Source organism: Puntigrus tetrazona, chromosome 9 (genome assembly GCF_018831695.1).
Source record: "Puntigrus tetrazona isolate hp1 chromosome 9, ASM1883169v1, whole genome shotgun sequence".
Lineage (NCBI taxonomy): Eukaryota > Metazoa > Chordata > Actinopteri > Cypriniformes > Cyprinidae > Puntigrus > Puntigrus tetrazona.
Window position 1 is genome coordinate 9,108,031 of NC_056707.1, and position 144,179 is coordinate 9,252,209.

The 144,179-nt window shown below is 37.9% G+C and overlaps 5 protein-coding genes across 12 annotated transcripts; 2 read left to right on the top strand and 3 right to left on the bottom strand.

Annotated features, from left to right (window-relative positions):
* Positions 1 to 34,561: 34,561 nt before the first annotated feature.
* On the top strand, positions 34,562 to 42,063 carry si:ch1073-416j23.1 (rac GTPase-activating protein 1). 4 transcript variants are annotated; one of them, XM_043249573.1, is made up of 16 exons: positions 34,562 to 34,695; positions 35,320 to 35,522; positions 35,897 to 36,033; positions 36,136 to 36,208; positions 36,349 to 36,405; positions 36,989 to 37,087; positions 37,684 to 37,825; positions 37,901 to 38,046; positions 38,533 to 38,694; positions 38,787 to 38,882; positions 39,089 to 39,287; positions 40,731 to 40,836; positions 40,918 to 41,050; positions 41,151 to 41,277; positions 41,519 to 41,636; positions 41,714 to 42,063. In XM_043249573.1, the coding sequence occupies exons 1-16, from the start codon at positions 34,614 to 34,616 to the stop codon at positions 41,766 to 41,768; spliced, it is 1,935 nt and encodes a 644-aa protein (XP_043105508.1). In that variant the 5' UTR covers positions 34,562 to 34,613; the 3' UTR covers positions 41,769 to 42,063. The 4 variants fall into 4 exon arrangements, 2 of the variants coding, with proteins under 2 accessions (XP_043105508.1, XP_043105509.1); XM_043249574.1 differs by having other exon boundaries at positions 41,525 to 41,636; XR_006251841.1 differs by lacking the exon at positions 41,714 to 42,063 and having other exon boundaries at positions 41,182 to 41,277.
* A 98-nt stretch (positions 42,064 to 42,161) lies between these two features.
* On the bottom strand, positions 42,162 to 47,250 carry gmppaa (GDP-mannose pyrophosphorylase Aa). Of its 2 annotated transcripts, XM_043249576.1 has the most exons (13): positions 46,943 to 47,250; positions 46,481 to 46,578; positions 46,282 to 46,385; positions 45,987 to 46,179; positions 45,784 to 45,843; positions 45,583 to 45,713; positions 45,424 to 45,437; positions 44,734 to 44,869; positions 44,504 to 44,601; positions 44,375 to 44,421; positions 43,147 to 43,239; positions 42,857 to 43,025; positions 42,162 to 42,770 (listed from the first exon to the last, which is right to left on the bottom strand). In XM_043249576.1, the coding sequence occupies exons 1-13, from the start codon at positions 46,980 to 46,982 to the stop codon at positions 42,670 to 42,672; spliced, it is 1,284 nt and encodes a 427-aa protein (XP_043105511.1). In that variant the 5' UTR covers positions 46,983 to 47,250; the 3' UTR covers positions 42,162 to 42,669. The 2 variants fall into 2 exon arrangements, with proteins under 2 accessions (XP_043105511.1, XP_043105512.1); XM_043249577.1 differs by lacking the exon at positions 45,424 to 45,437 and having other exon boundaries at positions 44,734 to 44,868.
* A 764-nt stretch (positions 47,251 to 48,014) lies between these two features.
* Positions 48,015 to 51,955, top strand: LOC122351827 (protein lifeguard 3). 2 transcript variants are annotated; one of them, XM_043249171.1, is made up of 12 exons: positions 48,015 to 48,219; positions 48,513 to 48,763; positions 49,046 to 49,122; positions 49,229 to 49,293; positions 49,391 to 49,444; positions 49,635 to 49,685; positions 49,771 to 49,810; positions 49,889 to 49,926; positions 50,020 to 50,107; positions 50,395 to 50,486; positions 51,136 to 51,189; positions 51,602 to 51,729. In XM_043249171.1, the coding sequence occupies exons 2-11, from the start codon at positions 48,523 to 48,525 to the stop codon at positions 51,176 to 51,178; spliced, it is 789 nt and encodes a 262-aa protein (XP_043105106.1). In that variant the 5' UTR covers positions 48,015 to 48,219; positions 48,513 to 48,522; the 3' UTR covers positions 51,179 to 51,189; positions 51,602 to 51,729. The 2 variants fall into 2 exon arrangements, with proteins under 2 accessions (XP_043105106.1, XP_043105105.1); XM_043249170.1 differs by having other exon boundaries at positions 48,021 to 48,219; positions 50,395 to 50,490; positions 51,602 to 51,955.
* A 323-nt stretch (positions 51,956 to 52,278) lies between these two features.
* On the bottom strand, positions 52,279 to 76,523 carry dars1 (aspartyl-tRNA synthetase 1). 3 transcript variants are annotated; one of them, XM_043249165.1, is made up of 18 exons: positions 76,359 to 76,522; positions 72,717 to 72,819; positions 71,938 to 71,967; positions 71,248 to 71,305; positions 70,463 to 70,555; positions 68,414 to 68,516; positions 65,302 to 65,404; positions 64,745 to 64,840; positions 63,503 to 63,562; positions 58,366 to 58,477; positions 56,063 to 56,197; positions 54,891 to 55,038; positions 54,249 to 54,395; positions 54,129 to 54,171; positions 53,477 to 53,557; positions 53,289 to 53,400; positions 53,066 to 53,137; positions 52,279 to 52,732 (listed from the first exon to the last, which is right to left on the bottom strand). In XM_043249165.1, the coding sequence occupies exons 1-18, from the start codon at positions 76,379 to 76,381 to the stop codon at positions 52,641 to 52,643; spliced, it is 1,611 nt and encodes a 536-aa protein (XP_043105100.1). In that variant the 5' UTR covers positions 76,382 to 76,522; the 3' UTR covers positions 52,279 to 52,640. The 3 variants fall into 3 exon arrangements, with proteins under 3 accessions (XP_043105100.1, XP_043105101.1, XP_043105102.1); XM_043249166.1 differs by having other exon boundaries at positions 64,760 to 64,840; positions 76,359 to 76,521; XM_043249167.1 differs by lacking the exon at positions 56,063 to 56,197 and having other exon boundaries at positions 76,359 to 76,523.
* Positions 76,524 to 78,546: 2,023 nt separating this feature from the next.
* cxcr4b (chemokine (C-X-C motif), receptor 4b) lies at positions 78,547 to 80,444 on the bottom strand. Its single transcript, XM_043249599.1, has 2 exons — positions 80,361 to 80,444; positions 78,547 to 80,131 (listed from the first exon to the last, which is right to left on the bottom strand). Exons 1-2 carry the CDS (start codon positions 80,373 to 80,375, stop codon positions 79,085 to 79,087), a joined length of 1,062 nt encoding a protein of 353 aa, XP_043105534.1. The 5' UTR covers positions 80,376 to 80,444; the 3' UTR covers positions 78,547 to 79,084.
* Positions 80,445 to 144,179: the final 63,735 nt, after the last annotated feature.

A 144,179-nucleotide genomic window follows, 5' to 3' on the forward strand; every position in this document is an offset into this window, starting at 1 on the left:
AAAATCTGATGCTTTTGTATGTTTATATGTAATAAAATGTACCAGTGTTCACATATTGAACCCACGTACACGCCAACGCAGGAGATGCATTCGAGCCACATGTAAAAGCAGGTATAAACAGCCGTGCATCTCGTGTGATCAGATCACCCACAACAGACACTAATGCTAGTAAACAGGGCCTAAGAGTTTGTATCAGAAAACACTCTCTAAAAAAAGAAAAATCAATACGTACTGAATATCAAGCCAAAATTGCAGAACACAAACAAAGAAAAAATGCTGAGTCCTAATGGAACGCAAATAGTTTCCCCAAAAGCCCTAGGGACAGTGAAAAATACAGAAAGACTAGTCTAGCCCAGCCGTTTCTAATGCAAATTACTGCTTTCATGTTATGCATTAGCATGATTGCAAAATAATGCCAATATAATTGTGTATTTAACCGCATTTAAGATAAGGTATGTTGTCTGTCAGTGTCTACAGCAATACAGCAATCATTTAGTCGTCAGCATTGGCTCGTCGTCTGCAAATTATAATAAAAGAAATAATGTCAAACACGGCTTCAGAGAGGGGTAATAAAACGAGGAGAATGCCATGTATTTAACCAGAAATTGTGCTGGCACGCATGGGAGCGAGGAAAGGTATCTGTATGGACAAAAAATTAAATAAATAAAAAACTCCACACATCTGCAAGATCCCGAACACATGCACACAATAAATGGACACAAGTAAATAGCTTGGACCTCTGAGCATTCTGACCATGACCTGCACATTCAATTATCTGTTCTGCTGTGAAGGAGATACGAGAGGAAGTCATGTTTTTCAATGGAAGTTCAATTTAATTCCACCTAATGTATCCTACAACCACACAGCGAAGCACAAACAAACTGCATTCCCCTGAACATCAAATCAAGAAATAAAAGCCAAACGAAAAATGGTAAGATAAAATAAGCAACCATTTCATACAGCCTCAGCAATAACAAACAGCAAACAAGCATAATGAAGTTTCATACTCAGTTTGAAGAGCTCTGGCTATTCGAAACAAGGCAGGAAAATTTGCCAGTCCATCTGTTTGGCCGAGAGGGCTGAGGGGAGTCTGAGCCCCTGCGGTTTCCGTGGGAGTCTGAAACAACCTCCGACTACAGAAAGCTCGCGCGGACCCGCATTCACACCAAATAAGAGTCGGAGTCTCTCAGGGCCAGATGATGCTTCAGACCGGTTTGAGATCCATATCTCCCACATCTAGCATCTAAGCCATGAAGATCAGCGGCCTGGATCAGTGCCTGGAACAACTCTGGCACATACCAGGAAAACAAATTTGTTGTGGTGGAGATGAGATTAGATGTGGCAAGACAGAGCAAAGAGTGAATACGGATGAGCAGGAGGTGTGATATTTTTAGTTGTACGCTTGTAAGATTCAATCGTAGAAATTCGCATGCTTAAGTGACACTGTATGTCCGAGTTACGCTTCCCAGAGAATCAATAACAGATGAGGACACGCAGTCATGGGCATGCTGGGCATGAAGAATAATTGAATAAAATAAGTAATTATCCTAATTCAGCGTTTCACCACAATGCTGCGTTCAATTTGCTCTTTTTAGAGAAGAGAGACTATATTATGTGGGAAAGTTTGGTAACAATTTATTTAAGGTTACACTTATAAGTTGCTTATTAGCATGCATTACTAGAATCTTAGCCATTTATTAGTGCTAATTAAGCACATATTAATGCCTTATTCTACATTCCTAGTAACAAGTACAAGTACAAGTACTTTTTGTCAACATTCTCCCAAAAAACGAAACATCGTCTTCTGTGAAAATCGTACAGGTTTGGCATGACACAAGGATGAGTAAATGATGACAAATTTTTCATTTTCGCTGAATTATCCCTTTAAGAACACTCACAGCACTCAAAACCCAGGAGAAAGCCATGAGAATCTTTCAGAACAGAGGCTTTAAGCAGTGCTTCAGCTGTGGAAAAGTCAGGGAGATTAGTTTGGAAGTTCTGCATTGATGTGACAGAGAAGAAAAGCAGAAATAGGTGTGCACTGTCTATCAAAGAGGAATAAGTAAGTTGCAAACAATCACTTTGTACTGTTATGTGTGACGCAGTCACTTTAAACCAGTTCCAAAGGAGCAAAAATGGAAAATGGTCAGCTTGACATTTAAAATCTCTTATCTGGTCTGTTAAAAAGTGTTTTTTTTTAATTAACAATTAAGTATTGTATTTATTCAAACTGCTTAGTCAGAATTTTTTTATTTTTTTGGCTACCACACAGAGTTTCTGGCAAATTACAATTATTAGTGCATATATTGTTATTAATTAACAGGGTATCATCTTCAAACTGAGTATTTTCTGATAAAAGATAAAAGTTTTGTTGTAGTAACTACTGTATTTTATAACAGAAATCATGGTTATTATGGTACATTTGTGCAATGGTTACAGGAAACAGTGTTTAAGTGATTACATTTAGTTTAAAATGCCTGTTATAGAATAATTAATATTGTCACACTGTGTGTGACCTGACATGTTGCAGTGTTTTATAGTAAAAAAAAAACAAAACAAAACAAAACAAACTAAAACTATTTCATGAAAGTATTGAACTCAAAAGTAAAAAGTTAGAGAAAAATGTTGCCTTGGCCACTAGCTAACAAAATTCAGTTGTTTATATTTGAACTACAAAACCAAAACTGAAATGCAAAAAAAAAAAACAAATCTAAATATAAAAAAACTGTAATAGATAGTCACAAACATAGCAAAAATAAACTTAAAACCACTAAAATTTAAATAAATATTATGTATTGTTGGTCAATGTGAACATAAGTGAACATAAAACTAGCCACAGTCTCTGTCTTCACTGTCAATTATTAAACTGTAAAAATTGTGTAGTGCCATTTACTTTACACATATCCTGAATACTTTATTAAGATAAGGGTTATCTACTGTAATTTGACCACCTGCGTTTATATTTTGTAGGGTGGTCCATTGATGGCCTAAATTCATAGGACATGACAGTTCCCTGCCCTCTTCCTCCCTCCTCTTTGACCTCTCTGATGGGCCTCTTGTCCACGAGTCACTGATTGCTCCACTGTTTAGCAGTCAGTATTGCTGTATAGTGACAATCTTAAGTAAATTTGCCCATACGCACACAAACACACACACACAACCAATAGGGGTTACTTGAGCTCTGTTCAGTATATCAACACAACTGTGTACGCCGCTTAATTTTTTTTTCATTTACAATACAGAGCAGCACTCATGAGATGATTTAATCCTCCAGTATGACGCCACACCTCAGCGTCTACCACATAACAAACCGATGACAGCAGCTCACGGGCATACACCACCGCAACAGCGCTGTGACCTGACAAGGGAAGAGCAGGTGTTATTCAGCAGAGACTACAGGCCTCTTTGTGTCTTTAAGGGTCATGGTTCAGGTGCGCTGGCACAGGTCACGTGCACGCCTGGTCTGTTGCTCTGGGGATAACAACTCAAGCGTGAAGCCCGATGTGGCAGACACCCTTAGCAAAACTGATCTCTAAACAGCACAACCCCAAATAGTCCATACACCCACTGACTCACCTCAAACATACATAATACAAGATACAGACAAGAGCTTTCTCAAAATCACAAGCTGCATTCTGATTGGCTGCCTTCAAGGGTCAGAAGTTTTTTTATTATTATAAATAGTTTATATATTTTTTAACAATAATATGATCGTTTTTAATTTACTAACCTTCAGGCAATTTAAGATGTAAGAGAACTTTCCCTGCTACTAAATGGCACTTAGTATATAACCCTGAATATCCCAGCTTTCTATTGGGATTTTGTCCAAATACAGATTTACTTGCCATTAAGCATCACCTAATAACGACCTGGTCTCGTGGCATGAACCTACATTAGTGCACTTTTTTTTAGCAAGACAAGAAATGCTTACCAACAAGTACATATCACTGCAGTTTCCAAAAGAACATTCTGACACCTTTTATTCCTTTTCACACAAATTTAAAGAGTTTTGATTAATAAAGCATCATTTTCACACAATTGCTTGAAGAATATCACGTTATGACTTCAAAACAATATTAATATGCTGGGATATTTGAAAACTAATGTTTTTCACACATATCCAGCCGGGTTTTCATAGCCGGTAGGATTTTTCGTAAGCTCACGGAGTACAGCGATGTACTTGAGAGGTGAATTGCTCTGGTTCGAATCCTGTGCAACTACTGTTCGACAAATCTGTCAAGAAATGTGTTTTTATATGAGTTTTGCATTTGTTAACACTGTTGGGTGGGTTTAGGATTGTATTTGGTGTAGAGCATATTTCCAGCATGATAGATCATTAACTTTTAGCGACGTAATAAAATGTGCCAGGGTTCGCCAAAACAGACCACACTTTATGCCGAAAGTCAAATGTCTGGCTATGCAAGACCAAGCTGTACCAAACGAACTACCGCTTATCCATAAACATAAGTCCTCCCTGTGTCCTCATTTCCACTCTCACCCTGACCCTTTCACCCCCTCTCCCTACGGCGCTGCTCTGAACGCACTGATATTTTGCTTGCATGCAGAGAAGGCAGAATCCCCCGCACCCTGTTTGCATGTTACGAGCTCAGCGACGGGAGCGTTGCAGGTTGTAGTGTAGCCAGCATAGGCTGCATAATTCAGTCTAGCTGTTGAGTCTGGGAGGGAGCTGGTCCGCAGTGCATCTCCGTAGCGGCGTTAATGATGACAGCCAGGCCGATAATGGTGCGGGCTGCCAGACAGGATCCATACAGATAACCCAGGCACGACACTGATGGAGTCTCTCAGCGTCATTACCGTCCATCAGGTGGAATTACAGGGCAAAAACCAGCAGCAATATATGTCATTAGCAGAGTCACGGTTCAACACACAGCCCTGCTAAAACAAGGGTTGAGGCTAAAGCCATCAAACACAGCCTCAGCATCCGCCCCACGCACACACATAAGCTTTTATGATACGCTTGATTCATCTACAGAATGTGGTTACACTCTCTTTATGTTGATGACAGCCCTGATAGCATCTTACCCAGGACTCTGTACATTTCATGCATGCGCTTGGTTTTTTTATGTTCAAACTATTCATTAATATGCAAACGTCTGAATTTTTCATGACTTTAAATTCTTTTAAAGGAACGAAAGAACCATTCGCAAGCAGATTGTAGACAATTAAGATAATTGCGAAAGCATGAAATATTAATTTCTTAAGTGGACCTGGAGGAAAAGCACACACACTTAGAAACTATATTACTCAGGTTTCTCGTACACCCATTAGTTTTAATACAAAGAAAATTATATTTTACACCTTAGCCCTAAAAATTTACAGGCATTGTGGACCATATCAATAGGCAGATTCTAACAAGCTGGTTTCATACAGCTTGCCTAATGACAAATTCACAGTCTTACAATTACAACCACATAAAATAAATATAAATACTTCTGCTCTATCATGCTTGAATTTACTCTTGAAATTCTGCACTGGAGTACTGTAACTATACTCTTGGCTGTTATTTGATGAACTGCTTGAGCAACATCCCAAGTTGCTATGGATAAAAGCATCTGCTAAATGACTAAATGTAAATGTCATCAGACAAATAATTTAAGAAAAATGGGTTTAAAACTCAAACAGTGTTTACACAGCACTTTTCTAGCACAATGTGTCTACAAATGGGTGCTCTTTCCAAACAAGAACTACTTCTGTCATTCTTGTTTGGAAAGAGCACTTACATACAAACAGATAGCGATTTGTTCGCTACCTTACACATTTTAATTTCTTCATTTGCTTATTTTTTTAATAACATATTGAACTATGTTGAATGTAATTATATTGGTCTCCTTCCAATGACTGACTACCGGTGAATGATTTTTGAATTTTATGAATTTTGTCATATACAGGTGTTGGACAATAAAATTGAAACGCTAGTCAATTTAGTATTGGAGGTTTCATGGCTAAATTTGACCTGGTGGCCAATCTTCATTGACTGCACATTGCAATATCATGGCATTCCCTAGGCCCGATCCTTGTGCTAGATGGGTGCGTCACTGCCAAGGACCATGTGCACCCAATGGATCAAACATTGTATCCCTGAGGCGGTGCTGTTTATCAGGACGATACACCAATACACACAGCAAGACTGGTGACAGAGTGGTTTGACGAACATGAAAGTGAAGTTGAACACATCCCATGGCCTGCACAGTCACCAGATCTAAATATTATTGAGTCACTTTGGGATTTTTTGAAGGAGGGAGTCAGGAAATGTTTTCCTCCACCAGCATCACGTAGTGACCTGGCAACTATTCTGCAAGAAGAATGGCTCAGAATCCCTCTGGCCACTGTGCAGGACTCGTATCTGTCATTCCCGAGACGAATTGATGCTGTATTGGCCGCAAAAGGAGGCCCTACACCATACTAATGAATTATTGTGGTCTAAAACCAGGCGTTTCAGTTTCATTGTCCAACCCTTGTATACGGTTCCATGAAAAACCTTTAACATCCATGGAGCAAATTTCTGAAGTCAGATTAGTGCCTTCTGTTCAAAGTAAAAAATAGAAACATCTGCAATTCCAAGGTTTAGCCATACGTAAAATGTAATGAATGATAAATTCTCTAGTTTTTAGGCATATGTTTTGTTTGAAATGCTAGTTTTTGCATTAATTTTACTACAAACAAACCTGAACACAGAGAAAGGTATTCTTTTACACATAACATCAGAATTCAACAAAATTGAACAGGAATGTTTTATTTGAGTCTTGTGGCTCAATTTTGCAATATTGCAACAGCCACAGCAGTTCATTTGTGTGTGTGTCTGTTTTGTAATTGTTTACTGTGCAACCCCTTCCTTGGTGTCTGTTTTTCCTGCATTTTCAAACAACAAACAACACAAGTGTAACCATTTATATATACTGTATATATATATATATATATATATATATATATATATATATATATATATATATATATATATATATATATATATATTTTTTTTTTTTTTTTTTTCTTTCTTTCGGTCTAAAATGGCCGTGGTTTGTGTAAGCATGTGATAGCCCTCTTGTATAATTTCATTTATAAAGTGAAAGTACATACTTTAATTTTTACAACTGAAAATTTGACACAGTGCCTACATTTGCACTACAAATATTCAGAAGTCCCTACTACCAACCATAACAAAATCCATTCAGTAGTATTGGAATGAAGCATTTGATTTTTTTCGTTTTCCATTATACTTCTTTAAAAGCAAGACAGAATGATTTGAGAGCAGGTTCTAGATAATTATTTGGAATTATTGTGAAAAAAAACATAAAATATTCATTTCTTAAGTGGTTCTGGTGCAAAAGAAATTGCTATAATTTTCCTTTTTTGCTGAAATATGTATCCCAGAAATTAATACTGCATGACTTACATTATTTATTTCTATAAGACATTTTTCGACTTGCCACTTATAAAGGTATACAGGGAGAGGTCAAGGAAATGAAAACGATGCTTTGGGAGATCACACAGGCCTTGCAGATATCGTTCCTCAGATTTACACTACAGTTCTGAAGCAGCCTATATGTACATTATCTGCTTCACAACAGGGTCATAAATCCAGGGAGAAAGAGAGACAGGGAGAGGAAGAGCAAGAGAAACGGCCCCACTTCCTCAGGGTTTATCATTATGAGCATAACGGTGGGATGAAAAGCTTTTCAAAGGTTTGTTTAAGGTCCTGTGGTGGACAGGTGATGACAGGCTTTGAGGCAAAAAGACCAGGTACCTATTAATAGAAGCATGTGCGCGTTATCTTCAGGAGCGAAAAGATGCTTCAGCAAACTTAATAAATGTCTTCCAAATCAATTTTGTTCAGATGTAAATGAAACAGACTGCGAGACAGATGATAAGTCTGCCATTACAGAGGAGGCTTTCTAGTGTGTTTACTCTTGTGTGCCAGACTCAGTGTATTTAAACCACACTGATGATAACGTGATATCAATTTATTAAATGGACGGCGAATCACGGTCCAGCTAATTAATTTCTATGCATACTGCGCTGATAATTTTTATCCATAATTATTTAATATGCTATGAAGGCTAGTTGGCACACAGGGCAGTATCTTAGTAACCATAAGGTCCAGATGGTTTTTCTTCCAGTTTCAGATGCTAGTTTTAACCAGCTAATTTAGAGCCATCTTAAATTATTTCAATTTAAATGAAAATAGTCTATGTTTATTCGGTCCTACTAAACTAAAATGGTCATATTTTGTAACCGTCCTCCATAATGGAAAGGGCAGCTATGTAATGAAGGGAGATTTCAATAGAAAGATTAAAGTTTAATCTAAGAACAAGCTGTTTTTTCCCAATATATGCATTCAATTATTTTATGGACAAAACAACGGTTCGAGTCGGAGCGACAGCCTTGTACTGCGGTTGTCCTGAATTTTGGTTAATTTAGATGATTTTAAAATTTATACTTACATTAATTTTTCTTTCGATCTGCTTTAAATCATTTTTGTACTTAATAGTCCCAATATTTATATTTTATTTCAGCTTCATTTCAATTAACAATTTTTTTTTTTACACTTTTAGTTTGAACAAGAACAGCACTGGTTGTTGAGGACAATCAGTTGGATCACACACAGTTCAACTCACTTAGAAATGATGAGAGCTAAACTCATAAACCTGAAGTTCATAAACCTGTCTATACCAGCACCGCTTGGTTTATGACTAATCCAGAAAAATGAGAAAATGTAATCTATAACGCCATCCATCTGGCCTATTAATCAAATGACAAAAATCTAAAACTTGTATTTCCAAACTAGAATCATAACCACTCCACAAAAGAAAAAAACAAAAACAATGAAAGTCGCTCTGTCATATTTCAGGTTCATGTGAAAAACCTTAGGATTAATGCGACCCAACCTCTGTGAGTCCTTCAGAAGCTTGCAGAGCTCATTGTGCAGTGCCGAGATGTCATTTTCTGGTCCAATGACACCAAGTCGCTCTCATATTGAACATACCCAGTGGCTCGGGTTCATGACTGGCATCTCAGACACGCATTAAAAGCTTTCCCTTTAGTACTGAGATGTTAAGTTTGCGATGTGAGGCAAGTTCCACTTCTCCAGCAGCAACTGAGATGAGCTCCAAGAGTATTCTGGGAGCTCTGCGAGTCAGCCTCTATTAAAAATGACAAGATCAGACGTGCACTCACGCACGCAAACACACATGCACTCTCCGATTGTGGATGGGTGGTGTCACGTCACCTCTCTCCTCAGACAAGTTCCGGAATACATCATCATGCCAAAACACAGCTCATTAAACACTATTAGCCAGTCATTTCAGCAAATTAAATCCCCTCTCGACTCCTCTTGCTTAACAAACAGCTCTGGGGTCAAAACCAAAGAGGGGGAGACAGGCAAATGAAAGCAGGCCTCTCATAATAATAGCACATCTGGGACAAACAGACATAATGTGATGTTGTTGTTAATGATCAGAGGTCGAGATTTGATTGTAATTACTTAAAGAGGCTCCTAATAGTGATAAAGTGCCAGTAATCGGCTCAAGGCGCTTGTGAAAATGTGTTCTAAATGATGATCATCCCAGAGACATTACTGATGAAGAAAATCAGATCAACGCATTAATTAAGATCAAGCTGTAGACATTTCACACACGGGACGGAGAGGTGGGCATGAGGTAGAATGCTCGGTACAAATCTGATTGGTCAATCACGTAATCGAGCAGTAATGTTTTCTAATACCAGTCACTTTCCAGGGCAACGCCATATATGAGATCACTCATCCGGGTAAGTGAAACTGACACTACTTTCATGTCTCACATATCACCCTGTGTACTTGCTCTCTTGTTTCACACAAGCACAACTGCAGCCTATTTGCATACCAGTTATCTCTGTGTTAATATTACTGTAATATTGCTGCAGTTTTTGTAAAATACTGCAGCTAGGACAACTGTTTTGTACACTGTAATTAACTTATTAGGAGCTTTAGGACAAATCAAATACATAAAATTGTAGCATCAAAAGTTTGTATTCAAAAAAAAAAAAAATGTCTCTAATGCTAACTTGCTGCATTTAACTGATCAAAAATACAGTAAAATCAGCAATACTGTGAAATGTATGGAGTGCACTGAGGTTCTGTAAAGAGAACCGCAGTTCTAATTTAAAAAAAAATAATAAAATTAAAAGAAGATTGCATATAAACAAGCTTGTGTCATGTAAGCACCTCATGTAATAAGTCATTACACTGAAATAATCACATTATTTGTGCAGATGTGAACACATTGTCAAAATGATGGCATTAAAGGCTTAGTTCAACCAAAACAAAAACAAAAAAACCACATTCTGTCTTTAGTTATTCACATGTCCTTCCAAACAGTTTTGAAAGTAACACATTACAAAAAGTAACACAATTGCAGTAACATATTCCTTTTTTCTGTAACAGAGTAACGCATTACTAATACAAATTTGGTATTATACTCTTTATATATTCAGTAACAGGCTTTACAACAGCCCATTTTAACTAGATATAATGTGGTTCTCAATTCACTTGTAAATATTATGAGGCATTTCTAGTCCTAACTGGTTTTGAAATGTAATTTTAGCAGCCCCTGAACAGGGTCACGACATAGCTGATCGGCTGAAGAACACGCCGCAGCGCTCATTCAAAGGCGTGGACGGAGCATGAACACCTAAAATGCATGATAGATTTTAGACTACCCTATTCAAAGTAATGTTGTTGGAACATACTTTACATAGTAAACTTTTTGCTAAAATGACCTAACCTCATCAGCGACGCTGAAATACAGCCTATGCACGGTTCTGCGAGTGAGAGTTGCACGTGTTACTATAAACACCGCGTGTTTTCTTTCAGAATTATCACTGGCTGGTAAAAAAACAAATATTGACTGCATAAAAGTTGTAATATATAGGTGTGGTAAAGGTGTGAGTGCTTGCATTTTAGACACACTGTCAGTAGAAAGCGAAAATAAACCCCTAGGAGAACTGTGGTGCGTCTCAGATCAACACAAAGCGGCGTTTCATTAGAAATCTCTGTTTTCAAACGAACAGCGAATCAATGATTCAGTGGGCCATTCTGCTTCATTTCTGAAGGAATCAATCGAATCAATCTGAACGAATCGATTAATGACTGACCCTTATTAAGACAGGGATTTGCCACCACCTACTGGCGCTGTTAGTTTTTTATTTACACTATTGTTTCTTTTTATATATATCATTTCATATTTTACGATATATTTGTATTTTTGCATGTTGAATATTTCTTTATGAAGCTAACTTTTGGTAATGTCGATTCAGTGTTTTTTTCTTAAATCATACAATAGCTATTATCTTTAATAATAACTTGATCTTAAATTGATGTGTTAATTAATCTTGTTATTTTGAGATTCATTTTATTAATTAATCGGCACATCATCACTTAACAGGCCTATTTAAGTTGTGTTGCTTGCAGTCTACAGAGGATCAGAGAGCTGTTAGATTTCATCAAAAGTATCTTAACCCTTTTGTGTTTCAAAAATGAATGAGTTTGGAACGACATGAGGGTAAGTAATTAATGGCAGAATTCTCATTCTGTGGTGAACTATTCCTTTAATAAAATTAAAAAGCAGTAACAGTAGTGTACTGTTTTTACCAGTAGTGTAATTTCAACTTTGACCAGTATTCCATGCCATTGTATTCATTCATTCATTCATTCAGTGAGTGGTCATGCAATAAGCAGGATAAATGTACAGCCAGTCTGACATTATTGCAAAATAACCTTTCACCTTCACTCTATCGGGGGTTTATTTTGCTACAATGACCGACTGAGGGTAAATTATTTCTTCACATATCAAACACCTTAATGGCTTTTTCATTAACAAAGGTCTTGGGAATTAATATCAGTGTACAATTGTTCATTTTCAATTGCCTAATCAACCATAGAATATTGCAATTTACATAAAACAGCAGCTGCAGAGGGGATTTTTATTTATTTATTTATTTTATTTTTTATTTTTTGAGTGGCGTAAATGCCAGTGCATATCTGAGAGTATTAGGGATAAAATGAGAAGAGAGACAGAGAGAGACAAAGAGGGGGAGAAGGAGAGAACGTTATGTGCCCAGAAAGAAGTAATTGCACATCAGAAGCTGACAAAATGGTGTTTTGATACAGCAAAATTGGCAGCTGAAACTTTCTCTGCATACGGCTTGTACATACAGATAATCTGAGGATTCAGAGCCTCTGTGCCGCACACGCTTCCTGTGCTGGCGGTTAGAGGAAATGCTTTCTGGAATGATTGCCAATGTCATTGACATCTAATGTCAGGAAAGAAGGCTGACCCAGCTGTTCCACCAGGCAGCGAACAGACACTTTCCACAATTAATCCTCAGCACAAATATAATCTCATGTGCATTTGCAAAAGCTTTCCAAATTAGTCTGCAAAACAGAATGCGTATTTACATAAATGTATTACTAAATGATATTTTCAAAGACTACCGTTAGTCGGGAAAACACACGGGAGAAACCATCGACCGTGTGATCCAAATGAGTCCACGCTGAAAAACCACTAACTGAGAAACACTATGATGTTGAATGAGTGCCTTTAAAGAATCAGAAAGACTCTGCATTATTTACAGCTAATCATATGTGACATTAAGCATGTGAACTTTGCATAAAGGTCAGATTTTCCTGCTTTCATTCAAGCACAAGATGCTCCGTGGAACTGTCAGGACATAAAATGGAAATTCATTCATGCATGATTCATATTCAGACTAAGATATATGTATGAAAAAGGCCAATATATTCTAAGTGAATGCATGTATAGGGCAGGGCTCTTGCTTGTACTGCTGAGTTTAATTGAATCTAACTAAATAGACCTGAACAAGCTCATTAAGATATTCAGAATTACTTGCAAATTCCAGATGGGTGGGTTAAACCGGGATTGATGCTGAAGTCTGTTTATCTGGCCTTAACTGTGAATAGGGACATAATGAGATACAGTTATAGGAACAAAGGAGTGAACAGGAACAGGATGTAAATGTGTTTTAGAGAAAAAAAGTAGATCATGTTGTCAATTTATGTAAATTTTCCTATTAAATTTGTATGCTAATAATGTCATTCTTCTTCAAAAAGTTACAGAGTAAGAGTGTTTTAGCTAGTGATCTCGGGCTTTTGAATCCAGTCTATATTACAGGACTATTCACCATTTCTAATTCGACTACAATTATGAAGAACTAATTATTGATGAACATTTTAACATTCATATGCTGAAAAGCGTTCATTTCTTTTTCCGTTTTTAAATATGACTGTCAAACCTCAGTGACAATTTAATAGCGTGCCGTCAGCGGAGCCGCTCAGAAAGACAATATGAATGACGTTAAAAAAAACTAAATCGAAGAAAGAGACAGTTATATGTCATGAAGACTGCGTGGAAAACCCCACACTGAAAAAAAAAAAAAAAAAAAAAAACGACGTACGAAAGCATTTGGAAAACATGTCGTTAATTATTAACAAAGCTTAAAAGAAATTATACATCCCAGAATGAAAATCACTTACTCACCCAAATGTCCATTCAAACCCATTGGACTTTTTCATGAACCACAAGCAGTACATTTTGAAGATTATCCAAGCCACTCTTATCAATATAATGAAAGCGAATGAAGACTGGGGCTGTCAAGCAACAATGTGTCAGGAACAGAGTTGGGCAAGTTACTTCCGAATTGTAATACATGATATATTACTAGTTACTGTCTTTTAAAAGTGATTAGTTGCATTACAATGTTACCTTCTCTGAATTGTAATGCGTTACACTACTGTCGCATTCATTTTGAGTTACTTTCATTAAAATAACAACAGATGTATACCAACATTTTAACAGGTGACATGTTTATTGTATGGTTATTATAAATATCGTACAAGTCCATTATGGTATAGTATGACCGTGTAGGTCTCCAAATGTACATAATAATGTAATAGGCACAGTTAAGACTCTTGGCACAATACAAGATTAATTAACAGGCGCATCAATTTAAGATTTAAGTTATTATCAAAGATAATAGTTATTATTGTGTGAACTAAGAAAAAACACTGAACTGACATGACAAAAAAGTAGATTTAGCAAGTAGTTATAACAAACAGACCAACATTTAAGTCTTTATTCACTGACAAATGTATGATTGTTCATTTGATTTGGATCTTTTTAATAAATTGTTTAATCTTTTTGAAGTTTGAGAGCTCTGATTTTCATGTACTGAAACTGTATAAAAAAAAATCAGTTATTAAAATATCTTCTGTGTTTCAGCCTACTAAAGAATCAAAATTGGTTTTGATTTCCAGAATTGTAATTTTTCACTCTTAAAATGTTTTTCATAGCGATGTCATAGAAAAAAAAAAATTGTTTCCACAAAGAACCATTCAGTCAAAGGTTCTTTAAAGAAGCATCTCTAAACTCTGTTTTATAAGCTGAATAATCTTCTTTCAAGACCTTTCACGAAACGGATAGGTTTAGATAAAAAAAAAAGAAGAAGTTATTTTATGACATTGTGTTTATTTTGAAGAGTTAAAAAAAAAAATAATAATATTAATAATAACAATAATTCAAATCATCGCTCCTGGCTTTTCTATCTATAATGCTGCTGACTCCAATGAAGAAGTCAATCTTTTTCAGACTTTTTTTTAATGGTATGTACTTTTGCCAGACGTTTGAATTTAAAATGCCTTAATGATGGATCTGCTTCTCAGAAACACACAGACGTTCATTAATGGATTCAATTCCTTGATTATTGTGATGTCACCCATTCGCTGCAACGGATCCACTGCTGAGCAAATGATGCAATGCTACATTTTTTTTCAAATCCGATGAACAATCAAACTCATCTACATCCTGGATGCACCGAGGGCAAGTCGATTTTCAGGAACTGTCATTTTGCAACTATGCTTTAAATCCTGAACCGTGAGGCAGGTGAGAGGAGCACGGAACAACAGAACGTGAGTAACACAAACAAAACATGGGTCGCGGTAAGACAGATCACTCCAGCCCAACTCAATCTCTTTGATAAAGCGCATCTCAGCGGTTTAATTTCCAGTGACAGAGAAATATTTTTAGCTTGACACAAAGAGGAACAAATGCCCCAAAAATAAAACAAAACGGGCGCCACGTCAAGGGATTCTAAAGTGATCTCACATCAATAGCTCAGGAGCTGTCACAGAGGGGCATTTGTTCTGGAACTAGGAGGATGAAATGATGACATTCAGGGGCCCGTTTCGTGAGATGATGTCTGGAGCCACCCGCCTGACACCTCCATAAATCAGAATGACTTTGCAGAGTCACACTAATGGAGACAAAACAGAAGATTAATACGTCTCAAGGTTTTGATAAAGGTTAATTTGGTAAAAGTATGCATCCGTTTGAAGCAATTACCAGCTACGAATGGTCGGTACCTGCAGAATTAAGGTTGCCATGGATACCTGTAGAGCAAGTAATAGGAATGTTTCCCTGCATGACAACATCTCGAATTTATTCATCTTCCTTTTATTTACCAGTTTGAAATACACAAAAAAATAGAGGCTTTTAAAGCTAGACAGGAGACGCGGCCTGTGTGTTACGCTCATGAATACAGTATCAGTTATCTCCTCAACAATCTGAATTGCTGTGACCACATAACCTCTCTCTCTCTCTATATATATATATCTCCACTATACATCCATATGACACATATAGGCATAATGACAGGATGTTGCACTGGAACTGATATTGCAGCAGAGCAGCACGCTGATGAGAGGATCTGATTTCTGCATGAATGTGTTTGCAAACACAACAGGTCAGGTCACTGCAATTAACTGCGATCTTAAATCATTTTGAAGAATGTTTGCTCAAGGAAAATTTCATTTACTATGCTGGAAAGAAACAGGCTACTTTAAACCACCTTAAATCACCTCATTTTAGATGAGGAATAGTGGTCTGTTACCGGTTTGGTTATTGTTACAGACAGACAAGCACACAGACCACAACAAATTACTCTGCATTTATCATTTTGACCACATTAGCATTCTTTCATTAAAAATTTTTTCTTTTGAATTAGATGATTAGAAAGTTATGGAGGACGGAACCTGCAGAAATTGTTGGAACACTGAACCGATCTGGTTTTTATTGATTTGAGTCAGTCGCAGCAGTTAAAAGTTAGGTCACATTTACGATTTGCTGCACGATTTTGTGTCACATAAAGGAGAAAAACGATTCTGCTTGCATTCAAACTGGTCACAAAAAAGTAAATCGTGTACATTGTGGAAAAAAACTATGTGGTCACTTTAGAGAAATGTCACAGGAAAAAGGTCCATTGTCAAGTGAAGAAATAGTTTTACCAGAAAAATAAAGAACAATTCTCCATATTTTACTCATCCCCAAGCCATCTTAGGTGTATATGAATTTCATCTTTCTGACGAACACAGTCAGAGTTTTTTTAGACTTTAATTCTGGCTTTTTCAAGCTTGGTGATGCTGGTGGATGTGGCCGTTATTTTGAAGCTCCATAAACCATATATATCAGTCATAAAACAAACCTATAGGGGGTTAACACATCTTCTAAAGCATATTGATGGGTTTATGTAACAAAAATATATCTCTATTTTTAAAATTACAACTGTCTTCTGGAAACGGCTGTACGATTTTTCGCGAGAGAGTCAAGTTCGGGCTTCCTTTCATTTATTCCTTTAAGCACCTCTCACATGAAAGTCACTTCAAGTCGCAAACAAGTAATGTGACGAATCTGAATACGAGTAAGATATGCAGGATTATTCATTCTCACGTGAAAAACCCGAGCAAACAGATGAAACTACTGAAACTACCGGAAAAATTAGAGGAGATACTTTAGCTGACTGTATACACTTCTTTTTGATAAAGATAAATTAGTTACAAAGACAGAGAGATGACCTTTGTTCTGCAGTGCTCGAGTTTACAACCGCGTCCAGACAATAAAGTATAGATGAAAGTTATTTGAATATTGTTTAATATGCTACTTGAACATCTCTACAGACACAATAAAGCCTCGTGTGACAGACAGAATTGCCAGATGTACTGCAGCATGACAATAAATAATCTAGAGACCAATTACTTGTGTATGAGGGCACGGGTCAGACAAAACAAATGTATCCCCACAGGACAAAGAACATGAGACGTGTCCACATCAACACGTTTCGCCTCATCTGTTCCTCCTGGGCAAAACACAAAAAATTCCAAAGAGGATGCAAAATAAGCTGTTTCTTCACTAATATAGCAATGTAGGTACTGTATTTGTCTTTGGGAAGTTGCTATCAAATGCTACATTTTTCTCTGCGAGACATCTGGACAGTCAGCGTTCACTCAGTGGGAGTTCTTGAAACTAAGCAACAGAGAAACGACAAATTCACACACACAAACATTTACTACTACGTTTTCCAAATATTCACACTTTCGAAACATGCAGACTGATTCTTTTGAAGAAATTTGAACCTTGCAAACGAGAAATGAGAAATAGTTTTTAAAGGCTGATTTCATTTATTGCTTTCTACCAGTATATTATCGAGTCAACCTTAATTCCACAGAGCCGTGATGTTAAAGCTAGAAGAATTTGAATAAATGAATGCATTTTTTCGACCAAGTGGACGAAGTTGTTATATATTTTTGCCATCATTGCATTCAAGGAACATTCAAACATATACAGTGTGCAATGACTTATATGTCCTCATGCCAGCTATAAAATATGTCAACATGTCAACCAAAGCGTTTAGCATTATTGGCCACAACGGATTTCAGGGACATCATAAGAGGTTCGCACGCAAGATTATACAATCGACCGAGTTCTGAAGTCTTTCCTTCAGCTCACTGGATGTGCAGTACATTATATGTTACTTTACTTTATTTAACTGACACTTCAAAGCCACTTAAAGTACACACAGCGTGAAGACCCCAACAGCGCTCTGAGGTTAAGTGCCTTGTTCAAAAAATAAAGTCATCCTAGAAGATCTTGTAAACTTTCTGCTGACAGGTCACCACTAGCCAGGTTTGAAATGATGGGCTTTGACTCGCTAGCGCAGATCTTCGCCACCATGACGGATCTGATTTTAACCGTGCGATTCAATTCAGTGTTTTCAAACATATGCTCTATTCACTGACTAGCATTTCATCAGACTACTCTCGAAGCTTGTTTATTTCAAATTTTTGCCGTAAATGGATAAAAATAAATAAATCTCATGAAACACCAACACAGTTCTGAGAAACTTGTCAAGGTGATTTTTAATTTGCTTCATAGCCTTCACAAGAAAGTCTGTCCTCTAAAATGGAACGAAATGTTCCTGTATAATACTGTAAGGGTATGAGAGGTTGCTACAGGTCCTGACAAATGCTCATGTCACTTACTTTAACGGATTCGCTTTTTATGCACTTTATACAAAGAGAAAAATACCTTCGTAGGTAGTCTTAAGCACCGCGCACTTACATTTAAATGAATCATTTGATACAATGCACTAATTGTGTGCATATGTTTTTACTTATGTAATTTTTTTTCTGTAATTACATTTATGTACATTGTTGACCCAATCCTTAAAGCTTAACACACCCCTAAACCTACCCATACCACCAAACCTGCCCCTAACCTATCCACATATCCACCCTGAATAGCAGCAAAAGTGTTTTGCAATACAACATGACCAAAATAAGCACACCGTACTTACTTTGTTTTGACGCAAGTACATAGTAATTAAGGCCACCTAATATAAAGTGCCTTTTAGATGTTTTAAAGATTAGCATCTGCGGCGGTTCTAGACACGTGATCCAAACCTCAAATTCTACTGGCCTGGTTTCATCACCAAAAAAATACAAAATAAATAAATAACACAAGACATGTCTGTGTAGATTCTGTATTGATCAATGGCAGCAATTACTCTTAAAAGGATAATGAAATAATCAATCCAAATCATCCATACATCCAGACACAAGCATAATTTCTTCAGCGAATTAGGCCCTAAAACAACCCAGACAGCATCGCTTTTTCTTAGCGAGTTCCCCTAGTGTGTTTAACATGTGCAGCTGTCCTTGTCTTAACCTTCCTCATGGGAATGTCCTGATGTTTGTGACATTTTAATAACAAGGCTATTTTAAGACGTGTTTACATGGATTTCTACTAATCTGTTATACTTTGTTCTTCTGTTGGGTTTGATCCATTTTTGAACATCTTTATTTGCACAGCGGTGCAACACTCTGTCTATAATTACATACTGCCATATATTTTCTCCAGTAGATCATAGTACGCTGTCAATTAGATATCAGAGATCTCATTTTAATAAACTCATCACTCCCACAAATCCATTGCATGTGCAAAATTGATCTTCTTTCAGCTGAAATATTAATCACTGTACTTTGTAAAATACGCTGACCTTTATAGAAAACAACAGAACTTAATTAAGTTCACGAAACAGACCTCCAGAACTCAAATACACTTTATGAAGCGGTTGTGTCTCTCTGTATAGGCCACCAATTATTAAGTATTAACACATCTCAATGACATATACTATACTTTCTAGTGATTATTCATAACAAATCAAATTAAATAAATAAAGAAAAGTAATTGAAGTCTGTGAACAATGTCTAGTTTGAAGAGTGATGCATGCACATTTCTAACTTAAGCCAATAAAAAATGTGTGCTTTATTGTTATAGGTAAACCTATTACACATTCACATTAAGATATCATTCTGCTTTGAACGTAAAGCACACACACACACACACACACACACACACAAAATGCAGACCACTACTTTTTGCAGACTTTGAAAAAATAGAAATGTTGGCAAGATTGTTTAAATCGAGAAACAGCAATAGTAAGCATTTAGAATGTTATAAAAGATTTACATTTTCAGTAAAATCTTGACGGTAAACAAATACAATAATAATTATGAATTATTCCACCCATGTGTTAAAATTGAAGGTCTTCTGTGTAAAATGAAACCATTTCTAGCCATTTAGCACAAAGTATGATAAAATGAAAACAAATTTGAATTAGTGCATGCCTAAACTCTCAAAAGTTGAAAAAAAAAAAAAAAAAAAACGGAGATCCCTAGAGCACACTTTTCCTCCATCAAATTAAATATTTTTAATAACTTTTTTTCAGGAATGATATAAATATTTTTTTTCCTGTTTTCTGTCTTCTAGAGGAATTAAATGAAACCTCATGAAATGAGATGGACCAAATAGATCTCAAATAACATACTTTCAAAACAATTTTATAATTATTATTATATATATTTTTTTATTCTTTATTTAAAAATGATTCAAACAAAAAAGCTATATATTTCAATTATTCCACCCGTTTGTTAAATTTGGTCTGTTTTCTGAAAAATTAGACCACTTTTATCAATTTGCTCCAAAAAATGGAATTATGGCACCAGTTTAAATTAAGGTTTGAAAAAATCTGTAAAAAAAAAATCTCAAAAATGGTGCACAGCTCAAGAGGTTAAAACATCCGCGTCATCCACAGCTCTTGAACTTGGCGCGCGTCCAGAGACAGAGAGAAAGCCCACGAAGATGAAAGGGCTTGGATAAAGCGCGTTTGGCATTAGATAAAAATACTAGAAGATATAGCGCTGAAAGATATTTGACATAAAAGACCCTGAGCGCTTGTCACGTGATGCGCCCCTCTGTTTTGTCCGCCTTTAAATATCAGTTGGGCCAGAAGTATTTAACGTTAAAAGACTCGAGTTGCTTTTAAAATGTTCGCGAGTCATTTTCCTCGAGTCGAGTCAAGTCTGGAGCCTATAAACATGCGACTCAAGTCCGAGTCACTTACTCAAGTGACAATCTCTGGAAGATAGATGTTAACACAATGATGTTAATAACTCCCTTAATCATGTGTCTGGAATTGCTACGATAAAATAATAATAATAATAGCCTCATTTAAACCTATTTAAAAAAACAGGTAATACTAACTATATTAACTATTTCCCTCGATACATTCTTAACTAGTTTCTTATTAGTAGGTAGTACAGTAGTTGTCAAGTTTAGGTATTGGTATTATATTATATTAGGGATGTAGAATAAGATGATATATGCATGCTGCATTTCTATATTATAGAAATATGCATGCTAATAAGCAACTAATAGGTGTGACCATAAAATAAAGTGTTGCTGAAAAACAATTTAAGAATGAATTTTAAAAAACGGACACTTTATAATAGCAATTTTCAGCTCTTGTTCTCTGGCTTTTCAACTCCATGTTTTACTAGTCTACAAGACAGGTGGTCCAAAACCATTAGCGCACCTGAAAAAGAAAGCAACTTCAAACAGAATCTGTTTCGAGCTTTGAAGTCTAGTTACAGTTAAAAGAGAGACCAAAAAAGACAAGTGGTTATATTCTAATTTCACAGTACTTGTGCAGAGGCCTTAGAAGATGTCAGATGAACCACCTACAAAAAAAAAAAGAAAAGCCATCTTAATCTATTCTCGTCATAACCTATTTTACTAAGTTTGATTCTTCAGTAGAGAGAAGTTTATATGCATATGAGGAGGTTCCTAGACACCTCTCGCAGAGAACACCGGCCCGAGGCTACGGGGAGCTGAATGGATTAAAGTTCAAAGGCAAGAGCCAGGGATTACTCACAGATTCAAAGTCTTCAAGGGTGCAGTGCAGCCCCTGAAAACGACAAGATTTCACCATGTCCCAGAGGCGGTGAGCGGCTCGATCATACAAGTCCTGCCAGTCAAAGCTGCACAGGTTGCACTCGGTGATGTTGAGTCGCGGCACGTATAGGTCTGCAGGAAGACCCCAAATCCCTCCAACGTGCCGCACATCACAGGCCGTGAGAGCGGACAGCCGCACCGGGTTCATGTTGCACAGTGTAACAGCGGGAAAGCGGATCTCGCTTCTCTTCTCGTCTAGCTGGGTGACATGGTGGTACTGGAAATAAAAAGTAATAGAGCTGAAGGAATAGTGTAGGAGGAAGCCCAGTGATCCCAAGATGGCCAGCAGCCAGAGCGAGTATCTGATGCAGCCCGTGTTTGGCTGGAGGAGGTTTTGGATTCCATGAAGAGAGGTCTTTTCCGCTAATGCTCTCAGATAAGAAAGGCGAGTTCTGCCGGCTTCCGTGGAGTGTGATCGTTGGGGAGCTTCATCCCGCAACCTGTACCAAACGACTCCCATTTTAAAAACGTCTCCGTTCGAAGCCTTGCTAGAAAACTGAAAAAAAGCTATGGTCACGAGCCTTTTATAGATCTCGGAGGTGGACTTCGTAGTCCAATCTACAAATATAATCTAATTTGAAAACTTTTAAACGGCATCAGCTACGCTACATACATTTATCCCAACGAGATTTCATCTACAACTTCCTCGTTAAAACTTCTCGGAAGAAAGCAGAGAGGAACAATTAGCCCGAACTCTTCGCAGTGATTGTGATAAAACACAGTGGATGCAGTAAGATAATGATTTCCATTAAAGAAAAAAGATATGATGACTATTACTGCATATATGCATACAGACAGATTTGTATCTTATGCTAACTTCTTGGTTTGTTTTTTTTATATATACGACTGCTCATTACTATATTAATGACACAGCTATGCATAAATTAGTAAATAGCTTTGAGTTATATTATAGTATCTGTTATTTTGTCACTTAAAATGCCTGAAAAATACTAAAATAGTTACCACAAAAATGTTGTTTTATGGAAAGGCCACATGCAATAAGCTTTAATTCATCATGTGCCTTTCAATTTTAGCACCTGCATTATTTTGGTAAAATGCAACTTTTTATATATCCAGGTAGACTGGTATATTAACATTACATCACTGAAATATAGTTATTACATTTGTAAAATATAAAATGCACCAACATGCAACACCAAAATACACACACACACACACACACACACACACACACACACACACACACTTCAACATAGAAATCGTAGCATAGCTAACTTGCCTGTAGCTTAAATTAAAATTGCATGTAGCAAAGTAGCTTCTCCAAAACTGCAAAGTGCCTGGCCTAAGGCCTCTTTGTTTGCACAGATATAGATAACTAGAACAGAGGCTTAAGGATCGATAGTGTGATTGACAGGCTTCTTGGAAACACGCTGAGCTCATTTAATGAGAGAACCACACTGTTTGCATGCGGGATTTGTTGAACAGCGCTGTTGCCAAGATGTAAAACGCGTAGGCAAGATGATGAGCGCGGGCATTTAAATCAGTTTAAATTCATACTCGTATACATGCACCAATATACATCTTCTGAGCTTTCACCCTGTGGCACCATCATGCTCAGATGACAATGATTCTTCTTGAAGTCTGAAACTGGGTGCCCTCCGGCCACCTCCCACACAGGAAGACAGCGAGTATGATGTCACCCCCACTGGCACAGATTTAAGGACAGCCACAGTTCTCCAGGTCCCTCTACCTGACACTTCCACACACATACATCTGAGACCACTATATTAAAAAATAATGCAATGCATTTCAGTTTAATTGCTGCATTTCCAAATTTGAAAAGAAACAATACTTCTTGTTTATAGAACCGCTAAAGCTTAATGCAACTTAAAAAAAAAAATAATAATAATAATACTGTTTGTTAATTTGGTTTTATTCGTTATTAAAAGAACTTATCACTCAAAAATTAAAATTAGCTGAAACATATATTAAGCTTCTTTAGACCATTAGTGATAAAAACATCACAATAATCCAGAAGTAAACCACATGACTTCATAAGACATTAATTGAAAAGCAAATATATAATTAATTCTTATTTTTATTCATTTAGTCCATAATTTCAGTCAAAAGTCCAAACCCCAAACTATTCGTTTTTTGGGGCGCACTGTTCCTTTAATCACAAAAAAAAAATAAACAAATAAATAAAATATTTTTTATTTTAAATGAAAAAGCAAAGATGGTCTTAGGCTTTTGGTCCTCTCTGTGTAAATGCATTTTCTGAAGTCGCATGTGAATCTCTCCTCAGCAATTAAAACTGTGAGTCACAGACAGCCTTTTACTTTTCATCAGTCTAAGAGTGAGAAATGTTCCTTTCAAATGCAACTGTGGAGAGATTTACTCTTCAAAGACAAAAAGTGCATACAGCGTTTGTGTGCCAAATAGCAAATGCACACCTAAAGATAACATAAAATCCAAGGCCAGACAAGTGGCAACAAACTGCCACAACAACTTAGAGACAAGTGGTGTTAACAAGTCTAATATTCTTTCAAAACACACAGCACGGATGAAATAAATAAATAAAAGTGTTCTTTACCAACATGAAGTCAGACCTGGATGTAAATGAATGGAATGGTGAGGAAAGTCAGGATGGTGGTTTCTGTTTCTATTATATTGTCATATCTCTGGTTCGCATCATTAGAAAAATAAATGCCACTTCAGAGGTCGGGAAAAGGTATTGCATTTGAATGATTATTCATGCATATATGCAATAAACAAACATGCTAGAATAATGCCTACTGATTAATTGTGCGCAAGGCTAGATACATTACCTTCATAAAAAGGAAGTGCTCAGTTTACTTAAATAAATGCATATATATATATATATATATATATATAAACTGCACTTGCAGACAACGTAGTATTAATTAAATAAAAAGCCTCTTTTTAAGTAGTCGAAGTACTTACATTGTACTCAAAAAAGCATTATAAAAGCCGGCTAATTGGATTTTTTAAACTAGAATACATCTTATTAAAACATCCTACAAAGTTTGAAATCTGACAGTACACCATGCATAAAGTTATTGTCTCTCTCTCAAAAAAGACTCTGAATCATCAAAACGAGTCATTTTTAAAACGAATCCCAACACTATGAAACATTAGAATATTGCGCACCCACTTATTGCGCGAACATACCTGAGAAAACTTGATTTTTGCATTAGTCTGAATGAAAATGCAAATTCACTCTTTGCCACTTTCGGAGCGTTACAATCTCACAAACACCGTTTTAAAAGGAAATCGATTAATAGAATTGTTTGGAAGTCTTTGAACAAATAAGGTAAAAAAAAAATAAATAATAAATAAATAAATGCACATTATAAGAAAATGAAAGTGTTTGATCTAGCGTGCATGTCAATTGGTTGTTTGGGAACCCCCGAAACCAAAATGTGAATGTTTAATCTCTAACAGGGGCATTTTAAGTTTCCAAAAATATTCCATTCACTGCATAATTAAAAAGATTTTGTCAGTACTAATCTCCCCTTTTAAAAGCATGCTAAAAGCGTAGTTCTTTTTTTCCACAAGGGCTATTAGGAAAGCCAACAAGATTTATTTTAATTTCTTGTTAAATATGCCTGAATGCAATCTGTGAATTGACTGCTTGCAAGAGCATTTAGTAGAGAACTGTATACTCTGGATAGCACGGTATGCTAAACCAAAGTGTTATTTAAAAAGCACCCGTAACACATTGAGCATAAAGATCAAGCAGCGCTGAGTTGTCGAGTAAAGGTGTGTCCCCACAATGCGACCTGTGGAGGGTTCATCTTTTAAAATCTTTACAGAAGGAAGTTTTCTTTTACCCTCGTCCGAGGCAAATCAATCAGAGCACAGCAGGCACAATCTGCTTCCATTTTCACCACTGTGATTGTTTCAGAATGCTTCAGCTTTCTTACTTTCAGGTGCTAAATCCTTTGACGGTTGTGGGCGCACTTCTCTCCTCTATGATTTGAGGTGAAGTAAACATCTAATGGGAGCCGTGCTGAAGTCAGAATAGCACACATAGTGGAATTGATCCCAATCTTCTCTGGAAGATTGACAACACCGACTAGACCCGGTGGACAAGTCGAGGCAGCAATTTTTTCCTTGTCTGACTTTTTAAAATACTTAGGCACTGCCAAACATGGCAACTGTCGAGACAGATCAGAGGTCAGAAAGTTTACAGGCCAGTACTTGTCAGTAAAATACTATTTTTTAAAAAAACTGTAATTTATCAGTAAGCTATTTATACATTGCGCATGATAAAATAATAAATATTGGGATTTCTGTTTTGGAGAGAGTTTCTACATGGGGAGGTGTTAATGTTATAATGTATAATAATAAGAAGAATAATAATGATATTGAGAAATAATGCAATGCCACTTTTTTTAAAAGTACAAAACAGACCCGCAAATGAACTGCGGGCAAAACTACAGCAAAATGCCAGTAGAAGTAAGAAGAACGGAAAGATGATACGAAACATAAAAGCGTTTGTTTACTCTACAACGGCTTCACATTTGTTTGCATTACTGTAACTGCATCAGTGACATGAGTAGCAGGTCATGGACCTCAGAAATGGCTTTGAGATATGATTGTGTAAAAGTGCCAGCTTTCATCATGCAGCCTGAAAGAAAATCAAAGCTGATTCTAATTGCTGCTCCGCCAAACCACTTTCATTCTTAGACAAACTCCAGCTTCGTTGCAGTGGATTCTGCAGTGTGGCCAATCCATTGAGATGAATTTCCACTTTCTGCTTCGCGTACAATCAAATCAAATCCCAAAATATACATATAATGGAAAGAAAGGAATGAGGCCAGCATGGTACTAATGTTTGAAAGATCAGAGCAAGAGCCATGAATAACAGTCCACGGAAAGAGCAGAAAGAATGGTGTAACCCGTATGTTTGAATCGGTGCAAGAATTCAAGGACATTTAATTAGAGCTTTTACCCAGAGTGGTAAAGAGCCAGGATGCGGAGTCATTTATACCTGTGTCAGATTCATAAGAAGCCCTTGTCATGCTGTTGACAGCCCATGACATTATGCCAGTTACGAATAAAAGCTGTCGTGAAAGAATGAATCTTAATTGCTAGCTATAATCTGCTGTCTCGGTTTATGCCAAATTGCTACATTGTTTTCATAATAAACCAGGAGACCAGGCTGCATGTTCATTGGAGAACGATAATGATTTTTTAATCTGAGACAATTTGCCAATGTTCCCTTTACACTATACTGTAGTAATTACAATTACCCATAGCCGGGATAAGCAGAACTATCATCATATTTAACTCCTTATCTCTCCAGATAAGCTCACAAATCATGCTCCTGGGGTAATTAGCTGCCTGGATTAATGAAACCCCACTAATTAATAGGCCTTTGTCAGTCTTCAGTGACAAAATGATGTTTTACCTTTGACAGCACTACGCTGCTGCAGTCCCCAACGTGTGATAGGCCAGAACACAAAGGACGGAGGGAAATAACGCATTCAGTTAAGTACAGCACTGCGGCACTTTCAGACTAACAACCATAATGCGGGCAGAGCCAAACTACACTTTTTAGTGCATTCACACTAGAGCTGTACATCCAGATTAGAGTCTGTTTGACGTCAATTAGCGAGAAAGCAGCAGGAGCGGCTTTTGAATACCATTCATGTGATCTCCTGTTTGGTACAAAAGCAATCTGGCCTGATTTGTGGCAATAACTCGAATAACTCATTTTCGAAGACATGCATTTTACTTTATTACGCGGCTCTCTGAAATGGCATTCTGATCGGTCAGCCGTGCTTTTTCATGTCTCCCATACATTCTTGCCAAAGCACCGGTTTTCTCATTTTTTCATATTCACATAGTTCCATCCTCGGTTGTTGACTATAATTACTGTATTAATTTCACTTTACTTCAATTTAAAGACATCAACAAAACATTTTGCCGCTTTACACACCATTGCGATTTATTTTGTGGTAACCTTCTGCAAGCGCATTATCCCGTATATATATAATAAATATAACATATTCTGAAACATTGCCGATGATGTCTTGTACATGTGCAAGCTGAATTCTCCTTGTCACATGGCTTCAGCAGTAAACATCTGTCACTAGTACAGATGCACCGATGACGCAAATGTGCCGAAAAACAAATATTTAAAAAGAAACCTGCATGGCAGGGAGAGAGCGGCGGAATCAAAAAAAGGTTCAGACCCAACAATAAAACAACCTCACTCCTGCAAGCTGCGAAAGGTTTCTTTTATCATTACTAAAAAGGCAGCTCAAAGCCTGCGAAGCACTCTCCTCCACCATCTGGCTGCAAGTTACACATCTGATCTTTATTCCTGCCTGTGCGCTGTACATTCAGTTTATAAATACAGTAACCCACTGCGTTTACATTAATGACCCACCAAAACGCACCATGTGGTCGGTCAGCCCCACCGTAGTTAGCCTACGTGTTATTTTTAGCAGCCCTCAAGAATGTCACTGCATGTAGCATAGAGATACTTTTTCCTTGCAGTATCAGCTAAACACCCCAAGAACACGAATTCTACCAAGGAGACGGCGACAAAGTGATATATTTAAATAATGAATTCTCTCATTCTCTACACTTTGTTCAAATATGTGCGCACAAGACCAAACTGATTTATGTTAATATCTATTAATCTGTGAAAATGCGGTCTCCTTATTGCGTCCTTGCAGCAAAACAAGTGTTTGACGCCGTTTATTTACTTCACTTAGACATGCACACACACAGATAAAGGTCGATTTAAATGTGAAAAATTGCTGAGGAAAACAAACGTAACTGTTCGGTCTGTACCGGCTGGACTTGCAGATATGCAATATTTCAATTTAGAAGCACTTATGAATGAAACAAATTAACGATGAGCACAATTTATACGCCATTGTCCAAAAATGTTTTGGAAAATCTTGTTTATGTTTCTGCATTTCTTTGATTGAGAGAAATAATAACAGCAGTACTACTGAATGTTCAGCACTCATTTTAGTCTTCACTGTCGCATGACCCTTCAGAAATCAATGCTGGTTTGATATTGAAAACATGCTGCTTAAGATTCTTGTGGAAACCATTTCAGGTTTTTCGGGATGCTTTGATAAATAGAAAATGTACAGTTATTAATATATATTTTATGCAAATTACATATATTTCTACAAATATATTTATTTTAGATTTATTATATATTTAAATGTATTTATATTTGAATCAAAATAAATTTAAAAATTTAGATTTTACATTTAAATATAAATATAAAATAAATATATTATTTAAAATATTGTCATGTAAAATATCTATAACTGACTTTAAGTCTTCTGGATCAAATACCACTGTATATATAATGTCATTTATATTATACTCTATATTTATATTATGTCTTTGTTTGACACCTTTGCAGTCAGCGCTTGGCAGAATGATGAGTCAAAACTGCGGTGCAAAGGATTTTCAAAAGTTGTGGGAAATCTGTTATAACTCTAAAACAAAAACAGTATATGCCATATGGGAAGCTGACATCATCTTCAATCAAATAATGTGAGAGACCTGTCCTCCGTTCAGTCAAGATTTACATTAATCTGATACAGGAGTTCCTCTCCCTATTCACGCTGTAGTCTGACTTCATGACTTGTTTCAGGTTATCAAGACGGTTCCTCCCTGGAGAAGCATCTCAGAGGAACAACAGGACAACGTTGGCTGTATATATATATATAAAGTCTAATAAAATCTCCAGTGAGATGTACCCGATTCATTTCATGCTTGAAAGTCGTTTGTCAGTCTAAGTGAACAGTAGCAAAAGGGTGGCTGTTTTCAGGTGGCAAAACATCATTGTCAAATAACTCAAGACATACAGTGCTCTGCCAAGAACGCCATTACACAGCCTGAGAACAGATCCAGTATTAAAACTTTACCTTTAGGAAACATTAGAGTGATTGTTAGTGGAGCAGCTTTAAAATCATTCATATCTGTCTTGTCTCTTTTCATCTGCAGTAAAGCCCACAGCTGCATATACAATTAGATAAGCTAAACTTCAAATGCTGGTCTTTTCGTAATCCATCAGAAAGTAAGAACTGGCAAATAAAGTTGTTTTTTTTTATAATTAGTAAGACATCGGACAAAACATGACTGCAGCGGTACGTGATAGTTATTTTCAAAAGACCTATTATTTATTCAATAAAGGCACTAAGAAATGGTTTTACCTTTAAGAACAATTGTACTACAGCAAATTTTTAAGACATTGTCAGGCCCCAAAAAACAAGAATTTTCTCATTTCCAATTTGCTTTATCAAGCCAGTTCACCAGAAACCTGCTAACACCAACTGATAAGGAAACATGAGAATATTTCTTCACTTTTATAGTTCGTCTGGTCCAGTCTCACGTGTGTGCCAGTTTATTGAGACTTTACAGCGATCTGCCTCTTCAAAGTAAAGCTAGCAGCGTTTCCGCCTCATTGAATGCAGCTAGTTGCTTTGATATTATCTGAAACCGGAATGTCACTCGAAAGGTCATCCACTGACATTTGTAATTTCTTAAACAACTGACACAATAAAACGAATCTAAATGTGCAAGAAATGGAACGCGGTCTGAACCCAACTATACTGTTAAATGTTGACATTTCTCCTCCGTGCACTTTCAAAATGCACTGGTTTTATCCTCTCTAAGCCCTGCTAAGGCTAATGAGCCCGAGAGACATTAGTCATCTCATAAACTGATAAGTGATCACAAATGGTCAAGAGCACTTGGAAATCCAATATTTGCTCAGTTCAGCTTATGTGCATCAAACGACACCGAACTTGCCAATCGGAAGATATGGAGATATGGAGAGCATGATCGAATAAAGCACTTACCGAAACAAACCCAATCAAGGGAGACGGTTGACACTTTGACCTTTTCTACAGTGTGGGTTGGATTCCACAGCCTGTTCCTAGCTATATCGAAGCACAGAGCAAACATACATAGACGGTGAGGGCTTTCCACTGCAAACACGGGTTTAATCTAACTCCTCCGTCTAGTTATCGGCTTCTCCGCCGTTTCAGATGTAAACCCAGTTCGGCTTTTAAACCTGCACTTGTAAAATCACACATCCTGTTTCCCCTAGAGAGAAGCTAGTGTGTTTGCTGCACATTTAAAAGCCATCTGATTAATTATTCAAGGGTATTATTTTCAGCATTCAATCTATTTCCTGCATCAGCGGTGCTGATAATGGGTCCCGGTGGAGTTGGGGAAGTCATGCATGCATATTCCTTGTTTATTCCATGCTCACCTCATAAGAACTTCACAGATGTACTGTACCTGGCGCAGAAATCAATGCCCACATGGGTATTAGAATACATTCAGGGAACAATTTCACAAACAGATGATTATGAGAATTCAACTAGCGACTTCAGCTATGCATATTAGTTTGAGGCTTTTTTGTTTTGACAGTTTCAGTAACAGCTTTGGATGAGGCGCATTTACTTATTTATTTCTTTATTAATGTTTTTGTATCTGAGTCCCCGGAGGCTGTTATTTTTTTCTTTTCCTAGGAGCATAATTCCAGATTTTGTCAGCAGCTAAGTGAACACTGCTAATATGGAAGCAGGGCCTATATATGGTCTTTTAATTGCGTTTCCTACCCTAAAATAGGTGACCTTATTGATGTAGGCTAGTTTACAATTTCTCCATTTCAACACAACAGGTGTGAACTGTACCATAAAATAAATTGGTAACACTTTGGCGTCGTATGTTTACATTAATTAATGCATTAACCTGAACAAACAATCAACAATGCATGTATTATTTATACATCTTTGTCTACATTAGTTAATATACATAAAGTATATATAATTATTTATTCTGCAAACCATAAGAGGGTAGCTTTTTCAGTCCTGTTAAAGCTAGAAATGATTGATTGCTAATAATACAGTGATCGTCACTGTATTATTAGCAAAAACAAACAAACAAATAAATACGTATACACTTTTTCCAATTTATTAATCAAACCATAAAAAAACAGCATAATAATTTTATTCTTTTTCATTTTTATTTCATAATTGAATTCTGTTATGGTTCGCCATGACTGGTAGCAGTAACACAGAGCAGCTCTGCATTCATATTTATTTCTAGTATGCTTTTGACTTGAAGTCATACTTGTTTAAATGAATCATGAGTGCTGTGGTGAGAGAGACGAGATGGTCAAGGGTACCAGACTGAAATTTTGGATTGGCTCAACTGAAAAACACAGTCTACAGGCTCAAAGCTCGTTACCAAGATCACTTCCGAATATGTATCACACTGCATTCTGGCACAAAGAGGTCAAAGCTCAAGTCAGAATCTCAGTACATGCAGACCGTTTTCATTTGCTTTTGATTTCGGTTGTTTTTTTTCTTTAATACACAGGTCAGTTAGCAGGGAACCGCTGGGTTCGGGACATGAAGCTGAACAAAATTAACCCCGGAGGCTTAGGGGAAGACTACAATGTCTCAACAGGTTTTATGTGACAGTCTGTACTTATACAAGCATGAAGCACCACGCATCGTTCATCTTCACTTTTACATTCACAGACAGCAGAGCTCACATAAAAAGGATGAACAGATCGAGACTTGATCTCAGAATGAACGCTTCTATGGGTTTTGGGTAAATACTTAAAGAGACAAATGGCTCGTTCAGTAAAACCGTGTTGACTAAATAGGGACTAGTATCAAACACATTTATCTCTGGTCCTCAGATTAGCATCTCATCTGCTGAGCTGTGTACATACTCAGCCAAAGGCAATAAGTTTCCTAATGAGCCGATGCACTGTAAAGCAAACATTAATATTACGAAACAGACAATAAATTGCTTTTTTAATGTTTATGTACAGAGTTCCAGAAATCTATTTTTTTCTATGCTGTGTGGAGTCCCAGTCAAATTAACATAACTTAGCCTAACTTTCGGAAAAATAGAGGAGTACAAGGATTTAAAAGATGTTGGATTATAAATTAAACCCTCGGGTAATTAATTTATGACTAAACGTTAATTATGAACTGTTCACAAAATGTTCACAAAAAATAAGCAACGTTTTAAAACATTTCAGCGTACCTTATACTTTATATAACGACGTCAGATAAATATATTAATCAGAGAGGGACTGCATTCCATGTCTATTTATGAAACAAATTAGATTCTTTTATAAATGCACGTTTCCCTAAGATTAACGCGACACTCGCTTACTAAAGCGAATGTGCATTTGCCATCAGAAACTGATTGTTTCGTGGGTTCTAAACAATGCGAATATCCCAGAAGCCTTAGAAAAGAACAGATTTTGCATTCCACCCAGCGCATGCAATCACAATTACATTTTTATCAATGTCGCCGTAAAAAGGGCCTTTAATTTAGGGAAGAAAACTCCTTTGCTAAGCTCACTGCAAACAGTGGGTTACAATATAAAATAGAGCGAATATAGATCAATATGAGGTGCCTTTGCCCCTTTCAGCAGAAAATTGTAAAATATGGTGTTAAAATTTAAATATTACCTTTTATTTCATATAATCATTTAATATTAAAATTGGCACCGTTCATGCAAAATCAATAACCAAAATGACAACAATATCGGTTAAAGTGTGGTCACAGGTTTCTCATACATTATGTATATTTGCAGTCTTTCAATTTGAACTAATTAAATATTATATAAGATCAATCTAGTCCAATCAAACTGAAATGTTTACCATCCGTCCGAGCAGCGCCACTCCACTGCTATGCAGAAGACGACGTTCAAAACCCATGCCAGCACTAAAGATAGCACTAAAATTCAAATGCAATATTTCACATGCAATGACTCGCAAGCCAGTTAAACTTCCAACAATGAGAAAGACCTGGTGTTGCAAGTCTTTTATTTCCAACAAAATTGAATTCGGTCCCTCCAAACGCCGGCGCTCTTGATCTCCTATGCTCAAAGCAGCCATGTTAAAAATGACTCTAATAAGATTTTTGGGTGCTAAATTAAAGTGACTCCAGTAGCAGCAGAACCCATTATTTGTGTAATGGAGCATTTGCAGTGGAGACTCGGAGCATGATATCACAGAGAAGCTTATTTTCTTGTGAACAGCGTTGAGTCAAGCAAACACAACAAAGCTTTGCTCAAACACCACCCTAATCACTGGCAAACTCACACAGCCCCGTATGGTGGAGGTACAACAGTCCTGGATGCTCTACACAAAATGCCTCGACTGCCCTCTACTGGCTACAAGAGGGATCAGGGCCGAGAGAAGTCTTCAATGAATGCTGGAGACGGCTTTGGTTGAGGGTGTACTTTATTTTGAGAGCATTTTCTCTTAGTTCAAACACATTTTTCTAATTTATTTTAAATTAGTTATAAAAAAATTATATATATTTTATATAAAATTACTTTATCCTCATTATGAATTACGAACTGTATGCCAAATATGTTTATTACATTTGGTGTTGTTGTTGTAACGTTAGTTGTTTACTTTATATGAAGATCCCCGCTAAAAAAACAATAGAGGACCAATAGAAACCATGACTGAAATTCTAACGTTTTCTATTAAAATTAGGAACCATTAGCTTTTCCAGCAAAACCATTACAAAATTCCTTTTTGTAGTGTGTTATGGGCATTGTGACTAATGGGATTTACCGTTAGACATCGTTTTCCACAGTGTCGTTTACTCAAGTACGCTGGGTTAAAGATCACCAGGTAGTTCACGTTGGTCTGAACTGAGACTAGCCCTGGTATTAACTGCCGTTGAAAATAATAAAAACGAGTAATACATATAACAGCAAGTGCGACGCCAAATACGTATGGTAGTTTCAAAATACCTTCAGTGCATTAAAAGCTCTTACCTCTGAAAAAATAAAACCCTTCAGAGCAGCCAGAAATCCATGTGACCCGTCAGATTACGCTCACGTGACGCATTTAAAGCGGTTTGTTTGAGTTTGGATCACCTACTGAAGCGATCATGGGGGATCAGTTTATACGAGAAGTCCTCAGTCTGTGTTTGCAAAGGCTTGCTATTGAAGAAGCGTCCAACTCGGAGCTCGGTAAGATATTACGGGACCTGTTTCCTCTGACCTTGAGCTCCAAAAACACTTATTATTTGTTATTTTCTTCTTATTTTTTCTTTTTCTAAACATAATGGGTCCACCATGTTGTGTATTGTGTATATGGTTGTTTTGCAGTGTAGTATGTATAGTATGCTGAATTGTGGCATGCTGTTGTCTATTTGCTGTAACGCGCGCGCGCGTTCTCTAAAACCACCAAAACAAAATGTACTTCTGCTAAGTGGAAACAGGTCTCCATCTTTCTTGACCAAACCCAAAACAACGTTACTATTATGTATAGTAATCACCCACTGACAACTGTATGCCCTCTCCATGAAAAAACAGATGCTTTAGATAATATGTCTGGATGGGTGAATGTTCAATCTAATGCAGGACTATACTAAAATCGTTGAAGGTAAAATAAAAGTATTGAAAATACTGTTATTTTTAAATGGACATTCAAAAATGGGGAAGTCAAGTCAATTTCAGCGTAACATGAAGGATATAAAAAGCCTATTAAAAGCCACTGCTTTCAGAAAGCATGTTTTGTCTCGATAGTCGTTCTTTAATCTGCGTGTATATTTTGCCATATTGAAATCTCACCAGCTGTCATTTATCTACAAGAGCTCATTGAGGTGGTGAGGCATTTTGAAACTGCCCGGAAAAAATGGCTTCACGCAGAACTGGAGTTAAAAAAACAGAAAGAGCTCCTGGTAAAATCTGATGTGGCTCGAGCTGCTCTGGAGGTCAAGCTCAAACATGCACGGAACCAGTTGGACGTGGAGATCAAGAAGCGCTACAAAGCTGAAGCGGACTACCAGTGCCTGGTTAGTTAAGAATTTAAATAATCTCTCTTATCACTTGTGCGGTAACGTAAAGAAGCTGCATTTCTTTGTACCGCTCGCTACTATTAATTATTCATTTGTTGTCTGTTTACCTACTGCACCTTCAAACTTGCATGCAAATGTTCAAGTTGAAGCCAACAAGGAAAACTTTGTCACTGCTGCATAACATGACTAACAGGCATGGAGGAGGGCGTCATTGAGTACAGGGCCATGTGAACGTGGGCGGTCATGACTCATGTGCTAATGTGCATAGAGAGTTCATAAAACAGAAGTTCTCTGTGATTTATCGCCTATTGTTGTGAGAGTTTATTAAGGATATTCATTGTATCTTTTTCGTTTGTTAATTCATTTGACAGGAGCGGCAGATGCAGTTGATATGTGACGTACTGGTGCATGACAGCAAGTCAAGCGCTTGCCTCAACGATGAGCAGAGGTCAATGCTGACCAGCTTCAGTCACAAAGGAGCCAGTGTCCCACAACACAGAGGGAAACGGTACTTCAGTGAGCGGCACGGGCTTCAGTTTATGTAGTTCTCGGTTTGCTGGAGTTTTCCCGCTTTTCCAATGCTGTTTTCCATCTTGTGTCTTTATATCAGGTTATCGGTGATTGATGAGTCCTCCTTCCTGTCGCATTCAGACATTAGTTATGACAGAACGGATGATGATTTGGTGGAGTGTCATATTTAGTATCATTTTTATTCATGCTGTAGGATTATTATCAAACCCAAGCAATGTGCATGTGCATAAAAATCACTAAAAAAGATCAAAACAATTGCTTCTGAAGATGATTTCACTGGTATGATTTCTAGGACTTGGACAACACAGCGTTTGTTAAGCCTCTCAAGTCAAGAGCTCGCGAGAGAAGAGTAAGTGCTCTCAGTTTTCTAGATAATTGCAGGGGTTTTTGTTGTTGTTGTTGTTGTTGTTGTTGTTGTTTGTTTTTTTCATATGTAATAATATTTTAACAATAAGTACAATATTGAAATGGGATTTTAATATTTTAACTAATTCTATCATGTATTCCTTTATATTCCTCAGTATTAATTTTCGTACTTGTACTGCCTTCAGAAATTATTCTAATATGCGGATATAGTGTTCAGAAATCTGTATTACTTTATTTATTTGTTTGTTTGTTTAATACAAATGTAATGCTTAAAGTGATCTTTCTATTCAAAGAAAAATGCCTTAGTTTCCACACAATCTAATGTTTCCTTGCTGAATAAAAATAATATATATATTATATAATATAAATTATATATAAAATATATATAAATTATATAATATTTTTAATCAAATCTATAAGTAATTTAAGATATATGTATAGCACACTAAATATTTCCATTGCTTTTTCAGATTTCTCAAGTTATAAAAGACATATCATTATGTCTGTGCAAGTATATATTGAGGTTTTTCATTATTGCGTCTTACTTTATGACGGCTTGTTTTTAGCGTTCATCAATGGGACCAAGTGTCGGTCCTCCAATTCAAAAACGAGGAAGAGTAAGCGGTCGTTCAGGAGATCAGCTGGGGTCTAGACCACTGGAGAAGGTCGGTAGAAGTTTATTAATTCTTACCCCAATTGTTTTAACAGTTTCAAGCTGAAACATTTGAAACAATTTAGGTCAATCATGTAAATTTTCAAATCGGTTTAGTGTTTAAAATCTTCACTAATCTTAAATGGTCACTTTAGCATTTAATAAAACGGCTTCTCCTTCCTAAGATATCAGTGAGGACAGACACACAGTCAGCAAACTTGAGGTATATCTTGTGAAATGTACAGACTCTTCATATTAGTAGTGGGATCATATTCCCTCTTTAGGTTAGTCTGGTGTCGTTTCTCATCAGCTTGTTCGTTCATCAGTCCCTCGTCCATCATATTGCCCACACTGCTCGGATGAGTACAGCAGTGGACCATGTCCTGTCTGTCTCCCTCCATGGGACTCGTATCACTCCCACTCAACTGGCACTGATCACTCAGAGAGAAGCAAAGTAATTTGGCACTTTGAGAAACTGCATTTGTCCAGAAACGTGGACACGAGCTAGATAACCGATTGTTATGCTACTCTAAGGGTCTTCCATTGCCGCTGAAAGAATGATTGGCTTCAAATGGATTTTTAGTGTGTTTTGTCTGTGTATGTGCTTAGGAAATCGAGACGACTGTTGTGAAGGCGTCTGTCACTACCCCGGAGACTAGAGGTCAGATTCACATGGTTATAGACATAACCCAGGAGACTCCAGAATATCAGTCCAGGGCTCTCAGAAATGAACATTTTCCTTCTGTTGATGGTAAATAAGACTGAAAGGCGCCACTTTCAATGACACATGCTAACCTTCCCAAACTAACCAGAGTCCTCCATGCAGAACAAACGTCTGTGTGGGCACACAGTGAAGTCACAGAGGCTGAAACAGTCGTTGAAATGGAGGTGAGCGCCCCCCAGCCAGCCGTCCCTCAGGACCTCACGCCCACCGTGGATAAGACTTTGCAGCATGTTTTCCAGCAAAAAACAGTAGGAGGCCTTTCAGTAGTACTTCTCAGCATTTTCAACTGATGTTAAAACCAGTTGCGAAAGCCTGTTTCATGAGTCGTGAAGCAAACCTTTACTTCATTTAGTTTTTGAATAAAATGGTACAATATTTCTAATGTCCCCAGGTTTCTCAGAAGCTGAAGTTATCATAATTTGTTTTCTTTGTGCACAAAAAGTTTGCTCTTTGCTTCGTAAGGTTACAGTTACTTTCGTCCCATGGGTTACTTAAACAGTGTGCTTACTACCTTTCTGGGTCTGGGAACATTAGAGTTGTTTATTAAGGGGCAGAAAGCTCTCAGATTTCATCAAAATATCTGAATTTGTCTTATGGGTTTGAGGCGTTTTATGAAACAATCATAGCTAAATGTCAAAGAAAAATGTTTATTAAAAACCGTAACTTTAAAACAACTAACATAAATACTAGATGGGTCTTGTATGGCTGCTGGGTCAGTGGTTTATGATTTCTAGGTGATTCGTCCAGAGACATGCATGCCTTGTGGGAAGAGGATTCGCTTTGGGAAGGTGGCCATAAAATGCAGAGACTGTCGAGTGGTGAGCCATCCTGAGTGTAAACAGCTATGTGCGGATAAATGCAGTCCTATTGCTCACGGTTCAGCACAGTCCAACGAGGTATTCACCCTTTATAGTGCACAGTACACATATATACACATTCTTATGAAGAGATGCCTTATTCAATAGTTCTGTTTGATTCCCTCTTATAGGAGACTTTAGAGAGCTTCGCCCCCTCCACACGTCCAAGGATTCCCTCTCTGATTGTTCAGTGTGTTCATGAAATTGAGAGAAGAGGACTTGAAGAGGTGTTTTTACACAATAATACACCAACACAGGGATTGTTTCTCGAGCTAAGAGTATAATTGCACTGCTTAAAATGCAGAGCTGTATAATTAAACTTAATTTGGATTTAAGAAACAAATATTTTCTATCATATTGCAGTACGTTACAACATCCACTTAACAGGGTATCTCTGTATCTCATTTGTTTTATGGCTGACTGGGGTATGTAGAAGGGTATTTACAGAGTGCCTGGAGGAGAGCGGATGGTAAAGGAACTGAGGGAGAAATATGTGTCTGGGAAAGGCCCTCTGATGCTCCACAAAGTAGAAGAGGTTCATGCTGTCTGTGGACTCCTCAAAGACTTCCTGAGGAAACTCAAGGAGCCTCTCATAACATTTAAGCTTCACAGAACATTTATGGAAGCTTCTGGTGGGTATTTTCGAGAAGGATTTGGTTTATTTTAAATATACACTACTGTTTAAATCAACAAGACTGCTTTTAGTTGATAAAATATACAGTGAGAGAACGCTGTAAAATTGGTCAATATTATCACAATTTAAAACTTAATAACTTTTCTATTTGAATTTATGTAAAATATAATTTGACTTCGTCAGAAATCATTTTAATATGCTGATTCCCTGATCAAGAAAAAAATGTAATTATGTATATGTATGTTTTTTACTGTCATTTTTAATCAATTTAATGTGTCCTTGTATTTTGAGGTAATCATAATTTAATATTTACATAGTTTATTTTTAAAGGGCTTTCTGACCATTGTAAACCACATGCTTTTCTTTCATCCCTGGAACACAGAAGTTTAACATAACAAGCTGGATGCTGTTTTCCATTCAACAACCATCCAATTGGTCTGACTAGTTGAGTCACTGACATGTTAAAACCTAGTATTCTAGTACTCTACTTAGTCTCAAGCGTGAGTTCAAGATTATATATTAATTTGGATTTTGTCCTGACGTGATCATCTTCTGTTTTCAGTATTGACTGACTCAGCCTACCTCAGATCTCAGCTTGAACTCCAACTTTAATAATCTGATCTTGACCACATCACTGAGTGAAACCTTTTCAGTGCAAAAAAGCAGTCTTTTTTAAGCAGTCTGTCCTGAATGTCTTGTTCTTACTAAAAACTTTTTCCCCATCAACAAGTCTATCAAGAGACCCATCTTGTCCTGACATTAATAGTTTGACTTTCAAAATGTGATTTTCTTTGAGGAGTCTGACTAGATTATCCAAACTGGTGGCAATTTTGCAGAGGGTGGATTCTATAACAGGCGTACGGTGCTTGTGTATGCCGGAGGCATGAGGACGTATGCTACCCTCATTCATTTGGGGCGGATGGTTATTTCCCATTACTTGTGATATAGTTGACAAGTCCCTGATGACTCGGAAACAATCAATGTCGAACGTTATCTCCCAAACCAGCGCTTGTCTTTTTCAGCATTTTAATTTCATTCATGGCTGCTGAATGGAGGGTAAGTGGCAGATTTAGGAGCAGTCAGGGTGCTTCTGCTATTATTATGGAGTCTTTTTTTTTTCTTCCTCTAGCCCTCATAGATTCAGGATGACTCCAGGGTAAAGTACCTCCCTTTTAAATTATAAATTGGATTGGATGTCATGGGGAGAGCCATATTGTCTAATTTCCTTGGCCAAGAATGGTTGTAGCATGTAAATGAGAGTCCTTCATAATGCAAAAGCTGCTACAGGTGTTTATGTACCTGCTCCGTGAAGCCTGATATCCTTAAAGTTAGAAAAGTTGATAAAGTGATCAATTCGCCTGATGTATTGCTCTGGCAATGGAGCTTAATTGAATCTGATACGGCGGCTGTCTCTGACAAAATACTAATTTTTTCCACTCAGAGATGGCTGATGAAGACAAGAGCATAGAAACATTAATAAAGACTATCAAAGAGTTGCCGCAGCCAAACAAAGACACCCTGGCCTTCCTGATACTGCATTTGCAGAGGTAAATTGCTCTAATTTAGACATTCTGAAACTCTGACTTTGTGTACTTGTTTTTGTCGACCATATTTATGTTCGTTCTCAGAGTAATGCAGAGTCCGACGTGTCAGATGGACCAGAATAACTTATCCAGAGTGTTTGGGCCCACTGTCATTGGTCATGGGTTGCTAGAACCTTCTCCCATGACTATTATGAGAGACACAAACACCCAACCCAAAGTAAGTTGCATGAAAATGTCAATGTGATGCGTTCCCCGTCCTTGTGTATTTATTTAGCTTTGTTTCAAGGAATAAACCTCTTCTAACTTCTTTGCAACAGGTAGTAGCTCGGTTTTTGTCCTTCCCCTCAGATTTCTGGGAAGGCCTTCTAGCTGAGAAGGCGGATCCGCTCATGCCTTCTGTGGTGGATTCCAACGTTGCCAGTGTCTGTCCAAGCACTAGCAAAGGTCAATTCAGTTCATTTAATTTTATTTATATAGCACTTTTTTTATGATGCAAACCAGCTTTACAGGAAGTTAGGTTTCAACTACCATATATATGTCAATGGTTGTGGTTATAAAAGACAAGCATTGTTACTTTTGTTCCGTCATCGTTGTAAGTATGGTGTGGACACTGCTCACTTTATTGTCTTTTAATGCCATTTTGTAGACTGTTTTGCCTAGTTTAAATTTGTTTCTTTATCTGTAGGAACAGATAAGATATTCAAACCTCTGACCTCTCCTGAGCTGAGCAAATACTCTAAGACTACATCCGGTGGCTCAATAAAAGGTCGGATCAAGCACTTTGGTGGCACTTTCAATAACTCGTAAGCTACTATCCCTCGTTTTATTGGTCTTGAGCATGTTCGTATTTCATTTTCCTTACCACTGTTTTTCTTTTTAGAAGCAAACCAAAAAATGAACCAGGAAAAAAGAAATTCTTCACTTCCCCAAAATGATTTGTGTGTGTATATAAGTGTATATTTGTGGTGCAGAGGGAACTTTTTCACTCAAACCATGAAATATGAGACTATACTGTGTATTTTCTACAGAATGTTTGAATCTATTTATTATACATAGGAGATGTCCTGCAAAATATCTAAAGGTGGTATGAACACAGGGTGAAATTTGAAATAAACTAGATGAATTCATGTTGTTTTTGTGGGTTTTTAATAAGGGTAGTATCTGCACTAATGCCTTCAAAAGTTAGGCAGTATTTTATATATTTATAAATAAATATTAGTTGCCAAAATGCAAAATGTGTAATTGAATAATTTGTCTTGGTCTTAAAGCTTTAAGGAAAAATAATGAATGGTCTTGTAGCTGTATAACCATAAATACAGACACTGTGATTTTCTACAAGGGCAGCAGTAAATTACTTTATTACCTTTTGTGACTTAATCAAAATATAATTTATTGCAGACGTCTGACTCTTGCACTGCACTCAGCTTTCATACAGCGAGCAGTCACAGAAACATCAATTATTTAAAACAATTACCAACACAACTTGTATCCAATTACAAGATTTTACCATTTGTCTTCATTTTTGTTTTTTTCATGGCAAGTTAAATGCTGTAAGAACAAATAGTAACAGACTGCACAAATAAACAGCAGCTTTTTTTGAATATCTTTGACGTTTCACTGGCAAGAGGGAGCCAACAAGCTGTAAATAAAATTAATTTCAAGTCATTTCAGAAACAGTTTGACAAAGACATTCTACACTGTAACACTGTACAATGGTAAATGCAAATTACAGTAGCAGACATCAACACAAATGCCACTGAATCTTCAGATGATTCATCCATCATTTTCAAATACCTGTTTTATTTAAATAAGACTGACAGGTACAAATGATTGAACCTATAATATGATCTGGTTTTTGAAGCTTCTGTTGAGGTCTTTATGTGGCAGGACGATGGAGTTGAGTATGATGACCTCCGATGGGATATTTACATTACAGCCTGATGAGATGGAGAGAACCAGTGAGAAGTCACATTAGATTAATCACTTTCAAATACATATTCATAATGATGTTTTATAAAATTACCTAGAATTGTAATGGACGGTGTTAGTTTTCCATCTCTGAACAGTGTCTCGCTGTCAATTTTGGCATATGGGTCATTAGGATTCGGGTCACTAGGGGTCCCTTCTACTCTGGACCATTTGCCAATGGTGCTGCCCCAACCCACAATACTGTTCAACACACAGCTGTGATCCTACAGAACACACGGTATATATAATATATTATTTGGTGTTGAGTAATTGGTTATAAATGCAAAAAGCTATAATGGAAAGATATTGAATGTTCTGCTCCACCGGTTAAAAGCATAAACTCACCTGTAAAGTAGCACCGTGGAGGATGATGGACTCCCTTACGCGAACTCCTGCACCGATCGTTACGCCTGTTCCTATGGACACATTTGGACCTAACTAAAAAAAGAAAAGAAACAACATTGGTCCTTTAAGGTATCTTGGAGGGGTTAGTTCTCCAAGTCGCAACATCTACTGTAGCTACTGGGATGCCCCAGGGCTCAGTTCTTGGACCATTTCTGCTCCGTATCTATATGACATTCAAAAACATGGCTTTTTATATCACTGCTATGCTGATGACACTCAGCTCGACCTCTCATTTCATTCTGATGATCCAATGATAGCTGCTTGCATCTTAGCATGTCTAACATTCTACAACTCTGACTTTGTATACTTGTTTTTGTCGACCATATTTATGTTCTTTCTCAGAGTAATGCAGAGTCCGACGTGTCAGATGGACCAGACTAGCTTATTAAATTTACTGCTGGATTAAGAACCAACAGACAGAACTGTTTGTGGTGTTAGCCAACCCGACACTTTATGACAATTTCTCCATCCTGCTAGGTACATCAACCATAACACCTTGCAAGGTAGCCAGACAACCTTCTTTTTCAAATCAATTCTGATTGATGATCAACTGAATTTCACAGACCACATTGCTAAACTTCCTGGTCCTGCAAATTTTCCTTATAAGAAAGATCCACTGGGTACCAAAAGCTGCTTGTGTACAATTCAAGGCACTGATGTTTGCCTATAGAACTAGCTCTGCCTGAGTTCATTTCACCTTTATAGTGCCATCCCAAATTGCCACAAAATCACTTTTACAGACTTTTTTTATTAACTGTTCATAGCTGGACGAATGACCTGCCCAACTTGATCAGATTAGCTGAATCTTTAGCCATCTTCAAGAAACATCTAAAGACACATCTAACCCTCTAACACTAGAACTCTCTATTCTACTTGTTTTATTTTTACTTGTCTTCTATTCTTTTTCTTTTCTCAACTACTTTTCTCTTTTAATTATTTAAAAAAAATAACGTGGCACTGTTTGTATATTCTATCTACACAAGTAAAATAATGCTACGTTAATATCATAACCAAACATACTTGTGCTCAAATCAAATCCTGATTGCTAGCGTTTTTCAAATCTTCTGCATAACATAGTTTTTCATGCAGAAGCGTCCCATTGCAGAAGTTTAATACATTGCAAATTATTGTTCAGGAACTCTAAATATTGATATCAAGAAACACTTACCACAGCAGTTGGATCTATATTGGCAGTTGGATGTATATAAACATGTCCTGAAACAAAAAAAAGCATTAGAATGCCTGTATAAAGAGCTCCTTCAGAAAAACAAAATGTATTCTTCCACTAAGCATTTACCTCTGGTCTTTGGCCCTCCTTCTCTATTAGTAGCTAACCTCTCTGGATGTGTTGTGTGATACTGGCTAAGATACAAACGGCTCGCATAGATCGCAGATCTGAAGAAAGAGGGGAGCATAACATTAACATTAACTACAATCATGCACACAAAATCAAACGTGGTTACAGAGAAAATACTGCAACATAATCAGTGCTTAATTGTAACTAAAGAGCATATGTCAACAACTAACCCTGCAGATTTGATTTGGCTCCAGAAGAGGTCTGTTTTGTACACATATAATTTGCCTTGGCCTGCCAGCGCCGTAAAGATGTCCTGCTCCAGACGGATCACCTCTGCCCGGTGCCAGCCGTTGGACTGCTCCTCTCTACAGAACACAACCACACAGTACCAAATAAAACCTTAATTGCACCCTCTAGTGATATGAAGAGAATTTTCAACGACCCGGGACAGAGGATGGTATAAAATGGCACTATAATGGACAAACACAAAATTAGGAAAGACAACTTCAACAAAAACAAATGAGTGAAAATAAAGGGAAAATCCTAAAGATGCAGAGGGTTAAAAACTAAATGGCATTTGCAATGTATTTAACTTTCAAAATGCATTGTATTTTTTTAGTAGAATACTGAGTAAAATGCAGTCAGGTTCCGTAACTAAAAATTCCCTTCATTTTCCACGAATTGAAGTCTTTGTTCAAGCCATCAATGTTTTTTCTAGCATACAGAATACTTTTTTTTGCTTCGAATCAATAATTGTGATGTTATCGCAACATATGCGCCGTGTTGTTATCATCGCACTACAGCATGCTGACGTGATTCTAGCTGACAGATCACTCAAGTAGGCGAGCTCACTGCAAAATCTACATCACACTTGCTCTTCCTCATTCTACATCCAAACCAGACCACAAGTTCACACTTACCCTCATCGTAATATCTGATCATGGAACAGGAAACAGAATGGTGGCAGACAGGAGGGAGTTAAGAGATGAAAAGATAAATGAGGAGAACCAAGGAAAAAGATAAGGATTATGTATGCATGCGCTTCCACTCAAGAACCCTACAGGATTTGTCCCACTCACAAGAGCATGTCCTGTTGGTTCTTCTGGAAAACCTCTCCAATGTGCTGGAATATCTCCGGAGTGAACAGGTATATCCCACAGTTGATTATGTCACTCACGAAGGTGCTGGGCTTTTCGACATAATGCAAGACCTGGAGGACACAATAAAACAGTTGTGATCATATCTGTTATTGATTCAAGTATTAAAATAATCTCGATTACCTCATCAGTTTGTTCATTCTCAACAATGCAGCCGTAGTTCAGGGACTGTTTTCTGTTAGCCTGAAACAATCAGATTTGACGTTCAAGCGCCACAACATTGAAATAAAACTCAAATAAAAAATAGGCTAGAATCTTTTTTTATAAGCGGCCTGTGGCTTGTGTCTTTCCTAATGGTTTGATACACAAACACAAGAGCTCCTAACCGTGGTACCAAGGATGACAAAGCTGTAAGCGTCTCCATGCTCCTTCTGGAAGTCCAGCATCTCTGGAAGAGGAAACTCTGAGCACACGTCAGCATTCATGACAAAAAATGCTTCTGGACTGCCAGACAGAATCTGATCTCTGAAATGGTAAATTCCTCCTCCAGTGCCCAGAGCAGCGTACTCCTGAAGGTATCTAAGGGTGATTTCAGACAATTCATTGAAACAAAAGCCTCTTCCGACTTTAAAAACAATAAATACAAATATGACATAATGAAGATATAATAAAGTAGCTTACCGTATTGATATTTTGAAGTCTTGTTGGGCGCATGACAAAAATCTGTTTAGTTCTTCATTGGGCTGATAAAAGCCAATAAGCAAGATCTCCTTCATATTTGGAAGCTAAAGCAAAAAAAACCCATCAAACATTTTAAACATGCACATCCTCCACCTATAGAGAAGTTCATCAAATGTCTCTATATGAACTGAAAATGTACCTTAGAGCAGGCTTCAATGTGATGTTGTAGCATTGGCACTCCAGCCACTGGAAACAGAGGTTTGGGCACCTCGAAAGACAGAGGACGAAACCGGGTGCCTGTGTGAACAGCAGGAAAACAAAATCAGACTTTCCATAATTTAGGGTACATTTGACGTCCAATGATGACAGTGTTTCTTCAAAGAAAGCATATTTCTTCAATTAAAGGAAATCTAATTTCACACAATTTATTTTATTTGCTGCTTCGCATGTCCTGTCATTGTATTTATTCAAGACAGCTTGGAGTTTTGCATAACATTATCAACGGTATTTAAAATATAACCAAGTTGCATCAGATTACCAAACTGGTATTTTTACACACATAAATATTTTAAAACAATATAGGTGTAAATATGGCAGAACGTACAAAATGTTGATTTGTCAATCTGCACCACTGACACGAGTCTGAGGGGCATTTACCCACCTTTTTGAGGACCTCCGATAAGAATAACAGCTTTCAGCATGATTACTTGTTCTTATTATATATATAATTATGCCCCAAAATCCAAAAGCTCTAAAAATACAGCTGATGTTGATGTAAGCTGAGGTCGATCAGTGAGCCTTCAGTAAATCGATTTGATGCATAAATGTCATTCCATGTTTGGTTTTAACGTGCAAAAAATACAAAGAAAATATTTGTTTATCTACCCAATTCCAAATCAAACAACATGACAGCAGTTTATATCTAATCTAATGAGTTCACGCGTTGACAGTTCCGGAAGTACTGGAAGGTTGTTGCTTTTTATTTTCAAAATAAAAGTCACTCAACTCCCTACTATTCTATTTACTTAAGGACAAATAAACTGTAAGATATACAGTACTTCTGACATAAAATGCAATGATCGTGGCCTGTGCGCTTTCTCACCTTTCTGAGTCTGAATGATGTGTAAACAAATGTTTCATATTGATCGGACTTAAGAAGGCTTCACTTGGACGTCATAAAAAGCATTCAGAGCATTTCTCTGTGGGGCACCTCAGACTTCAATTCAACGCAGAATTACAAGAAAGTTAAATACATCAATTTTTTTTCAGAAGTATAAACATTTAATCTATAATATTATTATTTTTCGTTTTATTATTTCAATCGTATATTTCCTTAAAAATATATTTAGATTAAAAACATTTAAAGTGTATAAAAACCAAAGATAAAGAGCGCACCGATCAAACTGTATCTTAGAGATTGTCATGCGTTCAATAATATTGCATTGATAACCTAATTATAGCCTATATTTTATGTTTCAGCGCCGTCTGTTGGTCGACTTGTTTTACTACAACATAATTAACTAATAATAAGCAACTAACAAATGTCTCTGTACTTGTTGAATACGAATTGTGTGAATAAGAGAGTTTGTGTAAAGCCGTATGATAATACAAATGTTTATCTCTTCAGGTCGGCAAAAAAAAATAGTTAATATAATTTCGAATACCGAACAGCGCTCACAGAGAACAGTATTTTGCTAAAATGACTAATTCGGGAAATAGATAGGTCACCGAGCGCAGTCCAGTGAGGACAGAACCTGGAAACCGGAGACGGCGCGAGACCTCAGCGGTGTTGCCTGGCTCCCGCCAATCAGAGCGCTCCAGTGCGGACCTCGCGCTCTTCGCTTCATCACGAGCCGCGCTATTCAGGCGGAGCGGAGCAAGTTCGTTCTGCGCGCTCTCGTTTCATTCAGTCCCTTTGCTGAGGACGCGGCAAACGTGGTAAGCGAAATACTACTTATTAATTTACAATAAACATAATTACCCTGATGTCACACTGGCAAAACAAGTAACGACAGGGCATTTGTTTAAAGTGACAATAAAGTGTAACTGTGTTGGTTAACACAGCTCCACGTGCTTATTTAGTATAATAACCCACCGAGTCTGTCTTCTTGGAATGCTTTGTATAATAACCCGTGTGTGTGTAAACAGGGAAATGTTAAAAGCGTGTTAATATACATATTCATTCTTGATTTAAATATTCAAGAATTTTATTCGTGTGTCTTGTGTTTCAGGGACATCACAATGTCAAAGGCAGATCCCCCTCCAAGTTACGAAGAGTCAAGACAGCAGCAGCAGCAGCAGCATGGAAGCTATCCATACCCTCCCTACGGATATCCAGCCCAGCCAGGGGTGTACACGGGCCCCGGGCAGCCTGGCACACATCCCCAGGCGGGCCATTGGCAGGGCCCTGGATACTGCCCTTCAGCAATGCCATCTATGATGCCTTCTTTCGTAACACCAGGGATATTTCCCTCAAACCTAAGTAAGAACCAAGTTCTCACGTAAATCACAAAGTGTAACTATTACTACTCTAGTGTATCTATTTGGTTGTAAAAATCATGTTTCTTTCCAGCAAACTGTTGCATAGACTTAAATAGCATAGTGCTATTTACTTTAAATGCTTTATGAATGAAACAGATCAGCTTTTAATTCGGAAACCACACGCTCTTGTTAGGTGATCGAGTCTGGCATAAATCAGGCATAGTTGTCCAAATGTCTTTAAGGGGTATAAGTTTAATAAGGATCAGATGTGTTTATCGTTTAGTTGCAGGAGATGCAGAGGACATGTCTTCGACTGGCATATGGGACAGCATGAGTGTCCGACATGCCTTCATTAGAAAGGTATTGAGACTTTTATTTTAAGACAGAACTAGTGCTACAGATTTTTAAGTATATAGTACCAACGCAATGATCAAAACTTCATGGCTTGTGGTTGTTTTTGTGCCAGGTTTACCTTATTTTAGCCGTGCAGCTGTTAATCACTACTTCAATCATTGCAGTGTTTGCGTTTGTGTGAGTATGATAAATTCACACGACAGCTGAGCATTCACGAACCGCTGTGAGCAGTGCATCATACATACAATTTAACATTACATCCCTCGTCTCACAGTGAACCCGTGCGTCTTTTCGTGGTCCAGAATCCTGCCATTTATTGGGCATCATTGTGAGTCATTTTACTGTCATATCCGACAAATCGAAATGTTTCTTTTAAGTTTTTTATTCATTCTAATGTGCTGATTGGTCGCTTGTGGATGCTGTGGTACTTTTTATCTATTTCTATTCAGTAATGTCGTTACTGTCACTTTTGATAAATTGTATGCATCCCTACTGAATTATTATTTTTTTTTTTACAGCCCGGTGTATCTTGTTACTTACCTCATGCTGGTTTGCTGCGAGGGGCCGAGGTGAGCTCAGTCGCCTTTAACTATTTACATTATAAGCACCAGAATATTTGTTTAATAATCGCAATCCTGACTTGTTTTTTTTTAGGAGGCGTCATCCGTGGAATTTAATACTCCTTTTCATTTTTGTAAGTGATGATTGCATTTAGCTTTCCCGTTAAATTCTTCATAGTAATTGACCGAATCTTTTTTGCCGTTCTCCACAGACGCTCACGTTGTCTTACATGACAGGAACAATATCAAGGTAAGACTAAAAAATGCATGATTTTAACACACCGAGTATGATCGGTTTTGAGCGTCAGATAAGCATGGTTTTGCCGTCTGCCGTTATTTACAGTTATTTCGACACCAAAGCAGTGTTCCTGGCCCTGGGGATCACGGCAATAGTGTGTATAATCGTCACAATCTTCTGTTTTCAGACCAAGGTAAGACCTGCTCCGGCAACACCCTTCGACTGGTCGCTGGTGAATGCCACTTTGTCGTCTGTGTAAAATAACCCCATTGTATTTGATTACAATGATCGTCTGTCTCTTTTTAAACATTCATGGCTTACTGGTAAACGTCTCATGCTTTGCTTGAGACAAAACAGTTTTTTGTGCGTCCTGCTTTTTGATGGATCAATATTTTCTCCCCATTTTACATTCATTTCTAGTCCTGCGACTTCTACCGAGGTTTCTTTTGAAATAAAGCCGCATTTTCTGTGTTTGAACAGGTCGACTTCACCTCCTGCACAGGCCTGCTCTGCGCTCTTTGCGTGGTTCTTTTGGTGACTGGCATTATCACGTCCGTCGTACTCTCTTTCCAGTATGTAAGTGAGGCCATTACGTCATTATTTCAAGTCATTGCAAATAATTTGGCGATTTAAAGCAGCGCCGCTAATATGTTAATATGTTAGCACTTCCAGTTAATAAAAAAAATTGTCCATTTAAAGCAGAACATTTCGGAAGTATTAAATATTATAATTTTAATGAGTGCTAATAATAAAAACTAATAACAGAATAAAGAAGATATTTTTAATGCATACGTAGAAAATAATTTTGACTTGTTTTTTAGTTTGTTAAAAACAGCAGAAACACATCGCAGTAATGTAAATATTTTTAAAAATGTGAATATGTGAGTAAAAAGTGTGATATTAAATGAAATCACGAATAGCTGGATAAGTAATGTAAATAGTCATGTACAATTCAAGAGTGTGAGCCCTGAAGAACATACATCTCCAAAAAATGTATTCCTGTATTATTATAATGTCATAAGGACAGCCCACATATTATAATAAGTTTCAAACTCAGACTAGGGCGACTTGGAGCATTGATGTGGAGTCAAAAATCATTTGTGGACGATTGAGTCAAGAACTGTCTTGACAGCTGCATATTTTAAGGACATTTCACACATGAGCATGAGATGGATGTGGCAGAATTGCTGACAAACCATGTCTTTTTGGAAATGATCTCAGGTGCCGTGGCTGCATATGCTGTATGCCGCTTGTGGAGCAATAGTCTTTACTTTGGTGAGTTTATGAAACATTATCATGGGGAAATATATTTTAAAAGAATATACGTGTGAACTTATTTACAGTTAAATATAAAACATATATTACAGTACATTTTAATCGCAACTTGCATTGAATGGGAACCATTTGCAAAGTTAGATAATTATTCATAATCGCGCATTATTAGTAAATAATACTTAATATAATCTCTGCTGAAACTTACATGTGCATTTATGTAAAAGCTAATTTGTAATGAAATACAATTAAAATATATCACCTTTAAAAAGTAATATAAAGTGATTCATAGTAATTGACGTAGTATTTTTTTTATATTGGATTACCTGCAAGCAGTTTTTTTAAATATACTTTACTGAAGAAAACGTTCAATACAATGAAGCAGTTTTTTCACAGTGGTTGCTTGTCTTTATAGTTTTTGGCTTACCACACTCAGCTGCTGATTGGAAACCGAGCGAACAGCATCAGCCCTGAGGAATACGTCTTCGGGGCTCTTTCGCTCTATGTTGATATCGTCCAGATCTTCATCTTCCTCCTGCACATCACAGGAAGCTCTTCCGAGTAAACAGACGGATGCGTTTGAGCCCGTCTGTCTCAGAAACGGATCTTTCTTTGAGCTTATCTTGACTTTTTCAATCACATGGATCTCGAATATTACCTGCGATACTACTGTTATTTAAATGATTTTGTGGTGTTGCTTTAAATGTCGGTAAACAGAGGTTGCCCATAAATGACTGTCACTTTATTTACAATAAGCACTTTATTTTTATAACGTTCCCGCCTGTTCATTTGCATTTTGAAGAGCCTACTGTAAAAGCGTGAGCGTGTACTAAAACAGTGATTTGATATGTGTATCACCAACGTGTAGCCTATAACCCGAAGGGAAATAAAACGGAAGAGAAACTATTACTAAATGTATGATGACTATTGGCTATAAAACAGGAAATGAACTACACCGGCATTACACAACAGTAAGCGATGTAATATTTAAAACTTCAACAGTTTTTGGAATCGGTAAGTGCTTATGAATTGAAACACTGTCAAGAATATACATTAAAAATTAAACTTTCAGAAGAAATATACTCGGATGCGTACCGCTTAGTTCATTTATTGTGCATGTATTGTTTAAATTATTTGTTAGAATTCTCAAAAACCTGGTTTCAAGGAACATCTTCAGTAGAAAAACACCTACACGTACAGTGATTTTAATAATACATGTCTCTATATCACTTGTATTATATAGCAGTTAATGTAGATTCCCTTCAAAGTACATTAGTTTTATTTAACATCCCGTTGTGACTGGTGATAAGTATTATAAAAGTGGCTGAATGTGTGTCGGTTAATCGTGGCACTTCCACATCCTGGCACGTCCAGATCTCTGATGGCTGGGTGTCCGAGAGGTTCTACTGCTTCAGACGGGACGGGGACGAGAAGCCGACTGGCTGCTTTAATCTTTATGGGGTCAGGCGTTTGGGGTCACGAGGGAACATGGAGGTCTGACGTACGTTATGTAGGCCGAGATAAAGCATGGTCACTCTCTCCAGACCTAAAAGATGGCAGACATTTAACATCACACACTAGTCCCAAAGATATGTTTGAATTAGAAACTATATATATATATATATATATAAAAGAAATATTTAGGAAGTGTTTTTTTAAGATTTCCAGTCATATATGATTCTTCAGAAATTGATCTAATATGCTGATTTGGTGTTTCTTATAAACAGCTGAGCCACTTAATATTTGAATGCCTAAAAACTACTGTATTTATTTTAAACAGCAATATTTTGTTACATTATAAACGCCTTTGCTATAAAAACTTTGAACAGTAATTCGTCTATGAATTACTTATTCTAAGATTGTAAAAAATGTTTGTTACCTATGCCACCGCCAGCATGAGGAGGAGCTCCGTAACGGAACGAGTCAATGTAGGCCTTGATCTTCTCCAAGTCTGCAACACAGAGCACAAAATGGATCATCTATAGCAAAGCAGACTTTATGTTTACCTTATGGCTTCAAATGCATTGCAGTAACTCCACATTCTGTGTATTCCTGTTCATTGGAGCGTCACTTTTAAGAACACGTGGATGCTGTGTAGTTACCGATGCCGTGGTGCATTGCTCTCTCGGTGAGCAGCTGGGCATCGTGGACTCTCTGAGCTCCAGACAGGATCTCCTCTCCTCTCATGAACATGTCATATGAGTTGGAGTATTTCTGCAGGAAGAAGGGTTTGTTAAGAACCATGTGGCACCTGGATAAAAAAAAAAAAAGAAGTGATCTAAACACTTACCGGGTTGCTGGGGTCAGGCATGGTGTAGAACGGCCTTACCGCCAAAGGGTATTTGTCCAGCACATAGAAGTCAGTGTCATACTAAAATAAACACAAAAGTGTGTTTAATTTATAAGTGCCACATTCCACTCATTTGCACAACCATATTTGTCCAGGTTTAAATATTTCTGGAGCTAAAAACATTGATGATTTAGATTTACAAGGTCATTTTGCACTTTCTCAGACTTCAGCATGACCCATATTCAAGAGGGAGCTTGAGAGCATTAGAGCAAGTATGCCCTTATTTTTATTATTACTTATTTATTTATTTATTTAAAAAGAACATTTTAATTTTATAACATTTACAATGTAAAAAATGTATATAAATGGTCTTTTAAGCTTTTTATTCACCAAAGAAAAAAATGTTTAAGCAGCACTGTTTTCAACACTGATAATAATAGTTTTTTGAACAGCAAATCAGCATATTAAAATGATTTCTGACAGAAATTAAAATATATATCTATAGATATATATAGATACATTTTTAAATTTGCTGCATTTTCAATCAAATAAATGCCATCTTAGTGAACATAAGAGACTTCTTTCAGTCTTTCCGAGCACAATCTTTATTGTTACAGTCATGTATGTTATTTATATGTCAAAGATCTTTTACCTTCTCTTTCACAAGACGACCAAGCAGCTTTTCGTTAGGGGTGCTGAGGAAGAAAAAAATATGTTTTAAAGTGTGTTACACATTCCCTGTGGGAAATCCCATCAAGAAAGCCACCCTGACCTCAAATCTTCTTCATCTCCCATTTCCACCCCAGCAGCTTTGAGCATCGCCACGGCCTCCTTATACTCCAGTCTCAGGGTGGGCTCCAGGAACTTGAACGGCTCACTGGGGTACTGCTTGTTCACCGTCTGGATCTCTGTCTGGAACCTGGAGTGCATCCACGTCACAGACACACGATGAGAGAGAGAGAGAGAAGCAGCTGATAGAACTTTACATGGAACGTGGGCCCAAAGTTCAATTGAAAGCTTCAAATTAATTTTCTTCTAACGTTTCATCTTTTCAATACTATTTTCCACACCTAACGTTATTTTTCTCATTGCTGATCAGGTTGATTGTGATTACTGGATGAATCATTTATGAACTCCACATAAAGAGAATGCAGAGTCAGATTTCCATTTGTCTTCAAGTATGAAGTAAAAGACTTGCAGTATTAAGTTGAGCACTAGATGGCAGTGTACATCCTGGTTATTATCAAATCACATGACTGTGTTGGCATTTCTTTCACGTGAATGAGTCACTTTGAAGACAAATTCATGTGACATTATTCTCATGTGATTTGTTTCTTATTAAAAGGAAATAGGACTTCATTTTTTTTTTTTTTTTGCAAATTTAAAGCAATGTTGAATAAGTCACATCCCTTACCGGTCACGTAGTCCCTTAAAGATCTGAACCATGGTGTCAGTAATGGAGTCAATGACCTCATGGTAATGGTAATTGAAAGCCATTTCAATATCCAGCCCCACAAACTCAGTCAGATGGCGATGAGTGTTGGAGTCCTCAGCCCTGAACACTGGGAGAGACATTTGCATAGAAAACTGAGTGATTCCTATTCATAGTAACCTCAGTGTTTCAATAAAAATTCATTTTAAACATTACTATTGTTCACGGCTGACAGAAATGTCCCATCATGAAATAGATAACAGGCCCCCATTTTCAAAATTCAAATTGCTTTACAGTGGTATTATAGCTAACCAAAACTGAACTATTGAAATATTTGGGATTAATTTAAATACAGCTGAAACAAAATAAACAAATATTAGATGTAAATATAAAAATTAAGCTTTTACAACTAGCTGAAATAAAAGAAGTTGAAGTATATAAATTAGTAAAAACTTACAACAAAAATAAATATTAAATAAAATTACTAAAATCTAAATTAAAACTGAAAATGTAAAAATATGAATAAATCAGTACTTATTAAAAATTATATATATATATATATATATATATATATATATATATATATATATATATATATATATATATATATATTTTTTTTTTTTTTTATATATATTATTTTTTATTTTATTTTATTTTTTTATTTTATGCTAAAACACTACATTTTTCTTGTATCTAAAATGCTGCCTTTTGAAATTTTGTTGTCAAATGACGAGACACATCTCCAGGTATTAAAAACATTTTTTTACAGTGTGGCTTCCCATCAGCAGAGGTCCCTGACGAGCTGTATTTTTCTGAAGTCTTGCGTCCCACGGCTCTGCTGAAAGTGTTTGATATTCTTGCTCTATTCAGTGTGCTGCACATGGGGGATTTCTGCGCCCGCCAAATGCACCAAGAGTGCAATCCGTCTATTTATCCTGCAGTATGTCCTGATCTGCATACTGGCAGAGAGGAGATACTGCTGAAGGTGACCTCTACCCACAGACGTACAAATACAGCGGCCAGATGCTTTTGGGGCCACTGTCTACAGTACATAATTGCCTCTGGGTACACCGGATTGTTTGCTGTCCAACCTTAAAAATGACCCGGGGATGGGGACAGCATACAGAAGAGAAGGGTGCGTTTCTATGCTTTACCTGGTCCGACACAGAAGACTTTGTCAAAGTCAGCACAAATGCACATCTGCTTGTAGAGCTGAGGGGACTGGGCCAGGTATGCACTGGTTTTAAAGTAGGAGACGGTGAAGACGTTTGCTCCACCCTCGCTGGCAGCTGTGAAAAATACACAAAGACATGCGCGCTGTGATCATAGATAATATTTTGTGCGCTAATAATTCTCACGGTAACCATGGTCATCATAAGAACGCGCTGTTCTATAGGGCACGGAGAGTTGGGTGTGGGCACCGGATGTCATGCGGTTTTACTGAGAGAACACAATGTTGATCTGTTGCGGGTGGCAGATCACACCGAAGGCGGCAAAGTTTAAATTCGAAATGCGTCATTAAGGCTTTTTCTGATTCGCTGGTCGGCCTACAGAGGAAATGAAAGTAACTGTTTTCCTTAACAGCGAAAACCGCATAAACACAACAGGGGGGTTTTGCTGAGAGAAAGTGTTGTAACACCACCAACAGCTTTGCTGACGTAATACCCACTCTTTAAAATCATTGGTGGACTAAAAAAGCAGCATATTTAAGAGGTGGTTGAAGTAGTTGGCGCTTGACTACAGTCAACTCTAAAGAGATCCTGATCAACAAGCAGTGGAAAGTACAAGTACTAAGGGGGAAAACAGCAGTAACACATATTCATTAAAATGAATACAATTTGTTGTGTGTGTGTTTTTTGGGGGGGTATTTGCAATAGCTTTTTTTTTTTTACATAAATGCAAAATAATTTCTTTTACATTCACTCCTGCCATTGAGTCAGTACTCTTTCATTATACCAATAAAGTTTGATTATATCACTAAAAATGAAAGCTCTTTTCTGCCTCAAAATATAACCAAAAATATAATCAAAATTTGCTTTTGGTATTTTAAACTTTATCTCACATTTACTTCTCTTTGCTTTTGAAGGTAGAGTCAGTCTTCTATGAAAAAATGAAATGTTGATGGTATGATTTATTTTTTATACTTTTGAAAGAAGTCTCTAGTGTTCACAAAGGCTACTTTCTTTTATACAAATAAAAAACAGTAAAATAAAAATAATATTACGTTATTTTATTATAAGAGTTTTAAAAATGTTTTCTATTTGAATATATTTTAAAATGTGACGATAAAGATGAATATTCAGCACCGTGACTCCAATCTTCAGTGTTGCATTATCCTTCAGAAATGACTTCCTATCAACGCTAAAAACAGTTGTGCTCCTTGATTTTTCAGCATTCTCAGAGAAAGCAATCAATTTGCAGAGTTTCGAGTCGAGTCAACGGAAGCAGACCCTGAACTCTTCACAAAGCCAGCTGCGCTCATGAATCCAAGCAGACCCGATAGCTCTCGGTGTACCCACCATCTCAAGAGCGCTAACATGGCATCCTATCACTGACTGGAGACATATCTCCTTAATAAACACCACTTTTTCTTCACCCAGTGTTTTGACAGTGTCGCTGTCTTTTTTTACCTCAGAAAATGAAAAAGTATCAATCCTTGAAATTGAAATTTTTAGAGACTGAAGGTGCAGAGAAGGAACAATAAACTAAGTTGGACAGCGTGAGCAGGAAATCATTCAGAAGGCTCAGTGTGTGAGGACAGAGATAAGACCTGCGCTCCTCCATCCCTGCAGTCATGAATACAGATACTCCAGTGTGAACATGGAGACAAGATCATTTGCCTCGTGTCGTCTCAAATGCTCTGTGAGGTTGAAGTCACCATGTAACAGAAGCAGCGACACATCTTTTCTTCTAGATAGTGATATTCATCCAAACGAAATGGATTATTAGATTACGGATTACTGAATATGAGTTTACGGTCGGCTATAAGAAAGGTGGGGTTTAAACGGTTGGAGAAGTCTGGCATGCATCACTAGAAAGAAGTCTGTAGTTTCACTTGAACATGAAAGTTTAAAGAAAATCAAACATGCATGATTGTGTTGTGGCATTTGAAGAGGCATTTAATTGTTATAATGTGGCATAATTCACCACAAAACTAAATACCCAACCCGGTCTTCATTACATCAGTAAAAATGTCGTTTCAGAGGTGGATTTACTTCTGTTTCGATATGACATGATGAAAACGGATCATGATGATAATTTAACCGATTTATAAATGTATTGCTTATGCCGTGTTATTATTTGTGCTTGTTGCTTAAACTAGTCACCGCATATTCATTTTCAAAAAAGATGAGTTTTTGAGTTTTGTCAGTAAATAACTAGTGAACTCCTCTGACAACGTATGCAGAGAGATGTGAACAAAGGGAGAGAGATGAAGTGCACTTGGGGAAGGCCGTACCAGAGATGATTTTGGGGGTCTGGATCTCCACAAAGCCCTTGTTGATGAGCGTGTCTCTGAAGAGCTGACATACACCTGACTGCAGCCTGAAGATGGCCTGGCTGGTCGTGGTCTGTGAAGGAAGACGCATGGGTTAGTAAACAAGTTATGTAAGCTGTTTATTTGGGTGTTGCCAGGGACTGATGTCAGCACTTCTCTTTTAATGTCACGTAATAGCTTGAAACCTCTGCTTTGCACTGCAGAAGTTCTGGAGAAAACATAATGCTAGATCTCAAAAGACCTCTTTTTTTATTATGCTCTGATAAAATTTCTCTGGAAACTGAATATATTCTGGTCATTTTTGTCAGAGATACAAATAAATTAGGTCCTCTTCACAGGACCAAAGGGACAGACTAGTTGCAAAATCAATCTTCAGCAACAATCAAACCTTCTGAATCCTCAGGTCTCAAACAAAAAAGCTTTCTCAGCCTGACTTTCCCGTGAATCAGATGACTCCCTGGTGACCTGTGATACGGGCCACGTTTCCTTTCTTCGTGACTTACAGAGAGCTCACATAAATTCTAGAGAAACAAACAGCTTCTATATCAATATTTCAAGGATCTTGTTTATTGGATTTTTATTCAGTTAGGACAGACTCACTTTTGCACACAAGATTTCATGTGATAGAATTACATTAAGATTTCTATGGAGATTTAAGGTAATTAGATGTATTCTGGTTCCATGTTTGTAGTTTTTTAACCTCATTATATCCCTTACTCCCCTAAGGGGGATTTTTAGAGGGATTCTAGTGAGCAGTCTTGCCTATATAAGCAGCCACCTTCTATTATTGTAACGAAATATGACCGAATTAATAAACAGCAACTCTGCAGACAGATCTACAACATGCATGTACACAAACTGAGCTGGTATCAAAAAAGCTGTTTTTAAATTATTTTAGATTGAATTCATGGTACTGTTATTGTCTTTTGACATGCAGCCTTGATGAACAGTTTAGAGTTTCTGGTTGTCAGGGAGATAAGAGTTACACTTCCTGTAAAGGGTGTTAATCAAAACAGCTACTGAATGAAGTGACTGTGGTTTGAATATAATAAATACCAGACATAGATAATGGGTAAAATAGGCAATTGTTAGATAGAGCTATTCAGTTTTCAGTACTGAAAATATGTACACAAAAAGTTTGGTAAAGATTTTTCTATAAAGTCACATTTATTTGAAAAAAAAACAAACAAAAAAAAACCAGCAAAACAGCAATACTGTTATTACAATTTACAAATAAGTGTTTCTATTTTTATCTATCTACTTTTGAACGGTACTGTATATTTATGACTGAATTATCTCTTTTCTGCGGTCTTAGATTATTTGTTTCCCCGTGCTTGTCACAATGCATTTTGGTATTGCCCTCTTTGCAAAACAAAGTTGAGTCATAAAAAGCTATCTTACAAGGCAGTAAAATTTAGCTGCCTTCCATTCAGAAACTTTCACTTCTAAGTATACAGCCTTGGAAATGCCCCCAAAAAATCCATATTATCATTAGTGACTTGCAACTTTCAAATGAGTTTCTACAACTTTTAACTAAGAAATTTGAGTAGTTTAAAAAAATCATTAAATAGAGACTGCACCTTCTAACAGCAAAATAAATTAAATACAGGGCCTTGCAGTAATATTTGCACCCTTAGTAAATCTTAAGTGGCTGTGAAAAAGATATCTTTATGCTTTTAAACTTTCTTTCAAAAAAATCCCAAAATTCTAACCTATCATTGAAGTAAAACAATTTAAAAGTATGTAAGTATTGGAGAAAAAGTTTTTCTCCAACTGCATATTGGCTACTATTATTGGGACCCCTGTAAATTCTTATGAGTAAAATATCTCTGATATATATTTCCATATTTTAAGCATACCAGGGTGACTAGGAAGATGAAATTGTCAAGCTACAGCTTCCTGTTTCAAAAACTTAGTCAGGTAAAAAATTTCCTTAATCATCCACAAGGAGTAAAACCAAACAAAGTTCTGATGTGCAGAACAAGATGCCGAGCTTCCCAAAACAGAAAGTGGCTTTAAGACAAAAACTAAAGCATTGCAAATACACATTTACATCATCAGGGCAAAGATTAAGAATTTCAATCAACTAATGATGTTTCAAATATGTCTGGAAGAGGATGTGTGTTTTGAGTGGCCAAAGACACCCCAAGGATCACAGCTGGAGAACTGCAGAGATTACTTGAATCTTGGAGACAGAAAAGACGTAAAAAAATATATAAATCCAATGAAATCTAGCATATTCTGTTGTCAGACACAAGTAAAATTTAAGCTGACACGTTAAAAAAAAGAAAGAAAGAGCTTTTTGGCATCAAACCCACTGGATGGGTTTAGTACAAACAGGGATTAGAAAAAGTACCTCATACCCACGTTTAAATATTCTGCTGGATCTTTAATGTTGTTAGTCTGTTTTCCTGCATGGATTCTCTCAAATACAAACAGTTAAAAAATCTAGAGCTGACTGACTTTGTCAGAAATCTTATAATAGGCCATGGTTGAATCTTCCATACGAACGACAATCCAAAACAAACATCAAAATGAACACAAAAATGGGTCCCTGAGTACAAGATGAAGCACTTGCCATGGCTGTCCCAGTCCTCAGACCTGAACCCTGTAGAAAATGAGTGAGATGAACTAAAGAGGAGAAGCACCAACATGGAGCTGATATTCTGAAGGATCTAGAGGGATTCTGCATGAAGGAATGGTCCTCTAAACTATAGGTGTTGTCCAAAATCTACAGGCATTACAGAAGAAACCTCAGGGCTGCTTTATTGGGAAAAGGATGTTGCAATAATTGGGTGCCAATAACTAGAGAAAGCATTTATTTCACAATAATTTTCTCCTCGCTTTCAATTGTGAATTTTTTTAAATGAAAGATCAAAAGGATAAACAATGAAGATTTTCTTTCACAGCCCCCTTTGGGTGCAAATATTAGTGGAGGGCACTGTGCAGCTGAATGCAACGAGACAATTGTGGACCATATAGACCTGCAAAGATTATGCTCATGTACATGAGTGTGGGAAACCTGGAGAAATTAAATGCTTTTTTTTAAATAACACTTTTTGATTTATGACCATAATGCAGTAAATGTAATATAAACAGGACAACAGTACTTCCTCTTATTAAGCTGCTAATAAATATCAAGAAGTCAACAGATTAAGACAGTCTGTCTGTATTCTTGGTGTAGATCATGATAACACGGCGCCGGGGGTGTGCTGCGAGTACATAAAGCAACTCGTCTGTGAAGCCGAGTGGATGTACAGTTAATATGCAAAGCTGCTATCAGCAGAGTGTGTAAACATGCAGGTTTCTGTAGGCGTCCTCACACGTCTCTTACTGGGAGCGTTTAGAAAAGAGCTGTGCGCGTCACTCTAGTGTTCGCAAGGCTGCAGTGAAATGCATAGAGGTACAAAAAGCTGTTGTCCTGTGGTTTGACTTCTCCGCCTCACACTCTCAGATTTCTGCCTTCACTTTCTGGAAGTACTCAAAAACGGGCCCTTTCTCAGAGCAAGGTGCGTGGTGGCAGTCCTATAGCACTGCCAGATTTCAATCTCATTTGGTGTGTGAGAAACAACAAAAAAAACACAAGGTGTGTGTGTGTGTGTGTGTGTGGGTGCATGACACAGAGATCTTTCATTATGACAAATCTAAGCCTATAACCGCTGGAAACTGTCTATTGCTTTATTGTTCAGTGAAATGAAAGTGTGAGGCAGGCCAGGTCTGTTCACACAGGCACATTGTTACAGAAACAGGTGCTCTCGCAAAGCAGAGGCGGCCAATCACAGCACTCGAGTCCCACAACCACATCAGGGCTTCATAAATCTGAACAGTCCACTCATTTGGGATTCTCCTTCATTTCAAAACCTTATCGCTTTTTTCATGATGCACAATATAAGGAAGTCAGAAAGGACAGGCTGAGGAGGTCTGTACAGTAGAAGCTTAAGCAAGCTAACGATTAGCTTTCCCGTTTAGTTTAACTTCATGTGGTCTTGGGCAGGCTGACTGACAACTGACTTGAAACATGCTATTTCAAAATTATGTATCAACTGTGATGGCATCAAAGCCACATCACTAAGTGCTGCAAAACCAATTTGAGAACAGCCTGCTAGCTTATTCTGCGCAGTTTCTTCAAAGTGGCTGCACGACTGGCTGGATTCACAGATAACAACACGTTTCTTGTTTATTCTGAAATTTGATTTGTCTAACTCTTACAAATTTCTTCATGTAAACCTAAGGTCATTGCACACAGAGTTTGAAACTTTCATACGTTATAAATACAACAATTCTGCCTCTGAAACTGTTGTCCATTATAAAAAATTTGGATCAAGTTAGATTTTTTGTTTGTACATCTGTAGGAAGCATTGTGATAGGAATGGATGGCTAATACAAAAAAATGAAAACTTGAAAACTTTGGACTCCAGGTCCTTGCTCCTTGGACAAGTTCGAAATTTGCTTTCAAAATGGATTGGCATTCAATAGACAAATTGTATTTATTTATTTTTTTTATGATGGACGAACGTTTTGGAGGCAGTGTGTAAATGGGTTTAGTGTAGCATGCAGTAACCTTCAATGTTAAATTGCATCATGCTTTACGAAATAAAACTTCTAAAATATATTAGTATTTGGACAGTATATGCTTATGCTGAACTTTATTCTTGCACGTACAGCCACTGTATTAAGCAGTACATAAATCATTCAATAAAAATAGTTTTCTGTCTATTCTGAAAACATCTGAAATGTCCGTCTGACAGCCGCAGCTGCACACAAGTACAGTGTGTTTAATGGATTATAATGTTCTTTACCAATATACTGATTGTTAAAATACATTTTTCAAGTTGTAAATTGTAAAAAGAAATTATACATAAACAGGACTTCAATTCTCTATGTGCCATTGTAAATATTGCCAATCCTCATAGCTTTATTTTTATCCGTGACCTGACTTAGGTCTATTGGCATTTGCTTGACTGGTCCAGGGACAGTCACCTGAGACAAAAAATGTCACGTGACTATTTACAGGACAAGGCTAATCAACCAAATCCTGACCCCTGGACAGATTATTCATGCTAAAAATAAAATCAGGAAGAGGTGGATACAGGCTTACCCTCAGATCAATAACTCTGTTGTCCAGTCTGGTGTCCTGATTGACAGTGGCTCTTCCTTCCTGAAAGAAAAGTAGGAACTTATTGGTTGTGGTTACTCAAAAAAAAAAATTCTCCATCATTCTTTTGTCAGCTAAATCTGACTGGACTCTGGAGTGTATTTCCAGATGCTTTCAGGATTATCACAAGACGTTCTAAAAATTAAACAAAACTTCCAATATGTCAGAAGCTAGAGGATATTATCTTAGTGACAAATCAACAACAACAATTTGAAGTGCATTAACAGAAAACCATTTCCATTGTTGAGATCCAGAGAGCAGGTGTTTTTTTTCCATACTTTGAAAATAAATGATCAGAGGCATTCATCACATGAAAGAAAAAACATCCTGATGAACATAAAAAAAAACATCTGAAAACTGTAACGATTCAACACTTTTAAAAGGCAATGCATAAATTAATTATCTTGCAGAGCCCCTATGTAAGCCCCCACAACTAAGAGTTATGTCTCCTTTAAAAAGCCTGTAGGAGCTGAAGACTAATCAACAGGCAGCTCATCCTCAGACCGCCCGATAAGACACAGACGTAATGAGGCGGCAGATGCTCTGTCTGACTGACATCGTGGAATCCCTGCAGAGAACACCTGGACAGCAACTGCAGCTGGTTTCTTCTTACTACATAAACACTGCACCACCATTAGCTGTATGACGTCAAGAAAGACAGAAGTCATGTTCACAATAGCCATTTCTGGAGAGTATACTGTGCAAAAGAGGCAAATTATCTGTCTGTACGGCATGCCTGGATGATCTGCTGCATTTGCTATGAGAAATACACAACTGATTACACCATAAAAACTACTATATACACCTTAATGTAACGCGTTTAACAATTTCAAGGTTATTTTTTTATCTGTATAGCACCTTAAAGTACGAATGCTGCTGCTTTAAGTGATAGTTCACTTAAAAAAAAAAAGAAGAAGTCAATGTGTGTTTGGAACCACTTGAGGTTGAGTAAATGATGACAGAATTTATGTTTTTTGGGAGAACTATCCCTTCAATGCATACTACGCTGTGTACCGTGTATTGTGTAGTATCCTTATATTACATTCCCAACAGAAAAAAAACTGAAAAAACAATCTTTTAACTCAACTTGTCTAAGATAACTGGGGTTTATCATATCTGCTAACATTTCAATTTGATTTGTGTTCTCCTCTTCTCTCATTACCCACAACTTTTCAACTTTCTCACCCCTCCGTCTCTCACCTCGTCTCCTTCTCCCTCTGGCCTGACAGCATCTTCCAGCTGAAGGGGAAGTCTGGCCTCAGACTGGCTGATCACAAAGATCTGAGACAAAGGCACAGAATAGGGAACGAGAGTTTAGGCTGTTATTCGATACAAAACACAAGAACTCGTCTAACTGAATGTCCAAGCTGCTTTTTTCCATACAATGAATGTGAAATAGTGAACGTGAACTCTGTTGTCTCTGGTCCCCTACACTTTCACTGCATGGACTAAAGCAGCTCGTAAACCTTCTGCTAAACTACTCCTTTTGTGTTCCACGTAAGAAAGTAAGTCATACAAGTCTGAAACAACATGAGGGTCAGAAAGTGATGGTCCTATATTCATTTTGGAGTGAATTACCAATTTAACAGCATGTTACTACAGGTGAATTGTACCTGCAAATAGGTTTGGTACCATTCACTGGTTATAGTTTATGTAAGGTCAAAACACTTCACTGTGTAGATAGATATAAAGACCCTAATGCTCTCTCAGTCAAATAAAAGAGATGAATCTCAGATCTCTACCCTCTCCACATGGAGCTCCACATCCTGCTGGGAACAGCTCTCAATCTTCTGCTCCACCTTCTTCACCACAGCCTCCACATCAATGATGCTTTCTTTCGTGAGGCTGCAAACAGAAAAGTACAGCATGAGGATGAGGGGGAAAACATCCTGCAAATTCGATCACTGCGATCCAAAATGATTTTAAATCCACATTTAAAAAATCTTGTAGACTAAAAAGTATCATTTCTGACCTTAAAAATTGTAGACCGAATACTTCTGAAATTAATTACTCGCATCACAAAAAAAAACTTCACAAATTCAGGTTTAGAAATATGAGATGTGTAGATTTATTAGACTCTGGGGATAATGATCTAAAATAATTCTCTTTCACTTTAGAACTAAATGTAGGTGTTTTTTTAAACAACATTCAGAAAAGCACACATGAAACAGAAACTGCAGAACAACTTCATGGAAACTCGTGCGACTATACTGTTAGGCAACAGTACCTCTGCAATTCAACTTATTTTCTAACGATCTCTATCACATGGTATACACGAGTTCTGCTTTTACAATTCCAACAAACAGATTGCTGTTGTGAAGAAACCACATTGCTTTTACTCTGATGAAACACCTGCAACCCGGTGTGTATTTTAAAGGCTAGGTCACAATTTTAAAGGCTTCCCACAAACACAAATACTTCAACAATATTAGCAGTAAAGTGAATACCTAAAAATAAAAACCTGTTCACTTACTTAAACTCTAGTCATTTTAAATTAGTTTTCAGTGGAACACAAAATTAGAAACTTCTGATGAATATTTGAATCTAAATATTACACCTTGACAGGCATGGTCACTTTGAACTATCAAAAAAAAAAGCCAATCGGGTTTGGAACTACATGAGGGTGAGTGACTGATGACAGAGTTTTCATTTTGGATGACCTACTCCTTTTAGTAAAACAATATTAGATTGGCAAGACTAAGCCGCGTCGCCTCTCTAAGGTCAAACGTTAAGATGATGGCCAACTGTCTGCCTCAGAAACAGACGGCACAAATTGAGATTGCAACCTTCAGCTCCAGTCATTACAAAGGAGTAATGAGCGACCAGAGAGAGGGAGAGAATGAGATGCGCCAGTCCCTGCCAGCTGCTGCTCAGAGAGCGGCCACATCGCTCTGGGATCAGTTCTGCTTACACGGCCTTCTCTAACAATCTCCATACAGACACGCTGCTCTTTATAAGTCCTGATTAAGTCTGGCCGCTGAACACTAAGCCGCCCATGATGGGCTCTGCATTAGTGCTTGTGTATTGAAAGGACGCTGGCCTGGAGGGAGAGGTGGATATAAAGAGAGGATTATGCAGGGGGCGAGTGTGTTTGACCTGCCCTCTGATTGTGCTTTATCACACAACATTTGATTTTCACCAAGCTTCAGTGATGAAGACTGCGCATCCACTGACCAACTGACCATCAGCTAGGGGGAGCTGTGCTCTAAAAAGTGTCTAACATCTCTGTGTAGGTTTGAGGTAGCAAGGTGACACACAAAGAAATTCTAATTGCGGTCTGAAGCATCCTATGTTCAGGAAGCACTTCTTAATAACCTTATTATGAACGGATATGGCCTGAAAAGGATGTGAAGTGTGTGAAACAAAACTATTTAATTACTGTGCAAATCAGACGTGAGTGGCTTTATAGCTTGGTTTGGATAGACACAAAAATGTATTAAAATCTTTGCCATGGGAGGATTAATGATACTGGGATTCTACAAAAGGTAAAAGGATGTGTAAATAACACTTAAACATGGTAAAACTCACTATTTGAGTTAGTTGTTGATTTAAGAAATACAGTGGCTATGGCAGTATGACAAAAGACAGCAACATTAATTATATATTCTGGTTCTGTATTGTTTCTGCCAAATAATGTAAAAGTAATATATATAAATATAATATACCTTTTATACGTCTATATCTTGAACATAATTAAGTGTTACAAAGTGTCTATAAGCACTATAAGGTGCGTTACGAGGCATTATAAATGAATTAAAACTACTTTTATAATGCAGTACTGCGTTAATCATAGTGAAACTCATTTTTACCCATTAGTTCATGGGGGAATGTGCATCCAAGAGTAATGCAGCTAACACAGGTGTGCATTATTTTTAAATAAACCACATAATTATTTTAGACAACTCTGGAACACTAAATACAGGCAGGTATTTGGTAAAACTTGGAAGTTGGGTACGTTAAAAACATCCTCTAACTGAAATACTCTAACTGTTATGTTACTCCACTAACAATTACGTAATACAAAGAGAGGAAGTTTCAGTGATCTGTTAGATTAGTAAAGCGCTCGTAAGATTTCTGCTGAGGTGAAATCCTTCAGTTAGATAAGAAATAAGCAAGTGCATAGCTATCAACCAGAACCGCTTGAGTCAAGAACAATTACATTCAACTGCAAGCAATGGGAAACAAGACCAACAGCGTAAGAAACTGAAAAGGAACTCCCCAAACCACAACACCCTTCCTAATTCACGACTGATAATGCGAATAGAGTTTAGCCACCATTCAATTCTGCATGAGTAAACAGAGGATGTTAACACGGTCAAGCAACAAACCCTCTGACCCTCTTAAAAGAATGGAAGTGGACTTGGAAACAAAGTGAACAAGCCTTGTCTATCAAACTGTTGTAAAAGTTTCCTATCTGATGAAATATTTAAAGCAAGAATGCAAAAGAAGTAATCATGCAAATGTTCAAACATTCACATTGGACTGAATCGATGATAAGAAACTAAAATCGCAACTAATACAACGCATTATATGAAATGAAAGGTTTCACTTTTGTATTTGTGAGCTAATGTTTGTCCTATTGTCCCACAACCCCCTATTTGACCCCAAACCCATAGTCATTTATTCAAGCCATACTTCTGAGTAGGCATGTCTCTCTGATGTATCTACTGCTTGTTGTTTTAAGGGGTATGACCCATTACGGTGTTGAGGGAAAGCTGTATCCGACAGCAAAAATGGAGCTTTTGTTCTGAAGTGAAACTTTATCGATGGCCACTTAACACATTTAAATGGAATGAGTCGCCAGGACTTCACTTTTCCCACCATTGTTTGACAGGAAAAGTGGCCTATACTCACTTAGCTGCAAACTTGACCATCTGCTTGCTTGCACGATCTCCCACGGCGAGCAGGGCCTGCACGGTAAACTGCTGGTGACGCAGGACCAAGAAGCACTGTTTCCCTAGAGAAAAAAAACAACCTGTCAGAACACATACCACAGCATACCTTACAACGCGGGTACTTACTGCCCAAGACAAAAGTCACACTAACATAGTTTAATATACACTAAAAGTTCAGGTTTGGGGGCGGTAATACTTAACAAAAAAAACAAATATATGAGAATAACCAGCAATACCAATTCAATAAAAATGTATCATAATTTAACAATAAATTGTGTTTAGTTTATATATTTAGATTTTACTAGATATTTAGAGAACTGTAGAACATGCTGTTCCAACTCTTGTAAGCACCAAATAAGCACCAAATTAGCAACCAACAGCTTGGACGTCTCTTTGAAAGTCACAACGAGTCTAGTTTTGACTTGTCACCAAATTGCTAATCAGACACCTTGAGAGTGAACAAACTCTGATTTGTGTAAACCTGACACGGATCAGGTCAAGATCAGAGACCACCCAGACTCTTTGAAGTCCGCCTCAGTGTTCAGAGGCTGTCAGACAGACAGCTGAGAGGTAGTTAAAAACAGACCCTTCATCGCAGAGCAAATCAGGATGTTGTTGTGCTGAAGGACATCCTTCAGCCCAGAGCACACCGACAGAATGAAGGAAGCTGGAGGTTAAAGGATCCTTGACATGGAAGTCGTAGTGGAAGGAAACTAGTGATATAGAAATGGTTTATTCATTACGGCACTCTTCAAGCAGGTGTGTACGTGTGGGCCCTTCAGACTTGGATTGTGTGGGACAGACAGGGGAAGCCACAAAGTTTCATTTAAACTGACGATTCAACCAAACGGTTTCTATTGACGTCATTTACTATTAATAAAACACAGCCACAAGAGGTGTTTGTCAGTTCTGTAGTGAAAATGGCCATCATTTTTGTAAGCTTTTAACGTCATTGCAATTCATGCGAATAAAAATTTGACAGCACCCATATCCCTCATGATCCTCATCACCTCCATTATTTTATTATATTATATTTTTAGATTAGATTATATTACATTTTATTAAGAATGTGCATCACATGCATTGAGGAACTTAAAACTTAATCCAACTTTTCGGCAAATTTTGGCAAAACTGCCAGTGTGGCCAATTTAATTTGTCTTGAGGTAGACTTCACATTTTATTAATTTATTAATTTGGGCATTATATGTGTACAGAAAATTAGCAAACTGCTCACAGTGGTTATGTTAAAAACAAAAGGTTGGCTTACTACCTACTTAGTATGTTTTTATGTTTATATGTGTGTATTCAATGAGTGAACACTCATTATTGACTATTAATAAAGTTGTTTAGCATTAAACAAACTTTGTGTAAAAATACACTCATTCTTTGCAGTCTGGTGAAATAATAAAACGAGAGAGACCACTTTTGTGGCTGTTTTTACCATTCATTGATCACACTAGAAATAAAATGTCAAGTCATAATTCTGGGAACCCCTATTCACATGCGTAGTTTTGCAAATGCAGCAAAAGTTAACAAAACTACACAAAATTCAAGCCTAAAAAGGTCACTGTCTATTATGAATAGTCTACCAGTTCGTTTCCGTTTAAAGTTCAAATTCAATTAAAAAAATGAATCGGATGTGAAACTCAAGGGGAGAAATGTTTCACGTTAATGTTTTATTGAATACTCATGTATAACGTGATAACGTCTGTTATTTGCATTTAAACTGAAGCCTTTAGCAGACGTTTTTATCTAAAACAACTTACATTGCATTTTTAAGGTATATGCAATTCTATCAGTTCTCGCGCTCCCTCAAGATGACCTTGGTGCCAAACCCATGCTCTACTGTTTGAGAGAAAGGAACTGTAATTATTAAGGCAATAATCGAACCCGCATTGTCAAATAAGAAACCCTTGAGCTTTGGTAAGAGCAGCTACCACCTGTTGAAATGAATTGAGCAAGACTTCGAGCAACAGATGAGCTTGAGTAATAGTGAGGAGGCGTTTACCTTTAGCTCTGCTGGTGTGAATTCTGGCGCGCACCCAGATCTGCTGCTCTGCCTTCTCGGGTGTCAGGTCCTGGACACGCACCAACGCCCTGTCTGCCTCCATCCAGGAGAGAGAGAGAGAGAGAGTCTCAGAGAAAAGACATCAAAGACGACAGGCCTCCCCCCTTGTACACAGATCTCCACAAAGACATTCACTCGGATTACAAAGCCACCGCGAGGAGGGCTAATAAATATGAAACATAACAAGCCCCGTCTGAAAGGTGACCATCATGTGAATTCTTCTTCGTTTTGACAAATACAGTGTCACCCTGCCTCCGCTGACTCGCATTATGACTTTACCATGAGGCAGCAGAGACGGGGCGGTCCTGCTCAGCCCCAGTTAAAGTGCTCAAGGCATTTGGCTGATCCGGAATCCACCCACATGAAAGCTTCGTCTATCTCTGCCTGAGAGGAATGCTGGTGGGAGACGACTTTGTTCTGTAGCAGCAGAGCTTAAAAACTCGCAGCCGGACAGTCGGGAGTAATGTCACCCTAATTCCTCATCCGAGATTTATCTTGTACAGTTATTCAAGAATATTATGTGTGACAGCGAGGGGAGGAACATCGGGGAGAGCTAAAGGGGACGTCAGGGAGATCCTGACAGCATTAGATTATCTCTTCAGCTCAAAGACATTCCTAATTATCATTCTACGGCAGATTTTGCACTGGGAAACCTGTCTATATTCATCCTGTGGGAGCGAGATGCCCTCCTAAATCTCCACTTAAATGCGGAGAAGGACACTGACCCAGTTTCTGCTGGGATTGGACCATAGGACAGATCCCATAGCGATCCTTGGCAAAATCCTGGGAGGAGAAGAGAAAAAGATAGGGTTGGTAAAAAATCTTAAAGGAACGATTTGGCAAAAAAAAATAAAAAATCTTTTCATTCTGTCATCATTTATTCTCCCTTATGTTATTTAAAACATTGCTTCCTTCTGTGTAACACCAAATGAGAATGCTTGAATGGGTACTTAAACCTTTAAGCCTCAAAAACGATGCGAAACCACCACAAAAGCATCATAAAATGTCCATTTAAGCTATATGTAGCAAGTTAAAAAATACATTCGTTAAATTTATCACAGATAATCATCCATTTCAGTAAGCTGTTAATTTGAGAACCTCAGGATTGGATCATGATTCATCAAGGAGTTAAACAAATCTTTTGTGAACTGGATCAAGCAATACATTGCTAAAAAAAATAAACTCAATACAAAAAAAAAAAAAAACCTTCTTAAAACAGACATTGCCAGGGTTAAGTCAAGATATTTAGGGAATGATATGTTAAATGCGACATACGGTCCATTTACTTGTATCCTATATGTATGTATATATACAACTGTTTAACTCTAGAGAGTTGAAAAATGAAATTATTTTCAAAAAAGTGTCATGTAACTAACAGAACATGTGAATTTTGCCCGTGAACAGTAAATACTTACATCTTCATCAGCTTCCTGCTGCTCTGCAGCCTGAGTCAAAGAGAGAAAATGATTTCAATCAAACTTCAACAGCAGAGGGAAAGCAGACCCTCCGTACGAGCTAGCATAAACATTAAACACATACTAATTATTCTGGAGAAAGGCAATCACTGCACGTTCATTTTCAACATTTTACCCAACTGCAATACAAATTGAAACACTTGTCTGCAAGCACATTAGAGTGCTAAAATGGAAAATAAAAATGACTTTTCTAGTTAAAACAGAACTGGACTGTTTGTGAATTACCCAAATCAATGTGTCAATTTAAGTATGACTTTATACACTTGTTCTGCTCATGTTTCCTGTCTCTGAATCACTCGCTTTACGAAATGCTGCACAAATGTCCAGCAGACAATTAAAAAAAAAAAAAAATACATACATAACAACCCTCCTTAAGACTTCTAAATATTTAAACATGGATATTTTTGGACTGTTGGGACCGTTTTCATTATTCACTATAGTATTATAGTATATTGTTTTATTGCTATTTTATTATTTCTAAATATTAAAAACAATAAGACGAAAAGTAGACATTACACAAAAAAAATAAGCACAGCAGTCAATTTGACCATTTAAAATATTGGAGAATTATTCTCTGCATGCAAAATGCCTCTTTGTTTAGACAAATACACAGATTTGTAATCACAGGAATTGTAAAACAATGAAAACCCCTCCATACGGTGGTGGTGGGCCATGGGCAGTATAGTGGGCAGGGTTTGAGTCTCCTGGCGCACACTCACCAGCTTGGCCTGCTTCTCTGCCTTCTTCGCCGCTTTCTCTGCTTCCTTCTGCTGTTTCTTTAGGGCTTTCTTTGATTGGGCTTGCTGCTCCTCCTCAGCGGCTCTAAAACAGGAAGACACCACACAACAAAAACAGCTCTGTCAAATTTCCATCTACCTTTTTTTTTTTTTTTTCACATTTCCTTCCAGGAAGCTTTTAAAGAAAGATGGGGAAAAGCATTCCAGCCGTGGCTTACACACATAGGCACAGCATCCCGCTGGCTTTTAAGTTGCTGTGTCTTTCATCTATTGTTTCAACATGCCCAAAAAAAATAACAGGGGCTAAATTAGACTGTCATCAGTAATGTCTACTTGTTTGTGCTCCTGTGGTTTAGGTAGTCCGGTTATAGTAACAGGAAGAGAGATGTGTGTCTACAATAACAGCCTTCAGGTAATACGGTTGTCACATACTGTAGCAACAGACTGATATAACAGTAAAGATTGAAAATGAGAACATGGAAGGAAAGATCGATAATAAAGTGTTATTTCAGTACACTTTTTTTTAATGATGTTACATGACCACCAGCGTAAATAGTAGCTAACAGTCATTAAAAAGAGGCTGTAGAGGTGTTTCAGATGACACTGAATAATTACAGGTGTTATTACTGAGCTATAAACATTATACACATATATACACAAATACACGTTTCTGAAACATACATGCACTTGTGTTTATTTATATAGGCCTATACATAATAAATATATACACAGAATATATACATACATTAATGTAAACAAAAACTATTGGATGCGATTAATCATGATTAATAATTTGACAGCACTATTATTTACACATTAAACGCCTAAAAATATTTTATTGTAAATTGTCAGTTATCTTGTATAATGTCTTGATATATACACACCAGTTCAAAGCCTTGGGCTCAGTATGATTTTTTAAAAAGAAATTATTGCTTTTATTCAGCAAGGAAATATTATAATGAAACAAAAAATATACAGATTTTTTATAAATTTAATATTTTTTGGATCTTTCTGTTTATTAAATATCCCTAAGAAATGATCACGATTTTCCCAAAAGCATTAAGCAGTACAACTGTTTATAGCATCATGATAATAAACATTTCACAAAAAGCAAATCATAATAATAATAATTACACTGATTTCTGAAGGTTCATGTGATACTGAAGACTGGAATAATGACAAAAATTCAGTATTGCCATCAAATGAATAATATTTAACATTTAATAAAATCACAGGAATTTTTTTTTTTTTTTTTAATTAGAAATAGTGCTGTCAAGTATTAATCACATCCAAAATAAAGGTTTACATATATATTTATATATATTTATTTATATATTTACAGTTATAATTTGTAAACAGCACTTTTCTTAAATATTCATATATATATATATATATATATATATATATATATATATATATATATATATATATATATATATATATATATATATATATATATATATATATATAAAAAACCAGTAAACTCACAAAGATATAAGCAAATTACAAAATACTTCGGACACTAGTTAACCAGCTCCATTAACCAAGTGAGTCTAAAATTTGCCAAGACTACCACCGATCCATCATTAGTTAATAAGAGAGATGAATCACCAAGCAGTACAACAGTTATTTAAAACAAACACAATAACACAGAGAAACCCCAACAGTATGTAAACCGATCGCAGGGCAAAGGTTAAAAGAAAATGACATGCCTCTGTGATCTCCATTACCATTTTAAACTCTCGTTTCATGACGCACGGTTTCCGGTTAACAGGACTGACCGGCCGCTTTTTTAAAACACCCATTACAAATCACTCATTTGCTAAATTTAAATTCTGCTCGCCCTGTGTGGATACGAATGGCGCCATTCAATCTGAAACCACACGAGTAACAGGTGGTCAACTACACGAGCAGAACAAAACCGTGCTCCACCTCAAGACATTTAACAGAATGCACTATCACACTAATTACTCCAAACAACAGAGCAAACAGAGAAACTGTGACTCCGCTGCAAAGCCTTGCCCTTTATCCAACACTGAGCTACAAATACCCTCCAAAAAACAGCAGATTCTGGGCAGGAGACCATATGGCAGCCCTCAGGCAACGCAGGATCAAGTGCCTGTACGCAGAGCTGCAGAAGTTTGAACACAATGGATCGGTGAATGTCTTTCCCAGCACTACCACTGCCAAGACGACAACAGTGCAGCCGCGGGCACCGCTGAGGTCTCAACCGTGCCAAAGCGGGCAATAAACAACTCTGCTCCCCCCACCCTCTGCATTATGCATCGGCACGTAACGGCAGCGGAGGGCATAAAGGGCCGCGGTGAAGGTATGCACAGCACGGAGTGGTTTTCAAGGGAATTCACGGATGACGGTTCCCCAAAGCATCGCTGCAATTTCTGCTTACAGGAAATTGGAGGCACTGGGGCAGATAGAAGAGAATGAGAAGGCTGCCGGTAATTAAAGGCCTTTGCCAGATTCGGGGTTATGTATTTACACAGAAACACAAAGCCTGGGGCAGAGCAGGGGTATAAAAATAAGGGTGGAGCATTCAGATGCCCTCCGCACCACCCCAGAAAGCAGCTGTTGACTCAACAAATTAAGGTTTATATATTAAACCATAGACAGTATTGTTCACACAGCTAACACTGCTGTAGGCACAGCATAGCATTATTATATAAATAACGTGCTTAATAACTCGTCTGCTGTAAGATCATTCTGCAATCAAAACAAATCATTTTCCCTTTTGAAATTTTACTTTCACTTTGGTTTTTGTAAAAGCAGGTCAAGGAAGGTGTTTACTTTTTGGAAATTCAATTCTATTTTAAAATAACTACTATTACAATGGTTTCTAAACTAGGTACTAAATAGGTACTAATACCAAATGTATTGATAAAGCATGTTAAAGTTAACATGATTTTCAACAAACTATTGGAAATGCTTTTCTTTTGAGGATTCTATTTATCATATATCATTACACACACATATATATACACATATACATATATATACATATATATATATACACATATACATATATATATATATATATATATATATATATATATATATATATATATATATATATATATATACACATATATACACATATATATATATATATATACACATGTGATACATCCTTATAATCAAACTGTGTCTTTCATTACGGCCTTAATAAACATTAACGTATTATTATTATTAAAAACTGGTAACTATTACTGGTAGCTAATACATCACAAGCACTGCTTATACATATTCAATGTTTCTTTTACAATACAAAATTCCTCCACGCCAACTCTGTTTATTAACTGTATTGCATTTTAAACGTCTCCACGATGAATACCTACGAGTAGTAAACTGATTCCTATCTAGGTTATTCAAACAAGATCGACAAACTAAAACATAAAAGTGTCGCAAAGGTTTATATAGCGTATCTGATCACTTGTTTAATTCCAACTCTTAGTTTTTCAAGACACTGTTCAGCTGTCACCGTAAAATATCGCTAAACTGCTGATGCAATCATCTGCAACTCTATTAGACTCAGCTAGCATCAAGGCAAGCTAATGAATGCCCTGAGCACAAATATTACACATCCGCAGAAAACAATGGTTGTATTCTCACCCTTGCACATTTTCTTTAGTCATAGTTCGGCTCTGAAGGGATGCAGTGAAACAAAAGCACTAGATATTGAGGATTAAAGTCTTGTTAATGTACAGTGACAGCCACTGGGAACGATGGACATGTGGAGAAGCGTGGAAGTGTTTTGCTGTTGCACATTCACGGCTTCCTCGCGAGTCCGTGTAGAACACGTTTCCCCGGAAAAAAGGTTCCTATATACTGGTTTATCCGCACGCGCTCGGTGCAGGTCGTCTCAGTTCGTGTAAATAAAACAGTGAAATGAATAAGTGAAATAAAACATATATTAACACCGCTATCCCCCTGCCATCTCAGAAAAATAACGTGTTAAACATGAGTTAAACCAGGGTCACTGGATAATTAACAATGCAATAAATAACCTGAAAACAGCCTTTTTCTTGAGTTACAGACCACCATTTCTGTTTGTTCTATTCAGTTGTGTTGTAGGGCTGTAAAGTCTTTCAAGAGTTATTGGTCACAGGAGGTCCTGATGCAGGAAACTGCCTTCCTGATCCTTCAGCCAAAACAATGTAAACGTAATAATAAACAAATGGCAAGAGTAGGAAATAGAGTTTGATTAACTTTCTGCGCAATAAAGCTAATCTGAATCTAAATAAACAGTTTGATCATGTTTCTGGCCACATTTGAGAAGCAGCTGGCTTTAAAAACGCAACATTTTTTAACCTTCATTAGTCTGCTTTCTAAATATAGTAGATACTATGTGTGTTCTTTTGTTGTCATGTAATTATTTTCTTTAAGATATTAATTATTAAAGGCACAAATTGTCAAAGGGCTGTGATCCGGGTGCTTAACGTCTGTTTTGGACCTGTGATGTGCTTGGCTAGGGTTTGTCTGAGATCCGGGATTTGATAATATAGGGTTTTCCCAGCAAATTTCCAGAAGCTCCTTTTGGTTTGTCTCTTTTCAAATGGCAGTTTAGAGATGGGAGAGATGGTCCAGCTGAGCTCAATGGAGTGTTAATGGTGTGGCGTGGCTTTTGAGAACAGCTCTTATGCTAATGACAGAACCATTCCAACATTTCCAAATGAACAAAATGCAGCACCGAATGCTCTATTTTTACTGGCCTCTTACTGTGAGAGCAGACACTGAAAAATAACCATAAACCTTAAAGGCTGATGCAGGGTACTTCACACCTCATTGGACTCTTTAGAAATGATAATTTTAGCCCACTGTGTTAAACATGAGTTAAGCCATTACAATATAAACCTTGTGAATATCTATGTTCTGCCACTGTGGTTTATAGTTTCTTTAGGGCTGCTAACTTGCTTCTGTAGCCTGATGATTATTCATCAAGCAGAAGACCACAACTTGAGGACTGAAATCTTTGCATTGCAAACAGAGGTCAAAAGTGCATGTCTTCATACAGTATCAGCAGTAATCCTTAAGAAATTTACAAAATCAAAAGGTAAAATAACCTTTGTCATCATTGTATTAATGGGAATGTTCCTCTTTTCTTTCATTTCATGCATATAAAAAGTACAGATCTTAAGAGTTTTGCATTGTGATAATCTTTAATTATTCTTTAATTATGTGACGGCTTCTCCATTGCAACATTTGTTATATTGAGTTTAATTTATGCTGTTTTAATTTTAGGTGAGAGCGTTTTTATTTGCATTTTAAGAAATTACTGTATTGCACTGATGTGACTCATAATGGAAAATATTGTTTATAATAAAACTAAAACTTCCAAGACATGTCTTTTGTTTTAATTCTTTTGATTTGTGGGAGATTTTGATAGGTTTTGCCAAGACCCATTAAAAATGTTTTTCCTCATACCAGTGTAAAACACTACATTTATATAATTTTAAATTTTATATCTTCAGACTACTTTAACTTCTTTTGCTTGCTATCTGATGCAACAACAGAAATCCCAAAGGACGGCCAATTCTGTCCCTTTGTAGGTTGATGGGTGTCTTGTATCAGCAGTTGCTTAAAACGCCAAAGAACACAGATGTTCTTAAAATTACAGACCCTCTCCTCAGCCGTTCTGTTCAGCAGGAGATCAGGTGGAGCTTTTGTTTTGGTAACTTGACAGACCTTCACTCCACTTCAGCTCTACCCCACCCCCACTGAGAGATTGGGGTGGAGGGTGTGTGTGTGTGTGTGTAAGTACGGCCACTGGAGAGAAGTAAGACGACACTGTCAGACCTCATTAAAATTTGTGATTTTTAGGTTTTATTATGAAACAGAAGTAAAAATGCAACATTTGTGACATGATTAAATTGCAACCCCTTTTACATAGTTTTTTGGTTTTCTTTTTTTACTTTACAGTGTTAGCTACCATTTCAATAAATTAAAAAAAAAAGCTTATAGGAGAATAGGAAAAGCTAAGTGCACGCACACACACACGCAAACAATGAACTATGTACAAATAATTTACAATACACGTTCAGAATCAGACAAAAGACTATGCAACAGTTTGGTAACATTTTCTGATAAGAACTTCTGTAAGTACAGACTTTGTCAAGGCTCTGCCTTTTAGGTCATGCAGTAAAAAGTAAAAAAAAAAAAAAAAAAAAACACAAAAAAATAATAATAATTTAAGTAGTTGAATAAAACGTGTTACAAAATAGCAATTAGCACAATGAGTTTACTATATACAAAAAGTGTAGTAAAAAGTCTTGTCGTACAAAAAAAAAAAAAAAAAGCTTAGTCATCCACATAGAAAAGTTTTATGTACAAAGTGCCCATTAACTGGACAGGACACTAGATGACTCCGACTCAGTAGATACTGATGATATAGGACCCCTTTTCTTGGTCAGCATCTTGTGACTTGATCTACTGCTGATGCTCAGAGCGTTGCGGGCGGATTTACTGAATTTGACTCCCAGGAAAGCATAAAGGATGGGGTTGAGACAGCAGTGGAAATATGCAAGCGCCTCAGTAAAAAAGATCCATTTCTCCAGACCCTGCTCCAGGAAGCAGCTGTGAGATATGACATTCAACATCACCAGAGCGTCCACCAGGATGCCGCCACAATAAGGCAACCAGCAGATGAAGAAGCAGAGGATGAGGATGATAGTTGTCTTCAGTGCCTTCCTCTTCAGGGCCTGCCCCTTGGAGTTCTTGGACAGTTTTGAGATGATGATACAGTAGCAGGTCAGAATGATCAGCCCAGGCAGTAAAAAGCCAAAGATGATGTGCTGGAAACGGAAAGTAGCCTTCCACGCGATGTTCGCTTTCTGTGGGTAGGTGAGCTCGCATATCGTATTCATGCCCGTATTGTGGACTTTGGCGAAAACCAGATCGGGCACGGTGAGCATGGTCGCTGGTAGCCAAACTCCGAGGTAGATCACCTTTTCTGCGAGCAACCTCCTAAAGTTCTGGCTGTTTGTGGCACGGACTACCGCAAGGTACCTATCCAGGCTGATGAAGGCCAGAATCAGCACGCTGCTGTACAGATTCAGAGTGTAGATTACGTTGACAGTGACGCACAGAAATCCTCCAAAAAGCCATCCGCTAGCCGCATCCACAGCCCAAAAGGGTAACGTGAGAACAAACAGGAGGTCGGCGATGGAGAGATGCAACCTGTATTTGTCCGTCATGTTCTTTGACTTCTTCTGGAAGCCCATCACAAGCACCACAAGTCCATTGCCAATGATCCCCAGGACAAATATAATCCCATAAACAGTAGGGAGGAAGATCTTCTGGAAGTCATTGCTGACTGATAGGTCACATAATTCGTCAAAGTCAAAGTCTCCAGATCCGGAGTCTGAGCTGTTGTCTAAAACAATGTGCTGGAGAAAATAACAATACATAAATTAATTTACATCAAACATTGTCAATTACAAATACACTTAAAAACAAATATTTATTCAATATATATCTTAAAACAACATGCACAACCTATATGATAAAACGTCACAAGTTTGCAAGACACATTAACAACAGACTAAGCCTTATCAATACGTATTTAATCATAAATCAGACTACAGAGGGTTTTACATTTGTCCTAAATCAACTTACATCGTAAAAATCCATGTTGTTCAAAGAGATGAAAGCAAAAAGCGCGCAAAAAGTCTCCACACGCTTCAGTCAACGGATCGTCACCTCCAGCAGCTTTTAAATAGTCCTCCGCGAAGCGATACGCCCCTTTTTATTCATTAGGGGCGGGGACGTGGGCGGAGTTCAGCAAGGCGGCGTTCTCGAGAGCCCTATTATGAATGCACGCTTCTTCAAGTGGCCATTGACAACCTTTTTGTTTGCTTGTTTGTTTGTTTCACTCGTGCCAGGTACTAAAATAATTTGTACACAGACTTTTTGCTGCTATCAATGCCGCTGCTTGTAATACAAATCCAAAAAGATAGATAGATAGAGAGATAGATAGATAGATAGATAGACAGACAGACAGACAGACAGACAGACAGACAGATAGATAGATAGATAGATAGATAGATAGATAGATAGATAGATAGATAGATAGATAGATAGATAGATAGATAGGCAGGCCTATCACAAATATACCACAAATATTGTAATGACTAAGCAAGTTTATTTCTATTCATTTTAAAACTGATTACGTATTACTTTTATTATTATTTCAATTTAATAGCCTATCTGATGTCATCTTATTTATTTGCAAAGCAGCTACGAGGGGGATAATGAGGAGTCAGACAGTCGTTATCGCAAATTAATTCCCTTAAGACAATAGTGGCTGGTATTGTGTTGGGTTCCTGATCATCTGTCAGGGTTTATTTTGTCTTAAAGAAACAGTTCACTCCAAAAAATAGCTGACAAAACAAAACAAATAACAATTATTAACACAAAAAGTTTACAAGAAAACGAAAAACTAAACTCACCCTCAGATGATTCAAGATACAGATGAGTTTGTTTCTTAATCAAAACAGATTTGTAGAAATGTACACTTGCTCAGCGGTGGATCCTCTGCAGTGAATGGGTGCCGCCAGAATAAGACTCCAAACATCACAATATAATGGAAAATATAAAGCTAAGTTATATTTGAATACGTTTTCAGCAGATTTTGATTTTGGGGAAAACTATTCCTTTAAAGACCATCTGACTCTACATTATTCCTTACATATTTATTTAATCAGATCAACTGTAGTGAACTTTCCCACAACCTAAAATGTCCTCCCAGACACCCAGCCAGTTTTGTTTATGATCACATCATGTTTCTTGGGTGAAGAACAGTGTGAAGGCCGTTACTTGTGGTGGCTTTAGGCTTTGTAGTGTGATTTACTAGATGACGGGTCTCCTCTGGTCCTCTTTGCAATTTGTTTCGTGCAAAACTCTGATTGTTGAAGGAACCGTGAGTGATGAAAGAAGAAGGTCACGCAGTCACTTCCATCATATGCCTAGACTAACATTTCATGACAGATCCAGACTCTCTGTGACTCTACTAAATCTCAGCAATGACAGAATCGCATTTCTTTGAAACATGAGACACTTATTTAAGTGATTTATTCATTCATTTTTGAGCAACATCTTTGCCATCCAGTCTTCTTAGGTTTCTTGTACTGTTTGTTGTTATGTCCGTCCTCTCATTAGGTCGATCCCTAATGGTGCTCTTAGCGTTAGAGCCCTGTGGACCTCACAGATGGAATTCCTCCATCCATTGTGTTACTGTGAAACATCAACAGCATGGGCCTCTGGTGAGTAATGGATACGGAATGAAGGTGACTCAGGAAAAATATAAGTAGATGTAAAAGTGGCCACTGACAGATGAAGACATGAGAGAATTTTTATGCACTTTTTCTTAAGGATCGTGTAACTGTGTCCAATAACAATAAACACTTGATCCTACATACCTTACAGTTCAGGCACTTAAAGGTCTAGAGCTTATAATATAAATCACTCAGCGAATATGCCTTTCTGTACTTATATATTATTCTTACTGTATAATAGATCAGGAAGGCAAAGCTTATAGTGGCAACTGCACATTACATAATGCTTAATATGGAAATGTTACGACATGAAATATTTAAGCTCCTCAACTGTTTCTAGGTCAATAATCTAATACATTTGCAACATTTATTGCTGTGATTTTCAATTAAAAGCACATTAAATTAGAAAAATGCGAACTATGAGCATTTTCACAAGTGGATTCAAACTCAAACTCCAACGTGGAAAGCTAAAACAGGTTTTGACAGGTCATTCCAAGCTGATTTATTAACTTGGCAATGCCTCCATGTTTTGTTTTCTTTCAATTATATGAGTGAGGGTCAGGTCAGGAGGATGTGTTTCGCTAACCAGAGCTAGAACCCCCCCCTGTGAAATATAAGATACCCTGTCCTGAGAGCACTAAACACAATCTGTCTGTATATGCCGCCTGTACTCGGAATACAAAGGATCCGTGTGCTGTTTAGAATTCAAATAAAAAGTGTGAAGAGCGGCAAGGGAGCTAAGAAGCAGGGAATGAGCATGGAAATAAGGTAAAAGAATGCAGCAGAGATAAAGAACGAAATGTGTAAAGCCTCCAGAGAGTAAACAATGCTTGTTTTGCAGCCACGACTCATTCATGGCCGTCAGCAAGCTTGCAAAGGATCACATTCATAATAATATGAGGGTTGAAGGATCGGCTCTGCTTCATAAGATAGCGCTTTTTGGAAAATATGCAACGATACATAATTAATCATACAATTCTGAGCTAGGGGGTTTCCAGCTATTACGACCCAGCTGTTTGTGTGGGGACTGTTGAGATTTTGGGGCTTTGATCTGACATTAAAAACCTCAAGCAGGTTGAACTGTTGTTTTTCATCCTGATTTGCTTTTTTAAAAGTCAAATTTACAGGTACTGCATCACATTGTTACAGTACAGAAATGATTCATTTGCATGAAAGAAAACAGCAAACAAACAGAAAATGATCCTCTTTAGTTATTTCAAGGGAAATACATTCATTTAATACATTTTAATGAACTAGTTTTATATGCAAAATATAATCTAAACATCTCTAAAAGCTCATTTTAAGATCAAGGGTTTTTTTATATGTCTGCTCTTAGTTGGCACATCATTTACATCAAAATAGCTAAAGGGCTTTTTGTGAGCTGGATAACATGCATATTTTACTTATGGCTCTGTTTTGTGAAATTTATTAAGGTACATGCATGTTGGATGACTGTTGCCTAATTAATTCCAGCATCTTTGTGGTTGTGCGCTGCATATTTTTCACCCACCTCCCCTCAAAAAGAGAGAGTGAAATATAACCAGGGCAATGACATGATAAGATTTGCCCATTCATGTTCTAGCTCGGAATATTTTTCATATTTCGTGACTAAATGATAGTGTTACTCACGTATCATAAAGCACACCTTCTCAGTTTAGGTGTGTTTCAGTGAAAAAATGAAAGAATCCAGTTCATGACATTGAAACACTGATGTTCAGTTGGTTTAGATACACAACCACAGTATTAATCCTATAGCATGGCATAAAAACGTTTAGGAAATGTCTCGAAGGACTGTTTAAAGTAAGTCTTATGATTGAACAATGGAAATTTTTAAGGACAAAGGTTTGCCTTATCTACGAAAGGCACCTTTTTACACTTCCTACTTGGGTGTGGGTCAGACTTATTGACTTTCTGAAAGCTCTTCCTCTTATAGCATTAGGTCACGGCTTTGAGCTTTAAAATTAGAGGAGAGAGCCATTTATCCACAGGAGAATTTGTTGGACAGGCCTGAGATGTCCTTCATAAAGTTTGGAGTCGATTTCAAAAGCCATACTATTCAGAGAACCACGGTTTGCGATCAGAAATGTTGAGTCTCATTTTGTTGGTTTGCTGCATGTTGTTGACACGTGAGCTATACCGAAACCACGTAAAACAGGCAGTCACATGTTGTACCATGAGCTTCGTGTGGGTGCCCGAGGTGTTGACTTACAACAGGAAGCACTATGGTTTGCATATTCAAAAAAAAAATAAAAAAAAATCACTGACACATTTTCTTTGCCCACACGTCCTGACACGACTTCGCTTTGAAAACGAAGGGGTAATGAAAAAGGAAAAAATAGGTTGGGTAAAATGAAATTTCAAATGGTGACACTTCCCCTGGGGTGTTGCTTGAAATTTATATTCATTATTGGCTCATAGCCCAAACAAACCACAACAGCATCTCTCAAGCCTTTCTTGGATGAGATGAAGTCTGAAGGGAAGGGTGTTTGCTGTTTCTCCATGATAAGTTCCTACCTTCCTTTGCTAACGACTAAATTGTGGTTTTGTGTGCAATACTGAAAGTGACCAATAGAAGACTAGTGTTAGTATGTCACACTTAATTACAAAAGAGCCTTTTTTTTTCCTAGGTTGGGCATGATAACAAAATATAGTGTTTTCAAAGCTATTTAGTTGCGATGTTGGGTAAACATCCAATAAATGGTTAACCTCATGTGCAGCTTCCCTCTGTCTGTTATTCTATCAGAGGGAAAAATTCACCCCATAACAACTGTAACCTACATTTTTGGCCGACTTGCCAGCTGGTTCATTTACAGGGCTACCTGTGTCTGACCTTCCAATAGAGCCCATTGTGTGCATTCGTCAGGAAAGCACTATGACTATCTGTGACAGAAGGGTTGAGGGGCAGCGCTCCTTTTGCCCCCTTTCAAGTGTCCCTAGCTCTAAATCCGCCCATATGGCCAGAGTGGCTTAAGTAGAGGAGAAAGGGCACATCAAACACATGGCCTGTTCAATTCTGCTTCACTTGACTCAGATAAGAGGGCTGGTGCACCAGATGACGGCTCATAAGAACTCACGAGTAGGTGAACGGAAGAGTCATAAGGACGCTGCTAATGAGCGTTCAGTGCACCCACAAAGCAATTCAGAGTTGTTTATTATTTATTAGACGACTGATGTGTGATTAGTCCCCTGTCAAGTAAGATTTGAGGGAAAGCCGGTCAAGTTATAGAGCAAAAGCATCGGTGCTGATACAAAAACATTTTCTCTTACTTATGTTATATATTAACGTATTTTCCATTTCATAGGAAGCCAGGAGGAAGTAGCTGAGACATGCACGTTAGGTCACTCAAGGCATTAGGACTTAAAATTATTAATCACTAAAACTTTTACTAAAACACTAAATATTAAACAAGCTGAATATTTGAAATGGTATTTCTTAAATATATTTTTTATATCGTTAGGTTTGAGCTAAAATAGTCCTAAAATACAAAATATTTTCATTATATCTTACTATTAAATGCATTTCAATACATTTGGACTTGATATAAAATAAAAGTTTTTGAGTGAAAATTCTTAAAACGTCTTGCGAAATACTTTGTCGTTGGTTTAATGTTCCTGCATGTTTTCATACAGCAAAATCTTTAATATCAGAAGATCACAAACTCAAACCCACGTCACCAACACCAATAACAATATTAATGCTGCATCACAGCTCTGACGTGCAGATATTTCTTAACAAAGCACTCATAACCAACACAGTCGTAACGGCACACTTTGTCTTCACCAGAATCTGGTTTCTTGCCTGAAAGCAAGCCTGAAAGAAGAGATCGGAGCAATGGCCTGCAGCAAGCTGAAAACAAATGGTTATTTTTCTGAGCTTTATGTCTGGAGGTGAAATAGAGAGAAAGATGAAAAACAAGCACCTGTTAACATGACTTGTTTTTGTTCCTCAATTTCACAGGCTGTAATCTGCAATAATGGGCCACACAGTGAAAGTCTTGGTATAATTATAGGCTTTCCAACTGTCTGAACCTTAAATTCTGACGCCTGACTGCTGTGAGATGCCAAGTACTCACAGATACTTATATTTAAGTATATATCTTTGCAAAGTTTAATTTACTTTTCATTGGGGAGCACACACACACACACACACCTTTTTCTCTATTTTTGACTTTCATACTCAGCGCATACTATATAAATGACTCAACATTTCGCACAGGGTTCATTAATTGTTTATCATGTCAACAGATAACACTGTTATTTGTATGTTTAAAATATATCAATGTCTGAAAGTGAAAGGAGTTTCCCATGTGGCTTTGGGATTTAAGGAAAGCAAACAGAGGACTCCCTTTCCCCCGGCTAAAGTTTCCGCCTCCTGGCTTTTTGTGTGGACAGACAGGGAATATAACTCCCAGCGTTAAGGGCTTTGTTTCTTAGTTTATTTTGTATTACATTTCACACCACAATTTCCCTTTTTTCCTGTTACGGCTTGTTAATTCTGAGATGTCTACACTGATAAAACTTGTTGTCGACAGGTTCCAGACAGTGAAACCGAGAAGACCGCTGTGAAGTAGCCAAAATATAATCCTGATATAAGCATCGTGTGTTTACTTCGCATTTAACGCTCAAATCCACCGAAGACAGTCATAACAAAAAGTGTGGGGTCTCGAAACCATTAAGCGTTTTAATTAGACATTTTAACTGTTTTGAGTAAGCTCAAAATTGCAAGCCAGCCATGTTGTCACATTTTCCTGAAATCACAAAGACATGTCCGCATTTTGTTGAAAAAGACCATTTGGGTTTGCATGATACAAGAGAGTGTACTGTTTTTAAAACCAGACAGATATCGGGTGCTGTATATTTCTCAGAATGTCACATTCTTCTATTCTGACTCACTCGCAGCAATGTGTTTTGAATCGTGCATACAACTGTAAGCCCCTATTGTTCAGAGCCAAAGGCACAGACGATTTGACAAGGGAAATCTTGTTCAGACCTCTTACTTAGAGCCCAGGAAAGTGCTCTTCACTCTCACTTCAAATCAAATCAATGTCTGATCAATCATGAGCCCTGAGCCTTCAGGGTGGCAGTGGGGATCAATCTGCCATTTTTCAGGGTGTCCACTGACTGCTTATATCTAGGACTACGGCTGAGGCCTGTCTAATTGAATTAGCAGGGCCACGTCCCCGGGGTGGTTTCCATCTGGTTTTATATGTAACTGACAAGAAGAAGTGACTTGAAGATACATCAACAGATGCAGCTGGTAGTCCAGGAGGAAACTAAACTCTATAGAGGATGCAGAATGAGACATTATTATGCTTCATTTCTTTGGCATGGTATCATTAAGCGTTTTAAATCAGTCACAGTAAACAAAAAAAGTGTTAACGGGTAGAAAAGATAAAAATAAAAAAACCTGTGGAAATTACACATCTAATTGTACATTCCGACTGTTGTTTCCTAACAGATGTTCGGTTATTGAGAGCTAAAAGCATTTCTCGTGTTAACATTTTTTGGCATCTATGGTTGATGTTAATTAAATCAATGTTATCATTCCAGGTGATGACAACACCTGTGCTTACGGTTCATTACTCAGACTGAATCACCTATTATTGTCCTCAGTGTCAGACACCAGAAATTATTGCTCAACCGACTTCAGAGCGCTTTGTCTTTGCCCTCAGACACCCATATCCTATTTCCTTGCTTTTTACTTGCAGAAGATGGATTATTGTTAGTGTTCCTAAGGCCAAATCACTTATTTCCCATTTATCAGGAAAGCTAAAAAACTGAACCCGTAAAATCGCAGGTCTGATATTCAAATCACACTTTTAATGTGCCTTTGCTTTATGACATGCAGCAGGTGTGTAGCATTGTGTCTCACCTTGTCAACCATTAGGCTGCTAATAGTTGCACATACTTTGTGTTAGTTCTCAGCATGGTGTTAATTTAAAAGCATAGTTCAGAACATTCTGTCATAATTTACTCACCCTCAAACCTGTATAAGTTTCTTTCTTTTGTTGAAGATCATAGAAGGTACATTGAAGAATGTTGGTACCCAAACAGTAGCGGTGCACTCACAGAAATAAAGGTACAAATGCTGTCACTGGGGCAGTACCTTTTCAAAAGATACACTTCTGTACCTATTAGGTTCAAATATCTACATTTTAAGTACTAATATGTTCCTTTGAGGTACCAGAACGGATCCTTTAGGTACAAAAATGTCCCTTTTAAAAAGGTACCGCCCCAGGGAGAGCTTTTGTGTAGCCATTGACTTCCATACTTTTTTTTCCATACTGTGGAAAAAGAGGCTTTATTTTGAGCGAACTAAAAATATGTTTAATTAAAATGATTATTGCAATACACACAGATTAAACAATTACAGAAATATATTGGCATCATACTTTAAACTCATTTTGTCTGTTTGATGAAGGCTGCTCAATGAGCAGCTTGGGAGCGATGAACGTTATAGAGACCCCTAACTTAAAAAAAAACACACTGTGAAGGAGAATGCAGTTTATTCGAAGCTTCATGAAGCTCTGGATTCACACATACTGGGACGCGACACTGCACAATGCACACACCCAAGATGAAAGCTGAAATCTGAGCAACAAAAAAAAATAGTACTGAGGATAATGCCAGAGAAGCAATTTGACTAATATAGTGTAATGACTGTAGATAATCAAGCAGTTATGATTTGCAAGATGGCAGAATTGACAAAGAGCAGTCAATCTAAAAATAAATCCACACACGTAAAATGTATGATGGCTAGAGACATTCACAGATTTGTTACAGATTTGGACAAAAGAAAGAACGAAAGTATATGTTAATTGTTTCAAATGTTGATCTATTATGATGATAATTTTAATTATAATACTAATAACTGACAACTGTAGAGAACAATCTACTTTTTTCCTCACCGCGGAAGTAAGCCTATGGGTGAGGCTTTCGGTTCGTTAGACGCTATAGGTAAACAACAAGGAGAATAACAACATGCAGTAAACGCCAGTGTGTTTATATAAAGATAACACAATAAAATAACATGATAAGATACGCTAATTCAAATATCAAGCAGCAAAACAAACCGTTTTGTACAGCTAAAAATAGCTGGACACGGAGGAAACCCGAAGCTATACCCATGGAATTTACAAATGGCGGCGACCTTTTTACGTCAAATCCCAATAATTTTAGCCAATTTATACATACTTTTAGCTGGGTCTGACTTAAAACCATTTCTGACTTCTTTATACAATGACATAAGCAAATGGCAAGAACAGTTTAGAAAGCAGGTGTTCTGAATTCACTTGCATTAAGAAGTATTTAAGCATAAATGCCTGAACACCTTCCAGAAGAGCTGTTTTACCAGTGCTATTTAGTCTAAAAAAAACATGCAATAAAAAATGAAGCCGTCTGCTGATGTCTGCGGGGTAATTAGCTCTCCCTTTCACTGCCTACCAAACTTCTGCCATTCAACATGTTACTTCAAACACAGTGTTCCAGTGGCTGAACTCTTGGTGAACCTGGTCTGTGTTCTGCTGATGGCTGCTGCTTCTCATGTTGTTCAAACCTCAGAAAAAAACTTCCCCTGTCTAGTTAACTCCCTGCTTAATCTAACGCTATAGCCTGTTTATGCGCGCTAAAACCGTCTGTCTGAAATTAAATCAATAGCTGAGGACATTGATGAGTCACTGTCACACTACTCATCTGCGCATTTCCCTGTTTTGCACACTGATTGCGTGAGAGCAACTGTTAAAAAACAAGAAGTTGTGACTTGTTTGTTTCCCTTTCTCAACACGCAGTGAGGTCACTTGTAATCTATAATTCACACCGGTCCGTTTTCCACGGCTAAGGTCTTGTTTTAGTCCGTTCTCGCTCTGTGGTCTGTCATGCGGACTGGGTCCTGCGAATTCACCTCGGTGTCACCTGTAACGAGAGAGGGGTTTATTCATGATCAAGGAAGCCACTTTAAAGCATGACCTCATGCTCTATGACATTTTAACCAACCGATAGAAAGGAAAGTGGCAGCAGAGGCTTTTAAGACTATATTGATTGTGTAAAATTCCTATTCAATTTTGATAGTCCTCTTTAGACATTCTACTAACTAGAAGCAACTTACATGTCAACTACATGTGAGCTAATTGTCATTAATTTGCAACTAAATGTCTACTGACTTTCAGAGTAAACTGTAAGAGTAGGATGTACTGTAGTAGAATGGCTAAAGTAGACTGTTGAAATAAAGTGTTTTTACCACACTTAACACTTTTTACACTTATGGGTGCCAATGAATGTCCGGTTCAGTTTAGAGCCCTTATGTAATATATGAGAAATTATGTTTTTTTGGACATCGCATTCAAAATCCACTCCTTTTAAAAGTCTAAGGAGGCATGCTTGTCTTCCTGACATCTATTAGAGGGGCAGATGGCCTCTTGTCTTGTATTATTGGGGGGATGGAGGACAGGAGGTGTGAAGTGTGGCCTGCTCAGAGTGAATAGCTACAGCTCAGGCTTGAAGGAGCCACACACAAAGGCAAACGCCCAGAGATTAGTGACATGACATGGCCATTCTGAAAGCACACAAGCGGAGCACGGAGATTGTGCTTTGTTGCTGTGGAAAATGGCAGAGTGACACATCTGGAGCAGAACTGCATTCAGCTCAGGGTTTCAAGGCTTCCCACTGGGCTTCTTTCCACCATTATCTGCTCAATGGGTGGAAAGTCAGTGGCCACTTTCTTAAAATAGAGTACAAAGTAAGGTCTGAAACTTTTAAAAAGTATTTTTTCCCTTTTCAACAAAATGGTCAATAAAAAGCTGGTGTTTAACCTTCACTATATATATTATATGAGTAGTTTTTTTTTTTTTCTGTAAAATTTGCAACCATGTTACCAGAATTTGGGACAAGACTGTCCTTTTTTAAAAAACATTGTCTTGCTAAAAAATTTTTTTGTTTTATAAATCTAATTTATTTGTTTATTACTATTACATTTCACAAACACTTACAGAGAAATGGCAATATAAAAAATAATATTATTAAGTGCAAAAACTCCAATATTATTATTTTTTATTTACAATTTCAATGTTATTTGCAATTTCAGATATGCGTAAAAAACAAAATTATGATGTTGTTGTATCATCTTAGTGGTTCGATATGGATACACTTTTGTATTCGTATCCAGAAATTAAAATCTGCAAGAATCTATTCTATTAACAGAAAAGATTGGAAATAGAGACCAAAACCTCTTCAGGCATTTGTTTAGTGTTTGCAGTCTGATACAGAATGTATCTAATCCGATTTATGTTTGTGGTAAACAGATTGTTCTGTTTAAAATGTCTTTGGGTTCTCTGATCAACCACCTTCATCAAGCACGCACAAGAACAAAGATTATATCGCATACTCTGTTCCCACAAAGTCATTATCATTGAGAATGATAAGGCAACACAGTGTTATGTATGTTCTCATATGTCAACAGTTTTTAGCATGGCGTGGTTGAGAAGTTAATTATGTAACATCTTGCTCCTGTTTGTATGCTAATTGTTATAGCTGTGCTTCGAGGGCAGGGTCACATGTTCATTACAGCACTCCAGGGCAGAACAGAGTTCAGAAGTCATGGCACTTTAGTCATAAATCTCCCAATCTGCCTTGTCCTGTCAGTATTAATGCAACCCATTGGCTAACAAAGACAGAGCAGGATTTGCTTCTTTTTTTTTTTTCTTCACTTCACAAAATTTGTTTGTTCCTTAAAGGGTCACGAATTTCACACAAACACATACGCACAGATGGAAAACAACATGTGTACTGCCATCTGTGAAAAAAAGCTGATTAGGATGTTCATTTGCATCCTTATTATGTTGTTTGAATTCATGTTGATTGAAGCGTATTCGGTGTAAGTGGAAGCAACTTTTTTTTTTTGGGGGTCAAAACATATTCTAGATATGAAAACCGTTTATATATAATCTTAACTGAATATATAAACGATATCATATAATCTTATATTCATATATAATTAAGTCTCATGTTCTGTTAAGATTGTCAAATGTATATGACAAATGTATAAAATATAAAAAAAGAATTACATTTTTTAACATGCAGAAGTAAATGAATACATTATTATGAGAGGTTATGGATGAACCTGATATGTAAATGTTAAGTATGCTTTTAAGTTATTACAATGACCTTGGGGTCTCCGATACCCCAAACAGAGAACAAGGGTTAAGTAGTAACCTCATCTGACAGTGACCCCGTCAAGATTTATCTTCAATATAAACCAATATAGTAAACAGTCACCAGGTGGCACTCCATACACCTTAATTCAAGAACCTCAATCTTTCCTTTATTCTTTTGATTGAACCTAAATCAAAGCGTATGTCAAGCGACTTTCAGATATCACATTTAATCTGTGATCGTTCTGTTGAGTGCTATTAGAGATGGCACATATCCGTGCTTTAATCAAAGTTTGATGAATCAAAGTGTTTCATGTGAAGACTGCTCTCTTTTTCCTTCGCCTGTTTTCTCTCTCCTCTGGGTGTTCAGATGTTCCGGGGGTGTAAAATTTCATATCCAGCCTTCTTACACAGCAAGCACTGCGAGACTGTACCAATGTAAAGCTTTACTTTTATGCGCAGAGGAACTGTCAGCGTTCGCTATTGACTTAAAACTGAAACTGCAGATCGAAAGCTACGTTTGATTCATTGATCGGTCTAAATCTGTTTCTCCAAGACTTTGAGATGGCTGGGTTTTGGGTGAGAATCAACCTGCTGCGTAGGGCTGAGCTTATCTCCCTCTCTCTCACGCCCACTTCTCCTCCAGTCAAGGCTAACACACTTTCTCCAGTTTCCCTCTGAAGAATAATTGGGCCTCCTCCTTGTTTTATTGTTGGTCTCCGGATCATAAATCAGTAAGAGGGATGGTGGCGGTTCCACCGTGCGGCTCCACTCCTGCCCTGCAGCCATGATGGGGAGTTGCTCTCTAGTGACATGCAGTATTCCCATGTGTGTGTGGATATGGATCCCAGAGTAAAGGCTGCCACAGGAAACAAAAGATGGCTTGTATTATTGTGACCAAAGTGCCCAAAGGCTAATTAGGCAGAAAAAAGGCAGCAAAAGACTGCAAATCAATCATGCTGATGCTGCCTCTAAATAATGAATGACAAAATAATGAATTTTTAAAACATTTTTGTTTTCTGTTATTTTTCTGGAGCGTGGTGGAACAACATGCCTTTGTTGCTTGGCATACCAAAACCAAAAGTGAACTTTGATATGCTGATCTTTTAGGATGTTTAGGGGGTTTTGAGGTACCGTAGTGAGATTCATATACAGAACTGACATAATGTGTGATTTGGTCTGCTAAGCAAACCACTTCCTGCTGCAATGTAGAACAATTTGTACTTTGCACTGTTCTTTTTTTTCTGTCTCTTATTATATATGAGGGGTTGGAACCAGAGGTGGCATAAGTGACATTTTTGGTAAAATGGAGATATCTATATTAAATGAAAGCTCTTGATGAGCTCTTTCTACTGGCAAAAGTATACTGTCAGCAATGAGTGTACAAATGTTTGTTATAAATGATTAAAATCAGTACACAAAGTTATGCCAAAGTACAGTAGTTTATATTATTTATATATATATATATATAACATTTGAACCATAGTTGGTTCATCTAGAGCTCTTGCAGCCTTTTTAATAAACATTGTTGTATTAAAACCGATATGTGCTTTTTTTAATCTAGGCAATTACTGCCATTTTCCAAGGATGAGTTTCTGTATTGCTTTAATTCAAAGTACCTTGAGAGCTTTTTGAAAACATGAGTAACCGATGTATGTGCACAAAGCCAAAACCTAGTTATTTTAGAACTGAAATAACTGAAAAACAATAGAACTGCATAAGGCAATACCTGCATGCTATGCTCATCTTATGGTCTGTGACAAAAGTGAAAACCTGTGAGGGCAAAAGGACAAGCGTTGTTGTGTAGACAGCCATGTACCATGCACTTAAAGTAAAGCTTGTGTAAAAACAATGTAGGTACATTGAACTTACAGCAGTGTCTGCATGTTTTCGTTTTATGGTCTGTGACAACAGCGAGAGCAAAAGGACAGGCATTGTTATTATTTGATGTAGGTGCCATCTAGTGGAGAGGGTGATATTCTGGAGACTCGGTGAATCAGTTTTTGAACCGTCTAAATAAATCGGTTCACTAAAAGTATTCAAACATTTCAGCGCTATACGATTCAAGTGAGTCGTTCACCACGGTACATTATTTTGAAAGTAACTGTCACTAGACTTAATATGTAATAAAGTTATTAATAGTGCTTTGCGTACTACCCAGCAGCCTACCTTGAAGATAAGCTATTTTTGTTAATTAAATCTTACGGAGCCCCTGAAATGACAGAAAAAAGTCACGTGCCATTGACGTTAGCAAAACTGCGAGGTCAAGAAGTGTGTCTGTTGTCAGTAGTGTATATGGCAGAAGTCACAGCTTTTTGCTGGTTAATGTGGCCCCTAACTTCAAGTTGCAAAATACGTTAGAAGTACCAAATTTTGTCTTGTTTTTTTCCGCGCCAAAATCTTGTCCCCCGCCGCTGTAAGTGTCACTTTTGGGGCTCCTTAAATTCTCCGCCGACTTAATGGAGAACATAAATCCCGTCTTATTTGGAAGACCGAGCGTCTCGACGGGTGAGTACTGCCTCTTTGTCGGTTAGTTTAATTGTGAAGGATGAGATTCATTTGTGTCAATCAGGAAAAACAAGCATTAAGGCTGGAGAGCGTAATTTATCCCGTTGTCTAAACGTTCCTAATTCGGAAGCACGATTAGAGCTTCAGTGTTAAAAAGGTGAACAAACATGAAAACGGCAACGCGACTAAGTGCAGATGAAACGATTAGCTGCTCAGTGTGAGATGTTCTGCTTGGCTGCAGGTGCGTCTCGGTCCTCAGAAAGCCATAAGCCAGTGATGGTATGCTCGGTAATTTAGGAATACAAATTGAACAAGCCGATGTTGCAAAGAAACATCAGGCAAGGTGAAGGAGCATGGCAGAAAACAGATGTAACAAAACTGAGAGCAATAAAGAAACCTCTCAAAATGGAAATGACTTGCACTAGTCATCTCAGGCAAGCTGCAGTTTAAAAACCCCACCTGTTTCTTCTCATCTCAAATGGCACGATTTATCAGGCGGTATTGGGGAAAAATGAATGTACTGGAGGTAATTTTCCACCGTATTAGATTTTAAACAAAAGCGTATAAAATTATCCACAGAGACTGTGAAACCATTTTACCCGCAGTTATGAAAATTAAACATTGTGGGAGGCAGGCTTTTCAGAGGATTGTTGATACATTACCCCTGATATTATGCAATTTGTTTGTCTGTGTATTTTTAAGGTAATTTTTATTTCGCCGTAACACCCCCCTGCTTAAATGCCCATAATTGAGACAAAGCTTTCTCATTTGGAGTCGGATCCCTCGAGATGCCTTACAGGAACATAATGACACCTCACCGCCATAATTATTAACATTCGCGTTTACAGCGAAGAACACTTAGCATTTGGATTAAACCATTGATCTCAATTGGTCCAGGAGGTTTGTCAGGTAATGGGTTTACACAATTCAAAGCGAATAGAAGATCGTTCCCCTGCCGCCAGCGTGTCCAACAACCAGTGCCCTTTGTGGTTTGTTTAGTCAAAGCGTACAAAGCACTTCAATTATTACAGCACTCTTTAAATCATTGCTCGAGATGACAGCCATTTCTTCAGCTGTGGAAATCAAGTAGCTCTTTTTTTCTGTTTACAAACAGCCATAAAGCCACTAAATGCAGAGTAAAATGATGAAGATGCAGACGCACAAGAGGAACATTAATCTGAGTGAGATGGAAAAATCCACTGACAGGTACGTCGACCCGTGCTACTCTTCTAATAAACAAACCACTCTGTTTCCCAGGTAATGCGCCTAGCTGCTTCCACTTCGGTAAATGCCTTCAACATTCTCATCTTTGGCTCTGGAAGAGCGGGAGTTAAATTTTTATATACTAACAGAAAAAAGCCTCCTCTTTGACAGCACTCGCTTAAATATTTCCCTTGGCCATAGTTGAATTGCGAATACTTTTAATAGTGGTGAGGATTGGAGCGGGCAGGTCTGGGGACCGGGAGGTCCCTAGATGCTAGGGCCAAATTGACAGGCCGTCTATGTTGGCTCAGTCTTCATTTACAGCAGGATGATCCTTGCCAACCCTGGTGGCAGCCAATTTGCTCTAGGACAGATGAATGTGGAGAGGTATATGGAGGCAGTGTTTTCCCACAATCCCTCTGGTGTGTACTGGGCTGATCTGAGACCTCTGTCACAGAACTGACATCTTATTTACCTCATTGTTTGAGGAAATGTTGAGTCGACCGTTTCAACATTCGGAAAATTTTAATCAAGTGATGACCACGAGATGATTACCTTTTGACCTACTTAGATTCCCAAGAGGTCAGTACAGTTTATGTGAGTAGTGTAGAATCATTTTGCATGTGCATTTATGAGCTAACAGTAGAAAACCCAACACTTATTTTCTAGCAGTCTGGTAGAACTGGTAGTCTGATGGTGTATTTTTTAACCTGGTATGATCAGACACTGCCTTGGAAATGTCATTTATTGATTAAATTCTGTTTTGTTAAAACACAAAAGAGCAAACAACACTTTTAAGTGTTCCCTTAGTTTTAATTAGCCTCTTCCTGTTGTCATTAACGAGAGGTGTAAACACTGCCCAGGGTGGGAGGGCGAAATTGGCCAGTTTTATCATTGCATGCAAGAACCCGGCACTTTCTCTCAGCTCCTTATGCAGAGTCTCTTTGTGGTCGTGTTGGCAGGCTACTGAGCAAAACAATCTGCCTTGGCTTATTCCTGACAGAATATAAATGCTGGTTTGTGAGAAAAGACACTTAACTAAACATTGATAGATTGTAATTTTAATATGCAGATTGCATCATTTGCTATGAATGATCATACAAAAATAAAAATAAAATTTGCAGTAGTTGTTTTTCAGAAGTGAAAATGAATTTTTGACTCTGTCACCTGATATCAAGCTTGCATCTGCTGACATGCTTGATTGTCTAAAACCAAACCAGCGATTATTGGCAGTACAAGAATGTGACTGCAGCCATCATTGCAGGTTGATATCAACTTTATTTGAAGCCTGAAATTGCATGATGTAAGTGCAATAGAAGCAGGCTAATGTTATCTTGTTTGGCCCAATTATTCCTTTTTTGATTTTTAAACAAATGTAACACTTGTGTCAGATTAGATTATGCATAAAAACAACCTTTTCTGTGTTGCGAAAAGTAGTCAAGTAGCTGAAATGAAGGTCACACTTTAGTTTAGGGGCAGCTTTAACTAAATTAGCTATTAACTACAACTTTTGCCTATTTAACTGTTTAGTTAGTAAATTACGTTTAGGTATGGGGTGGGATTAAGTGATCTGAAATATGGTAATGAAGTATAATCAATCAATATGTGCTTTATAAGAATGGTAACACTTTATTTTATGGTTACACCTATTGGTTGCTCATTAGCATCCGAATTATAACAATATTAGCCATTTATTAGGGCTAATTAAGCACATATATATGCTTATTCTACATCCCTAATCCTACCCAATTCATAAACTTAACAACTACCTTAACTATTAATAAGCAGCAAATTAAGAAATTATTGAGGGGAAAATTCATAGTTAATAGTTAAAACGTGTTACGTATAATAAAGTGTGACTGTAAGAACTAATAAGCACAGGCAGAAGAAATAGGTATGCTAATAAGCAACTAGGTAGTAATGTCCCTAAACTAAAATGTTCTTGAAGTGACTAGTCACAGTGATGAAAAATGATCTGATCACCTGTTTATTCTGTTCTAGAAGCTTCATCTGTGTCATGCATGCTTGTATTAATGCCACGTGTCAAAAGTTAGACAAGAAATTTTATTTCTGTAACATGCGAGAGATATGCAGTTGCGACTGGTGAGAGCATCCTAGTATAGCTAGGATCCAGAACCTCCAGAACCATGCACTTTTTTTGTTCACTTGTTTGTTTTGTTTTTGTTTTTTTGGTGTTTTATTTTGTATGTTCTCCGTGACTCTAGAGCAAACAAATGCACACAGATGAATTTACCTTTGAATTTTAGCTCGAGTTCTCATTTTTCGGGTTACATCCCAAGAGGAGAACACAACGTCCAACTCATTTTCACCTGCAGACATCCTAGCTGTCTGTAACAATTTGAATGTTTCCACACTTGCTGATGAAACCCTCTGCGCTTTGGGCTTTGTTTTCTGTGTTGTTAGATGTCAATCACATAAGCTGATCAGTATTCAGAATGATAACTCCTTCTCCACTGGGTCTGATTTCTAGCTCCTGAGTCAATTACTTTTCATTTGTCTGCCCCGAATTGCTGAAGCAATGTTCAGCTGTGGTTCCTCGCAGCTCACGTGGTCTGTGTCGCTTTGCAGAGAAACACAACACTCAGAGCAGCATATAAAAAGACTGGCATGCATCGGTCCACGCTATTATTTACTTTTAAGATAAGTTTCTTCCCTCTTGCACTGATCTGAATTTGCGTTTTTATTTTTATTTTTATTTCATATTTACAACGCTAGACAACCTCTTAAAGCATGCTTATTAACATAAAAAATGGAGTCACTTTTAAGATGTAAATCAGGACAGAATTAAAATACTAAATATTTGAATTTAGAGGAGAATGCATTTTTTTGTCTTTCTATTTTTTTTTCTCTTCATGATTGTGTGAGAATTTTTCATGCAACATGCAACTCCTGTAGGTCACAATTAGTTTATTTTCAATTAAATCGACTTGTTACCTATAGGACGCAATGTTTTGTAGAGATTATTTATGAAATTTACGATGTTGTGTGTTTGGTCGCGTACGCCGAGGAACACAACAGTCCGGCTCAGACTTTTACCTCTATCCTTCACGGCCTCGTTGTCATTTGTGTCAAATTAAGTATGCTGTCTACCCTGACTAAGGTCTGTGTCCGTAGATCCATTGTCAGTTACAGACTTAAACCTCCTTGACAAGTTCACTTCATCAATTACAGCCAGATTCCATTCACTTCTCTCTAGGCTATGATCCACAGTATTAGCCCATGTCTCTATGCTAATAGTCTGTCATATTTTTAAATGGCAGCTATTTGTTAGCCTGGAAAGGACTGACTGATGATGTTTACAAATTCAGCAGGTAAGGTCTGAAATTATCTTCTATAAATCATGCAATGCAGCACTTCTGTTGCTTGAGATCATTCGATAAATGCGTCTGCCAACTTTGAGAGCGATTGTCCCTGCCACAGGGAGAGACGCACACAGGCTAGTCAGCTCTCTGTATTCGGAGAGGCCTTATAATTAATTTGGACAGCTTCCAGCAATCTGCTAGTGTCCCAGGCTGGTTCATTTCTTACCCGGGAGAGTGACGGATGAGACGTGACCAGATTGTCACCGCTCAGTGTGAACCGGCAGCTCTCAGAGACAAGCGTTCGCTAACCCCCGTACATCGCTTTGACTTTCTGCCAAATTTTTACAAAACTCTGTTCATTTGGAAATGTATGCAAATGGCAGGCAATGGAGCTCTCCTTGAGTTAGTCCTTGTGGAACGTGGTTAAAAGCTGAAAATTATGTTCATCCTCCAGCCTCTCAGTCTCTTTGCTGCTTCAACTGTTTAACTGAGTGTGATGCTTTAGGGCTGAGTTAAATTTCTTGCTGGATTCATGTGAGGAAACTGTTCATTTGTGCTCTCTACTTTGTAACCTATTGTGATTCTTGCACAATTCAAACATAATTCATAATTCAAGGCTGTAGGTGTCTTTTGCATGAGATTTTATTGTCTCATTTTGGTTTTCCACAACATAAAATTTGCAGCATGTGGATTGATTGCTGGTTATTTTGGTAACATTAAACAGAATGAATGAATCGGAGGTTCGATTCTGTAGACAATTGGAGGCTGGTAAGATTTTTAATGGTGTTGAAATGTGTCTTACAGTCACCAAGGCTGCTAAATTCAGTAAAATCATTAATATTGAGAATAACTGTTTTCTATTTGAGTGTGTCTTTTCAAGTATAATGTATTCCTGTGATAGTAAAGCTGATTTTTCAGCAGCCATTACTCCAGTCTTCAGTATCATGTGGTTCTATAGAAATCATTCTAACATGCTAAATCTTATTATTATCAAGGTGGGAAGTAGTTGTGCTGCTCCATATTTTATGGAGGATTTTATTAAGGCTCAATTGAAGAATAAAAAAGAACAGTATTTTTCAGCTCAGTCTTTTGAAACAATATAAATGTCTTTACTGTATTATTCAGTGTGTCTTTGCTGAGTAAAAGTATTTATTTTTTCTGCTGCTACTTGTTCTTTTTCTTTTTTCTTACTGGTTCAAATTTTTGAATGGCATCATATTTTACAGTTTTTTTTGGTATTTTTGTATTTTTAAGCAATTTCTGTGAATGGAGATCTCATCTGCCATCCAGGATCATGGAAAAAGTGTAGTTAAACTGTGATTTTGAATTATCCTTTCAATGATTTGGTTGATTTATTTCACAATACGTTACATATGATTCATTCTCAAATCCGACTGATCTTGTTCTCAAGTTTTCATCTCCCACTGAGTGATCTGGTCGCAGCAGGGGAGAATTATCAGTGAATAATGACTGGAGTTTGGGTCTGTTCTTCACACAAGCCTGTTGTATGGCTTCAAAAGACAAGTAGCGAACATGTCATATTGCCCATTTCTATTGTGATTTTACAACCTGTTTGAAACCCTCAGTCCTCAAGGGGAATAATTGCACGGGGAAAAAGAGCAGCCAGTACAATATTTCAAAATTTGTCCTTTTGTGTTCCGCAGAAGAAAAACATGGGTTTGGAACAACACAGAGAGGCATAAATGATGACAGGATTTTTTTGGGGGGTGATGTACTCCCAAAAATACCTCCTTGCTGCCATGTCCGTGTTTAGCAGCAAATCACTTTGAAAGTACCAAAGGAGCTTTTGCTCCAGATTTTTTCATTTACTGAAAGTGTCACACTGTTGACTGCTTGGCTTGTTTGGATTATTATACATGGCAAACTAGTGAACCTCCACATGCGCCCCATACCATGTGCATGTTGCCTGGCAACACACTCCAGGATTCTTCAGAAGGTAAAACGATGCACATTAGACATGCAGAACCAACAGTAGCAAGATAATGAAAATAGGCCTTCTGTGCTTGATTTCCCCTCACCCTTCTCTTCCTCAGCAGGTGAACTGCTGAGTCTGCTGGAAGACCGCTTTAGATGGAGATTCGCCAAACGAATCGCCACACCTTCAAGGCAGTGCAATTTGGTTTTAAGACTGAACTAGCAAGGGTGCCAATAATTAGCCGTGTGATTAGGAACCATAATTAACATTGCGTAATTACCCTGATCAGATGTTCTACTTTTACTAATAAAGTTATCTAAGCCCCTCAACAGAACCACAGCGATCTTAATTTGAGGTATTAATTTGGCCAAATCTTTTAATGAAGGCCCTCATGAAAAGAGACAAGTATAAAGGGGAAGATGGTCTAAAATGTTTTTTTGGCTAGAATCGTTTTAGTAGCGAGTGTTAATCTCCAACATTATATAAATTTACAGTTATGTCACGCCTTTTGTTAATTGGAGATTTGCGGAAGGGTCCCACTGGTATATTGTTTCTTATGTTTTTAGTTTCTGATTATTAAAATATAAAGCTAATGAACAAATCCAAGAATTAGATGTAAATTTCCTTACTTTTCTTTTTGGCATAAAGAAAAAGCAACTTGAATAATTTATTCTGAATCTCTGCGATTCTATGATTTGTCATTCAGTTTAACTACATATCATTCACTTTTATTTATTAATTTTTATATATTGACAACATTTTCAAATATAGAAATGGCTAAAAGTGAAATTTGAAACATTCTGTGATCATTTTATTCACTTTACCTCAGTAGTAGAGATTTACAGCTGTTTGCTGGGTCTTTGCTGTCTGCACGATTCGTTTGTTGCAAAAGAGGTAGAATGAAGTTTGAGCTGTACTGCTGCCTATCGCTTTGCACATGGTTATTAGTTTTCTTTAAAAAATACTTTGTTCAAAATGGGCTCCTTGAACACTCTTTTGTTTTGCATTGGTTGGACAAACACACGATAAATTCTAATCTCATAGACTGGTTTTCATACAATGTTTATTATTTATTAGTTATACAGGAACTGTAGCAGGTTGATACACTTTTTCGAGGATGAAATAAATTCTGGATTTGTCAAATATGTCAGTATAGTGACATCAAATCTTGTTTGAGGGACATAGTAATAAGAAAAGGAAATATCCACAAGCAAAACTGTCTATTCCTTTGTTTTTTGAGTTACGTCTGCATAAAACACATTTTCTAGTTTGCCTGTGTTTTTGCTTTGTAATCAGTCCATTATTAGTATTATTATTGTCATTATTATTATTTTCAGCAATTGTTTGGAATTGTAGTATATTTCAAAAAACACAGTTTAAAGGTCTGGCTAGTTAGGCTAATTAGTACTGCTGGTAGACTGCATAAATATGATATGACATGGATGTCAAAAATGTCTGCCATTCAGATTTGACTGTTGTTGATATTGTCAGTAATGAGTAATGTTTAAATTGAACCATTAGTGGTTTTATATAATCTAAAAGTCGTGAACAGTGGGGCAACATTTAGATTTTTGTTAGCCCGAAACAAAGAGTTTTTTAGCTACTAAACCAAACAAGAAGAATCTGATTAAAAAAGCTGAAAAGCTCTTGCCCCGTGCAACAATCTGACAAATCGCACTTGGCTACATGGTAGAGGACGAGCAGAGAATCCATTACCATGTGCGGCCTCAGTCCTCTGTTGCACTCCAACAAACACAGACAATAGTAAAAAAAATAAAAAATGCTGCCTCCTGGCCATACCAGCAGCTGCATGCCATGTGTAATTTTCAGCTCCATGCTCATTGATGCAATTAAAACTAAATTAAAATGAAAAATGCACAGTGTTGAAATAAACAGCTCTACCCCCTCCCCAGCTAAAACTCCCATAGGTTTCAAACAAAGTTTTTAAATGGCAGTTTAAATCGGCAAACTTTAGATTTCTCCTTGCAGTATTTTACCAAGCATTTATATAGAGGCAAGCGTGAATCAGTGGATTTCATGCAATCTGGAGCGCTGCGGTATTGAATCGCCTTGATCTAATGGCTTAAATAGGCATATTGATAGACTCTCAAATGAACTTTAAAGTCTATGAGTAGCATCCACCCACCTTTTGGCTTTATTTTATTTTTAGTTTTCACGATGTCTGCTTTGTTTCATGTTGCGAGGATAAAAGCATCTGCTAAAAAAAAAAAAAAATAAATGTTTCAATGCAGCTGCAATAACTAGGCGCCACTAGGCCTGGATGTGTTTGCGCAGAAGATCTCATCTAAATTAAAAACAGCCTTAGGTGCTGTATCACATGATTGAAGTCCGTACTAATTAATGAACACCAGCATCTAACAACCCGAGAGCCCACATTGTACGCACACGTGTCCCAGTGGGCTCGAGTGCCTCTGTTTCTCAAGGCTGTTATTCTCAGAGGACTGAGCGATATAGTCTTCAGCCTCACCTGCGGATGGAGGGATGGTAAGAACGAATGAGCCAGGGACCAGGAGATTTGAGCATCCTATAGATTTGGTCACAGAGGTGTGATGATGGAGGGGGCTGTCAGGATGCTTTCACATGGGGTAAATCACACCTCGATGGAGAGGAGAGAGTGCCACCATGCATTAGGTTTGGAATTAACATTTCTCTGCTTTGGACCGGCAGAGTGATTTGGGACTCTATCTAGCACACAGCCGTCTGTAAGACACTGAAATTACACCGAGTTAAGAATGGTATTTTTAGCAAGGTGATGGGAAATCTGTGGATGGAGTGAGGGATTGGTTTGGTCCCCAAATGTTCATTATTTACTCTCCAGCCATCAAATGGTTTAGGTGTAAGGGAGCAGCACCTTTTCTCACTATCCTCTCATTATGATGGAGGTTAGGTTTTTTGGTATGCTGAGGGATAGATTTGGTTTTAAGGGATTTAATCGGATTAAAATATCAATACATTCAAAGGCAGACCTCCTCCGGTGATATTTATTTATTTATGACTAAGAGAAGATTCTTGGAGGCATTTTAAACAACAAATAATGCTTGTGCCACTAGATGGCAGAATATCAACTTGCATTAAAGGAAGTGTGTTGAATATCAGCACTTGAGGATGAAAAGTTATAAGATCACAAAGATTTCTTTTAATGCATTTTATTTCTACTTTTTATTACCTTTTTGGCATTATACTCTTGCATAATAAATATCTAAAAACGAACTGAATGAGCGCTTATTTAAATGAAATATAGACGTATAATAATACAGGTTAAATGAATATTCTGGGTTCGGTGCATTTTAAGATTAGCCATCAGCAGTTGATGCACAATCAATGCACGAAAATGAATTCAGTCTATCCCTCGATTGATATGGGGTTGTTATAATGCAGTCGGGTTTTTCGTAGTCTACTGTAGACACATGACACAAACAGTAAGAATAAGGCTTTAAAAACAACATTTTTTGTAGTTATATCCAGTTTTACAGCTTTGTGGCGTTAAAGCAAAAATATACAGAAGTCCTGTTCACTTCTATTGTGCCTTTTTTCCCTAAATGAGGAATGTGTCTTATTTATTTATTAAGATTATGTTTTCAGAAATCTTAGTAACCAAGCAGCTTTGGTTACATTCAGTGTATGTCACAGGGGTATCTTTTCAAAAGATTCTAATATGTACCTTTGAGCTCCTAATGCGCATCCTTTAAGGTTTAGTAAGGTACAAAGGTATACCTTTTGAAAGGGCTTGCCAAGAGAAAGCTTTGTAACCATAAAAAACACTGAGATATTTCTTTAAAATATCTTCTTTTGTGTTCCACAGATGAAAGTAAGTCAAACGACACGATGTGAGGTTGAGTAAAATGAGAATATTTTCATTTTTGTGTGAACTATACCTTTAAGATCAAACAACAGTGTAGAACAAACAAATAAAAAGAGACATATTTTTAAAATAAAAAAAACCTGAGTATTTCTTGAAGTAACATCACATTTCTTGCCATCAAAAGTAGATGTAAGGAAACAAGAAAGTGTCCTCCGGATGTCCTAATGTTTCAGTGTATATATCAGTTAAAATGTCACGAGAACATTACGCACCACCCAAGGGGAGTACGCTCAGTGCCCCTATGTCAGACCACATTCACCCACCCGACTCGGACAGCCTCGAAATGCTACTCTGCCGCAAAATACCTCCATTTATTTGATGCTGTCCAACACCGGAAGCAAACAACGTTTTCCTTGTCAACAATTCAGAGCACCTAGTCAGCCTGTCACGCTCCAGAGTGCATCCTTTGGCTATGGCTATACTGACAGCCGCTCACTCTGTCTGGAAAAACTCAAGCTCTTTATAAAAGTGCACACTAGAGTGCTCGAACACATACAGGAGTGCGATACATGGGGCCAAAGAACATCCCCTTATCCTTGCCAAATAAAAAAAATTATGCAGTTTTCATTATTCAACTTGTGATGTTAGTTATTGGTATTTTTTTCTGGCTCCAGGGTTTTGTATTCATTTTCACACTTTTTCCACATTTTTTACTTCCTCTGTGACTGTTTCAACCCCGGGAGATGAAATATAGGATGCCAGTGCAGCAACATTTGTGTTTGCTGCTGTTTTCCTGTAGCTGGTGATATTATCTCATGTTCTGCTGCATTTTTCCATGTGTCGCGGTCGGTTGCAGACGGTTTTCTATATCGCTGCTTTCACATATATACATTTCCTCGTGCTAACAAATCTCAATTATAGTTATATACCGTTGGCTGCATTCTGTGTCTACTGCTCCAAGTTAAAAACAGATATTTTTAGAAATCAAACAGGATTATGTGTTCCTGAATGCATGTTTTCCGGTTTAGCTTTATATGAGCCAGCGTGTGGTGTGTGTGTTGCAGCGGAAACAGGATTACTGATGTGTATGTAGATGAATCCAGCACTGAGGATTCTGGGAAGCAGAGCAGCAGGTGTCCTGCTGTACGAGCACAGTCACCTCACCTCCGTTGTTGGTAATTTGGGCTTCATCTTATACTTCACCTTAGACTCACAATTTCTCAGTAAAAGCAGCTAAAATGAAGCTTTAGTAGATAAAGTCTTTGTCACATATGAAAGCGCACGTCCAACTTTAATAATTAATTAATCAATTAGGGTTCCATGGTGGCTAGTAATTGTAAATTTGACTTTTGTAAATTTTATTAACGCCATTGTTACAATGATTCTCTTTGTAATGACAAACCACACGTAATCAAGTGTTCCCTCAGTAATGTTAAAGAACGAGCATATTTCTCGGTGGAAGAGTGGAGTAACATTTCACAGCAAGAACTGGCGAATCTGGTTCAGTCCATGATGATGAGAGATGCATTTTAGTACTTAAAGGAGCTGCTGACTGCTACTTTTGATTTAGAAACCACTTTTGTTCAGGGACCATTATTCCATTTTTGATTATTAAATTCCTGTGAAACATGTCCAGTGTACATCTCAACTGTTACATGTTCATACCAATATGTGCTGTAAATAAAAGTATTTGATTTGAAGTAGTATGCTGAATTTAGCTGGAGTTTTTAAAAGGATTATGATGAATTTCTTCCTCGTCTTCCTAGCTGTTGTGTGGACTTCCTGTTCTCATAGAATTAGAATTGTTATTACAACTTTAAAGTTGTAGTTATCATCCCTGTAAACTGGCAATTATTTTCACACTTACATGGCTATCACATTTGTACTACCTGGTCTCACGGCATAAATGTACCTCGGTGCACTTTTTAGCGAGACACAAAACAAGTACATATCGCTTCAGTTTCCAGATGAAATGAGCAGTGTTCATTTTCACACAGATTTACCGAATTGTGATTAATGAAGTGTGATCATGTTATGACTTCAAAACGATATTAATACGTCAAGATATTTAAAACTGATGCTTTTGAACATTAGCTTCACACATATCCGGCTTCATAACTATGGGTTTTCATAGACGGTAGGTTTGTTCAGTAAAAAACAGTTAAAGTCTGCAAAAAAGGTAGTTGAAATGGAACATCAGTTTTGCATTTGTTAACACTGCTGGGAAGGTTTAGGGTTGGATTTGGTGTAGGGCATATTTCCAACATGATGGAGCATTGACTTTTAGCTGCAGTTCCTGGATATTTAGCGTAAAAAAAAAACGTGCCAGGGTTCACATAATGTGTTCTAGGGCCACTTAGTGGACATTACTCTTTGAAACTGCAGCTAAACGTGCATTAACGCAGGCAAAAATGGTGTTACACAAAAAGTGCACATATTTTTATGAGACCAGGTTGCATTTGTAAAGCGAGCCGCACACCGAATGAAAAGCGCAGAACAACATCTTGTCACAGCTTTCAAAATCAAACACATAGATTTTTATGAGTGTGCGCAAACTGTTGACGCCACTCGATATCTGTCCACGGCATCCGGCTACAGCTCGGGAGGCTGTTCAGAATCCTACCGAGCCATAGAGTGCCACTAATTTAGTTTTCCATTTAAATCACATTATGTAAATCATTAAAGCAATTTGCAATTTTTTTTTCAAAAACATGAAGTTCAAATTAATTGAGGCTTCTTGTTTATTCTTCAAGTGGACGTTTGCCTGTTTGGTGATTAGATTAATGGTTTGAATTACTGGTTCTGCCGTTGTGAACTAATGTGATGTGATGTGTCCCATGTGAGATAACTGAGTTGTCCTTGGTAAGTCTTCATTTTGGGGATATACTTGTAACTTATCGGGCTCTGGTCGGCCCAATTCAGTATGGTGAATTGTGTCAGAAAGCGACAGCTCTGATTGGATGCCTAGTTTCGCGAATGTGTCAGTGCCAGAGAATTAATGCGAAAGTAATTAAAGTAATTAAAAATGAGTAAGTAAATGAAGGTGTCACAAACAGAAGACTGTTCTAATGTTAAACATTGGCCTAACAACATGAGCTGCATGCAGTTTAGAAATATTTGGTACGCAAACCTTCAGGATAAATCTATAGATATTTCTCAAGAGCTGTTGATGTCATGACCTCATGGTTCTGTATAGTATTGGTACAGCATTTTTTGAGTTGCGCACAATACAATTAGTATTTGTTGTTAAAATATCTTTTACACAGTAGCTGTAGCTGTCATAATTTTTAAAAAAAAAATACATCAGATAATTAACATTACAACAACAGGTAAAGTAAATTATAAGTAAGTATATAGTCTAATTAGGGCTGGGTAATAAACCAAAGTAATCGATTAAATCGAATGTGTAATTTAACATCCGCTTTAACTCCTCTGGGCTACCGTAGTTCCAAATGGCCTCAGTCCTCCACCTGCGTGTCGCCGATGGCTGATAGACATTACATTGTTAAGCCAGCATTGCGACAAAAGTGTCACATAATTTTATGTTTTATGTTACATTTTCACTGCGCGATTACATTAAACAAGTAGTAAAGAAGGATGAGCGCTCTTACTAATGCCGCGTTGCCATTAGAACGGAGGCTTCTGTACAGCAATCTGTTATGCCACATCAAAGAGTGCCAAACGGCATCTATTTCCTGAAAAAAAAGCAGATTGATTTGTTCGGTCCACATGCGTACAAAACTGAAAAACTGATTTTCAAAATTTTTTGGTACGCATATGTGTACCAGTTACACCTCTACTAGCTGTATATAAACATAAAAGAGGTCTATTGAACATCCCCATTTAGCTCCCTAAGTAAATTTGTGTGTGCGCCAGGAAGAGAGTACAGCTTTGGTGTGTCACCACCTTCCAAGTGTTAAACCGGTGAATCAGTCCTTCCTTATGTGGCTCTAAACCTCAAACAATTCGCAAGATGAATGAGGTTACAAAGTTAAACGTTGGCATTGTGTCTGAGTGAATAAGAACTTTTTTTTTTTTTTTACCTGTCTTCTTTTTTTCCTCTCTAAACATTGCTAGGCAAGTAGAGCTACACTTAGCCGAGAATATATTTGTTGGTGGAAAGCAGCGTATGCTCCATTAGGCCTACTGGATTGTTGTCAAGGTCCATAATACATTTTTGCCTCCACTTTGCTTTGCCTGTGGGTCATTTAAAAGACTGCTGAAGCGTTGTCTTTTATCATACTGCTAGACATAGCAGTATTTGGAAGGGAAATAACTTTTGCAGATTGTAAAGTGTCCGTCTCTAATGTACAACCAAGTTTAGTGCCAGTGATCATGTCCTAAACAGCTCTGCTACTCCATTTATGAGGAGCCTAAAGTTTTCACGCGTCTGTGGATCACTGTAACGCGCCTGTATCATTTTTACAGACTGGGATGTTTATGATACCTTGCTGTTAAAGAATTTAAACCTTACTGGTTATACAAATGCAACCCCTCTTTGCTAGTTTGTCTGTTTGAGTGATTTCCAATACCTGCCCATGGAATGAAGCTATCTTGTTTTCTGCAAGTCCATTATCACTGTAACCGTTGATGGAGATGAATAGAGACAGCACTGTTCAGTGCTATATGCAGCAGGAGAATTTTCTCTGAGGTGACAAGGGTAGCAGTAGCTCCAGAAAATTTGGTAGAGAAAATAATTGGTAGGATGAAGACAAAACAAATAGAGATATGAGAAAAAGTTAGTCTTGTCAAGTCAAGTCCTGTCAGTCAACTTTTCTTACTCTATTCATGTGATGTCTTGCTGATCCTGTTTTTTGGAGAAGATACTTTCACTTTATAATTGTAATGGCCGTTGTTCAACTGAACTAAATGAATGCTTTATTGATTTTAATGTGCTGTATTGTTTGAGAAATTATTGTTTTCAGGTTCTGCCCACAAATTAACTGAAGGTTTTTTTGGCAGTGTTTTATGTGCAATACGTGCAACAGATTAGATTCTTCAAAATTGTAAGTGCACATATTAAAATTCTGTTTCAGAAATTGCATTTGAAGTGTCAAGAAAAAAAACATTTAAAAAAAGATAAATCAAAGCAACAGCACTGTCAGTACAAAATAAATTAATTTAAGAGAAAAAAACACTTTCAATCGCAATGGAAGTGTTTTTAGATTTTATACCAAGAGAGATAAGTATAACCTGAACCGTGAATACGTTAAAATAGCAATAAAAAAACAGAGAATTACCCCCTCCTCAAAGGTGTCTACACATCTCTGATGCCTGTTGTTCGTGTTTATTTCTAGTCAGTCTTATAGTCAACATATTGTACAGCAGGTATTAAGTAAATCATTATTCAATGTTTAATTATCAGGGCTTTTGCGACTTGTGATTCTGATTACCTAGACAGATGGAGGTGTGTGAAAATCGCGATTCATATGAAAATGTGTGAAAATGTGACTTTGCTAATATGTTGTGAAAACAAAAGTTTAATAAAACTCTAACCTCTACGTTTAAGCTGGCTCGAAGTGGCTGGCTTTCTAATTAAATCATTGCCAATCATGTTACCAAAAGAAACACACACACACACAAACACACACACACATCAACAAATGAATCAAATATAAAACATAATTTAGTTACCACATACCACATGCATTGTTTAATGTAAAAGCAAAAATTTAATTCAGGGTTTTTTGCTTTGAGTTCATTGTCACCTCTGACTGTTGCCTATGATGCAGTGAGTGAGATCAGTAACTTGGTTGCCATGGAAACAATTCTACAGGACAAGATCCCATCATATTAGAAGCTTAGTCAGTATATTTGAACATCTGCACTTATATATGCACACATTTGCCAGATGAAATACATAGTATTTCCAAATGGTCCTCACTGCTTACTTGTGTAACCCTCGTTCCCTGAAGGACTCCAGCAGAACCTGCTCCTCGTCCTCCACTGTCACGAAAGGCCCAGAGATGCAGGAAATTGCTCTTTTGTGAAAGGGTGGGTACCTTTACTGTATTGTCAGTATGTTTCTGTATTCAGTATCTAAGTAGAACAGCTGTGCATCAGAGGTGCTACATCATTTTGTTTTCCCATCATTATTTATAGTCAGGGATTGAAATGGACTTTTTACTACTAAATGTTTTATTTACCAGCCATTCACAAGATTCATAAAAAAAAGAACCAATAGTGTGTTAGAAACTTACTTACTTACTTTTAATGGGCATTTTTACCTTTATAATGCCATTTTTCTAAAATTGCGCAACATCTTTTGAGTCAAATTCTTGCTGTTATACTGACTCATTAAATTGCTCAGAGACACAAAACAGTGTTGTAGCTTTGTTTAGAATGATTTTTGTTGGCGAAATAGAGGAAAAACAGCCAATATGGTGTCCAAAACACAAGTCTCTTGATACTAGCTTATCATTTAGGCTATTGAATTGTTTTATAAAATCAATATCACATTTGTAACCTAATTTTTCTCATAGAAAAAAACCTGTAATATTGTTTAACAATATGAAATGATATAACTATATATTTTCTGTCCCCTTATCTCTTTATGTAATTATGTATTCATTCTCCTATGAATAGACTGAATCATACAGTAAAACTTGCACAGCTTTAAATGCCCATGAGTCTAACCAGCTGTATACTCTTTATGTTTTATTTGTTTTTTGTCACAATGTTTCACGAGTTGAACATGAACTTGCATGAACTTCCCAACAAAATTAATGAGTGTACACAATTTAAAGTAACCCGCCAAATTGGCTAGTGATTTGACAGTGATACCCGGCGGAGCCAATTAGATTCAGTATAGTATAACTTAGTTTAATGTCATTAAAGTCTGTATTTTTGACTTTGTGAATAAGGTTGATTTTAGTCACATGTCTGCTGTAAATATGTCATTAATTGCTCAATGGTTATGCTAACAAACCGAGCTCTGACATAATTCAGATTTAGGTGTGCACCAAAAACATCCTTAGTTTTATACTTGAAAAGAGTTTGCCATTGAAGAGCTTCCATTGAAGATCAATGCTGTGGTAGCACAAGCTCAGACCTTTGCTTTGTGATTTATTAAATGACTATGTTTGCAGAATAATCCTGAGCCATGCTGTGGTGGGTGACAAGGTAGGGTTTCCTCCAGCAGGGGTGTTTGTCTTCATTGCCTATCTTTCGTGAGGTCCCCCATTGTTTCAGACTTCGTGCTCCACCTCGAGTTCCTCTTGAGTCCTGTCCGGCCATTTGTTCTGACAGCTCCCCGTCTCGTCTTTCGCCCGTAGCGACTTCACCGCTTTCCAGGGGCATACCGTCACACCACTCACTAAATATTTACCTCATGCTGGTTAAATATAGACAGTTCGCAAAACAGCCCATCCAAGACAGGTCCCATCAACATGCTGCTGAGAAGAATGATGGATGGCCCTGTCTGAGAATTTATGACTGTCACAAGCCAAACACGAAGGAATCGAGGAAATGACTCCTGACGGAAGCAGTGTGAAATGCTACAATTTTTACCACAAATGTCTGATGTGGTCCAGAATGCCTCTTTAGTGTCATATAAATGCCAAAATGATGAGACAGGACCATGGGGTGTTTTTCACAGTGGGTGGTCTTTCTAACAAAACACATTTAACTTTGGGCGACTTTTTGTTTATGGTCTCCTAAGGCAAGGGCAGAAAACATACAGAACCAGACAAATCAGGAATTTATGAGTCTGTCATGAGGGTCAGTGACATGACATTACATTAATTCAGTTTGTTTTAGCGGTTTATCTGTTATTTCTTTAAAAAGACATTTTAAATTGCAATTCATGCATTCAAGAAATTGTTGTTTTTATGTAAAATATTGTAAATCTTTTTTTTTTTATAGTTTTATCATTTAAATAAATGTTAAATTGAATTAACAAAATCACTAATTCTAGTTTTTATTGCATTTGACTATTTTTCTATTTTTAGAAATAGGGTTGTGCATGACTCCTGCACCACATGACATTTTTAGAGTCATTAAATTTAAACTTTTATCGAAATTAGATTTTAGAAGTCATCACGAATACAGAGAGCACGTGTCTCAAGAACTAGCCTTATGCGTTCTTTATTTGCAGAAACATTTATATATCATTGAGCCATTCATTTATACAGTTCTTTAAGTCTTCCTACATGCAGCTCACGAATACACTTTCCTCTTTTTCAGTTGATCAGTGTCAAAATGATCCAGTTGTCAGTGTGTTGTACAATTCCTGACCTTTAGATTAAACCGTGTCCCTGTGTTGGCCTTCAGTAAAGTGATTCTTAAAAGTGATATTTTAACATTTTTCTTGAGATATCCACAAAGCACGAAACCATCTAGTGTGGCGTTTGTTTAGATGCATCCATTCTCTCCCTGATTTCGAGACACAATGACCCACCTATCAGGAGACTCTACATTTTAAAGGTTGCATTAAAGGGCAGAGCGTACTGTTACTGGCCGGTCTTTGTGTGTTTGGGGGAGATGGGGGTTGGTATCGACAGATCCTCTAACTGATGTCTCCAAATCCTCAATGAATAATTCATTTTGTGTGCAGGGGACAAGATCTCTCGGCTGAGCTTTCATCTCCAAGACTCCAGAGTGACCTATGTCACACTCCTGCAGAGTTCATTTCTCCTCTGCTCCCAAAGTCAGTGGTGTCACCTCCACAATAAAATGTTCAAATATGACTCATCTGAAATATTTATGCCATCCAACCAGCGCGCTCCATTTGGTGATGACAATGAGTTATCGATGTTTTAAGCAGTGTAAACAGCACGTTTTTAATGTATTAAGATTGATCCCGCATTAAATGCGATGTGACAACATGACAGCTCTTCATACCCAGCTCACTAATTTTCAGCTAATTCAGCTCATTTTAAATAATAACGTTTTTGCTCCTGGCTGACACTTGTTAATTATTCTAAAAGCTCTGTTTTGAATTTCATTTTCATTATCGAGAGGCAAAAGGTGCAGTCTTTTCCACAGGAACTTGTACATTCATGCAATCATGGCCTGTCTAAGGTCATGTTTTATTCTCCTTGTAGTTTTTAGTCCGTACTGATTTTCGACCTTTCACGGTTGGTACATTTGTTTATTTATCTTAACAACTAGAGAGACTGATGTGTTTGACCTTTCCTTTGATGAAATGGTATTTGTGCAGCTACAAATAAAAGCCCCTTTGGAGCTTACTGTGTTTGGACATTGTGGGATAATTGACAGCTTTTCTTTGGCCATCTTATGGATGCATTTGACTTTTGCCTCTGAATCTCACCTTTGGCTCATTGGGAGGTTATATGATATACGAATGAATGTGGAAGGATGACATCTATGTGTGTCTGAACAAGCAGCTACTAGTACTGCATCAACGTAGCACAGGTTTCAAAATTAATGACTGTTCACTTGCACGTGTGACACATAAACAGGAAAAGGCAGCGCTGTTCCCAGTCGCATTTAGTCTTGAGGGAAACTAATGTCAAACTGAACCGGTTTTCATACATTGTGACCAAATGTTTTTTCTGTTTGCAGGTTATCTGCAGGATTTTTAAGATCTGATTCAAGACTTTTTATAGGCGTCATCGGAGGGAAAATACACTCTTCAATTAGTTTGAACATAAATGTGTTTTGAGAGTGTATGTACACATCCATCCTATAATTATAAAATTCCACCAAGTTTTTTTTTTTTTTGATCCCTATTTTAAAATCCCCTTTCTCAAATCTGGCTGTTCTGAGATTCCTCATGGAATGATGTAGGGGCGGGGTCAGAAGAGCTCATTAGCATTTAAAGCATGGAACAAAAAAAACCTTACTGAAAACAGAGCTGATTTTAAAAGGGTAAAGGTATCATTTTTACACTACTATTGAGAAATATTAACCAAAGTATGTTATAGACTTTTCATTCTTCACCCTGAAGAATCATATAAAATTTGTGAAATCTGATGACTCCTGTAAGCAAAAGTAAATAAAATAATTAAAATAGTAACAATAACCTGTAAAATTACTATTGAAATGATTTACAGTTCAAATGTAGATTTTCAAAAAAAAATAAATGTTAAAAAAAAAGTCAAATTTTTGTCTTTAAACTATTTTTGGTCAAAAGTATTGATTATTATATTAAACAATTATCATCATTAAATAGTTCTATTGTTTAACTGTGAACCGGACACACCCCATATTTCCATCAGGATACTGTGATATCAGAAGACAGCCGGGATTCCCCACAAGCACTGCATTTGGAGGCTTTCGAACGCCGCTCTCATCTTGGACGGAGTAATCTTCAGATTGCACAGAAGTTTAAACTTTTCAACTGTTACCTGACAGGTAACTTTGTTTTTAAACGTCAAAAAATGTCTAAAAATTTCTTAAAACTTAAAAGCAGTGTTATTTCAATTTGTGCAAGAAACTGAACAGTATTTATATAATTTCTTTTCCTCTGATACACCGCAATGTCATTCTCATTCACAACATCAATGTATCGTCATGAGCCTCAGGGTTTAATCTGGATTTGTCTGTGCATGTTTTTGTTTTATTTTGTGCCCATTGGCATTATATGACTGATAGACTGCAGTGGTTTGAGTTAAAAATCTTTGTTTGTGTTTACTGAAGAAACAAGTCACCTACATCTTAAATGGACTGGGTGAACTATCCCTTTAAGCTATTGTTGATTATTTTAATAGGTCACCTGTTCAGTTTCAGGTCAAAGATTGTCAAGCAGTCAGGATCCTTTTTTTTAGCTGCACTTGCACTGCTCTTTTTAGTTGCTTTATGAGATTAACATGAGTTTGTCAAAAACTGATAATGCTACATTCAAAAAACTGTTTATAGAGTTGGGTCATTTGACTTTGGTATACTGTAGTACCTGAAGAGATTTAATATATAATAAATGTAAAAACTTGCTTTTTTGTCTTAACTTATTGTTTTTAGTTTAGCTTACTTAGGCAGTCAGTTTCCTAATATTCCTAATATGGATAAAAATTACATATGTAATTATGTAATACATATGTATTATGAACATTATAGCATATGGATGTACATAAAATTCTAACATAGAAGTATTTTTTTTTAGAGTTGTCGAAATTAGTGCATTAACCCAGATAATAATAATTTTTTCAATTATTTAATTTTAGGGTTGGGCATCCCACTCATAACTGCTACGTCTGTCTGTTTTATTCTTGACAAGAAGTGCATTTATTCAGTTGCTGAAAGTCTCACATGAAACCCGAGACACTTCAGATGATCTGTATTCTGTATAATTTCATATCAGATCGCGAAAGAAACCACGTGCATGCAATGTCGTCGTCAGTTACCGCATGAAGTTACCAAAAAGACGATTAAAGCTGCTTTTAACTGAAATGGTTTTGTAAATGGACCTGGAGCATCCTAGCGCTGTCTCTCACATCTAAGACACCCGATTTAACTCATTTCATTAGTAGAGACTGAAACGGGTCAGAAAAAAAATGATCGTTAAGAGAAAATTTGATGTGTGTCAGAGCCGCATCAAATTTCTTTAAAAAATAGCAGCCAAAACGTACCTAATAACCAGCTGCTGTGATATCTGTTCATCAAGAATAAAAAAAGAAATCAATAACTTTTATACAGCTGTTTAGAATTTAGTGTTTGATAACTTTATTCAGTTTCTGTATATTTTTGCTGAGGGGCACAGGTAGCGTAGTTAAATATAATATTTATTATAATGGGTTTATTTGAAGATAGTTTTAAGTTAAAGTTATTTTTGAAGTCTTATCAATGTTAAAACTGATAGTTCCTATAATAGTGTAATGTTTAATGGCTATAGTCAGTGGTCAAATATTAGGTGATTTTTTAAAGGGAAATGAGTATTACTTGATAACAGTTAGACTGGCCTTCATTCGTAAAAAAATGCCATTAAACAAATATAAAAAATATGTTGCTTGTGCATTAATTTGAAGGTTGAATGTGAAATTTCAGAAAAATGTGCTATTAATTAGTAATTGTTTGTTGTAATTGTTTGTTGATAGCACTAATTTTTTGCCATCCAGCTATTTTTGTCTTTCCAACCCCAAATGTAAGACCTTTTGAAAACATAAGACTTTCTTGCTCTTTTTAAGATTTGTATGGCCTTAAATTGGACACAACTAAATGTTAGACTTTATAAAGACTTACAGAACCCATGTATTTGAGATCACCAAATTTGTAGTCTGTGTGCATTGATTAATGTTTGATTTTAATGTGAATAAAGTGAATAATGGTCAATATGTTTTTTAAGCCCATTGGAAAGCAGGGTGGCTGATAGCCGATATTAGGTCCATATAACTATTTATTTGAATTAATATTTAAGAAATTAAAAATGATTTGAAAATGGATTAACATATAAATGTGGGAAACAATCATACTTTAAAAATGAAATAATAATACTTATTAAATAAAAACATAATTGAAAAGGAACTAAATACTGAAACCAACAAGGCATTCTGGGTAGCTTATGTGCTCTGGGAATTATATTCAAATAAAGTAACGCTCATATTTAATTTTCACACAGTGAAAATGACATGAATATGACAGTGGACAAATGCATTAAGCGCATTATAATTTGAAATCACGAGTTTAAAGTTTGGCACGCAGAAATCACTCGATACAGTGCAGCATACACATGCACACTTTACAAGATGTACAACTAGATTTGACTACAGTAAGTCTGCAAGTTTTGTGAATTAAAACGTTCATTAGTTAGTCAAAGATTTGTTTAAACGATATAAATGTGTATTTGCTTAATGCTGACGGCGAAAGTATCAATGTTTGCTTTTCTATTACTAATAATATTAAAGCAATGATTATAATACTTTTTTGTATACATTTTAATACCTTTGTTTAACTGTTCTAACCGATTACTACACAGACTTCTTACTGTATTAGACAAAACTGAATGATGAGCACAGAGTGCTTTCTTTCTTGGCGCCGTCAAAATAAAAGACCGTCTTTAACATTTCGGCCAAAAAGAACAAATTATATGTCAATATTTGAAAAATGCCTTGGTCTTGAAATTATCTCCTTGGCGATATATCAGTCCATCACTAGTCTTAAATTCCTGTTTGCTCATAATACAGAGTTATTATCATTTCAGGATATCTCAGAACACACCAGTTGAGTAGTACAATGTCATTAAGACATTTTGGATGAAAACCAGAAGGCTTGTCACTTTCACACTGACTGCCAAACAACTGCCACTGTCAAGGTGTCCGACACAAAACTGCGCACGTTGATGCTGTACACCGGAGGCTGTCCAGAATGATGCTGTGGTGAAGTCTTAATTTTTTGTTTTGGTTTTGTACAAAAATTATTCTCGTAGCTTCATAATAAGTGTCAGTGCCGTTCTAGCGTTAACATTGCTTTTCCTTGTGTATTTTCCGAGAACATACGTAGTGTTAGATGCTGCACTGCCATCTATTGTTTTGGTTTGGTTTAATGTAAATGATACTGCTACTAGTGAGTATTAGAGAGCGGTCTACACAAATAATTTCCAAGGGAGCAACTACTGAGGATTTTATCCATCATCAAATCTTTACACCTTGCGCACATTGTAAAGATGTTTACGCTCTTTTTGTTTCATGCTTTTTAAGCCTCATCCAGGTACTGATTTTTTCATTGTTTCGACTGGTAAAGCATGGTAGTATGTACCAGTGTCTACATTTTCCTCTTCACCTCTCCAGACTTTGCTTCTAGTGTTTCTACAGAAATTGCAGCCACAGAGTGTGAGGATTCACCTCAGTTTTTAGTTAAGCACTGCAGGTCACGTCATTTCGACATGGGGAAATACATTTTGATCGGGGTGACCTGCACCATATATAATTAAAACACTTTTTATATGAAACTTGTGCAGTGCAGTCTTCATCTCTCGTGAGTGAACACTGTTCGGATGACAGCTTACAAAAACCCAATTCGTTTCTTAACCCGTTACCTTACGCAAAAATTCACATTGACTTTTTAACAGCTTTACAATATTTTCATTCTTTTGTGATGCTCAGAACAAAGTAAGTCGCATAGGTTTGCAACCTCTTAACGTGGCGTCATTTTCATTTTCGAGTGAACTGTACCTTTAATGCAAAATTAGTTCCTGAAAAACCTTGTCGAGACTTGGCTTTTCAATATGTCCTCTATTTGAATGCAAATGAAATCACTAATATGCAATGATATGTTATTCAGAAATGCATCCATGTCAGGGAAGCTGAAACACGTTGCAGATTTAAGATATTACAGAGTCTTATTAGCTATATTTCCTCATGTAGATCTTCAGATATTCTGTCTTTTTTTCAACGATATTTTGCAGGAGAGCAATGGATCACCTCTGTTCGTGCTTCGCTGTGGTTACGCTCGAGCGCTTTGCTCATTCCATGCTTGAGGAGCTCCACTCATGCAGGTGTGAGTAACAGAGACTCGCACATTCACTGCCGGCCGGTGTCTCATCTGGGATTCGATTCATGCGTCTTTGTGATAATCTCATTATATCTCCTCTCGGAGCATCTTGGGTAATGTAAAGTGGCAGACACAATCACAGACAGGGGGCGTACATCGAAGCCTAATCCTCCCCGCCCCACCCGCACCACTTTCCGCCTCCTTGGGAAATTGTAATCACACTTTTGTCGCTCCCTGATTTTACTGCCGAATTGTCACAGCTGCACAATATATGTCTTTCTTTTGAACCAACAGCATAAATACTAATCATTGTCGTCACTTTCCTAATTGCTATTCACCGAGAAACGAGGGGAGGGGGGTATTTACGGCCAGTCTGAACATGGCAAGGAGGCAATTATCAAACAGGACGTCGTCTAAAGGGGCAGTGAACCGTGCACAATGCAAAGGTCGATTTTGTGCGGTGTGAAGTCTCGTTTTCGAGGCCGCTGCACAATAACTCATAAATAGGGCTCTGGGGGAGTATTGTCAGGCTTCAGTCAGACCCCAGGCCACTTGTCAATCTGATAGAGTCTCTCCATGTGCCCACTTGGAAGTGAGGGTGTGATGAATGCTGGGTGTTGGTGTTGTAAAGTTTTATGTGGCGACTCTGATAATGTGATAATGGAGTGGCTGTCACTTATGAGGGTGACACAACGCTTATTGTAGCATGAGGGCTGACAGCCGTGAGGAGATATCAGTCATAGCGTGAAGGCAAAAGACATCGGGTCTCATAAGATCCCTTATGGATTTTGGTGTGTATGTGTGATCATTGTTTTAACAGTAGAATGTGTTTTTTTTTTCATTTATGCATATAGCAGACGCTTTAATCCAAAGCGATTTACACTGCATTCAAGTTACATATATTTATAGTTTTTTTTTATATATAGCTACTACTTGATCACATCTTTAATCATATACAATTTTTACACATGAAGAAATAAAATACGAAAGTGGAAGTGGAGATAAGAAAGTAACACTGTAACCAATTGCATATTCCGATACAATCTAACCATTGCGTAAAGATTAACATTTTTTAAACACGTTTTGCAATGGACACCCTTAATATTCTTAAATTTGGGCAAACATTTAGAACTTAACAAGGATATATTTGCGTCAGAGCAACCCTGAAAAGGCCCACGGTTTCAGTTAACAGCACCCAATTACAGGGGAAAATGTGCCTTTCGTTTTTTTTGGAACATCGCATGGGCTTTGGGAGTGGTTGAGGGATATAAGACATTAGAGATATTAAACCATGATAAAGCTCCTAAATCTGCCATTTTCATCAGCAGCGCATAAGAGAATGGGAGGTGTGAGCAGCATCTGTTCTTAATCAAAAGCTCACGGTCTCGCCTGAATGAAATGGCATTACGTAGGCTGCATGATAATGCTGCTGCCCCCTCTCAGCGTGGACTGGCTCTCAATCAATAACCACCGCTGCAGTGAGGCATAAGCCCCGTATTCTCTATGCATTGATTCTTAATGGATTATCATTGCTGATAGTTTACTGCTGGGGATTTAGTGTTTACTCCAGTAACATGTCTTTTTCTCCTCCCATTTTTTTTCCTTTACTCTTCGTCTCTCCTACAGGGTCTGTCGGTTTTAGTCTCTGCTGCTCAGCTGTTTGTGTTTAAAAGGTTGCCGTCCTCCTGGGACGACACTATTCCTGTGCATCAGATTTCTCTTCTAAACTGTCTTTCTTTAGCGATCACTGGGGAACCTGGAATTTATCTCTGAGATAGAGAGGAAAAGAAAATGAGGAACTTGGCACCAGAGAGAAAAAGAGAAACAAGCCATTTCAAACCCTACTGAACTGCTTTCCTGCCTGCTGCCTACATAGGCAGCTGTCTTCTAAGGGAGTGTTGTAACAATCATTAAACCGTATAAATGGTGGTTTTGGAATGCTCTACATGGGTCAGAGCCCTCCTAAACATCAGATTTCTCATTTTAACAAGATAAAATATACTTAAAATAGTCTGATGTGAAAAATGATTTAAACGTAATTTTATGAAGCTAAGAACACACTCTTTGTGCGTAAAGTCTTTGATGAGAAAAGATTGAAGGTTTAACCAGTGATGTCAAATGAAAAATTTTAATAGTGTCCTTATTACCTTTCTGGGTCTTAAACGTGGTAGCTGCATTGCTATCTATGAAGGGTCCGAAAGCTCTCAGAATTGTGTCAAAAATTGTGTTTTCTGAAGATGTATAGGTTTGGAACCACTCTAGGTTGAGTAATTAGTAACCCTTTAAGCATAAAAAATACACAACACACATGTAACAAATGTAAGAAAAACGATATATTTTAATACATATTCTTGAGTTGTTCTTGTTGATCCTTATTCAGCATTAAATTAACTTAAAGAAAGTTTATAAATGCCTTTTCTTTGTCAGCCCTCTTGAAGTTATTTTTTCACTTAACTTTGCACAATGCAGTCTTTGTTTTGCTACAAAGGGTATTTTCAATACTAAGAATTTGGCCAAAATAAAAGGTATCGTAGTAGGCAGCATAATCTCACAATTTATTTTGATGTTAGTATGTTGCTAAGCTAATAGCACTGAACTGTAAGCATAAAAAGCACAACAGAAAAATATGAAGTAAAATGACTTGTTTTAATTACTGTTTTTAATTGGTATTTTTCACTAAATAAATAAAACTAAATAAAATAGATTTTGATGTTAATATAATGATTATGCTTAATAGGTCTGTCACAGCGTTCACTACCTTATTTTCGTGGGTGGGTTAAACAATGCTTTCATTTTCTTTTTTGTTGCCAACATTTTTGTGTGCAGAAGCAGAGATATTTAGTAACTGTAACTGTACAGAAGCATACAAATCTGTAGATCTGTAGACCAGGCTGTTTTTTTCTATTTGCAGAGTAAATTTTTTAGTTGCGGGTAAATTCTCTTGCTTTCATCTTTCATCTCTTCTGACATGATTTTGTGTTTTTATTCACTGTGTTGTCATCCCACTCTCGTTCTCTGTTTTATGATTGGTTGCAACCAGTGTTTGTCATTAAATTATTTACAGTATCCTTTTTTTATAGTAACATTTACATTTTTCAAGCAGAACGATTAGCTAATTTTGTGATACATCTATCCAACCTTCTAGAATATTCTTTGCATCTGGCACCTTATCTTCCACAGAGCAGTAGAGATGGAGGAGAATAGAAGAGGGGCTATAAAATTGTGAAATTGTGATGCATAAGCCAACGAGGTGTTTTCTCTGCGCTTTTCAGTTTCCCCATTGCCCTTTTGTGGCCATCACTTCTTGCTAACATTCTCTCATTTGCCTCAATCCTTGTCCCTCAGTCAGCTATTACAATAGTAATTATGGCCAACAGCTATTTTTTTGTTCCTTTTGTTGATGTGCAAGAACGTTGGTTTGCCCTTTGCTGTGAGAACACGAAATGGCGAGGAAAGTGCGGAGCAAGCAGTAATGGGCCGTACATGTTTTTTCCACTATCTTCTTTCGTAAGGGGCTGGAGAAAAGCATATTATTTCAGGCCATTAGCAGGCACTTGTAGCTGTTCTTTGCTCTATAAAGTATTAATGCAGGTGAAGCCGCACACTGATGGAGCAGAGAGCCTTGGATTTGCAGCACGAGTTAGGTTTAGCGTAGACGCACTCCCCGATTTGAGCACCTGGATTTTTGTTTCTCGGAGTCTGCTGGTGGGAAAATACAGTACAGTTGGTCTGTGTTACTAAACTAAATCCAACATAGACTCAGTGGGAAATCAAAGCCTCTACCTACATTTTTGAAAAACATCAGAAAATGCACCTATACAGTTCACAGCAGTTTCCAGTTGAATAAAAACTAGGGCTGGGCGACATATATATCGATATATTATGTGCATCAGTAAAGCCGGTTCTTTGATTAGTGGTAAATCTCCATCACCTGTTTTCAAATGGAGCGCCAGTTAACACACAGAGCCGTAGATCACTGACACGCTACGCTATATTGCATTCAGTTTTGCGGGTGATTTATTGGAGTAGCTTGTCAGTGATCTACGGCTCTGTGTATTAACTGGCGTTTGCGTTTGAAAACAGGTGATGGAGATTTACCACTAATCAAAGAATTGGCTTTACTGACGTGATGCACATGAATATATAGATCGATATATATCGCCCATCTCTTTTCAAACAAATTATAATTACATATTTGATTTAAAATGGCTTATTTTTGTGCGTTTCCTTGCACAATACTATATTATGAGCCCAAAACACTTTTACCGTTGTGCAGCTCCATATTGATGTAGTAAACTTGCTGCACGATTATGACAAAGATCATAATTGTTGATCACTTAATTGTTCATTTAATTTGAATTGTGACTGTGATTATTATAATTTAATAATTTCCATTGAATGATGTTTATACCATTGCTTTGAAGCAAATATGTGCCATGTTTTTATATGAAAATAGCTAAAAACTACTGAGAAATGTATTGTTTTTTATAGTATTAGGCTTGAAATGTGAATTATACATCAAATTGGTTTCTTCTATACTACAATGAAAATTAAAGCAATGCAAAAAGCCTTAAGATAACATGTAGAAAGAAGGAACACAACTTAAGCAGACATTTTGAATGATTAATTGCCGCTTTGAATGATTACGTAATTGTGGCATCCATAATTGTAATTGCAATTGTAGTGTAAAACAACCAATACAATAGACTAAACACCCACATTTCACTTTGAAAGTGTTGTGGAATTTGCAAGAAGAAACATTTTTAGAAAGGAAGGATTTTCCAATTGACTAAGCTGAAGCTGAAAGTTGAGATCCGGTTATAATAATATAGGCACTAATCAGTGAAAATGGCCAATCAAGCATAACTTGGCTGTGACAGTGTTTACAGTTTGTGGTCTTGTTGCCACTACATTTTGTGCCAGTTCTCTGGGAAATGTGAAAGAGAAAAATATCTGTCCTTCTCAAATTATTACAGCCTGGAAAACAATGTTACAACAGAAACGTTTTGTTTTGAATATGCAAATGCAAATCTAATACCACTCAGAAAGTTTTGTCTTGTAGAATGGCAATTTTGTCCAGGCTAATTGTTGTGACGCTTCTTCATCGAGCCCATTGATAACAGGCAGAGTTTTTTATGTCAATACTGGGTTCATGGTATGTTGCTTCCCCTGAATTTCTGACTACAAAATCAATCTCAAGTCTCAGATAAATAAAAACTGTTGATTGGTGTAATTATCATTCTTTGCCCTTGGTGAAATGCAGACACTTTGAATATGCCAAAGTGACAGAAATCCGTTTTGCATGTTTTGAGAAAGATCCTTAATTGTGTTTGTTTCTTTGTATGGCAAGTAATTTGAAACTCAATGTTATTTATTACTTCTCGCCAGTTCAAGCAACCCAAGGGAACAGGTAAAGAATCTATTCACCGAAAAAACTGTTGGTACGTGTGTTTAAGTGGAATGTGAATCAGAGCCGAAAAACCCCCAATGTTGACTTTCCTGTCAAGACTTTCTCTAAATTCAGAGAACAATAATGACCTTAACTTCTTTATCCAGCCCTGTGGTCGCTTGATATTGAATTTAAGAACGTTCTGTGCTTTTCCTCGTCTCTGGACTATACATAGTTACCTTAGTGCATAGTGTGTGAGAAGGAACCTGTAGCTGGAATATGAATTTGGTGTGGTAACACATGCTGAAGAATCAATAATCACAGTTTGTGTGCACTGAAGGTTTATTTGCTCAAGTAGTTTAGTTCAGCTGTGCCTCATTCTTCTCCATTATTGCATTATTTCTGTGTTGGATGTCATAATTGTTTGCAGGCATGGTTAGGATCGTGTGTTATTTATGACTGAATGGAGGATAATTGGCGATGGAGCTTAGTGCTGGTACAGTTCATTGATTCCACATCATGGTTGACCTGCGTCTGCCAGCCAATGAATGATGAGCAGGTCAGCTACTGTAATTCTCATTCGCTGAGGTTTGTCATTCCCATCATGCTTGCTGACTTGATTGAAGTTCGGGCTTCTTTTGCTAATTAAAACCACTTTGTCATATAGACAACTTTGTCATAAAGACATTCTGTTGTGTATTTTTATGTATTTCATTGCTTAAAGGCTCAGACTAATCAAAAAATCCTTGATTGATTAATTCATACAGACAAATAATTATGAAAGCCTGTTTCTCTTAAAGTAAAAAAGTGACTTATTTTATTATGTAGATTATATATTTTTTATTATTTTATTAACAGCTTCCACACATGAACCCATTTTTGCTGCATGGTTCTTGTTTAGGCTGTTTTTAATTATTTTATAGTAGTAAAAAGGTACTAATAAATGTGTGTGTTTTTAAAATTATTTTCTAATGATGCCAGAATCTTTAAAGTATAGTTTAACTAGAGATGTCTATGATATTTAATGCCTATTTAACATTCTAGTCATATCTATAAGTTGTATGATATTTAGTTGGAGACCCTTCTGTTTTGCATCATGATCCATATGTTGAATCCCTTCTTGTTCCTGGTTTGTCCCTCCAGGGCAATTGTACATCATTCTACAATCTAGTTTACGATGGAGGATTCATATCTCAGTTTTCACAAGAATCATACAGATAACTCATGTCAGCCTTCCTCAGCTCTCCGTGAGCGAAGTGCAGGCACAGCACATTAACCATATTTACTGCCGACAATTTCCAAAGGAAATTGCCTCTGCAAAGGGAAAAGGGCATTTAGAAAATCCAAACTCTAGATTTCAATCAAGATACGTCAGTTTAAAATATTCTTTCCCTATGTACATACCGTTGTCTTTGTTTCTGTCTGTGAACTGTGACACCTTACAGGGTATTTTATTATGTGGACAAAGACGCAAATTGCTTGCCGTCATATGTGGATTTGGGAAGAATAATAGGTTTTAATGTGAAAGGGAACTGGGAAGCCCTTTTTTTTTTACATGCAGCCCATCTGTCACCATGGTGAAAACAATCTTGCCAGAGCATGTTACATTAAAGAAGATCATGTTACATCATGAAGCACTTTTTGTTCTGATGTGAGAGAAAATTGGAGGACTAATTAGAGTCCCTTCAAAGAAACGGATTAGAACCTAATTTGTTTCAGCGCTTAGTGACACTTTCCATGCGTTTTTTGAACACCCAGTCTGAAATCCTCTGAGCGCTGATTACATTGCTGTTTTGAGTGTTCCTCTCCATCATGCACCATTCCTTCCTTGCATGGATGCCCTCTTTCTTCAGATCTTTTGCCAGTCTTCATCTTAAAGATAAGCCTTCCTGCTCAATTTGTTAGTCTGACCTTTATTTTCATAAAAGTTTAATTCATAGGAGCAATATCCTACACTTTTTAGTCCATTTATGATGTTAGGTCAGTTTCATTGCACAGATTTTGTTAGAGTTATCAGCCTTAAACATGTTTTGACTGCCGTTACTCTTAAATCTTTGCATGAGGCTTCATGCTGCTAAAACCAACCTCTTTTAACTATAATGATTCTCAAATGCAAAGAAAAAGCTACATTGAATGAGGAAATATGTGCAGTTTTATTTCAAGAGTTTTATTAGCTTTCATAACACCGAGAATTTTAATGTTTGCGTTCAGAGGTCCAGAATATATTTATTTAGTCGAATCAGTAACAAACAGCAGGTTTATGCTCGACACCTTCCACGCTGCTTCTCAAGTGTATGGAAATACCAAACTGCATATTGTGTAAAAATTACATTTTAGTTTATTTACAATTTTTTTGACATGAATGTGTTCCCTAAGATAAACTACAAAACAACACAATTACTAATAAAGTAATAAATATATTTGAATAACTTTTTCTGTTCTAAAATTCATCCACTGGTAGTTTTTGATGATATATCTATCACCTTTAAAGGCCAGTGCTGGGCTTTAACCTCTCATTGGTTTGGACATTGGAGGAAGTGACTCTTACCTGGTTCTTGACCGCTGACCTACACCGACACATCAGAGATGGAGTAAGGGGATAAACGGCAACCATGCTCAGTCAAAAGTGGGTGGTGGAATTCTGCTGAGGTGGCCGAAGTTCTTGGTGCAATTGATTAAACAATATTTCTCCCTCGCTCGATGTGAAGGGAAGGAAATATATTTGCTCTTTCAGTGTGAGCCGCACGCCCCCGTGCCTCACTTGGGGTATAAAATGATGTGTTATTTTAATTTACAAGACCAAGCTCATTTCTCTCATTCTCTTAAGCATCACGGATGCTTGTGGAAATCCTAGAATTAAAATGACACGCAATTAGATGGATTCCAAGTTCATGTATTTGTCATGTATCATTTCCTTAATTAGTCTGTGAGAGACTGATGTTCACTAGGCAGCACAGGAGCTGGTGTGAAGAAAAACACAATATGAAAGTAAATCGCTCATTTTGATCTTTTTTTTTTTTTTTTTTTGCATGCCAGCAATCAAGTCAGGATTCCTTTCTGCACACATAGAGAGAAATGGAGAAAAAAAAAAAGTCTGATTTACAGTGCCGTCTCGGACCCCCTTACATTCCTGGAAAAATTGCCGTGAATGACACAATGTTGAATCTCGCTCTCATCTGTTCCTCTGCATAGGATGCTGGAATTTAATAAGTCCACATTATTAAAGCTCCGGTGCTGGGAGATATTTCACTATTTTTATCAAGTACACTTTTATTTGGTTGGGAAACGCATTGAGCTGTGGCACTGGATAGGCTCACCCCTGCACAACCTATTGAGCTATTGGTTTTTATGCGGTTATGAATCACAGAGAGGTATGGAAAACAATGAGCCTCAAACTCAATGAGCTACTGTATCTTGAAAGTGATAAATATAAATTGTTTTTAATATATTTATATTTGATTGTATGCCATAATATCAGGTATTGTTCTAAAAGGTACATTTATGAACACCAATTCTATGATATCTGTGCCACTACTGACAAAAATAAAAAACCCTACCTAAACCCTCCACATGGAGCTTATAGTTCCCTTTCAGTCGGTCACTCCGAGTCACGTCGGATGACCGACGAATTGGGATCTCGCTTCGAGAGACCAATCTACTTCGAGTGTATCCAAACAAGCCAATTGAAGATTGGCATGCGCTAATCGCATCCAGCTGCCGCTGATCACAGCGTGTGTATAAATAAGCAGCGGGTGCAGCGCATATTCAGCTTTTCGCCGGAGCCGAGCGTGACTGTTCCGCTCCAAAGACGATCTACGAGTGTTGGAGTACGGCGTTTCAGCGGAGGTCGTTTTCCTGCGTCGAGTGGATTGCCACAATCAGGCTGCACTACCCCCCTGTTTGTGCGCAAAACGGCTATCCCCTGTTGCCTCAGCACTAAAAGAGCATTCGCTGGTGCGTCTTTTTAAAGACGACGTTACGCCTGGCAAACTCGACGCGTCTTGGAAGATAGCGTGGGTCTTGCTTCAGACCACATTACACCCGTGTGTTTCTGGATGCGGTTGTTACCTGGTGTTAGGTGATGGTCACAATCGTTGCCTCGCGTGCCTGGGCTTAGCACGCTGAGGTGGCGGTTGTGGATGAATCATTTCCTCGCGGGGAGATGGTCATCTCGGAGTGATGGGCGGGCTCTGTCGCCTTGAAAAAGGAGGCGGAGCTTGTGTTTGCTCGACTTGGTTCTCATTCTGGCTGCAGACAGTTGGGATCCATTTCGTTGTGACACAAAGCTTAAACTCTGCAACCAGTGGAGCTGCAAAGGGGCAGTCTGGACCTCACGTGGGGTATCAGCTGTACCCTCTTGGGCCCCTGATGATCAGAAGTCAATCGCTGCATCGGAAGGTGAGCCAGACATTTCTGGAAGTGAAGATCCGGTTGCTCTGCGCGTCTACCAGGCGTTGAATGTACTGGATACAGATCTAGAAATGGTGGCTATGCTTGCCCAGGCGGCGAGGTGATCGGGATCAAGTGGAAACCTCCACTGCTCTCCCCGGCCCTCGAGGCTGGACGATTGGTATTTAAGGGTGGCTCGCGCTGGTTCTCAGGGCCCCACCCTGGTACCTTTCTTCCCGGAAGTGCATGAGGAGCTTACTGGGATGTGGAAAGCACCTTTCACTGCCAGAAACTGCCCCAGTGGCTCCTCCTCCTTCACCACCCTTGACAGCGGCACAGCCAGGGAGTTACGGTGATCACCCCCCCAGTGGAGCGGTCAGTTGGGATGCAGCTGTGTCCCAATGCCGTTTCCGCTTAGTGCGGTGATCCTGTGCTGCCTCTCCCGGCCTGCAGGTACTCGTCGGCTCTGAACGGCAGTGCCTTGTGCGGCCTGTGGACAAGCTGCGTCTGCAGTACACGCTTTGGCGTTGTTGCAGGTTCATCAGGCCAAGGCACTGAAGGATCTGCACAGGGGTGGTCATGACCCGGAAGTTCTGAAAGAACTCTGTATTGTGATGGACCTCGCGCCACGAGCGACGAAGGTCACAACGCGGTCTCTGGGTTGTGCGATGGCCACTACGGTGGTCCAGAAACGCCATCTGTGGCTGTGTCTGGTCGCGACATGCGCGAGGTAGACAAGACGCGTTCCTTGAATGCCCCCATGTCCCAGACCGGCCACTTCGGCGACGCAGTGGAGAACTTTGCCCAGCAGTTCTCCGCTGCCCAGAAGCAGACTGAGGTAAGAAACATCCTGCCTCGGCGTGCAGCTGCTGCCTTCACCCAGCCGCCGACGGCCTACCTCAGCCAGCTCGTCGCCGAGGGTGCCCCCTGCTGCCGCCACCGCTCCTGTGCAGCCAACGCAGCAGCCCCCATCTAGGCAGCACCGTGGAGCTGGCAGCAGGGCAGCCACCCAGCCTGTCCAGGCTCCTGCCAAACCTGGAGGAAAGCGCAGGTGCAAGAGGCCCTCAGATCCGGGGATGGAGGGAGCTGCTCTGCCGGGCAGAGAATGTTGCCGCTACCTAAAACCTCGACAAGGGCGGTTTCCTCTGTCTCTGGGTCCCCAGGGAGAGCGAGGAGTTGAGCGGGCCAGTTCCGCGCCACTCGCGCTCTCCTTGGGCTAATATGCAGCAGTGGGAAGACTGGGAGGACGAACCAACGGCCTACCCGCCTCACTTCTGCGGGGATGCAGGTAAGAGTTGCACACACTCAGACCCCGCTTTGGACCGGCCACGAGACGCCCGAGCCGGGTCCCTGCACTCCCCCTCGCTGCCCCATCGCCTGCACGTCGGTGGTTCCGCTTGAGCCGCTAGTTCGGTCTCTGGATGCCTGGTTGAATCTTCCCAGGCTATCCCGGTGGCTCCTGCGAACCCTTCGACTTCGGCTATATGATTCAGTTCATCCGGCGTCCCCCCAAGTTCAGTGGGATCCGCTATACGTCAGTGAACAATGCGCGTGCCCCTGTCTTGTGGGCGGAGATTGCTGTCCTTCTAGTGAAGGCACGATAAAGCCGCTTCCTCTAGCCGATATGAGGTCGGGGCTTACAGCCCATACTTCATAGTGCCCAAGAAAGGCGGTGGGTTATGACCAATCTTGGATCTGTGAGTCCTGAATCGAGCACTCCCGTTCAGGATGTTGACACAGAAACGCCTATTCAGTGCGTCCGTCCCAGGATTGGTTGCAGCGATCGACCTGAAGGACACGTGACTTTCATGTGTCGATTCTTCTGTGCCACAGGCCATTCCTGAGGTTCGCGTTCAAGGTCGCGCATATCAGTACAAGTCCTACCCCTTCGGCTCTCCTGTCGCCACGCCTCTTCATGCAAGTCGCGTAAGCAGCCCTTGCTCCACTGAGAGAGTAAGGCGTTCGCATTCTCAACCAACTGGATGACTGGCTCAGTCCGGGCTCCAGTTGTGCGAACACAGGGATCTGGTGCTACAGCACCTCAGCCAGTTGGGGTTTCAGGTCAACCAGGAGAAGAGCAAACTCTGTCTAACGCAGAGGATCTCTTTTCTTGGGATGGAGCTGGATTCGATCGATCAGATGGCACACCTCACAGAGGAGCGTGCCAATTCGGTGTTGAACTGCTTCAATGTTCAAGAGCAGGACGGCGGTCCCACTGAAATATTTTCAGAGGCTCCTGGGGCATATGGCAGCCGCGGCCACAGTGATGCCGCTGGGACTAATCCATATGAGACCGCTTCAACATTGGCTACACGATCGAGTCCCGAGGTGGGCGTGGCAAAGTGGCACTCACCGGGTTCAAATAACACCGGCCTGCCGCCAAACCTTCACCCCGTGGTCAGACCTCTCGTTCCTTCGGGCCGTTAGCCCCTGGAGAAGGTCTCCAGGTATGCTGTGGTTTCACGGATGCCTCCACCACCGGCTGAGGGGCCACGTGCAACGGGCATGCAGTGTCAGGGGTTTGGACGGGCCCTCAACTGCACTGGCACATCAACTGCCTAAAGTTGCTGGCAGTACATCTCGCCCTAGGCAGTCTCGAGAACTGCCTTCGAGGCCAGCATGTACTAGTCCGCACAGACAACATACTGACCGTTGCGTACAGCAAACAACAAGGTGGTCTACGCTCCCGACGTATGTCGCAACTAGCCCACCACCACCTCCTCCTATGGAGTCGGAAGTTCTGAGGTCGCTTCTCGCCATTCACATTCCAGGAGTGTGCAACCAGGCAGCCGACGAGCTGTCGTGAGCTGCACTACCCGGAGAATGGAGACTCCATCCCCGGGCGGTTCAGCTGATTGGGAACGTTTCCGAGCCACTCAGGTAGACCTGTTTGCCTCTCCAGAGACTTCCCATTGCCCACTGGCACACAGCTGGCTGCGGGGCCTTTGCAAGTATGTATTTCCCCAGTGAGCCTTCTTGCACAGACACTGTGCAAGGTCAGGGAGGACAAGGAGCAGGTCTTGCTAGTAGCACCCTACTGGTGAAGACTTGGTTCCCAGAACTTGTGCTCCTCGCGACAGCCCCTCCTTGGCCGATCCTCTGAGGAAGGATCTTCTGACTCAGAGACGGGGCACCCCTTGGCACCCGCGTCCAGACCTCTGGAAACTCCATGTCTGGTCCCTGGATGGGATGCGGAGGCTCTAGGTGACCTACCTCAAGGGGTAGTCGACACCATTTCTTCGGCTAGAGTGCCGTCCACGAGACAGGCCTATGCCTTGAAGTAGAGCCTGTTCGTCGAGTGGTGTTCTTCTCAGGGTGAAGACCCCCGGAATTGCCCTATCAGTCGTGCTTATCTTCTTGCAGCAAGGGTTGGAGCGAAGGCTGTCTCCCTCCACCCTTAAAGTCTACGTGGCTGCAATCGCTGCAAATCATGACCCCATAGATGGGAGGTCTGTGGGTAAGCATGGCCAGATTATCAGGTTCCTGAGGGAAGCCAGGAGGTTGAATCCTCCACGGCTCCCAACAGTACCCTCTTGGGACCTGTCTGTAGTGCTGACAGCACTGCAGTAGGCTCCGTTGAACCCTTGCCAGCAGTTGTGCTAAAGTTCTTTTTATCTATGAAGACATTGCTCCTGCTCGCATTGGCCTCCATCAAGAGGGTAGGGGACCTGCAGGCTTTTTCGGTCGACGATTCGTGCCTACAGTTTGGGCTCGCGGATTCCCAGGTACCACTGAGGCCACGGCCCGGCACGTGCCCAAGGTTCCCACTACCCCTTCAGAGACCAGGTGGTGAACCTTCAAGCGCTGCCCCTGGAGGAGGCAGACCCAGCCCTGACGTTGCTTGTCCCGTCCGAGCACTAAGATGCTACGTTGACCGGACACAAAGCTTCAGGACCTCAGTCCAGCTCTCGTTTGTCACAGAGGCCGGCAGAAGGGGAGTGCCGCCTCCAAGCAGAGGATGGCTCACTGGATAGTGGACGCCATTACCCTAGCCTACCAAGCACAGGGTATGCCCTGCCCCCCCCCTCAGGTTGCGGGCACACTCAGCAAGTGTTGCATCGTCCTGGGCGGTGGCTCGTGGCACCTCGCTGACAGATTGTAGAGCTGCGGGCTGGGCGACCCCCAACACGATTGCTAGATTCTATAGCCTACGTGTGGAACCGGTATCCTCCTGTGTTCTCACCTCAAACGGGTAGAAACACTGAGAGGCCCGTTTTGGTCGGCTTGTTAACCGCTCCAGAGCGTCCATACAGTAGACCCTGTCGAGCTCCTCCATTCCCTCGGCAGCCAGATGTTGCGGAGCATCCGGCGCCAGGCCCTCTCGATGAATCCGTGAGAACCGGTGAGGGCTGGGAGCCATGTAAAGTACCCCAAGAGGACTTTATGTGTGTATTTCCACGGCATAGCCTTAGAGCCCGTGTTCCCGGCAGACCTTCTGCCCGTCTAAGAGGGTTCAATCACCTCCAATTTTCCATATGCAAACTGAAATACTGTCCATATGCGTATTCGTTCCGAGACCTCCTACGGGAAGGCTGGACTTCCAGACGCCCCTGTTCACTAGAACGTGGGACGTTTCCCAGTGTTCCAGTCTTACAAATGGGTAGTGTTACAAAAGTAGCTGGCTTCTTGTGGTTGAGCCCGGCCTACGCCGATAGACTGAGGGGCTTGTGGGCTCCCACAGGACACTGGAAGAGGCAGCGTCCATGGCGTTTTGGTAGGGATCCCAATTCGCCGGTCATCCGGACGTGACTCGGAGTGACCGACTGAAAGGGAACGCCTCGGTTACGTATGTAACCCTCGTTCCCTGAAGAAGGGAACGGAGACGCCACGCCCCGCCGCCACGGTGCTGCACCTCTGCTGAAGGGGCCGGGTCACTAGCTCGGCTCCTCAGCGAAACCTGAATATGCGCGCTGCACCGCTGCTTATTTATACACGCGCTGTGATCAGCGGCAGCTGGATGCGATTAGCGCATGCCAATCTTCAATTGGCTTGTTTAGATACACTCGAAGTAGATTGGTCTCTCGGCGAGATCCCAACCCGTCGGTCATCCGACGTGGACGCCTCCGTTCCCTTCTTCAGGGAACGAGGGTTTATACGTAACCGAGACGTTATTTTATCTATTGATGATAATAATAATAATAATAATAATAATAGGAAGAAGAAGAAGAAGAAGAAGAAGGAGAAGGAGAAGAATGAAAAACAAATACTTCACTTGTCTGTCCTGCGTTTTAAGCCTTTTTATAACGAAGTAACTTCAAGACGTGTGCTGTGTAGATATATAAAGTTTGGTACAGCTAGTTTATGGAAGGAGCGGAAATAGTATGCTGTCACTCCTCGATGCAACTCAGGAAATATGGCTCTAATGGCTTTTGAAACTGAAAGGTAAAGGTAGCTGCTCAAACATAACCTGTTGAAAAAAAACAAAGGGTTACTCAAAATAAACATTTTGTCATTAATCACTTACTCACATTAATCACTTATGCCGTTCCAAAACCATAAAATCTTTGTTCATGCCCGAACACAATTAAATATACTTTAGATGAAAACTGATTTTAACTGTCCCATTGACTGCCAAGTAAACAACACTGTCAAGGTCCAGTATGAAACACATTTTCAGAATAGTCTGCCACCAGTGGTTCAACCATAACGTTATGAAGCGGTGAGACTACTTTCTGTATGAAAATAAAACAAAAATAACAACTTTATTCACCTTAGCGTCACCATAGCGACATTGTGAAGAGTATCGCTGCACGCACACAGATTATGCTGTTATGTGTCACGGCTTATTAATATTTGCATGCAGCAATACTCTCCAAAATAGCGTTATGATGTGGAAGCATTCTTAGCACTTTGTAATGTTACGTTTGAACCAGTGATGGCAGATGGAGTACTCTGATGATGTCTTTTATACTTTTCTAGGCCTTGACAGTGTTCATTACTTGGCAGTCAATGAAACAGTCCCAAACATCCCTGGTTTTCATCCAAAATATGATATATTATGTTACGACAAACAAATCTTCTAAGGGTTTGGAACCACATGGGGGTAAGTGATTAATGAATAATCTTTCACTTAGGGGTGGAGTAACCCTTTAAACCAGCCACTTGTCAGCAAGGTTTTTTTCACATGGATGTTGTATGTATTAAATAGTCTGTGCTATATTCCTAACTTGTTAGATGTATGATTCTACATATGCTTTGTTTTAAGTGTGCTCACAGGGATTTGCAGGGCTCTATCGTACCACCCACACGCAGATCTGTAAAAGCCTGCCCCATATTACACTCCTGCTGACCCACTTAAGGTGTTTAACAAACTGTGGAGCTCATTGCTATTGCTGTTTGCAGTCATCTTGACAATCCATTTGGACCTCTGAAAGAAAAAGTCAGTTTACCGCTTGATTGCAGGGGACTCTGATGTCTTGTAGATGACCCTCGCACAAAAGACATGTGAATGACAGAACAAGATCCTGCCCCGTGATTACTGCCATCTTGAAGTATCCATGCCCGAGGCACACCTAGCAAAACATCTGCGAAAAGCACTTGGTAAGATAGAATATATTTAAATCAAAGGAATACTGAACAGGAGGTATGCTTTGGAGTGTTTCCTTTAAATATGTATTATAGGTCCCATAATGAAAACAGTTCAGCGATGTGATTTGGTCAAATATATTCGGATGACAGATGGAAAATCCTTTCTTCTCTGTTAAAAGGTAAGACTCATTCTACACTAGTGGCGCTTTAAGTCTTGAAAATATTGGGCAGAATGAGACTGTTGCATTTGAAGTATCCTGCCTTCTCTCTTTCAGGGCAGGTTTCATTCTCTGCTGAATCTAAGATATCGATTTGAAAGCAAAGCTATGAAAATGCTAATGCCCTGAAAACTCCAGGAGATGAATCCTTAAAATCATTCCAATAATACCGTCAACTAAATCGAAGACAAATAGAAAATGAAACGTAGACCTAACTGTGTTAAGTCGACATGCGATTTGACTTAATGCCACAACTCAGCTCAAAATGAAATCTAATATAAATGTTTCATTTGCTTGATTTAAGCATTGCACTAGGTCCAAGGTCCTCAGACGCACAAGAAATGATGCAACTGGGGAATTGTTTATTGTTTTTGAAAGAGCAGGTTGTAAATTTGAGCACCTATGTTCCTGAAGCTGCATATCCTGTGGATGTGTCTTTGCAGGAGCTTTCATCATCACTGTTGTGCAAAATAAATGCCTTCTTTTGCTGGAATTGGAATGTTTAAGACTAATTGTATTTTATTCAATCTCTTTTTATGGGTTGAAGACAAATACATTTGCTTTTGTATCAACGAACACTGACTTACATGATGGTGAACATGCGTGCAATACAGAAACTGCATATTAATTGAATTAATTATATTATATCACAGTTATTTACTGTAATTAGTCACATCAGTATTTGCTGTAAATTACCCTGCGTGGAGATAATCTGAATGTATGCACACCAGAAAAAGAAAGCATTTATTTATTGTGGCAAAAGAAAGTACTAAATAAATATCGTAAAAATAGAAGTCAATTTAGTTTAATTGTTGTTAAAAGTTATTATTATTTAAAAGTTGTAATTGCCAGCCCTAATAATGATTACAACAAGCTGCTCCCTTGCTTTACTCATCAGAAAATAGGATTTCTTCATTTTAGCCATCAAACTAAGCCTGTCACTAGCTTTCTAGTAAATGTTAGCTTTCTTCTCAAGTGTACATTCAGTAAGAGCGAGAGAGAAAAAATAAAGGAGAGATGGTTTTCTGATGAGAGCAGAGAGGTTTGTCATCAAGTTTTCTAAGACAATCCAGATCTCAAATAGTCTTTTCAACGACACTTCAAAACAATCAAACAATAGAGCCCATCTGTCTTGTGTGTTTCTCTCCGGCTCTGCTGTGCTCCGCACACCCTGAAGTGGGAAATGAAAACCAACGGTTACTCTGAGTTGTAATCATCCAACAAACATTCGCAAAAATACATTTGTATGCATATGGAATTGCGAAATTTCCTGAAGAGACTATAAAACTCCTTTGTTTATCGTTAAACTGCAGTTTAGTGAGAAACATACTTGAAAACTTTGACACAAAGAGGTACGTTTACTGAGGTGAACATATTCATTGTCGTTTTCCGTTTCTTTTTCAGAACCTCGTAAGAGACGATAAATGATTTCAGGTCTGTGTTGAGTTCATGGACTGGTGATGTATAGAAATGTGTTTCTCAGAAGATGCACTGATTTCTCAGAAGATGCACTGACTGCAGTACTGCTGCTGATCATTCCCACATCTCTGTTTTCTTACTGAATTTATTGTTTAGCGTGTGCTGGGAAGAAAGACTGTATTACAATGGCACAGTGGACTCAGAGTCTAGGAGTTAATTGTATTTTATTTTGTCACTCTATCCATAAAATAAAAGTCTTTTTTTTTTTTAGATAGACCTTCAAGAATAGCACTTCATCTACCTTTAAGCCCATACTCAATATGTCTGCTTGCACCAGCGTCTGATTAATGACTCTGTAGTCAAATTACAGTCGGTATTCAAGGGTGTTCTACTAAAACAAGCACCCGATGACCTCTGTCTACACAGGTGATGGTATGCTAGTGACCATCTTGTAAACCAAGATGACCCATTTTTACTACCTTCATCAAACATCTCCAGTGAAGACAAGGTGATTTTAACCTTGTCCGCTGGGGAGTGTCGTGCAGGACGCTGAGGATTGTCTAAATGTAAATAAGTGAAGCATCTCTGAACAAGTTTCCCTGAAGCTGAGCTGTAATGGATAACTGCAGCGGGTCAGTAATTACTCACTGTCTCTCCTCCATGGTGTTTTCATTACTCCCCTTATGATCTGTCAGCATCGACATGAAGACTTTTTGGATATCTCCCCTTGTTGTGCTCGACAGAGCCACCTTGTGAATTTTTGCAAGCTTTTCAACATCTCGTTCTGCATTCTCAGTGACTGATTGAAGTTCACGAACTTGTTTTATACTTTGACTGAAAGAAATGAAAGTTGGTGTAATGTGTTTCTGTATGTGCACATACATACACAATCTCATACATCAAAGTCACATTTTATTATAAAATTATTTGATGTATTCATTTGATAGTACACGTTTCCCATGTTCCGCACATGGTCATCTACAAGCTATAGATGTATATGGGCTGTTCATTAAAACACTGATTAACTGATACCTTTGCTATATTTATCTAATCGACAGTGGCATTGAGAGTTTTGAATATTGGTCCCCAGCCAAGGATACAGGATTTGCTGGTAAACAAAAAAAAAAAAATGAATTACTCATCCCCATGTTGTCCCAAAAACTAGGGCTCTATAAATTCAGTCTGTCCCAAATTCTGTTTCATTTTTTTCCCAAATTTAAATAGTTTTCCATTTTAATTTTTATGTAATAATAATACTACATTTAATTTTTTCACGTTTTAAAACATAATTTAACAAAAGTTGAGCAAAAGTTACATGTTTATGGCCCTATGAAATGTTTTATTTTTCTCCTGTTCTGTTGTTATCAACTCTGTTCAAGCATGCCAATTTGAATGCATAAAACAGCTTCATTTATTAAAGTTTATTTTACAATAGCCCTGTGAAATGTTAATTTTTTTCTCCCTTCAGAAAACCTTTTTTTTGTGAAATTCCATTTTATACAGTAATTCTGTTTTTATGACTGCGTTCCATGATTCTGTCCATGTTTTCTGCATCACAAAATGAATAAACCTGCAAATTAATAAGCCCTATAAACCCATAAGACCTTTGTTCATTTCTGGAACACGAATTAAGATATTTTTGATGAAGTCTGAGAGCTTTCTAACCCTCCATAGACCATCGCAACTGTAATGCTCCCAGGCCCAGAAGCTTAATAAGAACATAGATAAGATATCGTTATATGCAGCCAGCGAAATGATATTTATGAGACGCATCATTTAATACAGATGTATCACATGGCAGGCATGATTTAATAAAGAGTGAACTAGGTAAACATTTGCTTTAGCCTTGAAGCATTTTTTTAGCCCTGGCGCATATGTCTGCTTCATTCTTCATTTTTAAAATTCTAAATCTAAAAATGACTATTTGTTTATATGTGTGTAGGAGTTGAATTTTGTCGCGAATGTTCAGATTTAAGTACAAAGATGGACTCCTGTAATCTGCGCTCTGTTCGTCTCTCCATCATTGCAATTGTAGAATCATGGTGGATGTGCGAGAGGCGGCGATTGCGAGCGTCAATGAGGGAAAAGTAGGCCAGGAGAAAACTGAGCGTATGACACATGTAAACAGCGGTGAAATGTGTTTGAATACAAATCTCTGTGGAGTCAGGTTTACATTCGCCAAATAGCGATGATGTCTTATTTCCTACCCTCCGCCCTCGCTTCCTCCGCTCCGAGAGAGTGCCGTTAAGTGCTTGGTTTGCGTGCAGGTGCTAAAATCACACAAAATCCCACTCGCTGTTTTCTCAGAGGCTAATTAATGGTACTTTGAGAGCCGCATCTAATAATTCAAGGTTAGCAAAAGACCAAGGGTTATGATTTAATGAGACCATGTTGGATAAAACAATGTTTTGCCACCACTATGTGAGGAAGCCGCTGATGAATTAATGAAGTTGTCATACTTTACAGGAACTATGGGAATTAATAGTCGCTATGTCACCATCAACTGACGTCGTCTATTAATGTGTTGAGGAGGATTTCCATTGAATTACATTTTCATGAATTTGTTTAGTTTATAAGGACCCAAATTGCTTGTATTACGGGTCTTTTTTATAGATTAATGAATTAATTAATTTGAATGCCTGTTGGGCATCCTTTTTTCTCACAGGTGAAGTTTTCATGATTTACAGTCTCATTATGAGATGTCACATAAAATGAGACGGGATGCTCAATCATATGTATGAGGCAAATTAATCGGCAAATTAAATAGTTTCCTGTAACTTGCATTTATAATTTGATTAGAGGTAACTGCCTTTCTCAGCCCTGGTCCTGGCCCTAAATTAGCCTTTTTTTTGTACTGTAAAATATGCCCCACCTATGTTGGAACAAATTTATGGATTTAATATATCTTTCAACCTATTGCCCCTTTGGGTTCCATCCATAAAATATCATAAGGGAAAAATGTGTGAATAGTGCCAGAAGGAGCCACTTAACAGTAGATCGTATGGAAATTAAACCATGAAGGCATAAATACTGTTAATTAAAACCTGAGAAAAGCCACAGCAGGCAGCACCTGAGATGCAACTGTATTTTTAGGCATGTTTGAATGTTTGCAAGCATACTACAGCAAAGGAAAAAAAAAAAAATATATATATATATCACAGGAATAAATAACATTTACAAAAATGTTTTCAGAAACAGCATTGACTTTTAATGCATTTTGGCTAAATAAATGCAGTTTTGGTGAGTGTAACAGTGTCATAGTGTGGTGCGGGAAGGACCGCACGAAGATGATGGCTCACAGTAAACAGTCTTTTAATAATCTGCAGATCTTGTAAAGAGGGGTAGCAAATCCACATTTACAAATAGACTTTACAAAGACAGCAGCATTGACGAGACTGGACCAACTAACGCTGAACAGACTCTCACTTAACTCTCTAAACGGGAGTTAATGACGAGACACACCTGAACATAATGACACAATTAACACGAGACAGAAACTAGGTCACACGTGGCACGTGAGGAATGATACTTAGCACAAAACAGTCCAGGGGTGGGACTAACACTTTTTAAAAAAAAATATAAAAAAAACCTAAATGATGGTGTTGTTATAAGGCTGTTCACAGGCCAAACGTAAATCACAATTATATCGCTTATTCTATAACCAACTGTCTCTTATTCTGTAAGAAAATGTAACTCTGTAATGTTTGTTTTGCATTATTAGTCTGATGAATAGCAGCGTTATCACTGTAATTTAGGAAAAACTTGTTTTGATCATTAAGCATTGACTTTATATTCAAATGCGCTGTGCAGATCAAAGATAAATTCAATTCTTCCTGATGGTATTCAATGACTGTGCAAAAGTCAACAGCTTTGTGATTTAATATCCCAATGAATGATAAGCTATTTATCGCTCTCACAGCAGAGAATTCTTTAATTACAAATGATTTGCTTATGCACTTAGGCTTTGATAAAGAAAATTCAGTCTTTTCTCTAGCTCTTAAGATAGGAAATATTTCTAGACGTCAGTTCATTTGGTTATTCACAACATCCAAGAGCAGTGATTCCCAACCACATGTACTTAAGCTGGTCCCAGGGGTTGCTTAGAAAGATTTTAATTTGCTTTGGTAAACCTGTCTTGTAAATTCTCATTAAATTTGTACAAATGATGTAATCGCTTTTGGATGATATTTTGATACTTGATGAGCTTCAGTGCTTTTTAAATTCCACCTTACAATGACTACAAATTGCTTCACTTCTGTTAAGTGTCCCATCTGGTTCTGATTTATGAATAAATTCACTGGTAATTCTTTCTCAGAGAGTGTTTCTATCATAGACAAATCAGAGAAATGAGCCCAGGCGCTTTATTAAAGGCACTTGCGAAGTCTGTTTATCACCTACCATGTAACTTTTTTTATGAATCATCGTGTTGGTGGCCAACTTAATCATGTTAATGATAATGTTAAATAATCTCATAAGTTTAAGGAGCACTTTTCAGGTTTAGTGTCAATGAAGAAGGCTTCTAGATGTTTTATGCTTTACTTTTTCCTGCTCTTTCCAGCTTGCATCCTCTGTTTAAATGTCTTCATCTGAGTGTAGGTGTGTCAAAGACAGACGGGAGTCGTTGTGACTCACAAATGAAGGAAGGAGTGATATGAGGCACAGCCAGAGGTCTATGGATTGCAGCATCTGCTTAAAACGCAGATAAGTGAAAAAACAGATGCTATTAAGCGTTTGCAGAGAAGTTGGGTCTTCAGTCAGTATTAAAAAACGGCCATTGGTCTGTACAATAGCTTTTACCCTCAGAAAGTGACCATAAAGTGAGCGCAGAGGTGAACATTACTGTGGTTGATGTAACACATTAACTAGATTCACTGAGTGGGATTAATAGTTTTTATTGATTGGTCAGTTTAATCAGGTTTTTGATGTTAATGTAGTTGTATTTAAGCGTAAATCATGTGAAATCGGGCACCTTTGCTACTGCCGCAATCATTATTGAGACAGTGATCCGCCAGAGTCTCCGTTATCTATTTATTGAGTAACGTTCATTAAACTCTTTAAGATGCAGATACAGTGTTGATCATTTAGCTGCATCTGTGTTAGTTGAGTGCACATGTAGTTTTTTCATTGTAGGTTCTTTAAATCAATGAGTGGCTTTTTGGTTTCTTTAGAGACGTGGGTCTCAACTGATTTAGAGTGAGAGGTCACCAAAAAATATTTTATTTACTCACCCTCATGTCATCTTAAACTTGTATGACTTTCTTTCCTTTTTGAGGAGCATAAAAGAATATTTGGGAACAATTTATATTAGGTGGCCTTGACTACTGTGAACTTAAGTAAAAAAAAAAAAAAAAACTGTACAGTTTACTTATTGTGTTCATATTATTTTGCACAAAATGTTTACTGCTATTGAGGGGGGATATGAGTTAGGGTTAGGTTTGGTGGTATGGGTTTAAAGGTGGATTAAAGTCTAAGGGATGGGACAGCGGTGTAATTATAAATGCGATTACAGAAATGTAAAAAAATATATAAAAGTAAAATGTAAAACGTTCTTTGTACCAAATTATTATATAAATATATTATATTATTTTTTTACTATCCATTTAATATTGGACTTGCAGTGGTGACTCATGTTATTTTCAGTTTATAGTTTATTATAAAAAAAAATGCATTCAGTGAAATCAGTCATATCAACATGAACTGAGTAGGCCCACAAATATGCTAAATGATTGACATATGAAGTTTTGTAGTTTTGGTAATATGTAAAACAGTGAATGTTGACCCATAAATTCATATTAAAGAAAGACTGTAATTTCCTTCCTTTTTAAAAGTCTGTGCACACATTTATTTTGACTATTTTATTGTTGCCCAATAACATTTTATCACTTGTACGGTTTACCCTGCTATTCACAGCCCACCAGTGGAGAGACAGTTCTCTGAACGATACTTTCTTAAAAAAAGAGAAGTATTTGAAGTTCTTGAAGAACCTAAAGAGGTTCTCATGAGGTATCAAGCAGTAAAACCCATATTAGTTTTGGAATATTTATTTTAAGAGTATGTATTTGCAGGCAATTACAATTCACTCTCATCTATGAATTCACAGAGTAATAGTATGCTGTGTCTGTTAGCATTCTCATTCATCTCAGTGACCGTTTTTCAGGACTTATTTCTAAGGAGCTGTAGAAAAATGACTTCAAGAAATGCTTAAAATGGCTGGCTGATGGCACCATGAGAACATGCAAAGTCCATTTGACACTTTTACCATTTTTTTACACTTTATTTATTTTTGGAAAGAAAGTTTTATTCGGCAGGGTTGCAGCTGAACAATAGCATCCACAAAGATGACATAACAGAAGATTTCTATTGCAAATAAATTGTTCTCTGTAAAAAAAAAAAAAAAAAAGACTTAAATGAAAATTGCAAGGCAACTCGCTGCACAGCTTTTTAAAAAATTACTCAACTTAACCAAGCTGTTCACCAACCTAAGTCACGGAGTAAAGTCACGTCTCTTTTTTTGTTCAGCTAACACTTTATCATCTTAAACGCTGATGGGTTTTTTTTCTGTTTCTTGGAAGATGTGACTAGTATTAATGGATAAGTTAAACTTGAAAGACAGCTTAAACGACTAAGACATCCAGAAAATAGACATAAGTGTTTGAACATAATCTAGGCCTCAAAACACACTAAGCTCAAGAAAGATCAACAAATGAGCTTTTTACATCGCAATTAACAATAGTGATAAAACAACAAAAAAGTTTAAATGAAATTAGAAAAGGGCAAAACAATAATCCTGTAACAGTAACTGCATACTTTATTCATGCTGCAATGCATGCTGGGAACTCACAAAACTTGAATAATTCAACAATATGAAATTCTTTGATAAGACAACTGTGTTTGA

What these genes read in the sequence shown, in the direction of transcription:
- LOC122351827 (XM_043249170.1), top strand. Translation starts at nt 48,523, where the DNA reads ATGTCAAAGGCAGATCCCCCTCCAAGTTACGAAGAGTCAAGACAGCAG. An exon ending in ATGACAGGAACAATATCAAG is followed by an intron (nt 49,927 to 50,019) that starts GTAAGACTAAAA and finishes CGTTATTTACAG; the next exon opens with TTATTTCGACACCAAAGCAG. An exon ending in TCTTCTGTTTTCAGACCAAG is followed by an intron (nt 50,108 to 50,394) that starts GTAAGACCTGCT and finishes GTGTTTGAACAG; the next exon opens with GTCGACTTCACCTCCTGCAC.
- dars1 (XM_043249165.1), bottom strand. Translation starts at nt 76,381, where the DNA reads ATGACTAAAGAAAATGTGCAAGG. An exon ending in ATGGTCAAGTTTGCAGCTAA is followed by an intron (nt 65,405 to 68,413) that starts GTGAGTATAGGC and finishes TTCTGTTTGCAG; the next exon opens with CCTCACGAAAGAAAGCATCA. An exon ending in AGCAATGCACCACGGCATCG is followed by an intron (nt 53,138 to 53,288) that starts GTAACTACACAG and finishes TCTGTGTTGCAG; the next exon opens with ACTTGGAGAAGATCAAGGCC.
- si:ch1073-416j23.1 (XM_043249573.1), top strand. Translation starts at nt 34,614, where the DNA reads ATGGGGGATCAGTTTATACGAGAAGTCCTCAGTCTGTGTTTGCAAAGG. An exon ending in AGCGTCCAACTCGGAGCTCG is followed by an intron (nt 34,696 to 35,319) that starts GTAAGATATTAC and finishes TTTATCTACAAG; the next exon opens with AGCTCATTGAGGTGGTGAGG. An exon ending in CTGATACTGCATTTGCAGAG is followed by an intron (nt 40,837 to 40,917) that starts GTAAATTGCTCT and finishes GTTCGTTCTCAG; the next exon opens with AGTAATGCAGAGTCCGACGT.
- gmppaa (XM_043249576.1), bottom strand. Translation starts at nt 46,982, where the DNA reads ATGCTGAAAGCTGTTATTCTTATCGGAGGTCCTCAAAAAG. An exon ending in AGGAGGGCCAAAGACCAGAG is followed by an intron (nt 44,422 to 44,503) that starts GTAAATGCTTAG and finishes TTTTTGTTTCAG; the next exon opens with GACATGTTTATATACATCCA. An exon ending in TCCACGGTGCTACTTTACAG is followed by an intron (nt 43,026 to 43,146) that starts GTGAGTTTATGC and finishes TGTGTTCTGTAG; the next exon opens with GATCACAGCTGTGTGTTGAA.